Here is a 144,179-nt window from a genome sequence, read left to right on the forward strand (position 1 = left end):
GTCTCTATCTCCCTACACACATATATATATATATATATATATATATATATATATACACATGTCACCTAGCATTTCTGCAATTTATGTAGCAGTATGTGAAATGTATGCATGAATATCATGACTAATTTTTGCCCCTTTGACATGCCCACAGATGCCACAACACCACCAGATGAGGGTGTCCGTGGGGCCATCATGCGGATGGACCACCATTTGCGGCTTGTCCTTGCTGATCTGCAGGACCTCCGGGACTTGCTCCTTTAAAAATTTTTGTTTCATCCGTTAGATTTAAATTTGTGATTTTTACAAAAATAAATATTTTATGCAAGTTCGAAGTTGTTGGTTTTCTTTGCACATTAAACAGTATATGTGTAGATTGTTTATAATATTTTACACAGGGACAAATACAAACCATTGCACTTCAATTGCTGTAAGGGTTAATGTGTGCAATGCATGTGTTAGGCATGGTTGTAAGGATATATTGGGATGTAATTGATTCCAATTCCAAATAAACATTTTTTTATGAGGATAGGTAATTGAATAAGTGGGTCATGTGATGTATTGCAGAATAGACATAATAGTGGGTAGTTTTGCGTAAATACACCGCTTCCGTGCGGATGCACCGCTTGCCATCCATTCGGATGCGGTATCACCGTGCATACTCTGTAATACCGTGCAGAATCTGAGTGTTTCCCCCGCACACGCATGGTTTGTATGTCGTCCGTAAACACGCCCTGTTCTTAAAGAGTGAGTCCGTCCGAATGCGGAGGACACGTGGGCGTTTCTACGGACGATGGCCGTACGCGGCCACACTGACTGGCGTGCGGACCGCACCGTAAGAATTCGGGAATATCCGCACCGATCAGAATAAGGGCCAATATCCCTTAACCTGAGACAGGAAACTGATTCATTTAACACTGAAATAAACCCCCTCACCCCAAACCCCCCAAAAATGTAACAAACAGCATCACAAATTGTGTTGTACAGGTAAAGAAAAAAAATGATCATATACTTTTGCATGTACAAGGATGGTTTCATTTGTTTCATTGTTGTTTTGAAAAATTTGAAAACATTGTGTACAGTTTTTCCCCATCCTTGTTTTACCCTTTGATGCCTAGGCCATGTGGAATAAGTAACACTTGTGTAAGAAGTATAAAAAAGTGCATCATTATTTACAAGGAAAGATAATTGTGACATCGCACGTGAAGGACCTTTAATCATACAACAATAGCTCTCAAGAAAAAAAAATGCTTAAAAATTAAGTATTCCAAACTTGAATCAGATCCACAATTATTCTGTTACCGTCAATTTTTGGTGCATCCACATAGTAATATATTTCAGTAAGTATTATTGAGGATTTATAGTAAAAGAATAAAACAATCCTGAATTTTCCTGAACACACTACAGTACAGTTATCACTAGAACACTTTACAAGCAGGGGCGGGCTGGGCCGGGGGGCAGGGTGCCATTTGCCCCCCAGGCCGCACTGGCAGGTCTGCGCGGGCCGCGGCCGTTCCGAGTCCGCCTTACCGTTTTTTTTCAGCCGGCGGCCATGTTCCTGTGGTCCTTTACATGATGTGTATGCGGCGCGGCCACAGGAACATGGCCGCCGGCCTCGGCTCCACGGCTCCTCTATTCCCTGGCCGGCGGCAGTGGCAGGCGCTGGGGGGGGACGTCATGACGATGACGCCTCCCACCCACGCGTCTGGAGACTACAGGAAGTCAGGCAGGCAGGCGCAGGCTGCACTCTGCAGGAAGAATCGTGGGGGCCGCAGCAGGAGGCCGCAGACCGCAGGAATCAGGAGGATAGTTGAAATTCCTGGAGTGGAGCCTGCCAGGACAGGAGGGATTTGACATTACACCACAGTAAGTTAATATTAAACACTTTAATCGAAATATCTATTACTTTTATATTATACAGGTGGAGCAGCCTGTGGTGTCATTATTATTGTACAGGGGGAGCAGCCTGTGGTGTCATGGCATTACCACAGGCTGCTCCCTCTGTATAATAATAATGACACCACAGGCTGCTCCACCTGTATAATATAAAAGTAATGCCATGACACCACAGGCTGCTCCCTCTGTATAATATAATAATAGTAATGCCATGACACAAATTATTATACAGGGGGAGCAGCCTGTGGTGTCATTGCATTATTATTATACAGTGGGAGCAGCCTGTGGTGTCATTGCATTTTTATTCTACAGCGGGAGCAGCCTGTGGTGTCATTGCATTAATTTTATATTATACAGGGGGAGCAATCTGTGGTGTCATAATTGTTATTGTACAGGGGGAGCAGCCTGTGGTGTCATGGCATTATGCCCTGACACCACAGGCTGCCCCCTCTGTATAATAATAACTCCATGACACCACAGGCTGCTCCCCTGTATAATATAAAAGTAATGCCATGACACCACAGGCTGCTCCCTCTGTATAATAATAATGCCATGACAGCACAGGCTGCTCCCCCTGTATAATAATTTGTGTCATGGCTTTAGTATTGTTATATTATACAGCGGGAGCTGCCTGTGGTGTCTTTGCATTATTATTATACAGCGGGAGCAGTCCGTGGTGTCTTTGCATTATTATTATACAGTGGGAGCAGCCTGTGGTGTCATTGCATTTTTATTCTACAGCGGGAGCAGCCTGTGGTGTCATTGCATTAATTTTATATTATACAGGGGGAGCAATCTGTGGTGTCATAATTGTTATTGTACAGGGGGAGCAGCCTGTGGTGTCATGGCATTATGCCCTGACACCACAGGCTGCCCCCTCTGTATAATAATAACTCCATGACACCACAGGCTGCTCCCCTGTATAATATAAAAGTAATGCCATGACACCACAGGCTGCTCCCTCTGTATAATAATAATGCCATGACAGCACAGGCTGCTCCCCCTGTATAATAATTTGTGTCATGGCTTTAGTATTGTTATATTATACAGCGGGAGCTGCCTGTGGTGTCTTTGCATTATTATTATACAGCGGGAGCAGTCCGTGGTGTCTTTGCATTATTATTATACAGTGGGAGCAGCCTGTGGTGTCATTGCATTTTTATTCTACAGCGGGAGCAGCCTGTGGTGTCATTGCATTAATTTTATATTATACAGGGGGAGCAATCTGTGGTGTCATAATTGTTATTGTACAGGGGGAGCAGCCTGTGGTGTCATGGCATTATGCCCTGACACCACAGGCTGCCCCCTCTGTATAATAATAATAATAATGCCATGACACCACAGGCTGCTCCCCTGTATAATATAAAAGTAATGCCATGACACCACAGGCTGCTCCCTCTGTATAATAATAATGCCATGACAGCACAGGCTGCTCCCCCTGTATAATAATTTGTGTCATGGCTTTAGTATTGTTATATTATACAGCGGGAGCTGCCTGTGGTGTCTTTGCATTATTATTATACAGCGGGAGCAGTCCGTGGTGTCTTTGCATTATTATTATTATACAGTGGGAGCAGCCTGTGGTGTCATTGCATTTTTATTCTACAGCGGGAGCAGCCTGTGGTGTCATTGCATTAATTTTATATTATACAGGGGGAGCAATCTGTGGTGTCATAATTGTTATTGTACAGGGGGAGCAGCCTGTGGTGTCATGGCATTATGCCATGACACCACAGGCTGCTCCCTCTGTATAATAATAACGCCATGACACCACAAGCTGCTCCCCTGTATAATATAAAATTAATGCAATGACACCACAGGCTGCTCCCGCTGTAGAATAAAAATGCAATGACACCACAGGCTGCTCCCACTGTATAATAATAATGCAAAGACACCACAGGCTGCTCCCCCTGTATAATATAACAATACTAATGCATGACACAAATTATTATACAGGGGGAGCAGCCTGTGCTGTCATGGCATTACTTTTATATTATACAGGGGAGCGGCCTGTGGTGTCCTGTTATATATATATATATCTAGAAATACACAGAAGAGAGAGGGGCGCTCTATGGTGCATGTAAAAGTGATTTTTTATTTTGAGATAAGCACTCAAGTTATAGAAAAAGCTGTTGCTCGTACCAATAATAAAACGGCAGTGGGCTGGTTACCACAAGGTGAAATCATAAATACCCGGGACACACCGCTCCTGATGTGAGGTCCAATAGCACTGGAATCTGGAAAGCCGAAAACGCTGGGTTGCGCCGCCGAAAAACCAAACCAGGCTGGGGAAGACACGACAGTCGGAGGACACCGGGATCTGCAGAGCACAGGTATCACAAGCCACGCCCTAACGCGTTTCGTCAGAGACTTCGTCAGAGGGCGTGGCTCTGTGATTACCTGAGCTACCTATGTATGCATACCCCTCCAATGAGGTAGTAGTGCGTCATATGACATCACATCAAAGACAGCGCGTCCCCGGCTAATACAAGGAAACACATAAAAAACAGGATCCAATCCTGCTTAACAATAAAGACATTCATAAAAAGTCTCTAATAATGCCTCGATAAAACAATTGATACATAGTAAATATACAATAAATATACATATACAGAACAGATTTTTGTGTGGTATATAAAAGTTAAAAAATTATTAAATTGCAACAATTCACTTCTATAATGAGACCATAAAAATCAAAGGAATTAAATTCTTATTAAAAAACATATATTACTAGGAGGAACCTTATACAGAACACACGTTGTATAAACATATTTATAAAATGAACCGTCCATAGAATTTATATTCCATCTATAGATATGAGATCACTATACAAGACTATTGATTAATGAATGGAGTAACTTCATACCCTTCATTCATTCATTCCAAACGGTGCCAATGTATTGAGGGTGAGTATCCAATAAGTTTCTCGTCCTATAAGCAATTTATCTCTATCCCCTCCACTTTTAGGGGGCGGTATATGTTCAATGGCCCTAATCAATAGTCCTGTTGGATCCTTACTGTGAAATTCATTAAAATGTCTTGGAACACTGTGGTTAGTTACACCATTCTTTATATTACGTAGGTGTTCCAAGGCTCTAATTTTAAAGGGTCTTTTCGTCTTACCTACATAGTGCATATCACATGTGCAGGAAAGGACATATACAACATATGTAGAATTACAGTTTAAAAACTGGGTATTCTTAATCTTGCAAAGTTTAGGGTTTAGTAGATCAGAACCACGGGGAATATGTTTGCACACTTTACAGTGATTACAGGGAAAACATCCCTTTAGCTCTAAAAATGTAGCCGAAGGGGCCCTTTCATTGGTTCTTTGCAATTGGCTCTTGGAAATCATATTCTTCAATGTTCTGGCCTTTTTAAATATAACATGTGGTTTTTCAGGAAGCCAATCCTTCAATATAGGATCGAGTTGAAGAATGTGCCAGTTGTTTTCAAGGACCCGTTTGATCTCCCGATCACTATCATTATATTGAGTGATAAATAAACAATCACCACTTCTCCTTTTGGATATATTGGGGTCTGATTGTTTATATTCTAAAAGGTTACATCTTTCAAGTGCTCTAGCTCTATCTCTGGCACTGAGTACAACATTGTTAGGATATCCTCTTTCACTGAACCTCTTAGTATACACATTGGCCTGGGAGTCAAACAAAGATACATCGGAACAATTGCGTCTAAGTCGAACAAATTGTGAAAATGGGATATTTTCCTTCCAATTTTTTAGATGGCAACTGTCAAATTGCAAATAACTATTACAATCTACGTTCTTAAAGAAAGTTGAGGTCTCAATTGACCTTTTTTCCGGGAAATTTTCCACACTTAGAAGTAGGTCAAGAAACTCAATACGCCTTTCATTAAAATTGGATGTAAATTTCAAATTATAAGAATTCACATTTAGACTAGACACAAATGTATTAAACGATGATTCATCACCCCTCCATACTATAACGATGTCATCGATATACCTTTTAAACATTACAATGTTTACCATGACATCAGGGGTAAGTAAATTGGTCTCCCAATCCCCCATATATAGATTGGCCAGACTTGGGGCACAGATCGTACCCATCGCTGTGCCCCAAGTCTGGAGGTACCATGTACCCAGAAATTCAAAGTACTTTGGGAGACCAATTTACTTACCCCTGATGTCATGGTAAACATTGTAATGTTTAAAAGGTATATCGATGACATCGTTATAGTATGGAGGGGTGATGAATCATCGTTTAATACATTTGTGTCTAGTCTAAATGTGAATTCTTATAATTTGAAATTTACATCCAATTTTAATGAAATGCGTATTGAGTTTCTTGACCTACTTCTAAGTGTGGAAAATTTCCCGGAAAAAAGGTCAATTGAGACCTCAACTTTCTTTAAGAACGTAGATTGTAATAGTTATTTGCAATTTGACAGTTGCCATCTAAAAAATTGGAAGGAAAATATCCCATTTTCACAATTTGTTCGACTTAGACGCAATTGTTCCGATGTATCTTTGTTTGACTCCCAGGCCAATGTGTATACTAAGAGGTTCAGTGAAAGAGGATATCCTAACAATGTTGTACTCAGTGCCAGAGATAGAGCTAGAGCACTTGAAAGATGTAACCTTTTAGAATATAAACAATCAGACCCCAATATATCCAAAAGGAGAAGTGGTGATTGTTTATTTATCACTCAATATAATGATAGTGATCGGGAGATCAAACGGGTCCTTGAAAACAACTGGCACATTCTTCAACTCGATCCTATATTGAAGGATTGGCTTCCTGAAAAACCACATGTTATATTTAAAAAGGCCAGAACATTGAAGAATATGATTTCCAAGAGCCAATTGCAAAGAACCAATGAAAGGGCCCCTTCGGCTACATTTTTAGAGCTAAAGGGATGTTTTCCCTGTAATCACTGTAAAGTGTGCAAACATATTCCCCGTGGTTCTGATCTACTAAACCCTAAACTTTGCAAGATTAAGAATACCCAGTTTTTAAACTGTAATTCTACATATGTTGTATATGTCCTTTCCTGCACATGTGATATGCACTATGTAGGTAAGACGAAAAGACCCTTTAAAATTAGAGCCTTGGAACACCTACGTAATATAAAGAATGGTGTAACTAACCACAGTGTTCCAAGACATTTTAATGAATTTCACAGTAAGGATCCAACAGGACTATTGATTAGGGCCATTGAACATATACCACCCCCTAAACGTGGAGGGGATAGAGATAAATTGCTTATACGACGAGAAACTTATTGGATACTCACCCTCAATACATTGGCACCGTTTGGAATGAATGAATGAAGGGTATGAAGTTACTCCATTCATTAATCAATAGTCTTGTATAGTGATCTCATATCTATAGATGGAATATAAATTCTATGGACGGTTCATTTTATAAATATGTTTATACAACGTGTGTTCTGTATAAGGTTCCTCCTAGTAATATATGTTTTTTAATAAGAATTTAATTCCTTTGATTTTTATGGTCTCATTATAGAAGTGAATTGTTGCAATTTAATAATTTTTTAACTTTTATATACCACACAAAAATCTGTTCTGTATATGTATATTTATTGTATATTTACTATGTATCAATTGTTTTATCGAGGCATTATTAGAGACTTTTTATGAATGTCTTTATTGTTAAGCAGGATTGGATCCTGTTTTTTATGTGTTTCCTTGTATTAGCCGGGGACACGCTGTCTTTGATGTGATGTCATATGACGCACTACTACCTCATTGGAGGGGTATGCATACATAGGTAGCTCAGGTAATCACAGAGCCACGCCCTCTGACGAAGTCTCTGACGAAACGCGTTAGGGCGTGGCTTGTGATACCTGTGCTCTGCAGATCCCGGTGTCCTCCGACTGTCGTGTCTTCCCCAGCCTGGTTTGGTTTTTCGGCGGCGCAACCCAGCGTTTTCGGCTTTCCAGATTCCAGTGCTATTGGACCTCACATCAGGAGCGGTGTGTCCCGGGTATTTATGATTTCACCTTGTGGTAACCAGCCCACTGCCGTTTTATTATTGGTACGAGCAACAGCTTTTACTATAACTTGAGTGCTTATCTCAAAATAAAAAATCACTTTTACATGCACCATAGAGCGCCCCTCTCTCTTCTGTGTATTTCTAGATGTCCCTTTCATCCTGACCCTGGATGCTGATTATTTGTCTGAGGGAGCTGCGGTCTTATAAAAAGGAGACTCTGGTGACTTTTTAAAGATACCCTTTAAAGGATATTCTTATTGCTGGACACATTTGTGGATCTATTGGATTACAAGGAGCGCTGCTGACACTAATAATTTCTTTATATATATATATATATATATATATATGAGCAGCCCGTGGTGTCCTGTTATTTATTTATGCAGGAGAGCAGCCTATGGTGTCCTGTTATTTATATATTCTGCAGAGCAGCCTGTGGTGTCCAGATCGTTATTTATGCAGGAGAACAGCATGTGGTGTCCTCTTCTATTTTTTATGCAGGTGAACAGGATGTGGCAGGGGCGGAGTGGGATGCCGGGAAGCCAGGCAAATTTTCATTGTGCCGTGTCCCGCACCCCTCTCAGTGGCCAATCTCCTACAAAGCCAGGCTGATACATACAAAACCTTGGCTGCCACAATCGGAGCTTCTGCACTTGTGCAAAATCTCAGTTAACCTGGAGCCACATGACAATAATGTGCTAGGCCAGGGGGTAGTGTCACTAGTCCCCCTGCATCATATATTTATGTTTTATTATTTTTCTTTGAAAAAGTTATAATAAAGTATTTATAATATAATCAACTTCAGACCTAATCTCTTTTTAATTAATACATTTTTTTAATTAAAAACCTGCATTTAACAATGCGCTACTTATGGACTACTTATGGGCTACTTATGCGCTACTTATGGGCCAGTGCTCTAGACTTGCCCCCCAGGCCAAAATTTGCCAGCCAGCCCCTGTTTACAAGTCATATTCAAAATGCAAACCACATTATGCTTAATATGAATAACTCAATGATCCTGAAAATACACTTGCAATCTACAGGTAAAATAATCATTTTAATTTGTGTGTATGATATGGTGAAAATCCGTTAATAGGCAACTGCACTTATGTAGAAAAGAGTACACCTATATCAAGAAGATCATTTCAATAAAATATTGAATTCCTTCATTGGCTGCTAGTCTGTTGGAAATATTCTGTTACAGGGCTAAGGACAAGAACATTACATGTATCATATCTTTGACATCTTAGGCACTTTATGGCGCTGAAGAGGTTCCTAGATTTAAGCAGCAAAGAATGCTGAAAGTGTACAGTAAATGGCTGGACAAAAGCAAAGCATATTGGTACTAGGGTGGCCCCTCCCAGGGCATTTTTTCAGTTCCAGGATTTGGGATTGAAAAATGCTAAATACGAGGATTCCCTGGACAACCACGATTGAGATGGTCTTTTTATATAGACAAACTGCAATCCCCCCTCCTTTCAGGGTACAGGGGGGAAACATTCTTCAAATGAAGGGAAGTATTAGAACATGAGGACATGCACTGACACTGGTGGGAGGTCAGTTCAGGGGAAATTCGAGAAAAAAAAACTTCACAGAAAGGGTAGTGGACAAGTGGAATAGCCTCCCATAAGCGGTGGCAGAGCAATTTAATCATGCATGGAAAATATTAAGGATATCCTTGCAAAGAAATAAAAAACAAATAGGGTTTCAGGGTAACAATATGATTAAATAAGGGGCAGAATAGATGGGCCGAATGGTTACCTCCCATAAAATTCTAAGTTTCTAGGACATGGACTTGGATATGAACCTATTTTGTGTCTTTGGGGTCCTCATTGCCATGATTGGAGATTATGAACCCATACGCAGCTGGACTCTGTAGACTGTAGCCATCTTGGATGTGCTTCACCTCCCTTGTCTTTCTAATGTTGCTGGATATTATACAGTACTTTAGAGTAGGAGAGAAGTGCTACATCTGACAATCTGTCCATGTGTTAAATTCCTAGACGTACAGTACCAGCACTGGGAGATGTGCAGACAGAAATCCTATAGTGGCTATCACACTGAACTAATAGCTGTGTGAGTAATTAGTGCTGCCTTACAAAACCAAGTAGAGGATGCAGTTTGCTAGTAAACTGCAATGTGAAGGAGCATCTATGTTAGAGACTGCCCGTTCTCCCAAACTAAACACACTGTTTAAATTGTTATTCTATGACCTAGCAGCACTCAGTTCTTTCCTGGCACTTTTCACTGCACAGAGAAGCGAATCGAGCCCCCATCTAAACGAAATGTGCAGGATGCCACTGGTAAAACCTTTGGATATTTCACAAGCATTATCATCTGTGCATTAGCCTGCAAAAGGTACATTACTGTACCAGATTTTATGACTGACATTATGGGACCCAGTGATTAATCATGTAATACTGTAGGTCCCCTTGGAAGGTGCGCCAGGACACTTATGGAAGCATTAATGATCACAGCTACAAATGGTTAGGTCACATTGTTGATTACCTAACTACACCTTGCCCAGATAATGTGCACACTGCATAGATGTGTAATGATTTCATTTGAGCTTGTGTTTCCACACACTCACCATGTGCATGTTTCTGTACACTACACAGCCATGGCAGAATATGTATTCAGTATTATCACCCTCTGTCTGCAGCTCTCTATCAACAACATTTAAACTTTCTCTCCCGTCTCCCAATGTGATGTGGGAGAAATGCAGAGCCGGATTAACAATGGGCCTGATGGATCTATAGCTCCAGGCCCACTCTCCAAAATAGGCCTATTTTGTAGCTGAGGGTCAGGGCTTTCCAACGAGACCAGCCCCACATCGCCAGCCCCCCGGGAACCGGAGATACCGCCAGGCAAACCTGGAACGTTTTCCTCATAGGATAACATGGGGACCCGCTAATTCCGACCTCCACCCGGTTCCAACGGCTGCCAGTTCCCCCTACAGCATCACAGAAACTTGAGGTTGATCTCAGTCGAACCCAAATCGCTGGGCCTTCAATCTGATACCTGGTCCATATGGGTTCATTGGTTCTAGAGATATTGCAGGTAAAACTTTTTTTTTTTTTTTTCATTTCTGAAATGTAATTTCATGGCTTTTCATGTAGTTTGAGGACAGATTTCTCTGGAACCAAACAGCCCAGTTTCACGGGACCAAAATCTTTCGAAGGCTACATGTAAATGGGTCAGTTGGTTCCAAAGACATAGCTGGTTGTTTAAAGGGGGCGGGGGTGGTTTTCTCTCCCCCTCACACCAGAAAATGCAGGGACTAGGCTGGTGTAAAAGGGGCCAGTCCGAGAATGTCCCTGCATGATCCTTGGACCATATTCCCTGCATTTTCTGGTATGAAAGGGGTTTTATTTTAAATAGCCGGGACATGCAGTGCTTTGAATACAGCCGGGCAGCCCCCTGCTCTCTGCTCGGCTGTTAATGCCCGGCGGCGACTGTCCCCCAGTTACCGCGAGCATGTATTCCCCCTTGGCAATGAGCATGTAATCCCACATGGCAATGAGCATGGAACCCCTGGCAATGAACATGGAACCCCTGGCAATGAACATGTAGGTAAGCAACACTTATGTAGCATAAATTTTAATAGGCATTATGGTGTTTGGCATAATATGCAATGGAGATTATGGTGCAAGGCTTAAAATGTAATGGACATTATGGTGTAAATTTTTAATGTGCTCCTTTGGCGAGCAATGCCCCTATTTATGAAGCATATTGTGCATTATTGCTCAATCTGTTTGGTATAGTGCAGGCATGTCCAAACTATGGCCCTCCAGCTGTGAAACTACAAGTCCCATAATGCGTTGCCACAGTTTTGCAATTAGGGAATGCTAAAATTATGTCAAGGCATGCTGGGACGTGTAGATTCACAACAACTGGAGGGCCACTGTTTGGACATGCCTGGTATAGTGTATATTTTGGCTCAATCCATGTGGCAAAATGTGAATTTTGCCTTAATTTGTGTGGCATAAATTGAATTTTGACTCAATCTGTGTGCCATAGTCTGAATTTTTGCTCAATCGGTGTGAATTTTGTCTCATTCCATGTGGCATAATGTGTAAGAAGCAAGTACAGTATAAGGGGTTACTATTGTGTGTGTTGCATGATTTGTATAAGGGGTATATGGCGTAAACTTAGATTACCACATAAAAGTTGCTGACATATTGTCTACCAAGTTTCGGTTTTCAGTATTTTTTTTATGACTGGAGTGCTGCCTCACCCCGCAAGTATCTTAGGACATCGGCGTCCTGCGGGTGCACCTTTGGAGTGCACCCGCCAATATATCTCCCTGCATTTTTCTTATGCCAGCTCCCTGCCTTTTCCAGGCATATATAATTAGTTGAAAGTAGTTACACAAATAGAGACACACCCATGAGCAGACCACCCAAACAGAACACTGGTCACGCCACCCACATTATTAGGTGCTGGCCGCAACCCCTATTATTGCGCATAATAGGCCCTTGATCATTTTCAGCTCCAGGCCCATTTAGACCTTAATCTGGCTCTGGAGAAATGAAATACATTTCTCTGTACTACATTCGATAACCGGTAGAGTATAACTTACTGACAGTTGGGATTCCCACAGTCTTTCTCTGACATGGTAATCCCAACTGTCAAGTGCCCGAAAAGGGGCGAGCACATTCAAGCCCCTTGCAGGCTGCACTCGCCGCCTATTTTATCGTCCCTCATTTGCGGTTGTGAATCCCCATGGGGGAAAATAGCTGTGTAAGTCGGGATTCTTACTATCAGGCTCCTGAATGCTGGGATTCCAATGTAGGAGAAATGACTGCCAGAATCCCAACTGTCGGTAAGTCATCCGGCACTCTAAATATTGCACTTAAGCAGCCCATACACATCCCGATATGGGCATGAATTCTTCAATAGCACGGATCACATTGCATTGCATTGCATGTGCATCCGTTGTGCATGCAATTTGATGAAACCTAAGTACAAAAAGTATGTACAAGCACATACTTTTTGTACTGTGCGATGAGGTGCCGCGGGAGCGCGCACCTCAAAGCACAGAACGGACAGCCCGGCTTCGCAGCGTGTATGGGCTGCTTCACTGTACTCTCAGAATAATCAATATCACTGCACCTAAGATAAAATTTAATCTGGCATCACATTACACAACTCCAATCCAAATCCAATCAGGAGTCCTTTTAATCGGCTAATGTTTGTGCACTATGCACATTGGCCTTGATTCTGGTTGACTCGCAAAACAGGTGTTTTGCTGCCTTGCGGGCCAACTACCACCACCCGCACGAACCCCTGCTGGACACCGAATGTCCCCTGCAGGCCTGCAAATGGATGCTTTGCCTAAACATCCATTCGCAGCCTTGCATGTGGGGCTCAAAATCGTTCGATGGTCGCCTACCATCAAATGATTTCTGTAGCGCTCGCTCATCTAAGTCACTCCCTTGTGATTTAGATTAGGGGCGCCATGCTCTGAGATCAGGGTGGGCAGCTGACATCCGGTGATGTGATCTGCCCACCCCAGAAAGACTGCACACATCGCCAGCGCTTTCATTAGTATGCCCAGGCATGCGAATGCCCCCAGCACACCTCTTTCCCCCAGCACACCTCTTGCAAACCACCCTCTGCTGTGAGCACCAAGTAGACTATGCAAGTTTTCAAGGGCACCCGCAGAGAAGACCTTTACATATTAATTTATGCACATATCTTCGACATTGGTTTCCGTTGTGAATTAGCAATGGGCTGATTAAATCATAGTGTCCCTTTTGTGTACAGGTGCTAACACACAACCGTGGATCTTATGTTTATAGGTTGACGAGTCCAAGTTGATATAGCCTTCAGCTAGTAGGTGCTTCACAGTGGGCCAAATGTATGCGGTCTACTTAAACTTACATAAAATTAGCTCTGGCTATAGATATGATAGATATCAATAGATTACTTATTTGAGCCGGGAACACATTTTTGTAGTTAAATAATGGTAAAGACACATGCTGATGCATTTTGTATGGTCAGCTGAAACAGATACACCAAATAAGATAGGTAATTTGATACCTACAACAATAAACATGCTACATTTTATGGAGATTTGCTACACTTATGTAATTGGCTGTGATAGTTTTTGCTTTAAATCAATAGAAAAACTATTTAAATCTTGTCACCCCTTATACAAATATGGAACCATACTAATATTAGTTATGTGCTTGGGGTACTATGCGTTAGTACATTTATATTACCAACCATTGTATGATTTTATGTTTATGTTTATTATTGCATAAAAGGATATTTTGCCATGTTAGAGCAGCACTACAAAAAATTTGTTAAACACATATGTAAATATATTGTATACATACATGCCCCTCCCTCCCCTCCATGCCCCTTTACAGGAAACAGAAAAAGAAAACAAATCACCCAACTCAAAATAAACAAAATCTACTGTGATTTCCGCCATTTCTTGAAAGCTTGGGCCCCTATTTACTCTATATTATTATTATTGGTTATGTATATTGTCACAGTTGGTTAGTAGCACCTACCAGTACATAAACTAATGAGCAAGTCAAGTAAACAACAACTTAGGTACTTATGTAATATCTGGGCTCCCGTTTTTCTAATGAGACCGCGTGCGCTCGCCACCCTTCGGGCACGGTGGCTAGCTGCGCTCGCCACACTATATAAAATCAACTCCATGCGTAGTTGGATAGTAGGGGTATGAAAAAAATGAGGTGCATTTAACATGGGAGCCCAGATAATACATAAGTACCACAACTTACAGTACAATGTAGGACATGCTATATAAAACATTGCTGAATTAGGGGACAGGATACTTAAATAATCATCAGGGTGGCCTACTTTTGAGAGCTTACATTGTGCAGGGCAGGGTCAGACAAACAGGAGTGACACAGAGTGGGTAGAAGTGAACATGTCACAGTGCAATAGGATGAGAAATGGCTGGGTTTGATGAAGTAAGGTCGAGTTGAGCCGCGAATAGCTGTTGAACCCAACCAAACTAATAGGAGCACCGCGGGTGACTTTTCGCAACTGTCAGACCACCACACACGGGGGGGGGGGGCAGTTGATCTGAAATATTGGCATTGGCGGCCTTACGTGCTCAAATGGAGCAACATTTAAATAGCTCCATTGGGCTCCCTCTATTTGTTGTCGACAGCACAAACAATTGAAACTGGTCCTACTTTATGTATAGGGTTCAATTCACATTGCCTATTTTTACAATAAATGCAAAGAAAAAAATTGCTATGGCTATCTATAATTAAAAAATACCTATTTCTGCAGTTTGTGCTATTAAACAAAAAATGGTAATACGTGGTAACTGAATTAATAATAATAATAAACTGAAATAATAATATTTTTTATAACATTGACACAAATATTGATGCATAATTGAAACACAAATCTGCCTCTGGCTAGCAATTATTGCAGGTAACCGGATTCCTAAATTACATTTTACTATAAGCAAATTAAGGTTGTATAATTAACATTTTATAACTATGCAGAACTGTGCTACATATAAATGCATTAGAAATGTTGCGCTAATTCCTAGTAACAAACCCTAGTAACCTATAAAGTAGTATGCAATCTGATGTCAAAGACCAGACACTAGATAGAGGAAAAGTATAACAGAATTTGGCATATGATAAGCTTTAAATAAAAACTACTATACATCAAACAAATGTATAAATATTTGAACTTTCAGAGCTTTTATTTGGTTACAACAGACCTTGAAAAGTCGTTATCTTACATATACAACGCACATTCAAAGCACAAACTCGCTTCTACTCAGACTTAAATTGTCTATTGATCAAAGCTCGATCACTCTACACAACCTAGAAAGAAGGCTTATGCCTACCTTTTGCTCTGTTGCCTCGCACATTTCCAATTTAACTATTGGTTTTACTGTCCCTTTTTCTGCATTGAGATCGGAGTCTGTGTGGGCTCATATTTATCATTAAGTGTAGTGTGTTGGGTTTATACTAGGGATGACTGGGTTCAGATCTCTAAGATCCAAGCCCCACTGAACTTCACTCTCCGAGGTGAGATTTTAGCCTGGCTTGGTGTTTCCCACCAGACTCCGATACCAGAACGAGGCAAAATATCATCATACTGCTGTCAGATTCTCCCAGATGTTGGATCCTATATAAAAGTTACCACTGATCACCACCATCTTCACTCCGGCATAGGAAAGTGTGGGAGATGGACACCTGTTTGTCTGGGGGTGGCGTTGGGTGGGTCCTAGCTGTGTCTGCTGTCTAGCTCCAGGGTGCCCTGCATGCTCTGTTTTATCAGTCTAGGGGTGCCATGTCTGCCCTGTAACTGGGTGCTGCCACTGTCTGCCCTATAACTAGGTGCTGCCATCATCTGACAATTAATTTAAAGCTGCCACTTTCTGAGTGTGAAATGGAGGATATAGATTTGGAGGGGAAAATAGTGAAAGATCAAGAACCAATTCATATTGCTGAAGCTGGGGCCACTAGTCATGACATTGCAATTCCATCAGCGTTGTCTGCTAATGTCATAGAGGGCATATACAATCCAGAAAGTTATATATATATCTGATGATAAACATAAAACTGGCAATATTCCATTCACGACACTAAGCAAGGAAAGGCTAAGGCTTTGGCCTATGTTCATGGCTAGTGGTTCAGCTTCTCATGCAGATGGAATCCTTCCTCACTCTCAAAAAATGAAAAAGTTTAAGGTGCTAAAGCACAGGAAACAACTGCACGTTCTACAGGATACCACAAATCCCCAAGGAGAGTCCAAGCATGCTGGTGATTGCAATGTCTAGACCTGACCTTCCCAACGCTGAAAAGGAGGTTCCTTCTACCATTTGCATACCCTCTGCAAGTGCTGAGACTAGCACCACCAGTCCAGATGCTGATATTGACATTAAGGATGTCACTGTAGAAATACACCAGGATGAGGATATTGTTTTATCTTGGCACTGAGCAGGATTCTTATTGTGATGTCATTGTCAAGTTTAGAAACTTTGGCTAAGAGCATAAACTAGATTGTAAGCTCCTCTGAGCAGGGCCCTCTTCCCTCCTGTTGTAAAAGCCCTCTGCTCTTCACATTTCACTCACAGCTCTCCCATACTCAAACCCTCAGTAACTATCTTTGTCCGCATACTCATCTCCATCATTGGCCATCGAGTCCTCACTACATATATTTAAGATGTAATGTGTATTGAACTGTGGCGCTCTTTACCTGTACTCTATTTTTGTTATTTATTCAATGTAATGCTAAGTTTTGTCTCCCTGTACTGTTCCTTTGTACGGAGCTGCGAAACACTTGTGGCACCCTATAAATATAATAATAATAATAAACAGTCCAGTAACCCCTAAATCACTTTTTTCCGGTTGTATCCAAGGGCCTACAATCCATACCAACAACTCCCTCATCATCAATTTACTCCTCGGTGAGTATCAGAAGTAGGCCTGCAGGTCATTTCACTGGCATAACTGACTCCTCTCCTATCCAGAATTGATTGTTGTAATAGTCTCCTTATTGGCCTTCCCCAATACAGACTCTCACCAGTTCAATCCATCATGAAAGCAGCTGCAAGGCTAATCTTCCTAGCCAGATGTTCATCGTCTGCAAAGCTACAGTACTCTGTCAGTCACTTCATTTGTTACTTGTATTCTACCGTATTCAATACAAAATAATTTTGCTCACACACAAAGCCATAAACCAAACTACATCTCTTCTCTGGTCTCAAAATATTTTCCAACCCGACCTCTTCACTCATCGCAAGACCTACCTCTCTCATCCACACTCATTACTCACTCCCATTCCCTATTGCAGAACTTTCTTTGGGCTGCACGAACAATGAGACTCTTCTCCAGTCTCCAAACCTACAAGAGTTCCCTGAAAACTCACCACTTAACCTTCATATACCGTTCCTATCCAATCACATCCCCACTGTACAGTCCACACATAGCCACTCTTTTTCACATTTTCCACCCTCCTAAACCCAGGCCAAACTTCTGTGTCCAGCATACCAAGACAAGGATGCAGGTGCGCTATTCAAATGCCCAATGCATTATCATTATTATTAATAATAATAATACTAATAATAACTGCAATAAAATGTAGCATTCTGAGCATGGTTCTTTGCATAGTTACGGCCATAAGTAACAGCTTGTCCATCAAGTCCAGGTGACCTCATTAGTTGGGCAAGTCCCTATCATTTTTTTTTTTGGGGGGGGTGTTACAAATCCAGGATGTGGGGCACATAATAGGGATGGAAGTAAAAATGAAGATAAGTGTTACGGTGCGTACACACGGGGGGCGATTTCCGCACATATCGCTGGAAATATGGTCGCTGAGCGACCATATTGCCAGTGATTTGTTTGTGCTGTCGGCAATAAATCACCAGGTGCCTGCTCCCCTGTGCAGCCCCTGATGGTTGCTGGTCGCAGGAGCTTGTTTCCCTGCCTCTTCCCCCCGGCAGAGTCTCTGGTCGCTGATGAATAGGAGACACTGAGCAATATATCTCCCCCGTGTGTACACAGCATTAATATTTGTTGCTCCTGAGGCCAAAAAGCCACAGCAGTCCATGGGGACCCACAACCCAGAATTCCACCCCCGATCTGATAATCTGATATACATTTATGGAGAACTCACCTTGCTCTGCATGCAGTCTACAAAATGTCAGGACCCTAATTAAAACCAATATATAGGACAGGTGGGCGTGGGTGCTAGCACCAAACTGCTGGGTCACCGTGTCATACAGCACACAAGGAACCTATGCATTCTGGTGGAATTATTGCCTATTTCCCTATAGATTGTAAGCTTGCAAGCAGGGCCCTCGTGCCTTTGACCTTCTGTAAATACCCTGTTTATTGTATCACTGTCTCCTATTGTAAAGTGCAACAGAATATGCTGCGCTATATAAGAAACTGTTAATAAATAATGTGTCTGTTGACACTAGGTAATTAGTTGAAAAAGGTTTGCTAGGATTCCTATGTACAACCAATGGTGAAAAATGTATACAACACATGCAGCTTTCACAGGGGAAGGTGGACCTCTCTCTTCTCTGGGCTCCATAGCAGCTACACTCCTTGCACCTATGGTACAGTATTTAATTTTCTTGATGAAACCATTATTTACCAATAAAATTACATGTACTATAAGCGTTCCAATGTTCAGCCACTTAAATATACTATACTCATCAGTTTTTAGCTTGACTTTATGTTTAGGTACATAAAACTGCGAGGCAATCATGGAGCTTGCACAGATCTTGTATTAGTACACAATTATCTCTGTGACAGGAGCCATGTGCTACACTGTAACAATGTGCGCAGGAAGCCACAGCACACTTTCGGGGCAGCCAGCATCTGCCAAATTAGGTATCACATATATACAGCACACTCCTGGAAATACAGTAGATAAATTACATCTTCATGTATTTGAATCTATATGCACTTTGAAGCAAATAGGGCCATAAGTGTTATATACATTGGGTGGTATTCAATGCCGCAGGCAAGGGGGTTTGTGCTGCAAGGATGGCTTGTTTTTTGAGAGGAAAATAAGCCTTCCTCGCCCTATAACCCCTTACTGTATATAGTGGTGGGCCTCGCCCTTTTGACGGCTGCACTCGCCATTTCCACCTCACTGAAAAGAATCAGTGAGGTGAACATGGCAAGTGAAGGGGGGGGGGTCAGTTGAATACTGCCATGAGCTATGATGGTGAGCTATGACTGTGAGCTATCGGCACTGCTCATCGTCATACAGTAGGCTTGCCTAAATGGCATTGAAAATGGAGAGTGATAAACCACAAGCCAATCAGTTCCTGGCATGTTACATGCTGAGTTTGAAAAATGACAGGTAAGAGCTGATTGGCTGGTTGTTTAACTGTCTCCACTTCATCACATTTCTAAGCTTGATACATCTGGCCCATAGGGAGCTGATGTAGGGGGAAAAAGTATGTGAATATTAGCAAATTTAACTTAAATAGCAAAATAAAAATATACAAATCTACAAACTCAACAGAAAACAAAGCTTAAAGAATGACGCAGCACAAACCTCATTCATCTACTATATAATTAAGTTATTTACCATTAATGTTATCTGAATGGCTGATAGACAATGTCTAAGTCAACAGTCAACATACATATGACTGAAATGGCAATGATCAACACATGAAAATGCGGACATGATGTTTTGGTTTTTGTAACTTTCATACTATAACATTTAAGTGTACATGGTGACCGAAGTGAGCCAAATGAGGGAATGTGTTACACTAATTGGGGGATTGTCGACCTTTTCCCCGCGGCACTCTATTGCATGTAAACCTTTGGGATCACTCTAGACATATTTTCCAATTTAAAACCCAAAGAAAATCTCTCAAGGACCTGGTGCTATCCAATCAATAGTAAAAGATGCACGGATTAAACCAAAATAAATCTGTATCCTTTACAGTTCTGCAGTTTGCATTTTTTTTACGTAAAGTACATCCCGTGCAACAATAGCAATAATGGATCACTTAGTAATCCTTTAACATGTTAATCCTAGGAAGTACATAGGAAATTGCTTTCTTTTTTTACGCTACAATACTAGATTTAGCATAATATAGATTTTGTGCACTGTGATATCCTGTTATTACATTTTTTTTTTACCAATATAACGTCAAAATCTTTAGCATTTAGAGAAGGTTGAACTTCACTCAGCAAAATCTATTGAATTTCTTTAACGCATGAAACTCTGGTGGAAATGACACAATCAGATGTGTGCAGTGATATGCTAATATGTTCATTACAGTAATTTAACTTTGAAACTCCTGTGAAGCGAGGCGAGTTTGTGATGCTTTATTGATGCGCCCAAGCATATTTTCAAAAGTGTTACAGAAAAGTGGTCAATTCTTTTTTAATGAGCTTCTTGAATCAGCTCGTGTTCTTGAGATAATGTTTCTTTTTCTCTATTAGACATCAGAAGTTTTTTGAATCAAATAGAATCTGTCTATTGACTTTATCAACGTCAAGAAGCTATCAATAATGTGTTATCTCTTTAGAAAAAATAAGAAAACATTGCGACGCTTGTCAATTTGTTTCTTCAGAAATGTAATTTAAAACTGTAAATTTGAATAGAAAGTAGAAAACAAAAAAGGGGGAGTTAATGGATGCGACTCTAAAAGAGAACATAAGGGTTTTCAAACTGATACAATAGATCTGGGTGTGTACGTGGAATCCTTAGAAGCTAGGTTATAGAATAAAGGCTTAAAATTATCTGGAAGAATGCTGCTTGTGTCAAATTTAAATGCCCAAGGGGTCCAGAGCAAGATGCAAAAGATCAAGTATGTCCAGAAGTTAGCGCATAGGGTAATTTCACTATAAATACAGTTTTATTTAGTATTTTAGAGTATGTGAAATGCAAATTATTTTTCTATAACAGTCTATCCAGTCTGTCTACCATACTTGCAGTTGAGCCATATTATTATTATAAAAAATAATAAAAAAAATAATATGAGGCTGGATTGAAAAGTAATGCCTCCATGGCTAAACATTTCTATTTCTGAACACATTTGAACACTTTTTTTCCACATGATGACACCCCTATATAATGCAACACTCACTTTTTAATGTAGTCCCCATCCCTTTCCACGCATGTGTGCCAACGCTTGATGACTCAGGCAATCCTGTCGGAGAAGAAAGCTGGTGGTTGTTGTCGATACCAGGAATGAACGGCAGCTTGCACCTCATTGCCAAGTTGAAGTATTGACCATTAAAGTGCTCTTCCATCTTTGGGAAAAGGTGAAAGCTGCAGGACACAGGGTCAGGGCTATACGTAGGGTGTGGCAGAACCTCCTTGAACTGCAGGCGCTGCAACCCTCTTCCCAAAGATGAAAGAACATTACATAGAGGATTAACTTAGTTATCATCTACAAAAAAAGTTTTCAAATGTGTTCACAAATAAAAAACAAATAGCTATGGAGGCATTACTTTACAATCCAGGATCATAGATGGTGTTAGACAGAACAGAGTTATTTGTAGCAAAATCTGCATGTGCAATAACCTGGGAAATATTTGTCAGTGTGAAACGGGTATACAAGACATGAATGAGACAGGGCCACCTCACATATAGGCAAAGTGAGCAGCAGCCCATAGGTCCCACTATTCTATGGGCCTTTGATTAGCATTCTCTACCTGTCTCACAGCCTGAAGTAAGACAGTGAATGGCTGAAGTTATTCCCAAAAGACAGCCATTGACTGGACTAAAGCATTTGAGGAGACTTGCTTTGCCCAGGGCTTACAATTCAAGACTGTTCCAACCTGGGTTATTGATCAAAGTTACAATCTGTGTCTGGGCTAGGGACCCCCATTGACACTACACCTTGGTCAACCCCCTTAACACCAAACCTATGTGAGTTGGCCCTGGAGGCACCATTCAGAGAGGTGGGTTAGGCGGCACCGGGTGCCCAGCCTGGAGGAACTTGCATCTGAGAGGATTCAAGTCCCTTCACTAGGCTCTCAGCCTTTTAAATGGCATGCCCATCGTGAGCCAATCAGTGCTCGCGGCTGGGCGGCCAGTCAGGAGAGGCCACAGAAAGCCAATCATGGATTGCCACGTCATAGCCCCTCCCAGAGTTTTATAATAGATGTTGTGGAGTGGGGGAGCTCAGTTTGGCTGCGGCAAAGGAGCAAGGAAGAGCTCCTGAAGACCTCCAGGAGAAGAAAAGGCGGTGCCAAAAGTGGCAGAAGGCAGCAGAGCAGAGCCAGAAGTACAGTATCAGAAAATCCAGAAGAATCGGTGGCAGCGGCGACAGAAGATTCGGGCAGAGCGGCAGTGGCAACCAAAGAGCCAGAAGAAAGAAGCTGAGGACTGGAGAGCGCTGAACTTAGGTCTACAGTCATTAGGTCGACCCCACTAGGTCGACTGGCAGGAAGGTCGACCTGACTTAAGGTCGACATGGGCCAAGGTCGACATGACTTAAGGTCGAATTTGCATAAAGGTCGACATGAGGAAGGTCGACTGGTCATAAGGTCGACATGGGTTTTTCACTGTCTTTTGAGCCGACATGTGCCGACAGGCGGTATTTCATGCCCTACCATCCACTAGGGCAGTGGTTCCCAACCCTGGTCCTCAAGTACCCCCAACAGTACACGTTTTCCAGGTCACCCAGCAGTGCACTCATTATTCAGGCACATTTTAAAAGATCCACAGGTGGAGCTAATTATGTCACTTGTGATTCTGTTTGGAGACCTGGAAAACATGCACTGTTGGGGGTACTTGAGGACCAGGGTTGGGAACCACTGCACTAGGGCATGGTGGGAGAATAAAATAGTGTGCCGAGCGCAGCGAGGCACCGTGCCCGAAGCATTGCGAGCGAAGCGAGGGTCCGATTCTCATTGCCAACTGTGTCCATGTCGACTGTGTCGACATTCGGATAAAAAAACAGTGAAAAATCCATGTCGACCTTATGACCAGTCGACCTTCCTCATGTCGACCTTTATGCAAATTCGACCTTAAGTCATGTCGACCTTAAGTCAGGTCGACCTTCCTGCCAGTCGATCTAGTGGGGTCGACCTAATGACTGTAGACCTAAGTTCATTCTGACAGATGTACCGATTCCGTGTTTGGGTACTAGGCCCGTGGGTATGAACCAGGACCCTCCGGCCTGTGCCATTGTAGTCAGGCCCTTCCAGCATGTGCCCCTGGCCTGCTCCCTGCCCCAGGCTCCCAATCTGTGCCCCATTCAGGCTTTCCAGCCTGTGCCTTATTCAGGCCATCAGGCCTATGCCCACAGTCAGGCTTTAGGCCTGTGCTCTCAGTCAGCCATTTTAGGCCCTTAACGTCTGTATCCGCCATTTTAGTCCTCATAAGGCTCATGCCCCATAACTAGGCTTCCTAAAGCCAAGCTTCTTGTATACATTTGCAGGTAAGGGGAATCACGCACTCCTGAAGGGTCCGAGTCCCAGGAGCAATGGGCTTTATGTTAATTTAGACTGTTAGAATTGTTTTATCAACCTAGTTTACTATTCTGTTCTAGAAGGGACAGATTTTTAGTCTTGGTTACAATGGCATAGTTTTGTAGAGAGGCTGTTGTGTTTCTTGCCCCTTTTACCCTAGGTGCATCAATATTATACATACAGATAGTGGTAGATGCTCAAATTAGTTCCGTAATACTATTCAGGTGCATGCAAGGGAGGGGTTAATACTGAGTAAGTAACAAGACATTGGTTCCCCCAGGACACTGAATTGTATTAGTAACCAATCTTGAACACTATATGATAATAGAATTCAGAGATATTGGTTACATATACCTACTTAACTAATTTGAGCATCTACCACTATCTGTATGTATATTGTTAGAGGCAGAGAGGAGCTTGTATTAAGCGGAGATGCAGGTCCTGATATGCCACATGGAGTAGTCTGGGGTTGCTCCAAGGTAGGTAGCTCTTAGTTCAGATATATCAAGTAAGGAGCCATTATCATGTGGCTCCTTGCTGGTTAATTGTAGACCCAATTTAAGGTAACAGTGGTGTGGGGTGCGGTGCCCCTGGACTGGTTGGGCTGGGTGGCTTTAGTGCGGCACTTTTCCCTCACTAACACTATCTTTCTCTTATTTTAATTGCATTCCATTTTTTATTTTATCTCTCTCTCTTTATATATAGCTTTATATATAGCTTCGGCTTCCTATCACTAATTATTAACTCTATAGTATTTCACTGGCGTGCTGCGCTGGGCTTCCTTCTTATGATACCTAGATATAGCGCTAGGGACCCCCAATATACAGAGAAGCCTTGACGCGGCTTGGGGGCATGTCATACACCTGTGCAGGTATATGTAACCAATATCTCTGAATTCTACTATCATGTAGTGTTCAAGATTGGTTACTAATACTATTCAGTGTGCTGGGGGAACCAATGTCTTGTTACTGCATCAATATTATAGCAAGGTGACAAGAATAACTTAAGTAAGTTCCATTCTCTGTGTGTGTGTCCTGTCCCTGAGCACCAGTCAGCGGCTCTAATGTGGCAATGTGAGAGTCCCAATTAATACACCTTCATGCGAGAGTGTAAATAGGTGAAGTTTGGGTGGCTGAGGCCTTGTGCCAATGATTTTCACCTAACTGGCGAAGCTTGCAGATACCTGTGGCTAGGCACAGATTGTGGTTTATTGGTTTTATTTTCCTTTCTTTTGAAGTCAGGCCCACAATGTCTTGACGATTCCCAAGGGGTGATCCAGCCCATTTCTATCAGCTCACTTGTATTGTGAGTATCGCCTAACAAAGTCCTTTTCCTGCGCTTTTTCACCTACAGTACATCTGCCTTGGCCATGGTGTCAGTAACTGTGGCATCAGCAACGGTGTCTGCTCCACTATCATCTGCTCTGGTGTCTGCAGATGAGGTCATCTGCAAGTAGCCCAAACTGTGTATTTTAGCCGAACACTTGTCACACCACTACAGGCAAACCAAGACAGTCCCATGAATAATACCCTTTTCACATTGCCAAACTAACCCTGTTCAAAAGGCTATGTCTGAAAGGAGTATAACTGTGAAATTTTTCCGTATCTCCCTACTGAAACAAGGGAGTATTTATTTATGACTGACACATTTTAAAAGGATCCACAGGTGGTGCTAATTTGGGATTCTGTAAAAGCTGTGTTCTGTGATGTATGATTATACTGTACATACCCATTTCACACATGCAGCTATATTCTGTGCTTTTGGACATGAATCTTGAACCATGAAACTATCTGGGATTTCTGATTTTGTGAAAATAAACCATCTGGGACTGGGTACACACCTAAAGATGTATCTGTCCAATATATCTGGTCAGAAAATAAATCTGATAATGTAATTTATGAGATCAAAGGAAAATTTGCTCCCAAACACTGGAAAACCTCTATTGGCTTCACTCAATGGTCTGACTCTTCTACTCACAAGGAGGACTACTGCCTTGATTTTGTATTCACCAGGCTACAGTATGCTCTGTTTCTGAAGCTAACACTCCATTCCTTTTTTCTGGTCACAACCTTATCACCTTCTCAACCTTTTTCATTTCTCTAAACTCTATAAAACTGAAATCATGCAAGCCCCTTCTAACCCGCAGACTTCATCAACTTTCTACCTTTGCATCAACTGCTTTCACCAATTTCTACACTTGCCTGTCCTGAAACAGCTGTATCCCTCCTGAACCAGACTCTACAAACAGCCCTTGATGAAGTTGATCTAGCTACTCCTCACAATCCACATAGGCTTAGATGCCAACTGTGGCACTCTAAATTGACAAGAGAGCGACAAAAACTTTCACATAGAAAAGAATGTCAGCAGTGTAAATTTTGGAATCCAAGTTAATTCGTCACATTCAGGAATACCTACCACTCCTATCATAATGCTCTGGACACAAACACTAAACAAACATATTTTCAGCCTCTCATGTATTCCCCTGCCACCAACCTGAAGCTAATCATTCATACATTTAAATCACATATTTATCCTCCCCCACCATCCCGAACAGGTACTATCAGTGCACAAAAACTTGCTTCCTTCTTCAAGGACAAGATTGATAAAATCCAAGATGAAATGGCATGCTCTTCCTCAGCCAGGTACCTGCTCACCTTTCTCGAGCCCAATGCCATTTTCTCCTCATTTGACCCCACAAGTGAGGATGAAGTATCATCACTCTTCTCACCCTCCTACTCCACTACCCCTCCTCTTGATCCCATTACATTACAAGTCTGTAAAAATCTGTCTCCTGTGCTTATCCCAAACTTAACAGAAATCTTTGACCTCTCTACTGATATCTTTCCTTCTCCGTTCAATCATGCACATCATAGCCCCATTCTGAAAACAGAATCTCTAACTACCATCCTATCAGCTCCCTTACCTCTCCAAGCTACTTTAGAGACTTGCCTACACTCACACACACGTTTGTAATGACTACAAATTATTGGACCCACTTCAGGTCAGGCTATCGCTATTAACACTCCAAAGAGACAGCACTGGCTAAAGTAGTAAATCATCTGGCCACTGCTAAATCTAAAGGCCAGTTCTCCCTTCTTATTCTTCTAGATCTCTAGGCTGCCTTCAACACAGTAAATGAGTAGTAAAGAGATGATTGGCCCAGCAACTGCAGCACTGTGGACACCAAGGGTTACCAATCCTATGTGAAACAATATAGCCAGAAAGGTGTACACAATTGCGCTGTGTCGGATGTGCGTATTGGTAGGTCTCCTCTTAATCAATATCGAACCCTCATGGGTTGGAGGAATGCAGGAATATGGGGAACAGAATAAGACAAAGGGAAAGACTGGTCAGTTGAATAGAATGTTAGGAATTCCCAAACTTGATGACTGACCTTTCCACCTTGCCCTATTTGCACATAAAGGTTTCTTTTATTCCCATCAGGTCACACGCTCATAGGTATAAAACACTCACCTTATACAAACGCCCTATGTTCACAGAAAGGTGTCTTTTTTGCAGATCCTCATCAATGTGTATAGAGTAATCAGGAAATCCAGTAAGATACATAAAAATGATTTTATTCTCCACGTACACAGATAAAATTCACAATTTTCACATAGAAATATTCCATAAAAGCTCCAATAAAAATGGCCAGATAGTCACTGGGTCCAAAAAACCAACTTGACCTCACCTGGGTAGAACAAGAGGGGTGCCACACTGCTGGAAAATGGCTAAGGACTTCAGGACATCTGGGTGACTATTCTCCTCCTCACCAACGAGTTTCGGGATGCTTTGAATGGCCCTTTTTCAAGGTATGGAGGAACCTATGTCTGACAGGTATTTATACCCTGTCTAATTATTTCTTAAAGATGCTATCCTAAAAACACGGTCTAGAGCATTCTACCTTTCGACACAATTAACAAAATTACATGATAAAAATATGCCTTAAAAACATCATTCAGCTAATAAAAATGTAATATATTACACACAAGCTTTATAATGAAAAATGTATGCCCATATACTTTACTTAGGTATATATTTTAGCCATAAGGTGTAACCACGCTAATATCGGCAAATGTCCGGTCCAGGCTTTCATAATCACTCTGCCTGTACTGCGGTGATATTTTTCCGTACCGATTCAATACCGGAAGCGGAAGTGACGTTAGTATCCGGGTTGTTGGAATGCATCTCCGTATAGCGTCCTAAGGCAGAAGTGAAATCTAATCGGGATCACTGGAGCGCACATTAACATGGATTCCGGGATCTTTGGAGTGCACAATTCTCATACAAACACTACAGTCCATAGTTCTTCAGAATACAGCCCTTTCTTGGTTCTCATCCTATCTATCTAATTACTCTTTCATTGTTCACTTCTCTGATTCTACCTCCTCCTCACTACCTCTGTCCATTGGAGTACCACAAGGCTCAGTTTTAGGTCCTCTGCTTTACTCAATCTATACCTCTTCACTTTGGAAACTCATCAACTCATTTGGATTTCAATATCATCTGTATGCTGATGATACTCAAATCTATTTATCCTCCCCTCAATTGACACCATCAGTATTGATCAGTGTCTCTGAATGCCTTTCTGCCATTTCATCTTGGAAGTCATTCCTCTACCTCTAAAGGTGCCCATACACACTCCAATCCCGGCGTGCGTTCTGGGCTAAAATAGCATCCATTGCATCGCATTGCATGCCTTGTGCATGCAATGTAATGCGATGCGATGAAAAGCAAGTACAAAAAGTATGTGCAGCACATACTTTTTGTACTATGCGATGAGGTGCCGTGGGAGCGCGCACCTCAAAGCACACATCGCACCGCCGGGATCGGAGCATGTATGGGCACCACTACTCAACATTTCCAAAACAGAATTAATTATTTTCCCACAAGCCAAGAGTAGTTACCAACCTGATATCTCTACCAATGTTGAGAACACAACAATCAACCCTACTCCATAAGCTCGTTGACTAGGGGTCATCCTTGACTCTGAACTGTCAACATTCAATCGGTCTCTAAATCATGTTACATGCATCGAAAAAAACATCCAACATTTGTCCGTATCTTACACAAAAACTTTATGCACTCATTATCTCACACATTTATTATTGCAATAGTCTTCTTACCAAGCTTCCTAAGAAAATACTCTCACTACTATAATCCATTTTGTATGCAGCTGTGAGGCTGATCTTCCTAGCTAGATGTTTAATGTTTGCTGATCCGCTTGGTCAGTTCCTTCATTGGTTGCATGTATTTTACCATATTCAATATAAAATACATCTACTCACATTCATGGTCATTAACCTGACTACACCCACATATATATCCTCAACTATCTCAAAATATATCACCACCAGGTCTCTCCACTCTGCACAAGATCTGCAACTCTCATCCACACTCATTACCAGATCCCATTCACAATTGCAGGACTTTCTTCAGGCAGCACTCATCTTATGGAATGCCCTTCCATGCACATTAATACCCCGTTCTCACTGCAGCCAAACTCCCGGGTCTAGCATGTGGACCCAGGAATTTGCCTTTTAACATGGGATTTTTGGCAGTGTGAACGGGTCACATATCCGGATCTCATACGGTTATGCAGACACGGGTTGACTCGTTCACACTGCCGAAAAACCCGTGTTTAAAGGCAAATTCCTGGGTAGAACATCATCACCTGGGAATTTGCCTTGCAGTGAGAACGGGGGTCCAGCGTGGCAGTCCCCAGCATTTTAATGCTGTGTAAAAGCCGTGTCTTTCTCGCAGTGAGAACACGGCATAAGACTCTCTTCTAGCCTCCAAAATTTCAAGCGCTCCCTGAAAACTCACCTCTTCAGGCAAGCATATCATATTCCAGAACCCCACATAACCTTCAATAGCTGTCATATCTAATTGCATCCCATCAGGACTGTCTTGCAATCTGGTGGGACTTCCATGCTATGGAATCCTATCCTTATGTATCCTTCCTATAACACTTTCGCAAAGACTCATTTTTGTCCATTTTGAAGCATTTGGGAGCAAATTGTTTAGTGTCATATGTTCCCTTACATTACCAGTTTTTGTTCCCACCAGAAACATTGGCCAGATAGATCTTTTTGTGTACCCAGCCTTAAGCCCCATATGCACTAAAACATGACCCTGCTCGTGTCCAGGGTCATGCAAACCTGATTGCACGGCCATGAATTCGCAGCAGCCAGCCTTTAGGTAAACCGCTGCCCTAGTAGAGAGAAATACCACCTTGTGAATCAATGTGCTTGCTGTACAAATGGATTTAAAAAATATGGACAAAATCCATTGTACCAGGTTCACCATAAAAAGCATATCTGGCCTGTTGCTGGCATCACACACTCTCCCATAAAATGCTCAGGCATGCCCCTGAGGTTTTTTTTGGCACACCTGCTTTTTTGAAACACCCCCACTAAATGGCTGGTTACCAGCCCCAGACGTCTACTTCCTGTCAATCACTTTGTGAACCGCATGCAAATAGAAAAAGTAGCAGGACTTAATCACAGGACGACCTTGCACATGCATACTACAGACCAAACACATGCAATAGTTTATCGATAATCAACCACTGTGCGAATTCTCAGCGGTACAATCAGGTCTTTATTACCACCATGGTCTAAACATTAATATGTCCAGAAGCAATGTTACAGACAAGTAATGGAGAACCTTGGCACTCCAGCTGCTGATGAATACACATCCCAGCATGCCATGCAACAGTTTTGCTATTAACCATGCTTAAGGTTATGATTTGCACATATCTATTCCACAACTCAAAAAAATTAAATGACACATTCACTTTCACGCACTGTGCTGCGACAATGACTAGAGAGTCTCTATCTACAGTACTCAACAGGTATGCTGATCTCAAATAAAATATTTTATTTATTGTGAAAGTAGTGTTCATGCTAGCACACACCATCTTTGCAGTGCCGAGAGGAGAACAGGAACATCAGGTAATGGTCACACACCTGCACGCAGCCTCACAACATCACACTGTTAACCCTAATTTTGCCACCCTTAATAGGTGTCTCACGGGCCTAGTGGCAAATCCGACCCAGTCTATCAAACTGACCTAATCCCTCACCATGCAGCTTGAGCATTATCACACTGACACAATCCCTCACCGTGTGGCCTTCGCTCTATCACACTGACGATCTCCCTTACCCCTCAGCCTGCGCTCTATCACACTGATGCACTCTCTCACCATGCAGCCTATGCTCTATCACACTGTTGAGCTCTCTCACCCCATTGCTTGCACTCTATTACATTGCCGCAATCCCTCACCACGTAGTCTGTGCTCTATCACACTGCCGCAATCCATCACCATGTGACCTGTGCTCTATCACACTGACGCTCTCCCTCACCGTGCGGTCTGTGCTCTATTACACTGATGTGCTTCCTAACACCCCCCCCCCCCCCACAGACTAATCCTGACCTACACATACACACACATTACTCTTACCATAAAAATTACATAGAAGTCTGGCTGGGTAGGGCAGGATATGCAGCAGCTTCTCCTCTCCCATTTTGCATAAAGCAGAGGCTGCCTGATTCTCCTTTATCTCCTCCCCCTGTCATCCCATGAAGCTCTGCCCCTGTCATACACGAAGCTCCATCCCCTGTCATCCTGCAAAGGTCTGCCCCCATGTAGCCAAGGCACAATGGCGCAGCTCCTTCTTTTCCCCCTGCTGGGTGTTCCGCTGGCTGAGGGGGGGAAGGGAGACTACTGGAGGTACTGGTACTGGGCAGCGGGGGGGGCTGCTTTGGGCAACCTCAGATCGGCACAGGCACTAGATGGCTGTCCCCTTTGACGGCCCTTGTCGCAGGGAATGCAAGCCCCCCAAAATATACATTGCTCTTAAACTCCTCAAAAAATCTTCTCATTATTTATTATAAATGGGAAACCTGCAAAGAACATATCATAAAGCCATCACGAAATTATTATTATCATCATCATTATCCACTCTTTGGACCTTATTCTGATTGACATGCAAAGCTGCGAAATTTGCAGCTTTGCGCGTCATTTAAAACACCGCCAGCATGAACGGCCGCTCCTCTGACCACCATGCCGATTTCCCTGCATGATGGGATTGGGATGTTAAGCATGGATGTTTAGTTTTTGTTAAAAATATTCATAGTTAAGGAGACAAACAAAGAGTGAATTTAACATCTACACCCCGCATTCTATGTTTTTCCAGATCTTTTTTTTATTTTTATGTATAACATTTTTGCCTGATGCTTTTCTTACCGAGTGCTACACAACATGCAATATTTTTATTCCTTTATGTTAGAAAATAATAAACAAGCCCCAGGCAAAATGACAGCAGCAGACCAAGATACCAGCTAAACTCTGTTGGCTCATGTCCATTTCGAAATTGTGATCATTTAGAGGAAGGTTATCCGCTGAGTGCTTGCTGAAAGGTCTATATTTCACAGGAAGTGCAGATGATGTCTCTTTAATTTTCAGCCATCAATACCTCTAGAAGAGCTGGCATATAATGATTTTCTATCTCACAACTGCATCACAATTTACATGCTTCGGGGGAATTACAGGCTACATGAAAAAGAAGGCAATACATAGAGTAATCCATGCCACAATCGGGAAACAGAAAGGAGAGTTGTAACAAAGACTATTACTACATCATGTTCCAGCAAATCATTTCCAGCTTTATTAATAATGATGCTTAAAGCCTCTGCATTTGTTGAAGCCATGTGAAAATACAGCACAGACGCAGATGAAGAGTAATTAGCATGGCCAGTCTACTCTGCAGTGATTACTACCCTTATTGGTCACACAAGAGGAGATGAAAAATGTAGTCAAATACTAAAAAACACATAAAACAAAAATATTCTTGTTTATTTATAAATTGTATCATTAAATATAGCAGGAAAATTGTAAGAAAAATAGAAAGAAGCTGGACAATTAAAAAAGGGGATAAAAGATGGTCACATTGCAGTTAGGCTGGTTAACACTACTAGTTCCAGTATATCTGCAGATATAGCTCTCACATCAGATACAGTAGTACACCATGTACTCCATACAGGCCGCATGATCCATCATGACTAATTTCACACCTGGGTGGACACATTTATATGTGCCCGCCCTGACACGTGGTGTGGGTGTATGGGTCACCCCGTAAACACAACAGGATGCGCTGATATATCTTTAGCTATATCAGTCATCAGCTGTATTGACCAGCCGACATAATATGTCTGTGATCGATGTCATTCACAGACAGAAATACAGTATCACCGATACACAACAGTTGATATCTCAGCGATGTATCAGCTGTTCAAAGGAACGGCCAATATATCAGCCAGTTAGTACCCAGCATAAGTTACCAAATTTAAACAAAAAGGAGTTTGGCAAACTCATCCACCGTGAATGCTTGCAGAATCTTTACAGGAGGATGAGGAAAGCGGCTCTTTAGCTTAGTGCATATAAAATTGGGTTCAAAACTACATTAAAAGAGGGATTATACCGCATTTTCCTTTAGTGTACCCCTTGTCATTGTCAGTTTCCAGAGCAGAACAGAGGCAAAAATGCATAAAACAGTTTACAGTATGCCATCTGAAATGACGGGGGTATTCAATCCAAGATTCTGACTGTCGTAACGTCCCGACAGTCAGAATCCCGGGCCATTTTCATCCAATATGACAGTTACTCGACAGTCTGAATTCAATGTTTCAACTGTGACTGTTATAAACAAAACAGATCTGAATATCAAAAAGTCAGATCTGACTGCCTTCATTGTTATCAGTAACCACAGCAAAGGAATAGACGAGTTCCATTATTTCCAATGGCAGAAATAGCGGCTCAGGTGGAAGTGCAAACAACTCATAGTGGGAAATTTACTAAGATGTGAGTTGTATTTCACATGGGATGTTGCTATGGGCAACCAATCAGAAACTACTTCTCATTTTTTAGCACCTTCAAGAAGATAATAGAAAGTATCTGATTGGATGCCCATAGCAATAGCATAATAATAGCGAGATATTATAAATATATATATATCTATTTTTTTTATTTTTTTATTATATGTATTTTATTATATGTATTTTATTATATGTCATTTTCCTGCATTCTACTGAATCTATATTAATTGCATAGGAGTCTAAATAAAACTTAATATAAAGGATCACGTTTGTCTGTTTTGTGGGAGCAAGGCAGCAAACAGTTTCAGACTAATATATTATATACACACTCCTTATCTAGTATCCCAGTCACAGTGATCATATTTCTATGTTATTTTTCGTTTTTACTGAGGATTTACCAAATCCTTCTGACCATTTGCAGCGGGTGCTTTATTTATAATTTCCCCCAATTCCAAACTTTTCAGATAAATTATAATAATATTGTATCTTTATTATACAATATTGTTCTAGTATTGTACTATAAATATACTAGCGCAAGAAAAAAGTAGTGCCTACGACACTACATTATCATTTTGATTTTAGATGCACCAGTAACATATTTGAAACAATAGACATTGCACATGTACAGTACAGTATGTGTAGCATAGGCCTCACATTCTGTCTCAAAATCACGCTCTTACCTTAAAGGGAGTGCACTTACCTTTAAGGTAAGTGCACTCCCTTTAAGGTAAGAGTGCACTTACCTTAAAGGGACATACCCCCAAAAACCAACATCATTCTTGGATCCAACAATCCTTTTAAAGTGAGATACCCTCCTTTTTATTTATTCTTAACCCTTTCCCGACGGGGCGTTTTTTGTTAATTTTTTTTTTTCCTCCTCGCGTTCAAATAAGCGTAACTTTTTTTAATTTTCTGGCTATATAGACACATGAGGGCTTTTTTTTTGCGGGAGAAGTTGTACTTTTTAATGGTACCATTTACTATACCGTATAATATTCTGGGGAATCAGGAAATAATTCAATGTGGGGTAAAAAGGAAAAAAAACGCAATTCCACAATTTTGCGCTGGTTACGTTTTTTTTGGAATTCATAGTTCGTTTACAATGATGGGTTATCTTTATTCTATGGGTCGTTACGATTCCGGTGATACCAAACTTATATAGTTTTCGTTACGTTTTACCACTAAAAAAAAAATAGAACATTTTATGGTTTTTCTAATTTGCGTCGCGTCGCCATGTTCTGCGGCTTATAACTTTTTTATTTTTCCACCTACGGAACTGGGTGAGGGCTCATTTTTTGCGGGCTGAAGTGTACTTTTTAATTGATACCATTATGGAATATGTGCGACTTTCTGATCTCTTTTATTTACATTTTTTTGGGTAGGCGATGCGACCAAAAAACGTAGTTTTGGCGTTGGGAATTTTTTCCCGTTTACGCCTTTAACCGTGCGGGATAACTAATGTTATATTTTAACCCCTTCCTGACACAGCCAGTTTTTGCCTTCCTGACAGAGCCCTTTTTTTTCAAATCTGACATGTATCACTTAAGTGGGGATAACTTTTTTTTGCTTTTACTTATCCCAGTGATTTTGAGATTGTTTTCTCGTGACACATTGTACTTCAAATTAGTGGTAAATTTGGGTCGATACAGTCTGTGTTTTTTTGTGAAAAATACCAAAATGTCGTAAAAAAATTGAAAATTTAGCAATTTGCAAAATGTTAAATTTTCTGCTTGTGAGACAAATAATCATACCACTCAAAATAGTTAATAACTAACATAGACCATATGTCTACTTTATGTTTCCATCATTATTTCAACTTCCTTTTAATTTTTTTGGACACTAGGAGGCTTACAATAGGAATAGCAAATTCTCAAATTTTCAAGAAAATTTCAAACACTGATTTTTTTAGGGACCAGTTCAGTTCTGATGTGACTTTGAGGGACTTGTATGTGAGACACCCCCATAAATGATGCCATTTCAAAAACTGCACCCCTCACAGTATTCAAAACAGCATTTTGGAAGTTTGTTAACCCTTTAGGTGTTTCACAGGAATTAAAACAAAGTGTAGGTGAAATTTCAAAATTTAATTTTTTTTGCAGATTTGCAATTTTAATACATTTTTCTAAGGAACACAGTAGATTTTACTAGAGAAATGTGACTAAAAATTGATTCCCCCAATTCTTTTGTTTTCATAAATATCCTATATGTGGCCCTAGTGTGCACGTTGACCAAACCACAGGCTTCATAATAGAAGGAGCACCTACTTGATTTTGGAGCCTCCTTTTTATGAGATTATTTTTTAGGCACCATGTAGGTTTCTAGGCACCATAAGATGCTAAAATTTAGGAACCCCCCCACAAGTGACCCCATTTTGCAAACTACACCCCTCAGGGAATTCATCTAGGGGTATAGTGTACATTTCAAACCCCCAGGGGTTTCACCAATTGTGGTACAACTGGGCAGTGAAAATGAAAAATTAAATTTTTTACACAAAAATGCAGTTCTGGCTCAAAATTTTTCATTTTCACAAGGAATGAAGGAGACAAAGCACCCCAAAATCTGTGCCCAAATTTCTCCCGAGTACGGCAATGCCTCACATGTGATCAAAAAATACAATTTTGGGTGCATGGCAGGACTCAGAAGGGAAGGAGTGATTTTTGGATTTTGCAGCTCAGATTCTGGTGGAATGTTGGTGGGTGCTATGTCGCATTAGCAAGACCCCCCAAGCACCAATACAGTGGAACCCCCCCACAAGTGACCCCATTTTGCAAACTACACCCCTCAGGGAATTCATCTAGGGGTATAGTGTACATTTCAAACCCCCAGGGGTTTCACCAATTTTGATACAACTGGGCAGTGAAAATGAAAAATTACATTTTTTACACAAAAATGCAGTTCTGGCTCCAAATTTTTCATTTTCACAAGGAATGAAGGAGACAAAGCACCCCAAAATCTGTGCCCCAATTTCTCCCGAGTACGGCAATGCCTCACATGTGACCAAAAAATACCATTTGGGTGCATGGCAGGACTCAGAAGGGAAGGAGTGATTTTTGGATTTTGCAGCTCAGATTCTGGTGGAATGTTGGTGGGTGCTATGTCGCATTAGCAAGACCCCCCAAGCACCAATACAGTGGAACCCCCCCACAAGTGACCCCATTTTGCAAACTACACCCCTCAGGGAATTCATTTAGGGGTATAGTGTACATTTCAAACCCCCAGGGGTTTCACCAATTTTGATACAACTGGGCTGTGCAAATGAAAAATTACATTTTTTACACAAAAATGCAGTTCTGGCTCAAAATTTTTCATTTTCACAAGGAATGAAGGAGACAAAGCACCCCAAAATATGTGCCCCAATTTCTCCCGAGTACGGCAATGCCTCACATGTGACCAAAAAATACCATTCGGGTGCATGGCAGGACTCAGAAGGGAAGGAGTGATTTTTGGATTTTGCAGCACAGATTCTGGTGGAATGTTGGTGGGTGCTATGTCGCATTAGCAAGACCCCCAAAGCACCAATACAGTGGAAGCCCCCCACAAGTGACCCCATTTTGCAAACTACACCCCTCAGGGAATTCATCTAGGGGTATAGTGTACATTTCAAACCCCCAGGGGTTTCACCAATTTTGATACAACTGGGCAGTGAAAATGAAAAATTACATTTTTTTACACAAAAATGCAGTTCTGGCTCAAAATTTTTCATTTTCAGAAGGTATGAAGGAGAAAAAGCACTCCAAAATCTGTGCCCCAATTTCTCCCGAGTACGGCAATGCCTCACATGTGACCAAAAAATACCATTTGGGTGCATGGCAGGACTCAGAAGGGAAGGAGTGATTTTTTGATTTTGCAGCTCAGATTCTGGTGGAATGTTGGTGGGTGCTATGTCGCATTAGCAAGACCCCCCAAGCACCAATACAGTGGAACCCCCCCCACAAGTGACCCCATTTTGCAAACTACACCCCTCAGGGAATTCATCTAGGGGTATAGTGTACATTTCAAACCCCCAGGGGTTTCACCAATTTTGATACAACTGGGCTGTGCAAATGAAAAATTACATTTTTTACACAAAAATGCAGTTCTGGCTCAAAACTTTTCATTTTCACAAGGAATGAAGGAGACAAAGCACCCCAAAATCTGTGCCCCAATTTCTCCCGAGTACGGCAATGCCTCACATGTGACCAAAAAATACCATTTGGGTGCATGGCAGGACTCAGAAGGGAAGGAGTGATTTTTGGATTTTGCAGCACAGATTCTGGTGGAATGTTGGTGGGTGCTTTGTCGCATTAGCAAGACCCCCAAAGCACCAATACAGTGGAAGCCCCCCACTAGTGACCCCATTTTGCAAACTACACCCCTCAGGGAATTCATCTAGGGGTATAGTGTACATTTCAAACCCCCAGGGGTTTCACCAATTTTGATACAACTGGGCAGTGAAAATGAAAAATTACATTTTTTTACACAAAAATGCAGTTCTGGCTCAAAATTTTTCATTTTCAGAAGGTATGAAGGAGAAAAAGCACCCCAAAATCTGTGCCTTAATTTCTCCCGAGTACGGCAATGCCTCATGTGTGACCAAAAAGTGGCAGGACTCAGAAGGGAAGGAGTGATATTTGGATTTTGCAGCACAGATTCTGGTGGAATGTTGGTGGGTGCTATGTCGCATTAGCAAGACCCCCAAAGCACCAATACAGTGGAACCCCCCCACAAGTGACCCCATTTTGCAAACTACACCTCTCAGGGAATTCATCTAGGGGTATAGTGTACATTTCAAACCCCCAGGGGTTTCACCAATTTTGATACAACTGGGCAGTGAAAATGAAAAATTACATTTTTTTACACAAAAATGCAGTTCTGGCTAAAAAATTTTCATTTTCAGAAGGTATGAAGGAGAAAAAGCACCCCAAAATCTGTGCCCCAATTTCTCCCGAGTACGGCAATGCCTCATGTGTGACCAAAAAGTGGCAGGACTCAGAAGGGAAGGAGTGATATTTGGATTTTGCAGCACAGATTCTGGTGGAATGTTGGTGGGTGCTATGTCGCATTAGCAAGACCCCCAAAGCACCAATACAGTGGAACCCCCCACAAGTGACCCCATTTTGCAAACTACACCCCTCAGAGAATTCATCTAGGGGTATAGTGTACATTTCAAACCCCCAGGGGTTTCACCAATTTTGATACAACTGGGCAGTGAAAATGAAAAATTACATTTTTTTACACAAAAATGCAGTTCTGGCTCAAAATTTTTCATTTTCAGAAGGTATGAAGGAGAAAACGCACTCCAAAATATGTGCCCCAATTTCTCTGGAGTATGGCAATGCCTCATATGTGACCAAAAAATACCAGTTGGGTGCATGGCAGGACTCAGAAGGGAAGGAGTGATTTTTCGATTTTGCAGCTCAGATTCTGGTGGAATGAATGGTGGGTGCTATGTGGCATTAGCAAGACCCCCGAAGCACGGTGAAATGATGAACCTAATAATCCATAGATGTGTGGTATATTTTAAAACACTCCTTTATACATAGGCCGGGTTTGTCGGGGCAAGTTTCACAGTGGAAAATAGTATCCTTTCTTATTCCCTTTTTATAGCAAACTTTGCACCTTTTTTGTGTCCTGCCCTTTCTTGCAGTGGAGGGGATTTCGTTAGGAAAATGCTGCCCTGGTACAATACGGGGGCCAGTACTAGAAGTACTGGGGCCCTCTGCCTGCTGGTTCCCAAATATTAGGCCCTTTATGACTTCCTCTTGAAAGTGCATAAATGTCCCCCTCTGGCTGGTAGAACGGAATAGCACGTAAGCGTTATACAGTGCCATCTGGATGATATACACGGCCAGCTTCTTGTACCAGATTTTTGTTTTCAGCAGGGCACTGTACGGCTTCAGTACCTGATCTGAAAGATCCACTCCGCCCATGTACCTATTGTAATCTAGGATACAATTAGGTTTTGAGGTGTGGGTACTGGTACCTCGTACAGGGATGGAGGTGGTACTGTCTCCATGAATTGTTGTCAGTATAAGGACATCCCTCTTGTCCTTATATTTGACCAACAACATATTTTCGGTGCATATTCCCCTGCTTTCACCCCTTCTCATTACTTGGGCAATGTGCGTTTTTGGGAGGCCTCTTTGGTTCTTACGCACAGTACCGCAAGCTGCTGTACCTCTTGAACCAAGGGCCTTAAACAGGGGGATGCTAGTGTAAAAGTTATCCACATAGAGGTGATAACCTTTATCCAGGAAGGGGTGCACTAAATCCCAGACAATTTTTCCACTAACACCTACGAGGGAGGGGGGGCATTCTGGCGGTTCAATTCTTGAATCCTTCCCTTCATATACCCTAAACCTGTGGGTGTACCCTGAGGTGCTTTCACACAGCTTATACATTTTTATGCCATACCTTGCCCTCTTACTGGGAAGGTACTGGCGGAATTTAACTCTTCCTTTAAAATGTATAAGGGACTCGTCAATACAAATAAATTTTTCAGGGATGTACATCTCTGCAAATTTGGCACTGAAATGATCAATGACCGGCCTGACTTTGAATAGCCGGTCAAAGGTGGGATCATCTCTGGGTGGGCACAGTGTATTATCGGTGTAATGTAAAAATTTAAGGATTATCTCAAAACGAGTCCGAGTCATGGCCATACGGTAAAATGGGGTGCTGTACAGAACATCTGTACTCCAATATTGCCTAATTTCTGGCTTTTTTACTATGCCCATATGTAACACCAGACCCCAAAACGTCATCATCTCTACTGCATCTACAGGGGTCCACCTAGCAAATGATGACATGGGGTTTTGAGCAATAAACTGCTGGGCATATAAATTACTTTGGTCCACCATTAAATTTATAAAATCATCAGAGAAAAATAATTTGAAAAAGTCAATTTCTCTGAGACCTGCTGAATCAAATTGGATTCCTGGGATGGCCAAAAACTCAGGAACCTGGGGCTCAAAATTGTCTGGTGGTGGGGTCCATACGGGATCAATCATTTGGGGGGGGGTCTCAGCTGCTCTACGGGGGCGTCTTTGAGGGGTCCCTCATCAGCAGAGGAGGAAGAGGAGCTTAAGGCGAATCCTTCAAATTCCCCGCTTGCATCACTGGCTGTGTCAGAGTCAGAGGCAAGCATGGCATATGCCTCCTCCGCTGAATACATTCTTCTGGATGACTGGGATGACATTTGGGATGACATTTGGGATGACATTTGGGATGCCATTTGGGATGCCATTTTTATTTTTGTGTTTCTGTAAGTGTAATGTTTCAACACGTGTATAGTGTAGGGGGGGTACAAACTTTATTTCAACACGGGGGGTATGTAGTGTGTAGTGTGTATGTAGTGCAGAAAAAAAAAATACTTTATACAGGAATTTGATCCCAATAAAAAAAATAAAAAATTGAAGGGGTTAAAACAAAAAAAAAAAAGGTCCTGCGCCAAAAATTGAGCACAGATGTTGGTCAGTAACGTCCGTCACTGAACAGCGCTCAAAGGCAACAGGACACCCACAAAAACAACGTGGGTGTAAAAAAAAAAAAAAAAAAACAATTTAAAAAAAAACTGCAGAAAAAAAATGATATCAACCTGTGCCAAAAATGCTGTTCAGTGATTGTACGTCACTGATCAGCGGCCACAGGACACCCACAAAAGCAACGTGGGTGTAAAAACAATTTAAAAAAAATTTCCACAGCACTCTCCAAAAAAAAAAAACAATTTAAAAAAACTGCAGAAAAAAAATATCAACCCTGTGCCAAAAATGCTGTTCAGTGATTGTACGTCACTGATCAGCGCTCAGCGGCCACAGGACACCCACACAAGCAACGTGGGTGTAAAAACAAAACCCCACTGCACTCTCCAAAAAAAAAAAAAAACTGCAGATCAGTGATGCAGTCATGCACCACTGATTAGCAGTGAGGGGCAGCAGACAGACAACCTGACAGGGTATATATATAAAAAAAAAACCCTGGACCCCCAAAAAGTTGCTGATTAATTAATTTAAACTGACCAGCACAAAAGGGGGGGCAGCAGTCAGTTGCACACGCAGCACAACCTTTGGTGCAACTGACAGGTATATATATATATAAAAAAAAAAACCTGGACCCCCAAAAAGTTGCTGATCAGTTAATTAATCAGCACAATCAGCACAAAAGGGGGGGCAGCAGGGGGGGGGGGGCAGCAGTCAGTTGCACAGGCAGCACAACCTTTGCTGCAACTGACAGGTATATATATAAAAAAAAAAAACTCTGCACCCCCAAAAAGTTGCTGATCACCTCAGATATAGTGATCAGCACAAAAGGGGGTGCAGCAGACACAAAATATAGCACTCTCTATCACTCTCTATCACTCTCTATCACTATCTGTCCCTATCTCTCATGATCTGTGACTCTATGACACTGCTGCAGCAGCACACACAGAAGTCACAAGATCCAGGAAGTATCCAGCTGCTGGCAGCACGCTACCAGCGGTGATCAGCGGTGATCAGGTAAGTTTCAGGCAAGGATCAGGTATGTATCACGACAGATTGGCACGGTGACCGCTCTGCACGCAATTCCAGACCGGAATGGCGTCTGCAGTGCAGTCACCGTTAGTTTAAATCACGCGCCTTGGCTGTGATTGGTCCGTGGGTCCCACGGACCAATCACAGCCTTGGGGGCAGGTGGGGTGAGGTGTCGTCGTCACCGATGACCCCCTCATGCCCCCTGATGCCCGGCGGTGATTGACACCTGTGTTACCGAGCGTCTGATTCGCCAGAAACACAGGAAAACGCTGTGAATGGCTGTTCACACTGAACAGCCAATCACAGCGATCGCCGACGGGGGGGCGGCATCGCAGCCCCCCCGGGCATGCAGGGACATGTCTGCTGTCAGGGACAGCAGACATCGTCCCTCTGTCCCCGCGTCTATAGACGCGGGGACAGTTTAAAGTCATGACGTATATATACGTCATGTGTCGGGAAGTACATCCCGGCCATGACGTATATATACGTCAAATGTCGGGAAGGGGTTAATAGATCGGACTTTTAGGAACGCGGCGATACCAAATATGGTTTTTTTTTATTTTTTTATTTTTTTTATTTGTGAAATGGGGAAAGGGGGGTGATTTGAACTTTTAATATTTTTTTTTTTTTTAAACTTTATTTATTTATTTTTTTTACTTTTACTACAAGGCCCCCTAGTGTACTTGACCACTAGGGGGCGCGATCGCCTGTACTAGGTTCAGCCATAGAGCTCTATGGCTGAACATAGTGATTTTCAGCACTTCCTATTACATCCTGCCTCAGGCAGGATGTAATAGGAATGCTGACATGGCCAACACAGGGGTCTACATTAGACCCCTGGCTGCCATGGCAACCGATCGGCACCCTCCGATCTCGCCGCGGGGGGCCCCGATCGGCGCCCCCCCTCCGATCAGCTATTTAAGCACTGCGGGCGCTTTGCCCGCGGTGCTTAAAGGGTTAAACGGCCACGATCGGCGAACTCGCCGCTCGTGGCCGTGAGAGCAGGTACCTGGCTGTAATATACAGCCATTACCTGCTCTCTTTCAAGCCAGCTCACTCCGTGAGCTGGCTTGATTCCCCCGCAACCGACATATGACGTACAGCAGACACAAAATATAGCACTCTCTATCACTCTCTATCACTATCTGTCCCTATCTCTCATGATCTGTGACTCTATGACACTGCTGCAGCAGCACACACAGAAGTCACAAGATCCAGGAAGTATCCAGCTGCTGGCAGCACGCTACCAGCGGTGATCAGCGGTGATCAGGTAAGTTTCAGGCAAGGATCAGGTATGTATCACGACAGATTGGCACGGTGACCGCTCTGCACGCAATTCCAGACCGGAATGGCGTCTGCAGTGCAGTCACCGTTAGTTTAAATCACGCGCCTTGGCTGTGATTGGTCCGTGGGTCCCACGGACCAATCACAGCCTTGGGGGCAGGTGGGGTGAGGTGTCGTCGTCACCGATGACCCCCTCATGCCCCCTGATGCCCGGCGGTGATTGACACCTGTGTTACCGAGCGTCTGATTCGCCAGAAACACAGGAAAACGCTGTGAATGGCTGTTCACACTGAACAGCCAATCACAGCGATCGCCGACGGGGGGGCGGCATCGCAGCCCCCCCTGGGCATGCAGGGACATGTCTGCTGTCAGGGACAGCAGACATCGTCCCTCTGTCCCCGCGTCTATAGACGCGGGGACAGTTTAAAGTCATGACGTATATATACGTCATGTGTCGGGAAGTACATCCCGGCCATGACGTATATATACGTCAAATGTCGGGAAGGGGTTAATAGATCGGACTTTTAGGAACGCGGCGATACCAAATATGGTTTTTTTTTTATTTTTTTATTTTTTTTATTTGTGAAATGGGGAAAGGGGGGTGATTTGAACTTTTAATATTTTTTTTTTTTTAAACTTTATTTATTTATTTTTTTTACTTTTACTACAAGGCCCCCTAGTGTACTTGACCACTAGGGGGCGCGATCGCCTGTACTAGGTTCAGCCATAGAGCTCTATGGCTGAACATAGTGATTTTCAGCACTTCCTATTACATCCTGCCTCAGGCAGGATGTAATAGGAATGCTGACATGGCCAACACAGGGGTCTACATTAGACCCCTGGCTGCCATGGCAACCGATCGGCACCCTCCGATCTCGCCGCGGGGGGCCCCGATCGGCGCCCCCCCCTCCGATCAGCTATTTAAGCACTGCGGGCGCTTTGCCCGCGGTGCTTAAAGGGTTAAACGGCCACGATCGGCGAACTCGCCGCTCGTGGCCGTGAGAGCAGGTACCTGGCTGTAATATACAGCCATTACCTGCTCTCTTTCAAGCCAGCTCACTCCGTGAGCTGGCTTGATTCCCCCGCAACCGACATATGACGTACATGTACGTCATATGTCGGGAAGGGGTTAAATTATATTTTTATGTGTATGTATGTGAATTTATATGCTATTTTCAGTTTTCATATAAAGGATTACACATTTATTAACGGAGTCCTCATTCATTGTAGTTGTAGCGCTGCTTCTTTTTTGTTTTCTTTATGGATCAGAACATTAGCAGTGTCGTTTAAGCTATGGTCATATTTTGGATGTGACACCCCAGGCAGGGAAGAGGAACTGCATGGGTTTTCAAATATAACGGGTGCTAGAATGAACACTAAATACTGTATGCCACACACTGTAATGTCTATTACATATTATACCACACACCATCATGATCCTTACAAATTATGACCCATAACATTATTCCCATTACACATTTTGCCACATGCCATAATGCCCATTACACATTATGCTGCACACTCTGATGCCCATTACACATTATGCTGGATATTCTGACGACCATTAAACATTATGGTGCACACCGTAATGCCCATTACACATTGTCACAAACCGTAAAGCCCATTACACATTATGCCACACCCCATAATGCCCATTACAACTCACACCTTAATGCCTATTACACAATACGCAGCACGCCGTAAAGCCCATTGCAAATAATGCCAGCCTCATTCCCCCAACACCCATTATTGCACATACCAATACAGGCTGTCACATACTTTCACCGCCCTAGCATGCAAATACCCAGCCTCCCTCATGGCCCCATATTGCACATTTTCAGTCAGCTCCATATATGCCTACATCAGACAAAGTAACCTGTGCCTGAAGGCCAAACACTACAGAGCAGGGGGGAGAAGCCACCACAGTGCGCATTATCATTACTAACCTGCACTGACAGGCTTAGCTCTATCTCCTTGAAGCTGGTCAGGCAGCACTCTCCTCACTGCACTGCCCAGCACTCTCCTCACTGCACTGCTTCCCTCCCTCCTTCTCCACTGGCACAGGAAACGCAGTATAGTGGGCCTGGGAGAAGAGAAACAGTGCGAGTGGGCACAATGTCATCGCTGTGATGCTAAGGAGGTGGAGCATGGCCGGAGGCATCAGACTCTCTCCCATTCGTCTCAGACTAGTGGTTAGTTCATTCCCATGGCAAGGTGTGGCGGAGGAAAGGGGGAGCAGGCGGTGTTCAGCTGGGCGGACGAGAAGGGAAGCAACATCCATGATATATGCTTTGATAATTTTGTTATATCAGAATGATTTAAACAATTTGTCTGACTAGTCGCTGTCTGTTTTCAAGTGTTTGGGAACAATTTTTTGATTGTCATTTGCTTCCATAAATTTCCTGGTTTTTGTTCCCACCAGATAGATTAGACAGATAAATCTGTATGTGTGTACGCAACTAAGTCAGAGATGAAAAAGCACACAACAGAAGAGAACACTACTCATGAGAAAATACATAATAATATAAACATATATCGTATGCCAACCTCTTTATGGCGGCGTATGAAGAACTCCATATCTATGGGAATCAAGAATTCTGGCGACATATTGAACTATATGTAAGATATATAGATGATCTATTTATCTTATGGACTGGGGGTGAGAGCACCCTGCTGAAATTTGTTGACCACTTGAATTCCCTTCCAGGCAAAATAAGATTCACCATTAACTTCAGCAGAGTCAGCATCAGCTATCTGGATGTAAGCGTATCCCTCACAAATGGACTAATTACTACTACAGTGTTCACCAAGAGCACAGATAAAAACACTCTCCTGCATGCTGATAGTTTTCATCCTGATGCATTGAAGAATGGCTTACCATTCTCACAGATGTTGAGAGTGTGCCGCATCAACTCTGACCCAACACACCTTATACAGGCATTGGCCAACATGGGACAACGCTTCCTAGATAGAGGATACAGGAAGACTGAAGTAGATAATGCCTTACAAAGAGTTCTTAAACTGAACAGAGAGTCTTTACTTGCTGAAAAGACATGTGACGCTAAACAGGGTGAGGGGAGACTTAACTTCTGTAGCACGTATACTGTGGCGTCAAGACACATTAAATCCAAGGTTCTGGAACATTGGCACCTGCTAGCAACAGACCCCACACTCGAACCAGTACTTAAAATACCTCCCAGATTTGCATACAGAAGAGGTCCAAATCTAAAGGATATGCTAGTAGTAACGGACATTAGCAACAACACTGTCCCCAAAAAAAATTGGTTGTCCCGAAAAAATGGAGTCTACAGATGTCCTGGCTGCAGCAACTGCCAATTCTTGGTGACTGGCAACAAATTCAAAAACCCCATTGATGGTGCTGAATATATTATGCGCCATAGGCTAGATTGCAATAGCCGATACGTTATTTATGCTTTGACTTGTCCTTGCAACCTGGTCTATGTGGGAAAGACCACGCGAATGATTAAAGAGCGCGTCAGTCAACATAGATCGTCGATCAAAAAATGTTTTATCCCCAGCAAGGAACAATTGGACCTTAAACATTTACCAGTGGCTAGACACTTCTTGGAGTACAAACACAACGTTGGGCAGTTAAAATGCCATTTGATTGATCACATACCACCACTGAGACGTGGTGGAGACCGCGACAAGCGACTCTTACAACGTGAACTTCAGTGGATCTTCCGACTGAAGACACTGGCCCCCCAAGGGCTTAATGAGGACTGGAAAATGGGATGCTATTTGTAATCCCGTCACGAACAGTACCTGAGTGTACTACGTTTTATGACTCTTATGCTTAGACCAGAGACCACCATTTATTTACAAGTGATTCTATAAATCTTGCCCTCAAACAGCAAGACACACATATACTGACATGTATAGTACATCTGCCATAGATGTGTGCAGGTGCATTAGCCATACGTGGATACCGCACCTGTAACCACATCTCTTTTAACTGCATAACAAACACATATGCTTAACAGTAGTCTATTATGATTATTGTGTGGTATGGTCTAATATGGTTACTAATGGTAGCGCCGCCGAGCGCTTGCCACTTTACTATGCCTGTGATGCAATTATTATGGAGATCAATGGTAGCGCCGCCGAGTGCTTGCCATCTTGTTCATTCATCATGCATGTTTTACAACCATCATTATGTGACACCGCCGAGTGCACAAGTAAGAGCAGACACCGCTGTGTGTCGATCAGCTCTCCATTTGTCATGCCCACACTTCTTAGTCTGCACAGCAGCCCGCAGTATACCATATAAGCAATACCAGGCACGTTTGTTGTAGCAGAGACTCTGCTGCACAGCAGAGTGGACACCGCTGTGTGTCGATTAGCTCACAGTAGCTTTACAGATGTACTTTTTCACCCATTTGGTCTTACTTCCACAATCCACTATTTTGTCCCCAGAAGCACCTCTTCTCACTGTTACAATTCACACGCACTGGGAGTTCAGCGCACTTGTCACCTTTCAGCGTCTCCTTACAGTATGATCTAGTTGCGTACGGAACATAGGCAACGGGGCGCAGGAACAACTGCAAGTCACGTCACAGGGGTTCCCTGCTGACGCGCCCACACACCCCCTTGGTAACTAGGTTACCGGCTAACAACCTCTGCACACCGCCCGTGGTCCTGATTGACAGCTCCCGGAGCCGAGGCTTGAGGCGGGTTTGGCGCCTGTTTTATCTACTATTTAAACTTGCTGTGTTCAGTCTGTGTCACCCCTGATGAAAACCGGACAGGGTTCCGGTTGAAACGGCTGTCGGGTCAGCCCTGCTGTCTGTCTATGACTATGTTGTACCTTACTTGAATACACACGTTTTTTTTCACGAACTGAGTGCTGGTCTGGTCCTTTCCTCATGAGGTTGGGTAAGTGCTGTATACTAAACTGTATGGACCCTGCACCACTGTTTTTGCTTATTCATATGAGTGCCGTTCTGAGACTCACTATATATATATATATATATATATATATATATATATATATATATATATATATATACACAGCAGGGTTTCTCCTCCTCAAAGAAAAGTTGAAACGACACGTCACTGCAGCAAATGAACAAATCTTTATTGGAGCCTCAACGGCTCGTTTCGGGGCATCAGCCCCTTTCTCAAGAGGCAAACAGAATAGTTTACAAGCAGCAAGATGACACAGTATCACACATGGCTTTACCTTTTAAATGTTTCAAACAGGCGCCAAATCAATAGCCTTCACGTGGAAAATCGGCACAGCTGCGCTCCGTCCGGCACCAGCTGATGACGCATGCGGCTCCCACCCGCCGCGTCATCACCATAGTAACCCGACTTGCGTCCCGGCATGATACTGACAGCGCGGCTCACACACGCGCTGTCATAGCAACAGGACGCCGCTCAGCTGATTGCCGCACACAATGAAATATCCTGTGTGAGCAATCGGCTGTCAGTTCTATGCAGACAGACAGACCTCAGCAGCTCACACCTGCTTAGTCAAGCCCCTGTCATCAAACTAACAGCCTATGCTCAGAACACAGTGATGCGCCTGTACAATAAATGCATTCATTTATATTTCACCAAAATGCAGCATATTTTATATCATATATAACATATAACATATATCCATGAATAGAAGATGGTTCTTTAATGTACACATATTTATCAAAAAACAAACAAACTGTGAAATACATTGAATAAGAATTTATCATAAACCCATAGACACCAATTGAGTGGTTAAATCACAAAAGCTGGATCGGTACGCTTATATCACACCAAGTGGCTCTCACTCACCAGGGTAGATAGTAACTAATACCAGAGCAACAAATGGATACCATTCAATCAAAGCATCACGGGCATAAGTAAATCAATATAAATCAGAACCATATTATAAACAGAAACACCCAAAGTGATATAATAATTATTCAAAAAATGCAGGTCAATTTTTCTTCAGTCTGCGACCTGAAGTATAAAAAGTTAAAAACAACATTAAGAAGAATAGTTAGGAACATGAATGCCGCAAAGTTATAGTAAGTAAAAACAGTAACAGTCCCTAGATCACCAATCTACATGAACGTACTCCATACAATACGTTCGTTCAAGCCATTTGGGGCCACCGTATTTAATCGGTGGATCCAAGTGGCTTCCAGTTTTAATAAAAAAGATTATTAAAACTGGAAGCCACTTGGATCCACCGATTAAATACGGTGGCCCCAAATGGCTTGAACGAACGTATTGTATGGAGTACGTTCATGTAGATTGGTGATCTAGGGACTGTTACTGTTTTTACTTACTATAACTTTGCGGCATTCATGTTCCTAACTATTCTTCTTAATGTTGTTTTTAACTTTTTGTACTTCAGGTCGCAGACTGAAGAAAAATTGACCTGCATTTTTTGAATAATTATTATATCACTTTGGGTGTTTCCGTTTTTAATATGGTTCTGATTTATATTGATTTACTTATGCCCGTGATGCTTTGATTGAATGGTATCCATTCGTTGCTCTGGTATCAGCTACTATCTACCCTGGTGAGTGAGAGCCACTTGGTGTGATATAAGCGTACCGATCCAGCTTTTGTGATTTAACCACTAAATTGGTGTCTGTGGGTTTATGATAAATTCTTATTCAATGTATTTCACAGTTTGTTTGTTTTTTGATAAATATGTGTACATTAAAGAACCATCTTCTATTCATGGATATATGTTATATGTTATATATGATATAAAATATGCTGCATTTTGGTGAAATATAAATGAATGCATTTATTGTACAGGCGTATCACTGTGTTCTGAGCATAGGCTGTTAGTTTGATGACAGGGGCTTGACTAAGCAGGTGTGAGCTGCTGAGGTCTGTCTGTCTGCATAGAACTGACAGCCGATTGCTCACACAGGATATTTCATTGTGTGCGGCAATCAGCTGAGCGGCGTCCTGTTGCTATGACAGCGCGTGTGTGAGCCGCGCTGTCAGTATCATGCCGGGACGCAAGTCGGGTTACTATGGTGATGACGCGGCGGGTGGGAGCCGCATGCGTCATCAGCTGGTGCCGGACGGATCGCAGCTGTGCCGATTTTCCACGTGAAGGCTATTGATTTGGCGCCTGTTTGAAACATTTAAAAGGTAAAGCCATGTGTGATACTGTGTCATCTTGCTGCTTGTAAACTATTCTGTTTGCCTCTTGAGAAAGGGGCTGATGCCCCGAAACGAGCCGTTGAGGCTCCAATAAAGATTTGTTCATTTGCTGCAGTGACGTGTCGTTTCAACTTTTCTTTGAGGAGGAGAAACCCTGCTGTGTATGTATCCTGGCAAAGGCACGCAGCCACATTTAAGGAACTTAAGGAGAGTGCTGGTCCGTTTACCTGCCTATATATATTATATATATATATATATATATATATATATATATATATATATATATATATATATATATATATATATAGGTACTTGTGTATTTTGGCGGCGCCCATCGCATCGCATACCATAAGGCATACGATGGTATGCGATGCGATATCGCGCGATATTGTACAATGCCATAAAATTTAAAAATTGTATGGCATTGTATATGGCATACAATGCCATACAATGCGATGCGATGCGATTAAACATTGTATAAGCACCCTAATGGGTGCTTACAATGTTAAATGCACCCCCACGCCAACCCCCCCCCCACTATAAACGTGAAACCGAAGCGTGGCGAGCGCAGCGAGCCCGCGAGGGGCGGCGGTACGCGTCCTCTCACCTTTTCATACCCCCACTATCCACGTCGGCGTGGAGTCGAAAGTGTGGCGAGCGCAGCGAGCCACCGAGTCCGAAGCGTGACAAGCGCAGCGAGCCCCGCGAGGGGATGCGGATACCTGTGTAGCCCGCGAGGGGACTCTGATACCTGTGAAGGTATCCGTCTCCCCTCGCTGCGCTCGCCACGCTTCCTTGCTGCTCTCCTGGTCTGTGTCGGGCACAATGGATTTGCGTCTGGTAGGACCCGCCCAGATGCGTTTCGTCGATGACTTCTGGGCGTCTGGGCGGGTCCTACCAGATGCAAATCCATTGTGCCCGACACAGACCAGGAGAGCAGCAAGGAGAAGAGTGCGCCAGCAAGTCGTGGCTATCAGCCGAACTCCACAAGCGGCAGCCGTCCCCACATTTGCCCTGAGGAGTTCCTGAATGTGATCGTGGTAACATTGATATTTATCAAAAATCACGTCGTTTTGAGCCCACGCTGCTGAAAAGCAGGTTACGCAGTGTATTTTTTATTGATTTTTAAAGTGACAGAATGTCTTTTGAATAAAAAAGCAATATTTGCACTATGAAGCGCTTCTCTTCATCTTTTTACCCAGATATATATATATATATATATATATATATATATATATATATATATATATATATATATATATATATTTTTTTTTATGGATTGCACTGTGCAGAAGTTTCCTGGGGCCATATTTTAGCCAGAAAGCATGTCATTTCCATCAACTTAGTGCTGTATAACTAGGCTAGTAATCATGGTTAATGGTAAAGGTTAAGCGCTAACCTGGTGCCTAGGGTGTGTGTGGTGTGTAGGTGCTATCCATAACACACTGCTAATATCTGTGCCAAATAGTGTTTATTAATTCATAAACATGAACATCTTACACACAGGCTTATGGTATAAAGGGGCCTGCTGGCACCCTGATCCCCCACGGGGCTCAGCAAAGGCACCACCCACGTCCACCATTTATATTTATTATTGATTATTTTACACTTGTACCCCTTTACTGTAAGATGTTCATGTTTATGAATTAATAAACACTATTTGGCACAGATATAAGCAGTGTGTTACGGACAGAACCTACACACCACACACACCCTAGGCACCAGGTTAGCGCTTAACCTTTACCATTAACCATTTAATCCTTGAGTCTGACCAACTCGGTTAAGCAGCTCCCGCAACATATACGACCAGAGCGCAGTAACCAACCAAGCAAAAACAGGCTAGTAATCAGTTACACTGCCAGTCAGGTTTAGGGTCTGCTCAATGATGAACGATTTAAGGGGAGAGAAGATTCCAGTTTAATAAGGAGGAGGTCCAAAACCTAGTGAAAAATTAAATGGTAATGTTGCAACATTCAACTGGTGTCACTTACATAGTAAAGCCTTTAAAATGATAATAAGAAGCTAAAAGTTCATATAGACACTTTAACACTATCCAAATTTTGAAGAAAAAAAAAAAGCTACCTTAAAAAGGAGATTAAGCAAGCAACAGGGGAAGAAAAATACTACAACAAATTAGCTCCTGTCATTTTCCAAACACAGCCTATGACATGAAAGTTAGGAGCTCAGTTTGATACATTCTCTCCAGATGTATCAAGCTTCAAAAAGTGATAAGTGGAGAATAATAAACAGTCAGCCAATCAGTTCCTACCTGTCATTTTTCAAACCCAGCCTGTAACATGGCAGATGGGAGCTGATTGGCTGGCTGTTTATCACTCTCCATTTTATCACTTTTTGAAGCTTGATACATCTTCCCCTTAGTATGCAGTAACCAGATTGGAGACAAACGGACAGCTATTTTGATTCTGGTGGATCAGTCTCAATTTGAACATAATGGGCCATACTCAATTGTTGCCACCTATCCTCGCCTGTCTACAATTCTCAATTGTTTCTGCTTACTACCTCTGATGGTGATGATCTGCGAATGAGAGAAAAGTCACTTACTAGAACCCCAGATTGGATTTTTTGTGTTGCACCCATTAGTTTGGTTGGGTTTACAAAAAAGTGCCACTAAACCCAACCATAATGAGTGCGATAAAATCTACAATTTAAATATTGCATTTCAATGTCCCATCACTTTAGACAAAAGATTGTTCACGATCAAACATTTGCATACACCTCTAACATATCTTTAATCCTGTGACCCTAGACCCCGTCTAACGTGGGTAATGGCAGTGGCAGAACTGATGGGGTTCCATTTTTAATTGGTGGTAGTTCCATTTTTAAGTGGACAATGGGTGCTAGGTGCCAATATTAAATGTACTTATGTTAATTTTAGTGTTTGTGGGTTCAATGAATATTCTGTTGATAGTGTATTAATATTGTATTTCCTTGTGCAAATAGACAGTTCTCTCAAAAGTCAAAATGAGATATATAGATTACTTGCCAGTTGTTGGATGTTGAAAAACGTAACAGTATACCGCTGGTTTCTATTGTAGTGCCAGGACTCGACATCCATGGCAGGGGTCCAAATGTATAAGATCTGAAGTTGGCGTCTGATGAATTTTGCCTGGGATGTCCTGAAAGTTAGCCGTAAACTCACCATTCAGATGGTCAGTGTCTAGGGATGCGGCATCTCACACCTACCGTATCCTGCAGGTGAGCGGTGACTGGCAGCCGCAATAGAAGATGTGCAGGCTATGTTAAGCGGCTTGTTTACGAGCAGCGCCCCTCGCCAGCCTTGTCATTGATATCAATTAATTGGTGGCCACCCAGTTTGCCTTTACATAATTTTTATACAAAATGTATATTATAATATTAATAAAACAAATTCTATATTGTTATATGTGTGTTCCCTACATGGTGCAATCCAGTTCATAACCAAATAGCGCTGAGCTTCCCCCTTTCCTTTTTTTCCTCATTTCTGTTTGACCTGTAACGTACCTTTGGGGGCCCAAAACGGAGTTAAAAACATCTGGCTTAGTGACACCACAATGCCAGAAGCCCGCAGCAGAACTAACAGAAATTTACATATAGTTTTTACAGGAAAAATGTCTTTATTACAATTTCCATCTTTGTTTTATTTTATTACAATAAGCGCCTGAGCATCGTTTCTTTGTTGTAATTTTTGCATGTGAAAGAAAGAAGGGGAGCGCTGGGCATGCCCCCAAAATAACAAAAAAGGGGGTGAGGGTCATGGCACTTAGCCATGCTTTCTCTGTCAGTGACCCCCTTTGGATGTGGCTCTGCCACTTTTTCAGATGACTACTCCTTTGGTGCAGCATGTACCAAATCGGCATCCACTTAAGTTGGGAGGTGTGACTAATTGATTACCTGAATAGCAATTATATGTCCGGTATACAAGGATACTGTATTAAGACAATTTTCATACACTACAATTTTTCCCCAAAAAATGTATGGAAACATTTTATCTGCTCAAATATTGAAATATTTTAAATATTGTAACCATTAATGTTTGTTAGGAGATCTAGATAACAAGAAAAAAGTTCCATAGAATAAAATATGGGTTATTTTTTCTTGCTGATCTAGTAAACTAATAGGAAAACAGACATGAGTTATGAGATGTAAACTGTTGACTGTGAAACTGGAGAAAATGAAACTGCATGCAATTCATTGTCTGCGCAGTGTCATGGATAGGCGAACAAACCACACTCTCATTGTATGATTCATTTTGTTAAAGTTGATGAATTCTCCGTAAAATCCCTACTTGTTTTATGAGCCTCTTGCAAAACGCTCACATAACTGAAACAAGCCTATTTTTCAAGACAAAATATAAGGCAAGACCTCACTATACCATTTCAACATATCATAGAGAAATAATAAAAAAAAACACATTTGAAGTTCTCATGTGACACAGGCATGTAATGATCTCTTTCCGAAACAGGATGAATAATGGAGAACTGTGTTTATATTCCATAAACATTATGAGGTGAATATTCTTTTTTTTTTCCCATCATCAATTTTTATTGGATAAAAGAGGATTGTTTTACAGGGAGATAGGGGGTACAGAAAAGAAAAAAGACATGTCAATAATAAAATGTGCAATGTACACAGGGCCGGCGCCACCACTAGGCAAGTCTAGTCAATTGCCTAGGGCGCCGGCACCTGGAGGGCGGCAGTTTGCCCTTCACCCCCAGCATGGAGGGTTAGCAAACTGTGGTACCGGTGTAAAAAACTTGCGTCCCCAGCGTCCCTGCAGTGCTGGAGCGTGCAGGGGTGTCCGTGCCGCCGGGGGAACCTGCAGCGCTGTCATTGTGTATAAGCTGGCGGCGGCCGGCGGGGTCCCTACAGTGAATAGAAAATAACTAGCGCTATGCGCGCTGCGGCGGCGTGATATGAAAACCAGACCTGTGCTAGAAGCACTACAGCAGACAGCGACACCCCAGGCAGGGAAGAGGAACTGCATGGGTTTTCAAAGATGGAGGGTGCTAGAATGAACACTAGATAGTATATGATTGCTTGCCCATAGCAACATCCAATCTTTAATAGAACTCCCACCATAGAAAATATCCCCCATTGTATTGGAGTTAGAAATATGAACATCAGACTCAGCACTGTCTTATTAGCCATACACATGGGGCAATTAGTTCTAAGTGATCTATCTAGATCATTTAAAAATGAAGCACGGATAGCTCCGTGTGTATGGCCCCCGGCGATCACCTGGCTAGATTTATACTATATGCTGGTGCAGCGCTGTGTGCTGAGAGATCTGTGCTTAACTAAATTGCTCAGCACACTGCTCCCATCACCCTGTGTGTACGGGGCGCTAGTTGACAAAATGTATTTGCTGTCACACATGTACTTGGAAAGTTGACTGAACTTCATTTTTTGTAAATACCAGCGTCAGAGTTATAGTGTTCATTCTAGCAGCCGCTATCTTTGAAAACCCATGCTGTTCCCTGCCTTTGGTGTCGCTGTCTGCTGTGGTGTTTCTAGCAGAGGTCAGGTTTGCATATCAATGCTGATATACAGACCACACTGTGCTAGAAGCACTACAGCAGACAGCAACACACCAGGCAGGGAAGAGGAACTGCATGGGTATTCAAAGATGGCGGGTGCTAGAATGAACACTAAGTTAAAGTAGCACACAAAAGAGATTTTTATTGTTAATTTTTTTCTATAGATGGTTTGGAACATAATTTGTGCATCTGATTTATAAATGATAAATTATTTAGGAAGGAAATTGTGGTGTGCACCCCCTGCAGGGCAATCACACAAATTGCTGTTTGTATGAGTTATTGAATTGCGTGTCTTTGACAAGATGACCATTAACCATGGCAGTCACCTTTTTCCCACAGCTTCCAGAGTTGTAAGAAAGAATTGATAAAGTCCATAGTTTCAGTCCATAGTGTCCAAACATGACTTAACCCTTTGGGTGCCAGCGTCTATGTGAGAGATGTTAATAATATACGCTGAAAATGCCAACGTCGCTCAGCTTTGTTATATAAATTCAAATTAAAAAAAGTTAAGCAGAAAAAATCTCTTATATTTAGCCAGATCTGTCACTCATCCCCTGTGTGTATGATGTTCCTGCCCAGCGTTATACATAAACCCGCCGCCCCTAGGGAAAAGACCAGTGTTATACACACCACCACCCCCTTGAGATCACCTCCCAACATCCAGCCAGGGCTACAGTACACGCCCACCATCCACAAACCCCTACCTTGATTCGGGGGCACCCCCTGCACCCCCCACTCACCGCGATTTGCGGACCCCCGTGACCCCACCACTCCCGTGATTCACGGCACCCTCCTGCGATTTGCGGACCCTCACAACCCCCCTCCCACAATTCGCGGACCCCCGCGCCCCCCCTTCCCATATCCCCCTGGCCCCCCCCTCCAGCGATTTGCAGACCCCCCTCCCGCAATTCACGGACCCCTGCGACCCACCTAACCGCGATTCACGACACCTCCCCCGATTCGCAGACCCACCCTCCAGTGATTCGCAGCCCCCATTCCCATGATTCACAGACCCCCACAACCCCCCTTCCCACAATTCATGCCCCGCTCCCTTGATTCACGGCACCCCCTCACGCGATTCACAGACCCCCGCGACCCCCCCACCGTGAATCACAGGCCCATACAACCGCCCCTCCCGCAATTCACGGCCCCCCGCGCCCACTCCCGTGATTTGCGGACCCCCGCACCCCCCCTCCTGCAATTTGCAGACCCCCTCCAGCGGACCCCCTCCCACATTTCACGAATCCCCGTTAGAATGGGGGATCCTGTACCGCCACAAGCAGGTGCCGCCCCTAGGTGGGAAATCCGGCCCTGGCTGCTGCGCTGCAGGTTCCCCCACTGCCAGAAGCCAGAAGTGTCCCCACAGTTCTCTGCACCAGTACCACAACTTTTATCAATGTCTTGCCCACATACCACTATTATACAGCCTCCTGCTCTCATGCACCCTCACTCCCTCCCAGTGGGAGGAGACACTCACCCACTGCCAGGAGCTGCATACTGTCCCCCACCCTCCTCCAGTTCTAGGGATGCCCATCGACCATCAATGATTTCAAATCAATGGTTTATGGCCGATGTTGAATACTTATGCCATCGATGTGGGAGGACCAGATGGTTTCCCTACATTGATGGCAAAGGAGATTGTTTCAATTTTTTTAAGGTGCGGAGACACTGAGCATAGCTCCACCCCACACACCCGGATGTCCCACCACCGAGTTCTGATTGACCTACGGCCTATTCAGTCAGATACAATTGATGACCATCAATAGCTACAACAATCAATGGTTATCCTAGTAATATTTTACTACTATCGATGGCAGGGTGCAAAATCGCCATCAATGCCAACCATCCATGGCGTCTGCACCATTGGCCATCCCTACTCTGGAACAGCCAACAACCTTTACTACCCCTCATGCCCACACACCCCTATCACTGTCCTGTCTCCTGCCCCATAACTTCTGCCAGTGGGGACCCACTCACTCTGTGTTGCTCACATTCCCCTATCATGCTTTACCGCCCAGCCTCCTGCTCTCATGCACCGTAACTCCCACCCAGTAGGAGGAGACACTGACTCAGGGCCATTGCCCTGTACTCCTGTGCTGACACGCTGGACCCTCACCCACTGGCAGAAGCTGCACAGTGTCCCCTATTCTCCTCTTTAGTCCCCCATTATGCCCACACACCCCTATCACTACCCAGCCTCCTGTTTTCCTGTGTCGTGACCTCCGCCAGTGGGGAGCCGCTGACTCAAAAACACCCTACTATACTATTGCATACACACCTAAACAACACGCACGCACACAAATGTCACTGTACCATCCACACTATCAACGTACATCTTACTCTGTAACCGCTTTTTAATTAAACAAAACAATACACACCCCCTTCCAAATCATATGCTCTCTATTTAACACATTTCACCTATAAGTCAAGTTACAAAACAGGGAAATTTTCATACAATTCTAACCATATTTCTCACAATACAAAAGTTCATAAATTAAGGGGGCGCAGCCCCTTATGCCGGTATGAAGAGCGCCCATATGGCGTGATGAATCACCTCATATATAAAGTAAACAGTACAAGTCATTGTGATGAATAAAAATGTTTGCTTGTCAATTTTCACACCTATTTTGACAAATTCATTAGACCTGAAGGGGTTAAGACACCCAATCAACATCTTTAGAAGGGTGCAGCTGCTTTGCTGGAATGGTCAGCCACTTTACTAATGGGTGGCTGTCTGGATTAAGTATTTAATAGCTCTGATAAATGTCCATTCATAATGACAACAAGCAGGCAATGCGCACACCAATCGAAACACACCCCTAGGGTGTACCCACCAATATTTTCCAGATATCTTAGTTGTTGCACAGTGGTACTGTATGCATTACTGTCTGATATTCTAAATGATATATACAGTAAGTGGCGATATATATTAGTGTTCATTCTAGCACCTGCCATCTTTGAAAACCCATACAGTTCCTCTTCCCTGCCTGGGGTGTCACTATCTGCAGTGTTGTTTCTAGTACAGGTCTGGTTTGCATATCAGTGCTGATATACAGACCACACAGTGCTAGAAGCACTACAGCAGACAGCGACAACCCAGGCAGGGAAGAGGAACTGAATGGGTTTTCAAAGATGGCGGGTGCTAGAATGAACACTATATATTTCACTTGTGATTCTGAGTAATTTTCTCAAATGTCTTGTTAATTATAAAAATAAAATACATTTTGTACGCTCACAGCGAATTGGTAAAAAAACATTGCATACAGATTTTAAATTTCAAAGAACAAAAGCATTGATAATGGATCACCACAGGTGTACCGTATGCAAAGCAAACACTAGAAAAATATATCAAGTCTGCTGTTATTTCTCATTTCTCAATTTGCTTTATGGGATTTGATAGTTGGTTTGAAGATAGACAGGCTGGTATTAAGTTTGAGATTTTTATTGTTGAACACCTGCTGCTCGTGTTTGAACATTTTTGTGACACATGCAGGTCTTTTGGTCAATGGTTCTAAGAAAAAGCAAGGCATGCTGCATCAGACAGATTTAAAGTAAATGTACTTTCACTCATTATTTGCATGAGTGAGGTACAGTAGAACCTTCAGTTTAATTATGTGTATTTTATGTTTGATGTGTTTATACAACATATATGTAAGATACCACAAGATACATCATTCAAACATAAAATTATTCCAAAATACGGAACGGAATAATCAGTTTTTCAAAATTCTCTTGGTCCCGAGCATTTTGGATAAGGTATATACAACCTGTATTAATATTTAACAGTATAAGACTCACTCCGAGACTCCTCCTTTTACACTATTTTAAGAAAAGCTATTTCATCTATTCCGGATGGATTGGATAGAAGCTTCCTTTAGCAAAGAGTCCATTTGTGCTACTTTCTTCGAACTTTGGGAAAGTTATATCCCCAACCCTCCCTGACCCGACAAAGTTATTGATTGCTAAATGCTTTTTATGAACATCCTCGTACCTAACACGATTAATAGCTAACGATCCTCCAACCTAATTAATGCACCTTTTGGGTTCCGAGAGACGCGTGTTTCATATATCCATTGTTACCATCAATATGCATTTTTCTTTGCTATCACATATTACTTGATATACATAATTTTTTATTACTTATTGTACTCAGTGATGTGTACAAATCATTTTCTAATAAAAAACTATTTAACATTGCAGATGGTCTACAGTATAGGCTGTTTCAAACATTAAAATAAAATAAGTGGTCAGGAAAAGGTAAAAACTTATAATAAATAAATAAATAAGTACAAATAATAAAAGCAGTACTGCACTTTCTAAACTCACAATCTCCCACTTAATGGTTTCCTCCTGGCAGCTACTCTCTGATCCATTGCGAAGTTTGAGGGCTCAGATCCTCACATACAGTACATGTTGCAGAAGAAGCCGATAAACTGGGCATGTGCAGAAGCTCTACTCTGTCCCTTACACTTAATGATGTGGTGGCAGCTCTATTGATCTAATTAGATAAATAGAAACCCCTCCTGCCTTTGACATACTAGTTAGCAATTATTGGAAAGGAGAAAAAGTGTGCTCTGCGCTCGGGTGCAGCAGCTTTTTATTAATTGGTAAATTTCGATAACTGGGGAAAAAAAGCGCTTATGTGTTAGGGTTATGTAACATGGATGGTGACTAATAAGGTAATGAACGTAATATGGAATAAAGGAATAATGGTAAGTGATGTTTGCTCTCTTTGTCAAGGATGCCTGGTGCTCTTCCAGCTGCACCCCTTATACCAGTCCGTTGTATATCCTCAGCATGCCATGAGGCTCATATAACATGCGATCTGACACCAGGCCTGGTTACTGAATGCTGTTCAGCTGTTACTGAATGCTGATGTTTTGTCATGTTATGTTGATCTTGTTACCCAGTTCTACATAAAGAAGGTATAAATTGGAAAGACTCATCCTCTCTGATTGCAAGGAAACACCTGTGACTATGTTTTTATATGATGCTGACTGCTGCACACCTATTGTAGTTCCATCGCAAAACGCCAACAGGTTATGGGCCCAGACTAGAGTCAGCACAAGTTGAACTCTTGACAAGATAAAATAAATCTGGAGTGTATTGCAAGTCAGAGAAGACACATCACTCCAAGTCCCAGCAGATGCTGGCAGCAGACTGTGTACAAATACACAAGAATCACCTAGGAGAATCTCTGAGGAAAACTGTGAGTACAAACAAGTTTAGTACTACAGAAGAATAGAGATATTCATGCAAAAGGGGATATGGATTATTACACAGATCTCAGACTAGCTGCAAGAAAGATTTCTAATGAAAACTATCATATATGGAAATTTAAAGTAGAAATGCTATTAACAAAGGATGATCTATGGGAAGTCATAAGTGCAGACAGATCTGCAGAAGAGGATCAGCAGTTGAATAAGAAGGACAAACAGGCTAGAGCAACCATAAGCTTAGTAGTTCAAGATGATCAATTTATGCATATCAGAGAAGAACATTCAGCTAAAGTCATGTGGACAGCTTTGCAGAGAGTGCAAGAATACATTAAGGCACTACTAGAGATAACTATAAAGCTCAGGTCAATGGGAGAAGAAATTAAAAGCAACCACATAGTAGCTATTTCACTGTGCAGTTTACCAAACACATACAGCTCTCTAATAAAATGCACTAGAAATGAGACCTTAAGCAGAAGTCACACTAGACTTTGTGAAGAACAGACTCGTAGAGGAGTATCAGTGCAGGAAGAAGCTTACAGAGTGTAATACTGAAAGTGACACAGAGAAAGCAATTAAAATGGCAGACAGTAATGCTGTGTACACACGGGGGAGATAGGGGCTATAATCGCTGGGAATATGGTCGCAGGCGACCATATTGCCAGTGATTGGAGTGCGCACCAGCGTTAAATCGCCGGGTGCGTGCTCCCGTTTTCTGCCCCATTGTAATCGCTGATCGCAGGAGCTTGCTCCTGCGACCAGCTAATTAACTCTGCAGCTCCCCCAGCAGAGGTTCCTTTTCATCAGCGACCATCTCTGGTCGCTGATGGAAAGGAGACACTGGGCAATATATTGCTCAGCAATATATTGCTAGCAATATATCTCCCCCCCGTGTGTACGGAGCTTAAGCCACACACTAAGGAAATAATTGCATGCTTCAGATGCAAGAAAGTGGGTCACTTAAAGAAAGATTGCACCATATGGAAGTCAGAACAGCACAGACCACCTGAAAGTTTTCACAAACAAAGAGCCAAAGCCACACACTCACAGAAACAAGTGCACATAATTGAAATGCGACATTTAAAGCGACAGTAGCCCAATTGTCAGACAAATTGTACGTGGATTCAGGAGCGACCAGTCATATGACAAATAACAAGGACTTCTTCACTGAACTTGATTTGAACCACAAGGAAACTATCTACCTGGCAGATGGTACAAACATCATTGCAGAAGGAAAAGGTCAATTCCTATGCTCCAAGGGTAATGGCAACTACATACAGATAGACGTAACAGATGTACTATATGTTCCTAAGCTGGAAGAGGCTCTATTGTCAGCAAACAATTTAGCAGAAAAAGGACTTACTGTAAAATTCCAGAACAACAAGTGTTTTATCCAAAATAGAAGAGAAACACTAGCTACAGCCAGAATAAAAGAACACTTATATTGTATGGATATTGCAGCACAGCAGGTAAAGCTAAGTACACAGAAACATGCAGACTGCATTCAAAAGTGGCACAGAAGATTGGGACATAGACACCCAGATTGCATAAAGGAAATGCAGAGAAGAGACCTAGCAATGGATCTTGCAGTGTTAAATTGTTTGGAAATGATGACATGGCAGTGTTGTATTAAAGCAAAAGCAACAAGGGTGACAATCACAAAGAAAAGTGAAAGCAGAGCTTCAAGACCATTAGATTTTGTACACAGTGATGTATGCGGACCTATGAAAATACGCACATCAGGAGGCAAAATGTATATGCTGACATTTACTGATGACTATTCCAGGTTCACAGTCACTTATCTTATAAGAAGCAAAGATGAAGTCTTTGACAAGTTGCAAGATTATGTATCCATGACCAGAAACAGATTAAAGAGGAATATGCTAACATTTCGCAGTGACAAAGGAGGCGAGTTCACAGGGCAGAAAAATAGAACAGTACTTAAGAAGATTTAGCATAGAGCATCAGAAGACTATACCATACACGCCAGGGCAAAATGGCGTATCTGAGAGAAAGAACAGATCGTTAACAGAAATGATCAAATGTATGCTTACAGATTCAGGACTACCTGATAAATTTTGGGGTGAGGCGGCAATGACAGCCACCTATCTTCAATACAGACTATTCTCCAAACTAGTAGGGAAGGCACCTTATGAGCTATGGTATGGTAAGAAACCCATCCTAAAGCACATCAGAGTTTTCTGATGCAAAGCCTTCACCTACATTCCTGCAGGTAAACGGAGCAAGTTACAAAACTGAGCAGTAGAGGGAGTTCTAGTCGGTTACAGCAAACATTCAAAAGGTTACAGAGTCTTAAGTCAAAAAAGGTGATAGAATAACCATAAACAACAGTGTGACATTCATAGAGGAAGCAAGAAATGTCATAATTAATGCAAACTCAGTTGAAGAGGAAATTAGAGTATCCAATAAAACAGATGAAGTAGACATCACTCAAGCAGTCGAGGTACAACATAAGATAGATACCAGAGACACTCAGGAAAGTACAACAGAAGGAGTGAGACGCTCTTCAAGAGAAAATAAAGGAAAGGCACCGGTAGGTCTATCTAACAAAGCAAAGGCAATTAACATACGAGAACCTACATCATTCGAATAAATTGCTACCTTTCCAGAAAGAGAAGCACACAAATGGCTAGGAGCTGCAAAGGAGGAAATGGAGTCAATGAAAGATAACCAGACATGGACATTGACCAGACTACCAGCAGATAAAAAGGCCAAAGGATGCAAATGGACTTTTAAGGTCAAATATGATACTGAAGGAAAAGAAGAAAGGTACAAGGCAAGATTGGTTGCTAAAGGATATTCACAGAAATTTGGAGAAGACTATGATGAAACGTTTGCTCTAGTTGTGAAGCACACCATCAGAACCTTACTTCTAACAGCAGCCATAAAAGTTATGCAGGTGAACATTTTGATGTGAATACAGCCTTTCTACATGGGGAATTAAAGGAAGACATATACATGGAGCAACCACCAGGCTTCGTAGATGCTCAATTACCATATCACCTATGCAAGCTTAACAAAAGCCTATATGGTGTATAACAAGCAGCGAGAGCATGGAATACAAAGATAAATGAAGTATAGATAGAGAAGGAGTTCATCAGAAGCAAAGCAGACCCCTGTCTCTATACAAAATCAATATAGGAAAGAAGTCTATACTTTTTAATTTACGTGGATATTTGCTAGTTTGTTCTGAACAAGAAGGGGATGAAATTGAACTACTACAAGAACTAAACAGTCAGTTTGACACAAAAGATCTAGGCCACATAGCACATTACTTGGGAATGGAAGTCTCAAGAGAAGATGATGGAGCATTCACATTAAGTAAAAAAACGCAAGCTTCAAGAAACCATTGAGGAGTTTGGTATGCTAGAAGCAAAGACAGCAAGAACTCTAAAGGTGCGTACACACGGGGGCGATTTTGTCCAAAATCACGGGAAATATGGTCGCTGAGCGACCATATTGCCCGCAATGGGAGTGTGCACCGGCGATATATCGCCGGGAGCGCGCTCCCGTTTTTGCCCCTGTGGTGATCGCTGGTCGCAGGAACATGCTCCTGCGACCAGCTGATTACCACTGCCGGGCTCCCCCAGGCAGTTTCTTTTTCATCAGCGACCATCTCTGATCGCTGATGAACAGGAGAAACTGAGCAATATATTGCTCAGCCATATATGGCTGAGCAATATATCTCCCCCGTGTGTACACAGCATTATGGAGACAAGTTATGTAAATGAATCAAGCAATCAAAGTGAACCATTACAAATAACCTATACAGGACAAGCTATAGGAAAATTGGGTACTTGTTTCCTAGCACAGCACCCAATATTTTCATCTTATGGCATCTTATGCGATCGCATCGCATGCCATATAGCCGCATACAATGCATGCGATGGTATACGATTTTTTATTGTTCAACCACCCTGATGGGTCCTTACAATGTTAAAAGGTCCCCCTTACTCAACGCCACCCCCACGATCAACACCAAACCGAAGCATGGGAGTGCAGCGAGCCCGCAAGGGACGGCGGTAAGCGTCACCTGACCTTTTTATACCCCCACTATCCACGTTGGTGAGGAGTTTATCTTAGATAGTGTGGCGAGCGCAGCGAGCCCCACGAGGGGACACGGATTACTTTACATGTATTGCGCATTCACTCGCCACACTTCGGGCTCGTATTTCACGTCCGCTCACCACGCTTCGGGCTCGGTGGCTCGCTGTGCTTGCCACACTATCTAAAATCAACTCCACACTGACGTGGATAGTGGGGGTATGAAAAGGTCGGACACGTACCACCGCCGCTCGCCATGCTTCTGATTGGCGTTGATTGTGGGGGGGGGGGGCATTTAACATTGTAAGGACCCATCAGGGTGGTTGTACAATCAAAAATTGTATACGATCGCATCGTATGCCATTGTATGGCATACGATGCAATATTTTATTGTACAACCTCACGTCGCATCGCATCACATACCATTGCATACGATATTTAGTGTTATGGTATGCGATGCGAAGGCCACGTGCTAGGAAACAAGTACCAAAAATTGCTATATATTGCAACCATCACCAGACCAGACATTTCCACAGCAGTTGGGACACTAAGCAGAAAAGTTTCCAAACCAACACAGATGGACAGGAACCCAGTTAAGAGAGTCATTCGTTACTTAAAGGGAACGATTAACAATAAACTCAAACTCTCAGCAAGCACAAGTCACAAATTAACAGGACATGTTTACGTCTTCAGCCCAGTCTGAATCAACAACAGAAAATCCAAAAGTGCATATCTATTCTCAATCGGAGAAGGATCAGCTGGACAAGCAAGTCTTCCATAGCACTGTCATCTACAGAAGCTGAGTACATAGCGGCAGCTCACACCAGTGAACAAGTGATATGGTTAATGACCCTATTTTCACACCTAGGTATGCATCAAGAAGAACCTATAAAGATAGATGAGGATAATCAAGGATGCCTGACGTTAGCGCAAACTGAGAGAGTAAATCCCAGAACCAAGCACATTGATGTCAAGCATCACTTTCTGAGGGATCAACAAGAACAAGGTCTTATTGAGTTGACCTATTGTCCGACAGAAGACATGACAGCTGATATCCTGACTAAGCCTCTTGTCAGAGAGAGACATTTGAGAATTACATTGAAAATGGGTTTAATTGAAGAAACCTAATCTGTTGAGAAGGGGTATTGGAATATATGCAACAGGCTGTGGGTTTTATTCATATGCATGTATTTATGCATGTACACTGGAGGGACAGTAGATGGCGACATACTGTGATATGTATTGTGTGTTTGCTGTTATGTTCCTGTATCTCTCTGATGCTTCCTGCTTCTTCTTGTCTGATGGAGTAAAGGAAGAAACACATGTGGCAGACATGTTGAGTTTAATAAGCTGTTACTGAATGCTGATGTTTAGTCATGTTATATTGATCCTGTTACCCAGTTCTACAAAAACAAGTTATACCTTTACTCAGACTCATCCTCTCTGATTGCAAGGAAACACCTGTAACTATCTTTTATATAATGCTGACCGCTGCACATCTATGGTAGTTCCATTGCAAAATGCCAACATGCTGCACAACCAATATTGGTTATGCCCTGGCCCTCCCACAGACCATTTTGAGCAATGTTGAGTGAATGACCCAGTGTAGGGAGCAGAGTGGGCCACACTGCCTGAGGGACCTGGCCCTTATTTAACAGAGCAAGGGATGAATGTGTTCTGGGCTAATAGCGGAGTCCTGCCACATATGATTGCGGAGAATCACAGTCATATACTGCTATATATTTATCTATTTAACAGACATCTGTAAAAAAAATAATTCATGATTCACTTTAGTCTGTAAATTAAAGGCAGCTCACAACCGGTGTAATTAACCCTGTAATTGGCCCTGTCAGAGTATTGCCCCATACACAAGGTTCAATGTGGTCTATTTTTCTATAGAATCAAAATCTAGCACATTTGATTTAGATTTGTTCCCAATGTGTGGCCCTGCACCATTGAAATCTAATAGAAAAATAGTCTGTGCAAATGCCAAACTGAGGAAAGTCAAGGGGTGGGGCAGTAGTGAACTTGTCGGTTGTGAGCCCATGAGCAAAAATAAATTAGGCCCCCTCTCCTCCACTTCAATCCAAGTTCACAATACGCAACATGGCAGTGTGTGACAGGGAGAGGCAGAGGGTGACAAGAAAAAACTGGGTAACAGGGGCAGCAGTGGGCACCTTTGCACCAAAGGTAGTTCTGTCTCTGGGTGATGGGTCTATCATAGGGTGACCAACTCATCCCTTTAATCCGGGACACATTAATTACACAGGTTCTGTGGCTGGCTTTCACCTGGTTTTAAACTGCCACACCCAAGACTCCATTTTACCTGGTTTTAAACTGCCACAGAACCTGTGTAATTAATATGTGTCTCGGATTAAGGGATGAGTTGGTCACCCTAGTCTATCAAGGACAAAGCAGGGGCCACTGTGTTCATGCCTCCACTAAGATACTTGCCCCCTGTTATCCGCACCACACAGGACATTGTACTTGTACTAGTCATCAACAGTCTCCCCCCATCACCCACTCTTTCTCCCTATCACACTCTGCCTACCCCAACCTTACAGTCACCCTCTTCCAATCCCTGTCACTCGCTGCCGCGTTTCATATTGGGAATTTGGGTTGGGGTGTAAGGGGTGGCTTAAACTAAATTTTTGCACATGGTTCCACAACCGGAGCGCTACTGGTCCCCTAGTTTGCAAAGTGTTGAAAGACTCTTCAAACTGCTATTACAGATAAGGGTCTATGAGGTACAGTAGTAAAATTATAATTAACACCCAATTCGAGCATGAGATGATTTGGTACGCAAGTCCAATCTTCAAAATGACACTTCTTTATTTATTTTGAAATAAGAAGGCAATAATAAAGAATAAATCTGTATAGCTAAAATAGAGAAGAAGCTGGATAATTTTCAACAACAGACACCTGCATTGTGTACATCAACTTTTCAAATCTTGGTATATACCAGTGTTAGCCAATTCCAGTCCTCGAGAGCTACCAACATTTCACATTTTCTAGATCACCTAACTGGGGTACAGGTGCACTCATTACTGGCTGACACATTATAAACGAGCCACAGGTGGAGATAATTACTTCACTTATGATTCTTTGTGGAGACCTGGAAACACCAGAACAGGAGAGAAGACGGGACGTGATGGAAAGCGGGTATCACAGGCCACGCCCGCTTTTCACCTGTTCTGGTGTCCCTTCGTCCAACCGTCTGCTGGTTTCTGCGGCACAACCCAGTGTCTGCAGCGATACATGCTACTAAGGACTTCGTGGTTCCAGAGGAGCTGTTTGCCGTGGGTAACGTGTTATATCATGTGGTAATCAGTCCACAGCGTTTTAATTCATGGTACGAGCAACTGTGTTTTTTACCTGGAGTGTTTTAACTCTTTAATAAATATCCATTGATCTGCACTATGAGGCGCACCTCTCTCTCCTGTTTATTTTAGATATATATATATATATATATATATATATAAATATGCAAAAATGAATACATCAGTAAGAGAACACAACTGACTATAAATATGCAAATTCATGGGGGGTTTCAGTTGCCCTGAATCTTGCTTTCCCCACAGCCTGGCCAATGGCCACTACATGCAGAAGGGGGGTATGCTAATTTACAGTGCAAGACTATGATATAGTAGGACATGAAAAGGAATTTCACAGAGTATAATGTGGGGATATGGTCATTAGGTCTACAGTTACATGGTCGACATGCAACTAGGTTGACACTAGCGTTAGATCGACATGGGCTCCCTGTTGGAAGGTATGAAATTATTGGGATAAATATAGGACACAGGTTCTCAAACTCGGTCCTCACGACCACACAGTGTTCACGTTTTCCAGATCACCTGACAGGTGCACTCATTACTGACTGACACAAGCTAAAAGATCCACAGATAAAGCAAATTATTTGGTACTTATTTCCTAGCACGGCGCCCGTCTCATTGATTGTATGCCTTAAGTGTAAGGTACTTACGGCATACAATCAACGCGATGGACCCGATTTTCTGTCAATCACCTGCTAATTTGCCGGTGAAAGAGAAAATCTCGTTGATCGCAGCCCATTATAATGGGCCACGATGCGACCGATGCGATCAACGCGATTTTCCCATAGAAGATAATGTTAAATTATTTTTCAAGTCAAAATCGGGTTGATTGTGTCAGTCGCGGCCCATTATAATGGGCCGCGATGCGATCAACGCGATTTTACATAGGGGCCAATATTGCCAATTTCTCATTGAGTATGGTTATAAAGTATGGTTAATGCCCCCCCATTGTTAACGCCTCCAGGGGCTGGCTGGCAACTTTCAGCCTGGGGGGCAAGTCCAGAGCACTGGCCGATAAGTAACATTTTAGGTTTTTGCAGTTTAAAAATATGTATTAATAAAAAAACACAATAATAGGACACCACAGGCTGCTCTCCTGCATAAAGAACAGGACACTGCAGGCTGCTCTCCTGCATAAAGAAAAGGACACCACAGGCTGCTCTCCTGCATAAATAAAGAACAGTACACCACAGGCTGCTCTCCTGCATAAAGAACACAGCACCACAGGCTGCACCCTTTCGTAAAAGACAGGACACCACATGCTGCTCCCCCTGCATAATAATAATGCCATGACACCACAGGCTGCTCCCCCTGTATAATAATTTGTTTGTCATGGCATTACTTTTATTATATTATACAGGGGGAGCAGCCTGTGGTGTCATAGCATTATTATTATTATACAGGGGGAGCAGCCTGTGGTGTTGTGGTATTACTTTTATATTATACAGGGGAAATAGCCTGTGGTTTCATTGCATTATTATTATACAGGGGGAGCAGCCTGTGGTGTCATGGCATTACTTTTATATTATACAGGGGGAGCAGCCTGTGGTGTCATGGCATTATTATTATACAGGGGGAGCAGCCTGTGGTGTCATGGCATTATTATAAAGGGGGACATCTCAGGAAACAGCAGAAATTGATATTTTTTTATTTCTGAGTTTGATCCATTCCTCACTTACTGTATGTCATTGTCACCGTCCTGCTGCTGCGGCTCCCAGCTTTTCAAAACTACTGGCCCTGGTCCCCGACTCCCCTTCCAGCCTGCTTGCTGCTACTTCCTGCACAGATGTGTGGGCGGCGTCATCGTCATGACGTCCGCACCCAGCGTCTGTCACTGCGGGGATGAGAGGTAACAGGCAGCCGGGCCCTCCTCCACGTAGCCGTGGAGACCGACGGCCATGTTCCTGTAGCCGCAGACACGTTTTAAAAGCCTACAGGAACATGGCCACCGACAGTGCAGGACTAGGTAAGGCAGCCGCGGAAGCGGCCACGGCCCGCAGCACTCCTGTCAGAGCGGCCTGGGGGGCACATGGCACCCTTCTTTCCGGCCCAGCCCGCCCCTGAACGCCAACCCACTATTGACGTCAACCCAAAGCGTGGCGAGCACAGCGAGCCCGCGAGGGGCGGCGGTACGCGTCCTCCGACCTTTTCATACCCCCACTATCCACGTCGGCATGGAGTTGATTTTACTAAGTGTGGCGAGCGCAGCGAGCCACCGAGCCCAAAGTGTGGGGACGCGTAGCATAGCGAGCCCCGCGAGGGGACGCGTATACCTGTGAAGTTATGTGCGTGCGCTCGCCATGCTTCGGGCTTGGTGGCTCACTGCACATGCCACACTTTATAAAATCAACTCCACGCCGACATGGATAGTGGGGGTATGAAAAGGTCGGAGGACGCGTACCGCCGCCGCTCGCCACGCTTCGGGGTGGCGTTAACATTGGGGGGGCATTTAAAACACGAGGGGTGTTTTCTATTAAAATGGGGGGTTTGGGGGCTTTTTACATTGAAATCACTGTAAAATCGGGTCTCAGGGACCATTTTACATTGATTACAATGTAAAAATCGGGTCGATCGCGTCGCATGTGTTTTGGTCGGCATGCGATGCGATCGACGCGATTTTTCTGACCCGATCTATACAATCAAAATCGCGGGCGCCGTGCTAGGAAATAAGTACCAATTATTTCACTTAATTCTGTGAGGAGACCTGCAAAGCATGCACTGTGTGGGATCCTGAGGACCGACTTTGCGAACCTGTCATATAGGAAAATGGTTTTGTCTTTTTTTAATAGAATAAAAGGAATAGCCTAATATGCGTTAAAAAAACCTTTAAGATAAAACTGCGTTTCCATTGAGCAATTCACTGTCCAGATGTGAAAGTTTCACAAAAATAAAATAAAAAATGAACAATTCAAATGAGCATCAATCTACATTAACTCCACATGATTACAGTATGCAATCATCAAGGACCATTAGTCAATCTGTAACACACCTTTAACTACTATTCAACATAAATTGCTACATTTACATCTAACTTGCTTGAATCATAATAAAATAATCAAGAAAATGGTATACTGTAAATAAACCAAGCACACACCAAGATAAAATATACATAAGATACAGTATGCTAATATTCATTTAAAATAATGCCTATATTTAAGTTGGGTGTCAGTGTAACCTTATCTAGGTTGAACTAGTCTTTATTCAGCCTCACCTACTATGGAATTATGTCATCTTCTAAAAACAAATTATTTTATAAACAACAGATCTCATTCACTGAACAAAACATAATCAATCTCTAAGAATTAGAATTTCACATCAATTTCTAGAGATAAGGGCTTATTGTTTTCACCTCACCAAATATCTTCAGAAACATAATGTGTGTTGCCCAGGATAATAAAAACATTTTATTGTAAACATAATAAGTTGTACTTTTTGAAAATAATGTACATGCAAACGCAAACATTTAAGTAAATCAAAAAATAAAAGTTTTTACTAACCAAACAACAGAGAGCTTTTCTGCCTCCTGCCTCCTCTGTCCACAAGCAGCTCTGTGGAATGCACCTGCAGGTGTTTCTGATTCGATTACCATTAGGAGTGATTTGACACAAGACTTGCTGTGGTTTGGGATAAAAAAAAAATGTACTGTTATCTTTCTGTGTTTCTACACATTGTTTATTTAAAAAGACTCAAACTCATGCAGTAGCTCATAGTGCTTATATTCAGTATAATATAAAGACAAAAAAAAAAAACTCATACATTTGTAGTTTAATAACCAAAACACAATACTGAAATATTCTTGAAAATATTAGTTCCAACATGATTTTTTTTTTTTTTTGATTGGTGAACTAAACTATAACTAAATAAAAGCATTTTATTAAAAAAAACAAAAAAAAACCCCTAGATATTGCGAATAAAAAAAACCCAAACAATAAGTTGGGACATTTTTGTGTTTTCTTTCATACAATGATGTAGAAACTGCATACTTTTCTGAATTGTTGCTGTGTACTCAGAAGGTGGTTCAGAATGAATCGTAGAGTGGCAAAAATTACTTTTTTGCAATTCTGCGCATACTGTGTGCCACAGTTCACATACACAAAGGCTCAAACTGTGGTTTGTATGATGTGAACGACGCAGTCTGAGTGTCGGTGGTAATATGGCATTGGATAGGGGCTAACACGGTTATGTGAATGCATTGCATTTCTGTGATGCGATTGCATTCGTTTTGCAATCACATCATGGGGAGGGGTTCAGCATACTGGGCAGAACTCAACAGGGCGAAAGGAGTTGATGTTTTCCTTTTTAAATAATACTGCAACTCAAGCTGTATCAGGCCCAAGGGCACTTAATTAGCATCCCCTGTGGCGGGAAATCAGCATAATGCATTTATACGCTTAAGCCCACCCCGGGGGATCAGAAAGTGGTGCAGCCCAGAAATCTTCTGGGCTAGCCAATGCCAGCAGCGCAGCTCAGCCTGTAAGACAGTGGTTCTCAACCTCAGTCCTCAAGACCCCGACACAGTTCCCATTTTCTAGGTCACTGGCAGTTGCACAAGTGCAATCATTACTCACTGACACATTTTTAAACAGGTGGAGCTAATTATTTCACTTGTGATTCTGTGAGGATATACATGCAACAGGATTGGTTCTAAATCCCGGCAGTCGGAATCCCGGCGTTCAAAATCCCGACACCGGAATCCCGACCGCTGAAATCCCGACAAGGGGGTTTTTTATCTCCCCCCTTGCGGGCTCGCTGCGCTCGCCATGCAGCGGGTCCGGTGCCTCACTACGCTCGGCACAATCATTTTTTTCTCCCTCTATGGGTGTTGTGGACACCCACAGAGGGAGAAAGTGTCGGGATTTCGGCAGTCGGGATTCCGACGTCGGGATTTTGCAATACCTAATTACACAGTAATTAACTGGCAACTTGTGCAGCCAGTGTACTGTAGTCGGCATACAAACTATATATCCGCCGTTCAATATAGGCCGGTGTGTACACTGCCCAAAAATATCTGCATATCAGTTGATTGAAAGATATATCTTTTGGTGTGTACTTAGCCTTTTTCAATTGAATGACCAATATATCGCTGGTCCATCAGTCAGTGCATTCAAATACAGCATATCATGTCTAAAGATATACAGTATACAGTACAGGCAAAAAGTTTCCTTCTGGAGTTCAGTGCCAGCGTTTTTGCACAATAAGATATACAGTATTGGCGCATCATGCTGTGTGTATGGACAATCAACCGACTGCCTGTACACAGGCTGCATGAGCCGGTGGTGATTGACAGCTCGGTAGGCACATTATAAACGATAACATATTTTAATGTATACATAACAGTCTAAATTAGACTTTTCTTTTAAAACATCTTCCTGAAACTTTAAACAGTAATTATATATATTTTTTTAAACTCTACTAACCAAACAACAAAGAGGTCATGGCATAGCAGGTTTTTGATGTTACTCCAGCCTTCGCCAAGCAGTGGCAGAATGGCGAAGGTGTCCCACAATTTGGCGGGCCACCACAAGCATTTCCTGCATGCTCCTGTTACATTTGAGAAAATGCTGCACCACCAAATTTATTGTGGGGGAAAATATGTCACATGTTGGAAATTGCACAATGTTACTGGCGTTGTCTCATATCACAAATTCCCAGGAGAGTCTAAGTGGGGTAAGCCACTGCGAGATAATTGCCCTCAGTTTCTCTAAGAGGTTGTCGGCATTGTGCCTCTTACTGAAACTGGTGATACACAGCGTAGTCTGCCTTGGAAGGAGCTAGTGTTTCAGAGATGCTGCTGTTGCTGCGGAGGGCGATGCATCTACCCAGTGGGCTGTCACAGTCATTTAGTCTTTAGTTTGCCCTGAACCATTTGTCCACATGTCCTTGGTTAAGTAGGATAGTGCATACAACCGCGTTTTTCAGGGCAAAGAGGACACTCATTCAGACGTTTCTGTACATCCTGAGTATTGCCTGCCTAGTGAAGTGGGAGGTATTGTGGGTGCACAATACCTCTATCAATCATCTAAATCCCACTCCACTGATGACGGACACTGGATGCACATCTAACACCAACAACGCAGTCAAGGCCGCAGTCATCCACTTTGCCATAGGATGACCACTGTTGTACTTTGTCCTCATCATTCACAAACAACTGTTGTATGGTCAATTGTTTAGTGAAAGATGTAGCAGTGTTCTGACTTCCCCTCTGGGATGATGAATGACTGCCAGCAGCAGCAGCAGTAGGCAAAAAGAAAAAAGAGTCAGACATGCCGGTGAAATGGCCTGCAGGACTACCTCCAATCTGGATCGAGGAGGAAATTGACAAGGAGTGACTTGCTGGTGTGGTTTTTAGGTGCTTGGATACAAAATGATCAAGGGATTTAGGTTTCCCTGGACTGCTTACAGTCCTAGTCACAGTTTCTAAACCAAACAGTGACTTACAGTAGGAGCAAGTTTCATATTTGCTCCTTTTGTCCGTGGCTAGCCATGGCTATTCTATTGTTCTCAGCTGCAATACAATACGTATTGCAGCTGAGAACAATTGAATAGCCATGGCTAGCCATGGCCAAAGGAGAAAAGATGAAACTTGCTCCTACTGTATGAACGAACTTCAGGTGACGCATAAGCGAGGATGTCCCTAGGTGGCCAACGGCCTTACACCTGCTTGTTGCACCTTTACATAATTTTTTAGTATGTCATATCAGAGGTACTCTAATACCCCATTTACACCGCCACAAAACCCGGGTCAGCAGTGGGTCAGAGGATGTGTAAATGGGGCAGCCTGTGTCCATTTACATGGGACTTCTACCCAGGTCCTGACCTTGGTTGAACACCTGGGGAGAGGGCAGTGTAAATGGGTATGCAGGGTCATCCGACCTGGCTCCCATTTACATCAATGGGGGAAGCCCAACCTCAGCTTATGCAGGTTGGACGGGGGGCGCACACAGCCTCTGCAGACAGTAGCGGAGGCAGGGAGGAGGTGAATGAATGCCTGTGTATGGCATCCATTCACCTCGAGAATAGGGGCTGGGGGGGTGCACGGAGGCTTGGGACAGCCCAGCAGCTTAACTTGGTGCTGGGCTTGCCCCCATTGCAGTGGTCTGTGGCCCAATATGGCGATTGGCGGTCCCGGCGATTGGAGATGATGTCATCTCCAAGCTCCGGCTCAGGAACCACCACCGGTGTAAAATGTAACAAACACTGGGTCGCACCCAGGTTGAAGCTGGGTCCAAAGAAAAGGGAGCATTTTGGAGTAAAAGGGGTATAACACTTAACCTTATACATACACAGCATAGGAAGCAGCAGGACATTTTTACTATATGAAAGTAGGCTTATTTGTCAGTAAAATACTGTTGCAGCTAAACAGATTATAAACCCTTGCAAATACTAGCTGGTGAGAGACTCCTCACACCATAGAATTCCATACCTCCCAACATGACCCTCTCCAGGAGGGACACAATGCTCTGTTTCTGGACTTTCCTCTTAATGTACGATTGCCATCACCTGTTTTAAACAGGTTTAATGATAAGGAAGGTGTTTCAACACAGGTGACGGCAATCATAAATTATGAGGAAAGTCCAGGAATAGAGCATTGTGCACCTCCTGGAGAGAGTCATGTTGGGAGGTATGGAATTCATAAAGCTATCATTATGTTCATCATCACTCTAACCCAGGGCTGGGCAACACCGGCCCTCCAGATGTTAATGAACTACACATCCCAGGATGCTTTGCATTAGTTTTGCTATGTGGCCATGCTGAAACTGATGCAAGGCATGCTGGGATGTGTAGTTCATCAACATCTGGAGGGCCGGTGTTGCCCAGCCCTGCTCTAACCCATGATCTGTACATTTGAGGCATTGCTGCTGTAGTGCTTTGGGCCAATAGGCATAATCTGGTATATTTATGTGACCCAAGCAATCATGCTAGAATAATGCAGGAAATAAAGCAGTCTGGTCCCATGTCGGCCATTTTTGTATTAAAAGAGGTTAATAAACAGAACTCAATACTACAGCCTCCCTTATAGTGCAATGAATTAATCCAAACAAATAATTCAGTCACAAACCTTAAATTACAGTATCTCATGTGCACTATCAATACTTCAGTGGTATATGTTTTAATCTATATAGTTGTGCTTTATGTGGCCATTTGTATATAGATTATTTCTAGGTCTTTTTCTGAATGATAGGAGATTAGCTCTTAAAAACAAAATATATATTGCAGCAAAGTTTATGTGACAGCTAATAATGAAGTTAACATTCAAACACAAAAGTTCATATGCTTTAGTCAAATACACATTTGCTACAGCATTGGCTATACCAACTGGGTGTAAACTTATATGATCTCTCCTGGATGCTGTGATGTAAACGTAAGCTGGGTAGACACCTAAGGTTATACTGTCTGTCCAATCTATACTGTGGGAACAAACTGCTAGTGTATCGGAGCATATGAGTTAAAGTCATAGTTGCCTACCCTCCTGCATTCTGCAGGAGACTCCCTGAAATTGCAGCAATCTCCCTCTCTCCCTCATTAGTGTAGCAATCTCCCTCATTTCACCTAACCCACATTTTTTTGGGGGAAAAAGGAATGAGAGATAGATTAGTTAACATTGAATCATCTGCAAGTACAATAGCTCTTACTAATTGCTTTGGGGCTCATCTATATTTGGATATACTGTAAGTCATTTTAAAATATTCCTCACAGATGTAGCAGTACACACCCACGCTTCTAGGTGCCACGTTCGCAATCTCTTTTCACAATCTCTCAATATATGGAACTAAACACGCCCTTTGGGAGAAGCATGACACGCCGCCCCCCCCCCCCCCCCCCCCCAGTGGGACGCTGTGCAAAATTCTACTACCAACTATAATCTCCCTAAAATTAGTTTTCAAAAGTAGGCAAGTATGGTTAAAGTACAGTACGGGAGCATATGAGATGCAAACATTTTCTCCCAAACACTGGAAAACAGACAATAGTCACTAAGACAAATTTGGTAAATCTGTTTGATTGTAAATTGTTTTTTGTCCATTTTTTTTTGCATATGGAAGCAGGTAGGTAATTGTCATTTGCTCCCATACATTACCAGATATTTATTCCTACCAGGCAGATTGGACCCAGCATAAAGGTGCCCATACACGCATACAATTTGCATGCGATTTGCATGCAATGTGATGCAATCGGGACCTAGTACAAAAAGCACGGGCTGCACAGACTTTATGCGCTGTGCGATGGGATACCTGTGGAAGTGTGCATCGCATAGCATCCTGCTCTGTGTATGGGCACCTTCAGAATTGCAACTACAGTTATACAAACACTAGTTAAGGCCCATACACACTGGTCGACTTTGAGCTGAAAGTCGCTCAAAACAGCATGTTTGAGCGGCTTTCAGCTCAAAGCCGCCAGGAAAGCCATTCATCTGCTGGTTATACCGGCGCCGGGCACGGGGAAAGCTGCTCAGTGTGTATGCACTGAGCGGCTTTCCCCCCAGCGATGTAAATGATCATCGGTGTCCATACACGATGGGCATAGTCTCCCAGTGTGTATGGACCTTAACAATTACAAAGCTTGCTACAACAGTAGGAGCCTTTTAAAAGCTTGTCTGTTATAGTGTATGATTGTGTTACAGAAGGTTTTATGGTTTGGTGCCCTACATGGCATGTTGTAAATAATATGTTTTAACACAGAGGGGATTTAAAAGTAGTATTACTGTACACACATATATATATATATTATGTCTTTATAGATACAACACATGTTGTCTGAATATGGTATTCAAAGTTTAAATACCTTGCTTGAAATGTGTTTATTACAGGGATTACTTACCTGCAGGTTATATTATTACTTGGTGTAATACAGCTCACTAGTTAAATGTTAAGCTGTGAAACATGTAGACTAGGTGTGGAATCTTCTGCAGGCTGAGCCATAATGTGTATATTTTAACACAGGGTAACATACCTCCCAACTTTGGATCCAGCCAGGGAGAGGACAACATTGACATTAGAGGGGGTTGCCTAGCAGCAAGTGGGCGTGGTCTACAAATAGTGTCATTTTGCAAGGTCACCGCAAGGCCCCCATTTTTCACCGCTGTGGGGGCATGGCTCTGTAAGCTGTTGGCTAGCCCCCAGCCCCTCTGCTTGTGGGAATAGATGCTGTGCGCATGCGTACAGCGTCTATTCAGTGGGTGACAGGGGGGACTCCCAACTGCCCAGCTACGGGACACTGCCGGTCCTGGGCGGGATGCAGGAACATCCCCCAAACCAGGACGTTCCCATGGAAACAGGGAGGTATGGGGTAATATTTGCAGTGTACAGAGTTGGGCGAAGCAGTAATAGAAGGGGCTCATTTGGTTTTGTATTTCCCCAAGAATACTTATCCATTTACAAGAAAATCCAGATGCCCCAAACACCCACTCTATGATTTTATGACATAAATGGCTTTAAATATGTCTTATGAATGAACTGGAAGCAGAAGCTTCCATTACTCAGTACTGTGGGGGTGGTTCAGGTTGCACAATTTGATTTGCTAATGGACAAAACTATGTGCACTGCAGGTGGGGCAGATGTAACATGTGCAGCGAGAATTAGATTTGGGTGGGGCTTGCACTTCAAACTGATATCTATATTGCAGTGTAAAAATAAAGCAGCCAGTATATACTCTGCACAGAAACAGCATATCAGTGAGGTGCAGTGGTGTCTGTGAACAGAGATGCACTGTCACAGCAACCACCACCCCCTCACCCTCCCCTGGCCGCTGCTGACGCTCGCTACCTCCACCCTCACCCCCAGCGCCCACAGTAGCCAGCAACCACCCCCCACTGCGACCTCCGTCCCCGCCCACCGACATTTCCCCCCCCCCCCAAGACAGAAAAAAAGTTGTACTCACCAGGCAGAGGAGAGGGGAGCAGGTATATAGCACACATGGGTAGGGAACCTGGAATCGAAAGCTGGGGCACAGGTCACAGGGGATCAGGTTAGGGGAGAATAAAAGCGGCACTGTCAGAAGCTTAAATGACTGGGGCTGTTGTGATTGGACAGCAGCTGGATCTGCTATCCAATCATTTGGGCACTACTAGAAGTGCCACTTTTGGTGTTATTTTAAATGGGCTTTTTTAGCCCACAGCTTAGCCCCGACCCCCACTTCATCTCCTTGCAGTTCTTTGCGGTATGCATGCTTATCGGTGCCTCCCAAACTAGTCTAAATACTACAAACTAGTAAAATAATATAAATAAAATACTTATGACACAGAATATGTGTCATAGGTATATTATTTTTAAACAAAATGACTGGGGAAGCACTGCCTCCCCTGCCTGCACATCCCTTAAGCACATATTACATCTGCTACAGTGCACATGGTTTTATCCATTATCAAACCAAATGTGCTTTGCGATCCGACCTAAATCACCCTCTATATAACTGGGGCTAATAAAGTAGTGTATAAGATCTCAGTTAAACAATAGATCACCTTTATGCTTTATCAAAAACTGGGGGCTGATTAAGGATCACTCAGTGTGATCCAAATTCAGCCACAGCCCTGTTTGTCAGGGTTTGCAGCACATGCGCATTTCTGCACATGTGCAAACCCCTGGCACCGAACGGCTTCGTCAAGTTACAAACTCAACGTCCCGTTCATTGTGGGGAGGGAGGGACGGGGGTGGAAAGGGGCTGGACCATAAGAATTCCCAGTGGTTTATGGGCGTCCCCATGGAAACACAGGGTGTTCCCATGGGAGGTGGGATGATGCCTTCCAGGGGCAGGTGGCTAATGGTGCATGATGTCAACGCCGCCCCCTGATAGGCAAACTCTGATGGAAATAAAAGTCAGTTCAGACTGACGTTTACTGTGTTTCCGAAGGCAGGAGAAATCATTTGATGCTCTGCGACCATCAACTGATTTCTCTTGCTAATGACTGCTCGTGATGGGATGTGTTAGCGAATGCATCCCTTTGCATGGTGCTGAGGGGATTTGGTGGCAGGGGGTGGAGGTCATTTGGCCAGGTGGTGGTCCGCGTCTCAGCGCTTGGTAAGCAGCAATTTTTGCCGTTTACTGAGCCAAACAGAATCAGGACTGAGTGTGATGCTCAAACATAATCAGATATGAATCAATTAGACCCATTCAAAGGAGCATGAGGGGGACAACTATCAGTTAAAAATGTCATAGATGCCCAATTTTAGTTCAAGATAGCAGGATCGAGTCCAGCTTGGGCAAATGTGAACTTAATCAGTTGCAAGATTGCGAAGTAACCAGTTTTACATGTGTATTATTCTCGCTTTGCCCATCACTGACTTGATAAAGGCAGTGCATAAAGCTCTCACAAGGTACCCTGGTTTCTTTATGGGGTACTTGTTTCCTAGCACGGCCACAACGATCATGATCGTGGGCATCGTGAGGAAAAATCGGGGGCATCGCGGCCATCGCAAGCACTAAAAAATCGGGTGCGATGGTCGCGACGCGATGCCCGCGATTTCCCCATAGGGAACAATGTTAAATGCCTCAATTTAGCCGCGATGCCCCCGATTTCCCATAGGAAACAATATTAAATGGGTCAATTTACCCAAATCATCATAGGGAACAATGTTAAATGGGCCATAAACCCCCCAAAACACCCCTGAACAGTGAAATGTCCCCCCAAAATTATTTTACGCCACCCCACGATCAATGCGAACCCGAAGCGTGGCGAGCGCAGCGAGCCCGCGAGGGGCGGCGATACGCGTCCTCCGACCTTTTCATACCCCCACTATCCACGTCGGCGTGGAGTTGAGAATAGAATAGTGTGGCGAGCGCAGCGAGCCACCGAGCCCGAAGCGTGGCAAGCGGACGCGGATACCTGTGAAGCCCGCGAAGGGACGCGTTTACCTGTGAAGGTATCCGCGTCCCCTCGCCACGCTTCAGGCTCGGTGGCTCGCTACGCTCGCCACACTATTCTATTCTCAACTCCACGCCGACGTGGATAGTGGGGGTATGAAAAGGTCAGAGGACGCGTACCGCCGCCGCTCGCCACGCTTCGGGTTTGCGTTGATCGTGGGGTGGCGTAAAGTACTTTTGGGGGGACATTTCACTGTTCTGGGGTGTTTTTGGGGCTTTCTGGCCCAATTACCATTGTTCCCTATGATGATTTGGTGAAATTGAGGTATTTAACATTGTACCCTATAAGAAATCGGGGGCATCGCGGGTACATTGAGCCATTTAACATTGTTTTCTATGGGGAAATTGTGGGCATCGCGTCTGGACCATTTAAGGGTTTTTTAGCCGCATACGACGCGACCGACGCGATTTTGAATATTTTCAATGCATTTCAATGGGAAAATCGGGGGCATCGCGTTGGTCGCGTCGTATACCACTAAAAATTACACACGATGCCCGCGATTGTGGCCGTGCTAGGAAACAAGTACCCTTTATGGGTTCTCAGATCATACAGGCAAAGGCAAGGATGCAAATGCCCTTTAGTACTGAAATACTTTGATACTGTAAACAAAAATTGGACATAAATTATATTTGTACAATGGAGAAATGTAGACGGCATGTGCCTCAATTGCACTACACTTATGCCAATGTACCTTTGACAACATGCTTGCACTGAGACAATGTTCATTCTTGCACCCTGCTTCTTTCAAAGGGTCCTGACAGTCAGGATCATGACAGTCATTTACCTGACATCGGGGTCCCGACTGTTAAAACACAGACAGATGGGTTCCCAACGGCCACCGGCTATTCTCCCTCGCGGGGGTCCACGACCCCCATAGAGGGAGAATAGAATAGGTGGCTCATTGAGCCATCTCTTCATCAGAGCTCCGGATCAGCATTCCATCTACAGCACAGGACCCTGCCTTCTCCACCTTTTGCCAAGCGAAGTGCCAATCGCCTATTGTGGATCATTTCAGACGGACTGCTTATCGATCTACTGTACCAGGGTAACCGACTCACCAAGCTTCGTAATATTCCAGAAATCTTATACCATCCATACCCCAAGTCCATTGCAATAATCATTCATATTTCAAACTCATGTGATGAGCTATCTCCACCGCTAAATAATCGGAGATCCTAAAGGCCTTTTTGGAGACCAGATATACTGTATTGTGGAGAATTTCTCCTTTTCCCTCTATTATGCAGGAATAATTGGTTGCAACCTTGACCTTTTTAACCATTTTTTATTTCTTTTTCTTCATTTTTTTCCTTTTCCATTGTAGTATTTTATATTATATTATGCATGTACTGTATGGGATACGGGCGTTTTAGCGAACAACATCACATCGAATTCATTTACATCGAACTCATTTCACCGAATCAAAACACATCGACATATCCATCACATCGAACAAGCATACATCGAAATGCATTCTACTTCGAACACAACTTTATCGAACACCACAATACACCGAACACATAACTTACCGATATATGTAAAGTCGAACACGGGGTTTTTCGATTGCTATCAACTCGAACACAGGGTTTTTCGATTGCTATGAACTCGAACATTATTACATCGAAAAACCTAACTAGAAATTTCTTACTTCGATAACATTTATATCGATACTATTTACATCGAATACATTTAACGCGAATATTTAACAATCGAATGTCATTGTCTAGAAATTAATTACTTCGATTGACATTTGATAGAAGCAATTTACATCGAACAGATTTAAGTCGATTACCTCATTTTTCGATTGCCTTTTTATCGAAGCAAACAGCTTCGATCATTATCTTTTCGAACAACAATACGTCGAACATCATACCGACGATCACTCTTGCTTTGTGCAGACCTGCCCCCTCTCCCACCGTGGATCACAACCGCCACATTCAGCTGTCTCTGTGCCCTGCCCAAAATTACACAGCCCCCCGCCTATGCAGACGGCAAGATCCATCTTGCGCCCTGCCGTCAAATGTCCGCACTGACCGTTGAACCACAAGTCCCACAATGGCCTGCCAGTGTTGCACCCCCCCCCCCATGACACCCTCACCCATCAAAGTCTCTACCCTTGGGGGTCCAATCGTCTCCCTAGCTGCACCCGTAATGTACGATAATAAATAACTACTTCTAAATCCTCCATCCCCAGACTGACACAGCCCCCCGTCTATGCAGACGGCAAGATCCATCTTGCGCCCTGCCGTCAAATGTCCGCACTGACCTTTGAACCACAAGTCCCACAATGACCTGCCAATGTTCTGCCCTGCACTCCCTCTCCTATTACCCCTCACCCATCATAGTCTATACCCTGTTGGTGGGCACCCTCCCCCCATAAATCCGCACTGTCCAAACTGGCACAACCCCCCGTCTGTGCAGACGGCAAGATCCGTGTAGCGCCCTGCCTTCTAACGTCTGCATTTACCGTGGCACCACAAGTCCCACAATGACCTGCCAATGTTCTGCCCTGCACTCCCTCTCCTATTACCCCCTCACCCATCATAGTCTATACCCTGTTGGTGGGCACCCTCCCCCCCAGACCTGCACGCATAATGTTTCACCGGTCTAAATCCGCACTGTCCAAACTGGCACAACCCCCCGTCTGTGCAGACGGCAAGATCCGTGTAGCGCCCTGCCTTCTAACGTCTGCATTTACCGTGGCACCACAAGTCCCACAATGACCTGCCAATGTTCTGCCCTGCACTCCCTCTCCTATTACCCCTCACCCATCATAGTCTATACCCTGTTGGTGGGCACCCTCCCCCCATAAATCCGCACTGTCCAAACTGGCACAACCCCCCGTCTGTGCAGACGGCAAGATCCGTGTAGCGCCCTGCCTTCTAACGTCTGCATTTACCGTGGCACCACAAGTCCCACAATGACCTGCCAATGTTCTGCCCTGCACTCCCTCTCCTATTACCCCCTCACCCATCATAGTCTATACCCTGTTGGTGGGCACCCTCCCCCCCAGACCTGCACGCATAATGTTTCACCGGTCTAAATCCGCACTGTCCAAACTGGCACAACCCCCCGTCTGTGCAGACGGCAAGATCCGTGTAGCGCCCTGCCTTCTAACGTCTGCATTTACCGTGGCACCACAAGTCCCACAATGACCTGCCAATGTTCTGCCCTGCACTCCCTCTCCTATTACCCCCTCACCCATCATAGTCTATACCCTGTTGGTGGGCACCCTCCCCCCATAAATCCGCACTGTCCAAACTGGCACAACCCCCCGTCTGTGCAGACGGCAAGATCCGTGTAGCACCCTGCCTTCTAACGTCTGCATTTACCGTGGCACCACAAGTCCCACAATGACCTGCCAATGTTCTGCCCTGCACTCCCTCTCCTATTACCCCCTCACCCATCATAGTCTATACCCTGTTGGTGGGCACCCTCCCCCCATAAATCCGCACTGTCCAAACTGGCACAACCCCCCGTCTGTGCAGACGGCAAGATCCGTGTAGCGCCCTGCCTTCTAACGTCTGCATTTACCGTGGCACCACAAGTCCCACAATGACCTGCCAATGTTCTGCCCTGCACTCCCTCTCCTATTACCCCCTCACCCATCATAGTCTATACCCTGTTGGTGGGCACCCTCCCCCCCAGACCTGCACGCATAATGTTTCACCGGTCTAAATCCGCACTGTCCAAACTGGCACAACCCCCCGTCTGTGCAGACGGCAAGATCCGTGTAGCGCCCTGCCTTCTAACGTCTGCATTTACCGTGGCACCACAAGTCCCACAATGACCTGCCAATGTTCTGCCCTGCACTCCCTCTCCTATTACCCCTCACCCATCATAGTCTATACCCTGTTGGTGGGCACCCTCCCCCCATAAATCCGCACTGTCCAAACTGGCACAACCCCCCGTCTGTGCAGACGGCAAGATCCGTGTAGCGCCCTGCCTTCTAACGTCTGCATTTACCGTGGCACCACAAGTCCCACAATGACCTGCCAATGTTCTGCCCTGCACTCCCTCTCCTATTACCCCCTCACCCATCATAGTCTATACCCTGTTGGTGGGCACCCTCCCCCCCAGACCTGCACGCATAATGTTTCACCGGTCTAAATCCGCACTGTCCAAACTGGCACAACCCCCCGTCTGTGCAGACGGCAAGATCCGTGTAGCGCCCTGCCTTCTAACGTCTGCATTTACCGTGGCACCACAAGTCCCACAATGACCTGCCAATGTTCTGCCCTGCACTCCCTCTCCTATTACCCCCTCACCCATCATAGTCTATACCCTGTTGGTGGGCACCCTCCCCCCATAAATCCGCACTGTCCAAACTGGCACAACCCCCCGTCTGTGCAGACGGCAAGATCCGTGTAGCACCCTGCCTTCTAACGTCTGCATTTACCGTGGCACCACAAGTCCCACAATGACCTGCCAATGTTCTGCCCTGCACTCCCTCTCCTATTACCCCCTCACCCATCATAGTCTATACCCTGTTGGTGGGCACCCTCCCCCCATAAATCCGCACTGTCCAAACTGGCACAACCCCCCGTCTGTGCAGACGGCAAGATCCGTGTAGCGCCCTGCCTTCTAACGTCTGCATTTACCGTGGCACCACAAGTCCCACAATGACCTGCCAATGTTCTGCCCTGCACTCCCTCTCCTATTACCCCCTCACCCATCATAGTCTATACCCTGTTGGTGGGCACCCTCCCCCCCAGACCTGCACGCATAATGTTTCACCGGTCTAAATCCGCACTGTCCAAACTGGCACAACCCCCCGTCTGTGCAGACGGCAAGATCCGTGTAGCGCCCTGCCTTCTAACGTCTGCATTTACCGTGGCACCACAAGTCCCACAATGACCTGCCAGTGTTGCAGCCTTGAGTTGTCAGCGCCCATTTCCATGCTGGCATCGATACCCGCATTCTCACCCCTTAAATATATTTTTGGAATTTATGACTGGCATCATCACTCAACCATGTTTCACCCTCATTTGCGCATCCAAATGATAGTCATTAATTTTTCCTATAATTTTACAAAATATCATAACATTATGCGTGCCTGTACACGTGTTAATGGCTAATGCCAATCCATCCCACTTCTTTTTAAACCAGCCCACTTTTTGAATTGAAAGGTTTTAATTGGATAACTTTTGTTAATCCTATCTCTAAAGAGTAACGCCCATTTTCAAGACAATAAAAGTAGCCACCTAACCTGTCCCCGCATCATAATTGAACTTTAGTGTCAATTATTCCTTGTTGTACGCTACAGCTACAGCTATTTCTTCGAAGATGGCAGAGGAAGCGACTGCATCCGCAGCAGCATCAACATCAGCACCATCAACATCAGCACCATCAACATCTGCTGAATCAATGCCGGCATTTACCTTCGTACCTTCACAGAGAGGAGGACTGCTACTGAACATCAATGGATATCTTATGTCTAAGAACAAGCAGGTTGGAGACGTCGTCTATTGGCATTGCACAGAGAAAACTACAGCCCCTTGTTCAAGCTATGCCAAAACTATGCTTTGGGGGCCATATAAACATTAACTATGGTGTAACTAGTAATGGGTGTTTTAGGGTGCTTGCTCGTGGCGTGTATAGTGGGTGCAGCTAGGGAGACGGAGGGACCACTAATAGAGACTGTGGTGATGGGTGAGGGGTAATAGGAGAGGGAGTGCAGGGCAGAACATTGGCAGGTCATTGTGGGACTTGTGGTGCCACGGTAAATGCAGACGTTAGAAGGCAGGGCGCTACACGGATCTTGCCGTCTGCACAGACGGGGGGTTGTGCCAGTTTGGACAGTGCGGATTTATGGGGGGAGGGTGCCCACCAACAGGGTATAGACTATGATGGGTGAGGGGGTAATAGGAGAGGGAGTGCAGGGCAGAACATTGGCAGGTCATTGTGGGACTTGTGGTGCCACGGTAAATGCAGACGTAAGAAGGCAGGGCGCTACACGGATCTTGCCGTCTGCACAGACGGGGGGTTGTGCCAGTTTGGACAGTGCGGATTTATGGGGGGAGGGTGCCCACCAACAGGGTATAGACTATGATGGGTGAGGGGTAATAGGAGAGGGAGTGCAGGGCAGAACATTGGCAGGTCATTGTGGGACTTGTGGTGCCACGGTAAATGCAGACGTTAGAAGGCAGGGCGCTACACGGATCTTGCCGTCTGCACAGACGGGGGGTTGTGCCAGTTTGGACAGTGCGGATTTATGGGGGGAGGGTGCCCACCAACAGGGTATAGACTATGATGGGTGAGGGGTAATAGGAGAGGGAGTGCAGGGCAGAACATTGGCAGGTCATTGTGGGACTTGTGGTGCCACGGTAAATGCAGACGTTAGAAGGCAGGGCGCTACACGGATCTTGCCGTCTGCACAGACGGGGGGTTGTGCCAGTTTGGACAGTGCGGATTTATGGGGGGAGGGTGCCCACCAACAGGGTATAGACTATGATGGGTGAGGGGTAATAGGAGAGGGAGTGCAGGGCAGAACATTGGCAGGTCATTGTGGGACTTGTGGTGCCACGGTAAATGCAGACGTTAGAAGGCAGGGCGCTACACGGATCTTGCCGTCTGCACAGACGGGGGGTTGTGCCAGTTTGGACAGTGCGGATTTATGGGGGGAGGGTGCCCACCAACAGGGTATAGACTATGATGGGTGAGGGGTAATAGGAGAGGGAGTGCAGGGCAGAACATTGGCAGGTCATTGTGGGACTTGTGGTGCCACGGTAAATGCAGACGTTAGAAGGCAGGGCGCTACACGGATCTTGCCGTCTGCACAGACGGGGGGTTGTGCCAGTTTGGACAGTGCGGATTTATGGGGGGAGGGTGCCCACCAACAGGGTATAGACTATGATGGGTGAGGGGGTAATAGGAGAGGGAGTGCAGGGCAGAACATTGGCAGGTCATTGTGGGACTTGTGGTGCCACGGTAAATGCAGACGTTAGAAGGCAGGGCGCTACACGGATCTTGCCGTCTGCACAGACGGGGGGTTGTGCCAGTTTGGACAGTGCGGATTTATGGGGGGAGGGTGCCCACCAACAGGGTATAGACTATGATGGGTGAGGGGTAATAGGAGAGGGAGTGCAGGGCAGAACATTGGCAGGTCATTGTGGGACTTGTGGTGCCACGGTAAATGCAGACGTTAGAAGGCAGGGCGCTACACGGATCTTGCCGTCTGCACAGACGGGGGGTTGTGCCAGTTTGGACAGTGCGGATTTATGGGGGGAGGGTGCCCACCAACAGGGTATAGACTATGATGGGTGAGGGGGTAATAGGAGAGGGAGTGCAGGGCAGAACATTGGCAGGTCATTGTGGGACTTGTGGTGCCACGGTAAATGCAGACGTTAGAAGGCAGGGCGCTACACGGATCTTGCCGTCTGCACAGACGGGGGGTTGTGCCAGTTTGGACAGTGCGGATTTATGGGGGGAGGGTGCCCACCAACAGGGTATAGACTATGATGGGTGAGGGGTAATAGGAGAGGGAGTGCAGGGCAGAACATTGGCAGGTCATTGTGGGACTTGTGGTTCAAAGGTCAGTGCGGACATTTGATGGCAGGGCGCTAGATGGATCTTGCCGTCTGCATAGACGGGGGGCTTGTGTCACTTTGGACAGTGCGGATTTAGACAGGTAGAACATTATGGGTGCAGGTCTGGGGTGAGGGTGCCCACCAAAAGGGTATTGACAATGATGAGTGAGGGTGTAATGTGTGTAAATTAGATTTAAAACCTTTCGATTGAACTCTTTTCGATATAACAATGTATCGATGTAACGATAGTGGACTTAGTTATTTTCGGTATATTTGTGTCGATGTAATGTAAATTCTTGCATTTACCGTTCGATATTGAATTTTTCGATATCAATGTGTTCGATATAATATTTTTCGAACACTATGCTATCGAAGTAAAATTACTTCTACATTGTACACGTCGATCAATTAATAACTTCGATAAATTGAGTAGTCTACATTACAACGGTCGACAACTTTACTGTTCGACCTTAAAGGTTCGACATGGAGACAATTCGACCTGTAACGGTTCGATATTTTAAACATTCGATCTACCATGCTTCGAAATTTATTGGTTTGATTACATGCTACGTTCGATGTATACACATTCGACAAAACTATCCTATCGAACTAACGGGGGCGACATAAATACACTCGAATTTATGTTCATCGGCAAAACGATCCCATTCCTACTGTATTTATTTATACAATACATTGTTCAATTTTACATTTGTGATTCTTTCAGTGAAACCCAGCGCTGCTCAAAACCTTTTCTTGTCCATTTTTGCTTTTTCAGAGGTTTCCCACAATTCCCTCCAGGGCAGCAGATAAAGACAGCGCTCTTAGATACGTACCCCCCATTTTTTAAGTATGCTAAATAATAAATAGTAGATTCTGATTGGTTGTCCATAGCAACATCCCATCTGAAATAGAAATCCCATCTTAGTAAATAAACGTCTTATTATTTTCTAAGAAGAAATAGAGAAATTATAGCTTGTTTCTAAATGATTACTAAGTGAAACACTGCCACTTTTTATTTCAGAAGGTTTAGTAAATCTATCCCTAAAGGTGCCCATACACTAGTAAGATTTATCTTCAGATCTGGATGGTTGGAATAAAAACATGGTTATGGATGAGTGACAGTCTGTCATATGCTGTCATCCATAACCATGTTTTTGTTCCAACCAGCCAGATCTGAAGGTAAATCTGCATGTGTATGGCCACCTTTAGACTATCGTATAAAAAAAACCAACAGAAAAACGGCCTCTCCTCTAGACAGTCAGTAGTCACCTCAGTGAGACCATGAGCATGGCCCTTTGCACTTGTGTGTGGTTACAGTGGGCTTTTTGCTGCTGGAAGAGGTACTGCTCAGCCGCTGCATACTTAAAATACTATGATATTGTGATGCTGTCGTCTACAACTTGATAATCCCGATCATGGCCTACATCACTGACAACTGAGGAATCAGCCAACCACCATAAAAAAACTTCCCCAGTGCTTGTGTACTAAATATGTGTACATAGACACTGTTATTTAACAGAACTATACTTTCCCAGTTTAGTTAGTTGCATGTGTTGTTTTAACTCCAGTGTTAGGTCTTCTAAAGAGCAGCACATTTTCACTTCTCATAATGGGGCAGATGTTTATTACATCTGCCCCATTATGAGAAGTGAAAATATGAGATAAAGAGCAGACAAAGTAGAAGTTGATAGCACACCAGCCAATCAATGCCTAACTGTCACTTTCAAACATAGCTGATTGGCTGGTACGATATCACCCTCCACTTTACCGGCTTAATACATCTGCAATCTGTTTCCTCACTAAGCAAATATCATATCCTCTCGCACAATGAAGTACAGTGGGGGGCTTAGACTCTGTGTCAGTATATTTGGTTGTTTTCAGTTTCATCTACTTGCTTTTATTATGTGCATGTGTGATATAACATATGTTTTCATCTCCAGGGTTAGAGCAACTAGTCTGTATATCTCTTTGCATCTATGTACTGTTCCCACAGGGCAAACGGGTCATTGTTGCACCTTAGGGTTGGAATTGGTCTGTGAGCCAACCACAGTAGCTGGATTGTAGATGAAGCTAGGGTTCTTTAGACTTCACCCACATAAATTAGAAAACCTCAGAAATTGAGGTAGAGCACAGAGCCTGAAGGCATGGCAAAGAGTACTGGCATTTTGGGAAGGTTAGTATATGGTTGGGTGCAAAAAGTAAGAGTCTATGGCAATGAAATGAAAGTCACTGGACCAGATTGGAACCAGGTATAGATAGGAGTTGACTGGAACCAACGGATGACTGGATTTGGCTAGAACTTACAAACTGCTATTAGGAGAAGATACAGGAATACAGTACTAGGATTCTTTGTTTGTGAACATCACCAGGATATCAGATTTATTGGAGAGCACTGCAGGTAAGTATGAAAGTTCAGGTATGGACCACTAACACACGAACATGGGGAGTTCACTGATGATTGCAACAATTCGATGTTTGGAGCACTGATGGTGACTCATAACGATTATAGATTTGCAGGTTTTGATTTACTCTGATTTACTCTGATTTCAAAGCAGGATCTTATTGGCTATCCAAATGACAGTTGTTGACATGCCAATAAGATCCTGCTTTGAAATCAGAGTAAATCAGAGCCTGCACATCTCTAATATCGATGACCTTCTCAGAATGGGGACTGGTAAATTGGTGATACTTTGGTATGAGCAAAGCAGGTAGTGAGCAGTGAAGGCTGGAGCAAGAAAGGATCTCATGGTGAATTGATGTTGAACCGAAGATATCAGAGATGAACAGGAAACTTGGAGTAGACCACAGGAGAAGCTAGAAAGTTTTCAGGGACATTAGATATAGTCTGGAACCGATGGCGGTATCGATATTGAATGAATGGTGACCCGATGTAGGATTGATGGTGATTTAGGAATCACAGAAGACTAGCTGGGAAGCTAGCAGGAGACTCGGATCAGCTAGCACTGATGGAGCGGAAGCAGAGTAAATTGCAGTGAAAGTCATTGCTTCTCATTGCTTGTGATGTGCTGGTCCTACATTACCAACACATCCGTGCTTCTCATTGCTCACTACGTGCCGTTCCTACATTGCCTACACATCTGGCCCCCTCATTGCTTGGTACCTGCTGTTTCTACATTGCCAACAGATCCTCTCATTCGGGCAGATGTGTTAAGACAGATAAAGTGATAAAGTAGAAAGTGATAACGCACCAGCCAATCAATTGTGTTTGAAAACTGACAGTTAGTGGTTGAGTGGTTGGTGCATTATCACCGCTTTATCACTATACCAGGCTTAATACATCTGTACCATTGCATGATACATTCTGTTCCCACTTTGCATAGAATTTCACGATTGGAGTATAACCATCCTAAACCTCTGCATCTTTTAAAGGATTAGAGTCGACTCTTACATATATGTTGCAGTTGGATCTGGAGATTTATTTTTAAAGTTTATTGAATTTATTACTTTTTTCTTGTTGCAAACAACGCCAGGGCCCAAGCCTGTTTAGACCCTTTTGGTCCATCCAGTCTTTTCAATCTTTCAAGGATCACTTAGTTAATGTTACATGGAAAATATCAGTGTCTAATTTACTTTTGCACTTTTTAATATGCCATTCTATAAAAGTACTCAACAAAGAACATCTAATGTTCTTACCTATATAGAAGCACAATCAAGATAATTATTTGTTGCTTTTTTATATCTATATAAAATACAGTACTTGTGTATTATCACGGCGCCCACCTTTTCCATCGTAGGGCATTGTACAACCAAAGAATCGCGTCGCATTGCATGCGATGTCATCGCCTGCTATGCGTTGCGACGCGATTGGACCCGACTTTTAATCGCACAGGCACCCAGATGCCTGATTTCTATGTTAAATGCCCCCCCAGACCCGATTTTTAATTGTATACCCACCCTGATGGGAAATTACTATGTTAAATGCCCCACCATTGTTAACGCCATCCCACTATCAACGCCAACCCAAAGGGTGGCGAGCCCGCGATGGGCGGCAGTACGTGTCCTCCGACCTTTTCATACCCCCAGTATCCACGTCGGCGTGGAGTTGATTTTATATAGTGTGGCGAGCGCAGCGAGTCACCGAGCCTGAAGCATGGTGAGCACAGCGAGCCCCGCGAGGGGACGCAGATGACTTCACATATGTTACGCGTCCCCTCGCGGGGCTCGGTGGCTCGCTGCGCTTAATTAAAATTGTATGCTCACGCCCGGGAAAAGGCTCAAATCGGGTCCCATTGCATGCCATCGCATACCTTAATTAGTGGCATGCAATGCGATGGGCGCCGTGATAATACACAAATACCTAAAATACTCATATACCTAAATGAAATCATGAATAAATCAATGAGATTAGCAAACCTTGTGCAATGATTTTTATCAAAGTGATGGCTGCGTGAATGTGGCAAGTGTTATAGGAAATTACTAGACATTATTATTTTATGCTAGTGATTTCCATGGACATTTTGAAATATTTCTGAATTAGCTGCTGAACACAAAGGAGGAAAAAATGTTGTCTGATTGGATTGATTCAAAAATTGTTATTCATATGTAGACTTGTTCTTTAATTTATAATATATTCCTCACTTTTTTCAGTTCTCGTCAGTGATACTTTTTTTTTCCTTTCTTTTTTCTTTTGATTAACAGCAGATCTTTAATCACCTTTTCACATTAGCAGAACTAGAAAAGAGAGACCTTGCTGTAACTGGAAATAATAACATGAATAGGAAACTTTTCGAAGTAAAAGGCAAAAGAGACATTGTGATAAATTCTATAATAATGACTCATGTATTAAAAACCAAACCACAAGGTCTGCAGATTGAGGTAATAAAAGCATATTTGACAGCACATTCTTACTGGAAAAAATATATAAGTATTACTTTTTCCTGCATATTAAGTTTTAAGATTGAACTTTATGTGATGTTGGTATTGCATTAGTAAGCATTAGGCATTTTTATTGCAATAATTATTTTATAAAGTGATTCTCAATAGGTCCTTTCTAGGAAAAATACTGATATTGAACAATAAAACTCTATGCAGAAGAAAAAGCTGTATGTCTGAATACATGTTGTTTTTATACACTCTATACACTCTATAAGATCATCTGTCCAATGTTTCAGGTTCCAGCAAAATTTTGGTAATATATAGGAGCAGATTATAATCAACCATTTGCTCCCAAAGCGGTAGTTAATCGTTCTTCACTTTTTCACTCATCGAGGCTTAGTGCATCTTTGCCACGTCTACATCTCCACAAGTAGGGTGACCAAATAGTGGGGCAGATGTATTAAGTCTGATGAAGAGATAAACTGGAGATAAAGTGGAAGGAGATAACGCACCAACCAAGCAGCTCCCAACAGTTATACTATATTTCAAACACAGCTGGTTGGCTGTTGCATTATCTTCTTCCACTTTATCTCCAGTTTATCTCTTTGCCAGGCTTAATACATCTGCCCCAGTATTCCATTAGAAAAATATTTATATTCCAAAGGTGGCAAAATACGGAATATAAGAAATCAGGCTCTATGTGGACAAGTCACCTAATCAATACAATTTATTGCATTATTATTGAGTTTGTTGTGGTAAAAATGAGAAGGAAAGAGAGTACGGTATAGAGAAAATGAGATCAAAGGCAAAGTATGAATAGCAGAAATAAATAGTAAAAAAGGAAAATTAAAGAGTAAAAAATGAAAGATACAGTGCCATATCTATAATTGGCACCCATTTTTATCAATACTTACCTTTCCAGAGTCCCTCAGCAGTGGCAGCAGCACTGTAAAAGTACCAAGAAAATGGTGCAGTGGCCATTTTCCAGACGTTTTGTAAATGAAACCTGTGCATGTGCAATAGACTGTGAAGTTCCTAAGAGCCTACTGTTGTGGAAAACAAAATTGCACCTCTACACCATTAAGGTATTACGACCGCCCTATACGCAATTCCAGTACGCCATTTGCGTCTTAGTAGCTTAAACGTAACTAACAATGTCGGAAGTGAAACATTAATGGTTAATTCTTAATGATATGTCCTCTTTTGTTTCTTTATGTTTGTGTGAAACCCCCTGAGTAAATCCAGACTTAGTTTTGATTTAACTTGTTACAATTGCCGTCAACAGTCGCAAGGTCAGTATAATGAAACAATCACTATACATAACCTTAGAGATATCTAGTTTATGTTATCTAATGAACCAATATGAATTGGAGACAAAGGACTAAATTCCAGCCAGAGCAAGTTCTGAGCTTCCCCCCTCATCTCGAGAACAAAGAACAAGCATGCTCTTACTAGACTCCCATGAACAGGAAGTCGTACCCGTGATGTGGAGGACCAATGAAGAGACGCCCAGTCCATTTTCTGTACTCAATGATAATCCAGTTTGTCCCCACTCCCCCTTGCTTTAAAAGTCTGGTCCCGGCATCACTGCAGTCAGATGTGATCTAACCAGAACACATTCCCAGGATCATGGGGGATTCTTATCCGATCATTGTCTCTGCTTCCTCTGACGGTAATTGTTATTCCTTATAGTTGTATTTGTTATATGTTAGCCGTACCTGCATTTGCACTCTTTGTAATAATGTTTCCTTTTCATGCATAAGCTGTACTGCATAAGCCTATCGTTTATATTGTTTGTTATCTTGTAATCACCTTTGTCCACTTTGGACCTCAATATATATGACACGGGATCGGATCCGTGATCTTCATATAACCAGTGTCTACGTGTATTATTTCTTTATAACTATTAGCGGCGTCTCAGTCACAGCACCAGCCTTAATAGTGATCGATTTGTATGTTGACTGATATAATCAGTGAATGAATGGTGATACAAAGGTTGTAAAGATATGTTAATAGCATAAACTCTCATTGAGAGTCTCATACGCTGATGCATCTGAGTGGCACGTTTAAATAGCTGTGAGCCTACATTAGACATACAGATGGGTCTTTTCCCATCTTGGCAGGGGATGGCGCTGGCGTCGCCAGCCGCCATCCCCCGCCAGCGCCATGGCGATCGTGAGAAGGGGACGCGCGCGCACGAGAGGCGAGCGCGTCCCCTTCCGACGGCGCTTCCATACGTTTCCCCGGGTCCCCGCCGGCTTGCCGGCGGTAACCCGGGGTCCCCGCCGACTGCCCGCACCCCCCCTAACCCCCCCCCCCTAACCCTGTCCGTCTCCCTGAGGCGGAGACGGACAGGGTTTCCGTCGCGCTAGCGACGGAGACTGAGACGCGCGTGCGCGTGAGACGCACGCGCGTCTCAGTCTCCTCGCTGGCGTGGCTGCTGGCGGGTCGCCAGCACAGACGCCATGGCGACCCGCCAGCAAGGATGGGACAAGACCCATCTGTACAGTATATAAAGTGTAAAGCTTTATTTCTTATAAAGCCAGTGAATAGGTTAAACTTTACAATGGATTCAGGAGCATCTAGCCATATGCAATTGTTTTTTACAACCATTCACATTGTCATGTCAGTGAATGGAGAAGCTCCGCTCTGTATCAGGCTGCAGTTGACAGGGGTAACCTGTTGCATGGTTTAGAAGGTAACGAATACAGTGTAACTACTACATTATCCACTGGTCTATTAATATTTAGATTTTAATACTGTGCTGCCTTCTAGGGAGGTTGGAAGCCAGACAGAGGGGGAAATTTACTAAGATGGGAGTTCTATTTCAGATGGAATGTTGCTATAGGCAACCAATCAGATTATTGAGAAATTGGAAGAATTGAAATTGGAAAATCAGAAGAAACTTCCAAAGTAAACTTTAATCATGATATCTGCGTTTCCTGTGCTTCTGAATATTATGCCTGACCAGAGCAGGTCCCTCTACCAAATATGCTGAATATAAAAGCAGCCCCCTAGACAGAATACAAATATACCCTTGTAAGCTCCACCCAAGATGTACACCAACCTCTACATAAACTAATATTGCAAGGGATTGGTGTACACTAGGGCAGTGGTTCCCAAACTTTTTTGCATCACGACACCCTAGATTATCAGAATATTTGTCCCGGCACCCCTAGGTGCAAAGTTTGCTACTGAGAATTTCAGAAAACAATATTAAATTAAATATGTTGTGCTTATATGTCATCCTTAGGTCAAGTTATGTAGATTCACTTCTGTTTATCCATATATTTTAAAACTGGAAGCCACAAGCACTGATTTTTTCTATTACATTGACTATAAATAATTTGAATTGGTTCTGGACAACCAAACTGAGGCACCCCTGCAAGTGCTCCGAGGCACCCCAGGCAGCCTAGGCACACAGTTTGGGAACATCTGCACTAGGATATATACCTGTACATTTTATCCTGGTTTATTCCAGGTTATGCTACCAGAATCAAAAAGATGAGTCTCCATTGTCCAAAATTCCTACTTGATCTGAATTTACAATCTCAAATTAGGTTGTTATTTGAAGTTCAAAATTCCAGGAACAATCATGACCCTGTTGTGAGTCCATTTTATGCATTCACTTCACTCCCTCTACAGTCTCTCACCTCAAATAGTTACTTACAGTATGCGCAATATCAGGTACTTTACATGACACAGTAGTACACAGTGAGCTAAAATGTTGTCACTTACCTGGATTATTCACATTCTCTTTCGGTCCTGCTGGTCGCCCAGTACCAATATCTTTGGTCGGTATAGAGGGATAAATGCTCATAGAGATAGTATATAAAACAATAGACTGAATGTTACTGTGCCATTATAAAAAATGCAGGTTTTATTGTGTACAAGTGCCTGCTGGTCACTCAGCTGGAGAAATGAAAGGTGTTTGATACAAAAAATGGTACTTATGTATTATCTGGACTCCCATGTTAAATGCACCCCATTTTTTCATACCCCTACTATCCAACTACGCATGGAGTTGATTTTATATAGTGTGGCGAGCGCAGCGAGCCACCGTGACCGAAGCGTGGCGAGCGCAGCGAGCCCCGCGAGGGGACGCAGTCTCATAAGAAAAACGGGAGTCCAGATATTACATAAGTACCCAAAAAATTATTCAAAACCAAAATACAAATTCAAAACCAAATATAAATATGTCCACAAGTGGGCATTTTACCAACATTGTCATGATCTGGGTATTACAACCATCAATATGCCTGAGAATACTGGCACTGTGCTCCAGACATGACTTCCGCAGTGTACAAAATCAGCAGTCTCCCGATGCCTGTCTCCCCGTTGCTGCACTCCGCTCCCTGCCTGTCATTCCCGATGCCCAGCTTTAGCCTCCTGCGGCTTCCACACCTCTGCCAATACTGTAAGCCTCAGACCATGACCTTTATTCTAATTCACTCGCAAAGGCAAATTCCTTCTCAAATGGACAAAACCATGTGCACTGCAGTTGGGGCAGATGTAACGTGTGCAGAGAGATTTAGATTTGGGTGGGGTTTTACTTCAAAGTGAGATCTATATTGCAGTGTAAAAATAAAGCAGCCATTATTTACTCTGCACAGAAACAAAATATCTCACCCAAATCTAATTAAAGTTACATCTGCCCCACCTGCAGTGCACATGGTTTTGTCCATTTGAGAAGGAATTTGCCTTTGCGAGTGAACTAGAATAAGGGCCCATGTGCCAAAAAAATAGGCTTCCTGCCTTTCCCAGACATGGGAGCAGCAAAGTCTTTCCCTGTCACATGGCCCATTCACAACCAATCCTGTCAGTCACTCAGTCTGGCTAATTACCCAGCCATTCCGCTTCCACTCCTCCCTATATCTGTGATAGGTAAGTAAGGCCAGCTGCCACTGCTTCTGATCACATCCTAAGTGTATTACCTGCAATGTGTCTCTCTGTGTTTTCAAGCTGCTTTCTAGGTTCCCTGTTCCTGAGGATTCTGCTCCTACCAGGTCCTGTGTCATCTCCAGCAAGCAGCTGCCTGGCTCCCTCAGTGCTCTGCCATTGATACTACTCACCATTGGTACTTCACATCATTGGCGCTCTGCCATCGGTACTTTTCCCCATCGGTACTACTCACCATTGGTGCTCTGTCATTGATACTTCAATCTCATCGGAATGTTCTTCATCTACCCTCATCACCATCAATGTTAAATCATAACAACTGATCACTAAAGGTGCATTGTTCATCGATATCCACCATCATCAGTGCTCACCTTCCATATCCATCACCATCGGTACTGCATCAGCAACTCTCTTCTTCCCTGGTGATTGACTGGTCGATGTTCTCCACCATCGGTGCTTCCATACCCATCTTCCCTGGTATTCTTCAGGTTCACAGTGGTCAGTATTCCATTGCTGACATATAGGCCCTTATTCTGGTTGGTGCGGTCGAGCCGCATATGCGGCTCCGACCGCACCAGACGAATCCCCGCCCACCCTACGGATCGCCACGGCCGTCCGTACACGGACGGCTGGCGATCCGCATAAAAATGGTGGAGGCTACGCCTCCACCATGGTGGGAGCTGCCCCCTGCATTCGATGGTCGTCGACCATCGAAGGCAGGTCCGCACGCCGCGGCAGCTCCCGCAAGCTGAGACCACACGGACAATCGTCCGTGTGGTAGCTTGTATGGGGGCTGAAAGCTGACATCCGGCGACGTCAGCTTTCCGCCCCCATGAGTTGCGTCATGCCCTCATTAGCATGCGTACGCCCCGCGTTTGCATGGGAACGCCCATGAAACGCGGGGCGTATACATAGGGAAATGAGGGCATGAAGCCCCTCACTCCCCTATACGCCCCCTTTGCGGCGTAGTAACGTTATGTGCGGGGAATTCGCCTGCACATGCGCAGATTGACCTCTGCGCATGTGCAGACGGAAAACATCGGCGGTACGGCCGCACGCGGGCCGTACCGCGCGAATCAGAATAAGGGCCATAATCTGGATCATTGTTTTACAATATGGACTTAATTGTTCTCACACTGCACCAGTTAATATTCATACCACCGTATAAGCTGTGGACTCCATCAGTGTTACTACACTACACCAGCTACTGTTACCATCTATGCTATATGTTGTTGGACTTCTTCAGTGTTCCTACACTGCAGCTATTACCATCTAAGCTATTAATATATAATGCATATCTTCTACTGCCTGTGTTTAAATGCAATACCTTACCACTATCCAAATCTACCGTTATTAATATTGTCTTCTGTGGTCAATAAAGACTTTTTATTTTACACTGTGGTCACATCTTGCTACTGTCTGAGGGTCTCTGGCATGCACAGTAGCCTCACAAAGGTTCCTAGGTTCCAGTACCAGCCAGCCCCTATGCCTGTGGTTACTTCCAGCCAAGATCTGACTACAGGCGTGACAAAAATGTTTCACCCAGTGTGACTTATTCAAGGGTGTAGAAAAATTACTTCCCCCCTAATGATACAGTATATTGGTTTGAAAAGAAGCTATATATGTCAGAGGGCCAGATGCACTAAGCTTCAAAAGTGATAAAATGGAGAGTCAAAGCAACCAGCCAATCAGCTCCTGTCTGACATTTTTCACACAGTCTGTGACATGGCAGATAGGAGCTGATTGGTTGGTTGTTTATCACTCTCTATTTTATCACTTTTGAAGCTTAGTGCATTTGGCCCACATAGTTCTATCTGTAGCATTGTCTCTGGTGTTGCAGAGAACAATGAAGCAGTACCCAAAATACTGTCTTGGCATGTGAAATAATCAGTGGTTCCCTTTCCTATGCAGCACAACATACAGTATACTGTGAATCCAAAACCAAAACCAATCTTCTTGATGTGGGAGTTCTATAATTTAACAGTGATTGAGACTGTCACTAGCTTTATCTGTAGTGCCCAGTGCTGGACTGGGGCATTAAGGGCCCACTGGGGGAATGTAGTGGTATGGTCATGTGGTTAGCAGTGTGGTCAATCTCCATAGACCTGGATAACTAATAGAGTACATGGTCTGCCTCTTTTCATATCCTTCTTAGTAGGGCCCTTCTTATTATTCAACATGCATGATTAAACTAGGTCACCATGCAGCAAATATGAGGAGGCATAGCTAAAAATTACGTATATGAGTGCCCATAGGTATCACAGAGACAACAGCCATTGGTTGTTCTGTTTTCTCTGGGTAGACAGTGAGGTGCACTTTTATGGCAGCATGCATATTAAGGTATTGTAATCTTCAGCACAGAGAGGCTCAAGTAATGTAATGGTAAAAAAATGTCAGTATAGGAGCATAAGATGAGCACTAAAGGACCAGTTATTTACTACTGAAGAGCAGGGGTTGTTAAAATATTGTAAATCAAATAGATCCAATAAAAATAACCTATCCAGGAAAAGATGCACAACAATATAATAAGGGCCTGTGCAGTAGAGTTAAATAAACACTTAGTCTATGCTCAGAGTTAAATCCCCCCATTACAGGGCTAAAGGAGAGTTCAGCCGGCAGAAATAAAGATGCTGATGCAAAATAGGCTGGTATATAGAGATCTGCTCAAACTCGTGTTAGGCAATACTCTACTCAATGAATATGATGGTAAAAGGGGCCACACAAAGAGTTCACATGGGCCCTCTCCTACCTTAAACCACCCACATACATCTCTGCAATACATTGGGCCACATTCAATGTGGCCTGTGAGGGGGTTTAACATCGCGGATCGCTGAAAACAAGCAACCGTTGCTGGCTGCTAACCATATTCAACGTTCCCCCAAAAAGCGAGGATTGCGGCTAATGCAGGGAGCCTGCTGCATTTAGTCATGAGCCTCGCTGTTTTGGCGGCCGCACACGCCATTTCCACTTAACTGTAAAAACCCAGCGAGGTGGAAACGGCATGTGCAGGGGGGTCAGTTGAATACTAACCATGCGAGCTGTGACAGCGAGCAGTCAGCACTGCTCACTGTTACTGCTCATAAAAAGCATTGAATACTGCCCATTATATTTAATGTGTAAGTTTACGTGCTTTTTAAAAGCTGTGGACTGTGCTGTTCAATAGAAGTAAGGAACTAAATATTAAATTTCTGGAGAAGAATTAATTTCTTGAAGGCCATTTCACAGGACAATTAACTATAATTGACCAACAGTTTCAATTTCCTGCAACTTAATCACAGTTATTTTATATTCAATTGAACAACATTTAAAAAATAAAATGCAATAATATTCCACTAAAGTAATTAACTAGGAGCTCACTTGTATTTCATTTTTCAAGTTGAGTTAAAAATAATTGAAGTGTAAAAGTTATATTAAAAATATAGTTCTTTTAAAATCATTATCTGTCTCAAATTAAATAAAATTTAAAATCTTGCCTATTTGTCTAAAAAAAAATACAGGTTAAACAGTGGCAATTTATTGACATTAAAATCATGGTATTAGCTGACATAATAAAAGGCTTACCACCTCTATGGGGGAATTCAAGCGTTTCGCACACCTGCATCCTATTTATGGTGCCCAATGGAGCAATTCAATTGTTGCTCCATTTGGGAATGCATAGCCACCGGCCCGGATATTACTGTTATATTGTTTCATCATTTGGACTGCCTGGTAACTAGTTTAAAACAATAATTTTGGTAAAGTTGGTTTACTGGTTAAATCTTGGTAAGTAATGATATGACTACAATAACCATATTTTTTGTGGTAAAATTAAAAATGATCTATGTACAGTAATTACCTATGTAAGTTTAATTAAATAAAATGCATAAACAGGAAATAATTTAAATATAAGCTTTTTTAGTGCAATTTAGATTTATGCAGATATTTAACATTATATGTATATAACAACTTTATCATAAATAAGATTGTTTTAATTATTCAAATGTGAAAGAATGTATTTATTTAATCCATGTGCCTTTTAACCCCTTCCTGACAGAGCCAGTTTTTGCGTTCCTGACAGAGCCCTTTTTTTCAAATCTGACATGTATCACTTAAGTGGGGATAACTTTTTTTGCTTTTACTTATCCCAGTGATTTTGAGATTGTTTTTTCGTGACACATTGTACTTCAAATTAGTGGTAAATTTGGGTCGATACAGTCTGTGTTTTTTTGTGAAAAATACCAAAATGTCGTGAAAAAATGGAAAATTTTGCAATTTGCAAAATGTTAAATTTTCTGCTTGTGAGACAAATAATCATACTACTCAAAATAGTTAATAACTAACATAGACCATATGTCTACTTTATGTTTCCATCATTATTTCAACTTCCTTTTATTTTTTTTGGACACTAGGAGGCTTACAATATGAATAGCAAATTCTCAAATTTTCAAGAAAATTTCAAACACTGATTTTTTTAGGGACCAGTTCAGTTCTGATGTGACTTTGAGGGACTTGTATGTGAGACACCCCCATAAATGATACCATTTCAAAAACTGCACCCCTCACAGTATTCAAAACAGCATTTTGGAAGTTTGTTAACCCTTTAGGTGTTTCACAGGAATTAAAACAAAGTGTAGGTGAAATTTAAAAATTTCATTTTTTTTGCAGATTTGCAATTTTAATACATTTTTCTAAGGAACACAGTACATTTTACTAGAGAAATGTGACTAAAAATTGATTCCCCCAATTCTTTTGTTTTCATAAATATCCTATATGTGGCCCTAGTGTGCACGTTGACCAAACCACAGGCTTCATAATAGAAGGAGCACCTACTTGATTTTGGAGCCTCCTTTTTATGAGATTATTTTTTAGGCATCATGTAGGTTTCTAGGCACCATAAGATGCTAAAATTTAGGAACCCCCCCACAAGTGACCCCATTTTGCAAACTACACCCCTCAGGGAATTCATCTAGGGGTATAGTGTACATTTCAAACCCCCAGGGGTTTCACCAATTGTGGTACAACTGGGCAGTGAAAATTAAAAATTAAATTTTTTACACAAAAATGCAGTTCTGGCTCAAAATTTTTCATTTTCAGAAGGTATGAAGGAGAAAAAGCACCCCAAAATCTGTGCCCCAATTTCTCCCAAGTACGTCAATGCCTCACATGTGACCAAAAAATACCATTTGGGTGCATGGCAGGACTCAGAAAGGAAGGAGTGATTTTTGGATTTTGCAGCTCAGATTCTGGTGGAATGTTGGTGGGTGCTATGTTGCATTAGCAAGACCCCCCCAAGCACCAATACAGTGGAACCCCCCCACAAGTGACCCCATTTTGCAAACTACACCCCTCAGGGAATTCATCTAGGGGTATAGTGTACATTTCAAACCCCCAGGGGTTTCACCAATTTTGATACAACTGGGCAGTGAAAATGAAAAATTACATTTTTTTACACAAAAATGCAGTTCTGGCTCAAAATTTTTCATTTTCATAAGGTATGAAGGAGAAAAAGCACCCCAAAATCTGTGCCCCAATTTCTCCCGAGTATGGCAATGCCTCATATGTGACCAAAAAATACCAGTTGGGTGCATGGCAGGACTCAGAAGGGAAGGAGTGATTTTTGGTGGTGGAATGTTGGTGGGTGCTATGTCGCATTAGCAAGACCCCCAAAGCACCAATACAGTGGAACCCCCCACAAGTGACCCCATTTTGCAAACTACACCCCTCAGGGAATTCATCTAGGGGTATAGTGTACATTTCAAACCCCCAGGGGTTTCACCAATTTTGATACAACTGGGCAGTGAAAATGAAAAATTACATTTTTTTACACAAAAATGCAGTTCTGGCTCAAAATTTTTCATTTTCAGAAGGTATGAAGGAGAAAAAGCACCCCAAAATCTGTGCCCCAATTTCTCCCGAGTACGGCAATGCCTCACATGTGACCAAAAAATACCATTTGGGCGCATGGCAGGACTCAGAAGGGAAGGAGTGATTTTTGGATTTTGCAGCTCAGATTCTGGTGGAATTTTGGTGGGTGCTATGTCGCATTAGCAAGACCCCCCAAGCACCAATACAGTGGAACCCCCCCACAAGTGACCCCATTTTGCAAACTACACCCCTCAGGGAATTCATCTAGGGGTATAGTGTACATTTCAAACCCCCAGGGGTTTCACCAATTTTGATACAACTGGGCAGTGAAAATGAAAAATTACATTTTTTTACACAAAAATGCAGTTCTGGCTCAAAATTTTTCATTTTCAGAAGGTATAAAGGAGAAAAAGCACCCCAAAATCTGTGCCCCAATTTCTCCCGAGTATGGCAATGCCTCATATGTGACCAAAAAATACCAGTTGGGTGCATGGCAGGACTCAGAAGGGAAGGAGTGATTTTTGGTGGTGGAATGTTGGTGGGTGCTATGTCGCATTAGCAAGACCCCCAAAGCACCAATACAGTGAAACCCCCCCACAAGTGACCCGATTTTGCAAACTACACCCCTCAGGGAATTCATCTAGGGGTATAGTGTACATTTCAAACCCCCAGGGGTTTCACCAATTTTGATACAACTGGGCAGTGAAAATGAAAAATTACATTTTTTTACACAAAAATGCAGTTCTGGCTCAAAATTTTTCATTTTCAGAAGGTATGAAGGAGAAAAAGCACCCCAAAATCTGTGCCCCAATTTCTCCCGAGTACGGCAATGCCTCATGTGTGACCAAAAAGTGGCAGGACTCAGAAGGGAAGGAGTGATATTTGGATTTTGCAGCACAAATTCTGGTGGAATGTTGGTGGGTGCTATGTCGCATTAGCAAGACCCCCAAAGCACCAATACAGTGGAACCCCCCCACAATTGACCCCATTTTGCAAACTACACCCCTCAGGGAATTCATCTAGGGGTATAGTGTACATTTCAAACCCCCAGGGGTTTCACCAATTTTGATACAACTGGGCAGTGAAAATGAAAAATTACATTTTTTTACACAAAAATGCAGTTCTGGCTCAAAATTTTTCATTTTCAGAAGGTATGAAGGAGAAAAAGCACCCCAAAATCTGTGCCCCAATTTCTCCCGAGTACGGCAATGCCTCACATGTGACCAAAAAATACCAGTTGGGTGCATGGCAGGACTCAGAAGGTTAGGAGTGATTTTTGGATTTTGCGGCTCAGATTCTGGTGGAATGAATGGTGGGTGCTATGTGGCATTAGCAAGACCCCCGAAGCACGGTGAAATGATGAACCTAAAAATCCATAGATGTGTGGTATATTTTAAAACACTCCTTTATACATAGGCCGGGTTTGTCGGGGCAAGTGTCACACTGGAAAATAGTTTGCTTTCTTATTCCCTTTTTATAGCAAACTTTGCACCTTTTTTGTGTCCTGCCCTTTTTTCCAGTGGAGGGGATTTCATCAGGAAAATGCTGCCCTGGTACAATACGGGGGCCAGTACTAGAAGTACTGGGGCCCTCTGCATGCTGGTTCCCAAATACTAGGCCCTTTATGACTTCCTCTTGAAAGTGCATAAATGTCCCCCTCTGGCTGGTAGAACGGAATAGCACGTAAGCGTTATACAGTGCCATCTGGATGATATACACGGCCAGCTTCTTGTACCAGATTTTTGTTTTCCGCAGGGGACTGTACGGCTTCAGTACCTGATCTGAAAGATCCACTCCGCCCATGTACCTATTGTAATCCAGGATACAATTAGGTTTTGAGGTGTGGGTACTGGTACCTCGTACAGGGACGGAGGTGGTACTGTCTCCGTGAATTGTTGTCAGTATAAGGACATCCCTCTTGTCCTTATATTTGACCAACAACATATTTTCGGTGCATATTCCCCTGCTTTCACCCCTTCTCATTACTTGGGCAATGTGCGTTTTTGGGAGGCCTCTTTGGTTCTTGCACACAGTACCGCAAGCTGCTGTACCTCTTGAACCAAGGGCCTTAAACAGGGGGATGCTGGTGTAAAAGTTATCCACATAGAGGTGATAACCTTTATCCAGGAAGGGGTGCACTAAATCCCAGACAATTTTTCCACTAACACCTACGAGGGAGGGGGGGCATTCTGGCGGTTCAATTCTTGAATCCTTCCCTTCATATACCCTAAACCTGTGGGTGTACCCTGAGGTGCTTTCACACAGCTTATACATTTTTATGCCATACCTTGCCCTCTTACTGGGAAGGACCTGGCGGAATTTAACCCTTCCTTTAAAATGTATAAGGGACTCGTCTATGCAAATGAATTTATCTGGGATGTACATCTCTTCAAATTTGGCACTGAAATGATCAATGACCGGCCTGACTTTGAATAGCCGGTCAAAGGTGGGATCATCTCTGGGTGGGCACTGTGCATTATCGTTGTAATGCAAAAATTTAAGGATCGTCTCAAATCGAGCCCGGGGCATGGCCATACGGTAAAATGGGGTGCTGTACAGAACATCTGTACTCCAATATTGCCTAATTTCTGGCTTTTTTACTATGCCCATATGAAACACCAGACCCCAAAATGTCATCATCTCTACTGCATCTACAGGGGTCCACCTAGCAAATGATGACGTGGGGTTTTGAGCAATAAACTGCTGGGCATATAAATTAGTTTGGTCCACCATTAAATTTATAAAATCATCAGAGAAAAATAATTTGAAAAAGTCAATTTCTCTGAGACCTGTGGAATCAAATTGGATTCCTGGCATGGCCAAAAACTCAGGAACCTGGTGCTCAAAATTGTCTGGTGGTGGGGTCCATACGAGATCAATTATTGGGGGGGGGGGTCTCAGCTGCTCTACGGGGGCGTCTTTGAGGGGGTCCCTCATCACTAGAGGAGGAAGAGGAGCTTAAGACGAAGCCTTCAAATTCCCCGCTTGCATCACTGGCTGTGTCAGAGTCAGAGGCAAGCATGGCATATGCCTCCTCCGCTGAATACATTCTTCTGGATGACTGGGATGACATTTGGGATGACATTTGGGAGGATGACATTTGGGATGCCATTTTTATTTTTGTGTTACTGGTAGTGAAATGTTTCAACACGTGTATAGTGTAGGGGGGGGGGTACAAACTTTATTTCAACCAGGGGGGTATGTAGTGTGTAGTGTGTATGTAGTGCAAAAAAAAAAAATACTTTATACAAAAAAAAAAATTGAAGGGGTTAAAAAAAAAAAAAAAAAATTGAAGGGGTTAAAAAAAAAAATTGAAGGGGTTAAAAAAAAAAAGGTCCTGCGCCAAAAATTGAGCACAGATGTTGGTCAGTAACGTCCGTCACTGAACAGCGCTCAAAGGCAACAGGAATTTGATCAAAAAAAAAAAAAAAAAGATCAACCCTGTGCCGAAAAAGCTGATCAGTGATGTACGTCACTGATCAGCGCACAGTGGCCACAGGACACCCACAAAATCACAGTGTGTGTAAAAAAAAAATAAAAAAAAGACCCACAGCAGCCTCAAAAAAAAAAAAGGTGATCAGTGATGCGACACTGATTACCAGTGAGGGGCAGCAGGTGCACAACCTTTGGTGCAACTGACAGTGCAACTGGCAGCAACTGGCAGGTATATATAAAAAAAAAAACCTCTGCACCCCCAAAAAGTTGCTGATCACCTCAGATATAGTGATCAGCACAAAAGGCGGGGGCAGCAGACACAAAATTTAGCACTCTCTATCACTCTCTGTCACTATCTCTCTCTATCTCTCTATCTCTCACTATCTATCACTCTATGACACTGCAGCAGCAGCACTGACAGTTATATATATGAAAAATAACCCCTGCACCCCCAAAAAGTTGCTGGGGGTGCACAAAATGGGGGCAGCAGACACAAAATATAGCAGTCTCTATCACTCTCTGTCACTATCTCTCTCTATCTCTCTATTTCTCACTATCTATCACTCTATAACACTGCAGCAGCAGCACTGACAGGTATATATATATATAAAAAAAAACCTGCGCCCCCAAAAAGTTGCTGATCAGTTAATTTATACTGATCAGCACAAAAGGGGGGGCAGCAGTCAGTTATATAAAAAATATATAGCACAATCTGTCACTATCTCTCTATCTCTCTCTATCTCTCTCTCTCTATCTCTCTATCTATAACTATATCACACTGCAGCAGCACAAAATATAGCACTCTCTGACACTATCTCTCTCTATCTCTCTCTATCTATCTCTCTCTATCTAACGCTATTACACTGCAGCAGCACAAGTTCACAACACAGGAAGTCACAAGTAGTAACAGGATCCAGGAAGCATCCAGCACACTACAAGCAGTAATGAAGCAGTGATCAGGTAAGTATTTTGCTCGGTTCAGGTCAGTATACTGCGGCAGCTAGGCACGGTGACCGCACTGCACGCAATTCCAGACCGGAATGGCGTCTGCAGTGCAGTCACCGTTAGTTTAAATCTCCCTCCTTGGCTGTGATTGGTCCGTCGGTCCGACAAACCAATCACGGCCTTTGGGGGTGGGCGGGGTGAGGTGGGGTGACACCAGTGTCACCCTTACACCCCGCGGTGATTGGTGCTGTACTTTACAGCACCAATCACCTCCGATCGCGTGTCACCGGCGAACGTTATTCGCCGGTGACACAGAAAACGCTGTAATTGGCTGTTCACACTGAACAGCCAATCACAGCGATCGCCGACGGGGGGCGGCATCGCAGCCCCCCCTGGGCATGCAGGGACATGTCTGCTCTCAGGGACAGCAGACATGTTGAAACTGTCACCGCGTCTATAGACGCGGTGACAGTTACAAGCCATGACGTACATTTACGCCATGTGTCGGGAAGTACTTCCCGACCATGACGTAAATGTACGTCAAATGTCGGGAAGGGGTTAAAGACTAATGAAGATATCAATGGCTCTTACTTGTATCTTCAGAAAGATTTCCATCCTAGCTTTAATCAGCTGTACTCAAGAACTGTTCTACAAACAACTTTATAAATTGCACATTTTAAAAACAAAATACAATTTCTTATTGGTGGGTTCACATATGGGCCAGGATGTAACGAAAGCCAATGTAATAGCGTCAGAGTTCATTAAAAGTCAGGTGCTTTTGGCTCTGAATAAGAGCTGCCAGTAAAAAGGCATATCCAGTTGTTTTCTACATGTTAAACATACAATTTTGCTGAAGTAAGGGAGTTCCAGTTAGAACAGGCAATCCCAACCACGGTCCTCAAGGCACGCTAACAAATCAGGTGACTTAATTAGTACTTCAGCTGTTTTAATTTAACCACCTGTGCTGCAGAGCCTGGATATTACTAAAATGCATGTTAGTGTACTTTGAGGACTAAAGCCCTGTACACACGCTTAGATTTGCTTTAGATTTGATGTTAGATTCAATTTTCTATTAGATCTGGCATTAGATCATCCCATTCGATTTGGCATTAGCTCTGTACTTTTGCATTCAATTCGATTTCGATTTCACAATGTAGGCACAATGTACTCATTCCATTTACTAGATCGAATTCGAGATTTCCTTGGCTGCACAGTAGATTTTTCTATTCCATTTTGAGAAAACGGGAATGCGCATCGAATCGAATGCAGATCAAAAGTGTCCTAAAAACCATTCGATGTGGATTCGATTTTGCTTCTATAAGCAAAATCGAATCGAAAACAGGGAAAAATCTAAGCCTGTGTACAGGGCTTTAGGTTGGGTGTGCCCGAATTTTTGTACATTTAGCCTGTAAAATGCATCTAATTCACAATGGATTATGAACTGGATCCACAAGTAGCTTGTGCTGATTAAAATGATTAGCAGCATGCCTATCTTCTATATATATATAATTACAACTGTATCTGCATAAAAAATGTGATGCAACAGTAATTTACAGCCAAGCACTGTAACATTATTTAGAATGCATATACAGTTTCATTCAATGATATGCGGCATGCATATATCCTGTACCTTAATTGTGACTGTATCTGTACTGTATATTATTTTAAAGTGTTTTCACATTCTAGTAATATTCAAAATGCTTTATACAATAAAAATTATTCTTGAAATAATGTACAAATGGCCTTCCCAACTCAAGTGTTTGGTGTGTTGATAGATATAGATATTTAGAAAAAGCATTTAGCCTATTTTAGTCAGTTGCCGCATGTCTACACAATTATGATTTTGAAACACGGAATGAATTGGATTCATATAATTCAGCTACAAAGGGTATTTCAGCAATTAGCCTTCTGTCAAGAACATAATTAAAAAGGCATCTGGTTCATCCCCTTCACTTATGCAGAGCCCAGTACAGAAAAAAAAAAAAAAAAACTTTGCTGCAAATTAATACATATAGGATTATAATACCTGGCTATACTAAAGTTTTGACAAATTCGTTTCTGCTAACCCTTTAATTGCCAGAAGTTTGGGCTATATTTTCCTCCCATTCTATATAAACTATATTACTAGCATCCATTTATGCCTATAGAGCAGGGGTGGCCAACCCGCGGCTCTCCCCCTCACAATGGCCCTTATTCTAGTTCACTCGCAGAGACAAATTCCTTCTCAAATGGGCAGAAACGTGCACTGCAGTTGGGGCAGATGTAACTTGTGCAGGGATAATTAGATATGGGTGGGGTGCAGTGTAAAAATAAAGCAGTCAGTATTTTCCCTGCAAAGAAACAAAATAATTCACCCAAAACTAACTCTCTCTGCACATGTTACACCTTCCCCCCCCCCTGCAGTGCACATGGTTCTGCCCATTTGAGAAGGAATTTGCCTCTGCGAGTGAGCTAGAATAAGGGCCAATGTGCGGCTTGGCGGTCAAATCGCCCCAGCGCCACGGGACACGGCAGTGGGAGCACAAAGAGTGACCTGGCGGCTGTTCCGCAAGGAAGACATCTTTCATTAGCTGCCGGATCACTCATTGTGTCCTGGCGGTGCTGGGACAACATGAACACCTGCGTCTCCTGCTCCTACTGCTGCACCACAGCCTGCCATTCTGAGCCCTCCTGGTTGCGCCTGTGGTAAGCAGGGCTCTTTTAATGCATTAAAAAGAAAAAAGGGGGGTGTGTGGGTATGTGTGTGCGTATGTGTATATATATATATATATATATATATATATATATATATATATATAGTTTCATCTATCTGGCCATGCATGCCATATCCTCCATGCAGGGATGCGCAATTGTCTCACATGTACGCGCATCCCATTCTCAGTAAATAACGCGCGAGACTGAAAGATATGGCGCGCTGGCCTGATAGATGAAACGTCATGTCGGCTCTGTCTTATAAGAACAGATTTTTCGGCTCTTCAAAGCTGATTGGTTGGCCATCCCTGCTATAGAGAATCAGTAGGGTAGGAAATTACATTTAGGGCATCATTCCGATTCACTTTGTATAGGGCACTGATGTTTTTGCACATATGCGCATGTGCAGGCCTGTTGTGTGGGCACCTTTGGTGACTTGTATAGTTGCCATGGCACTTGCACAGGGAGGGCAGAATGGAGGTGAGCAGGGGAGTGTTTGCATGTGGGCACCTGCCTTTCGGTGGCAAGTGGCTAATCTCCTGACTGACTTAGATTTGTGAGCATGGTTAAAATAATTTCATGGTTGGTGACTCCCTGGCCCATTAGGCACACTGCGCCAACTGCCTCCCCACTTCCAGGGGCCGCAGCTGTTACTATTTGCCGGCTGCACATGCACCATGCTGGGGATTGCCTCCAAAACGAGCCATGGACACTGCCATGACATTTAATATCAGAAGTCTGCTGTCATGTGATCATCTCCACCAATCAGTCCACAGCCAGGGGTATATTTCCCAATTTCCAGCTCAGGCAAATTGCTTGTTGTCTGCTGACCTGTAGTGAGTTCCTGTGTTGTATTCTGTTTGGAAATATCAGCCCATGTACAGTTTCCATACATCACACACTCCCTGGCTCCAGCAGCTATCCTATGTAGCTCTCCTGTGATACCTTCCTGGTATCACCCACTTTTCTGGTATTATGCTTATACCAGTTTTAAAGTATTATCCATTACTGGTACAGCACTCATTCAAGATATCCACTATAGCTGGTACTGCAGTCACTCCGGCAATCCTGCTTTTCCACCACTGCTGCATTCCGAGCAATCCTGAACAACTGGTCTTGCACACATCTCCGTTTCCCAGCCTCCTATTCCTGGCACAGGGCATTAGCCTGAAAAGCTGGTACTGCAGTCATCTCGGCAAATCCTGATCCTCAGCAATTGCCAGGGCCGTCTTAATGGTAGGGAGGGCCCCTGGGCAAATTAATACACTGGGCCCCCCTGCCCCCCCCAGTGAATTAGTTTTGCCCACAGCCCGGCAGGCCAGAGAGAGAAGGGTACCTGTTGCATGGCCCTCTGCATGGAGGTGGGACTCTTGAAGCAGCTGCAAGATTTGCAGAAGGTCCTGCTCATCTCATGCTTCCACTCCTACTCCATGCTGGGGGTGTGGCCCGTGGACACGGAGTGGTGAGAGAAGGGGGAGGCGACCTGGCCAGAAGATGGGAGGATTCCTCACTCCTGCCGTATTATGTCAGCGGGCATCACATTCCTACAGCCTGCCGAGTTCTGAGTCTGACACTGAGGCAGCGCTAAGGAGCTCCTAAAGACTTCTGGTAACAGCGTGCAGAGTATGATCCCTGCCACCCAGATCCCCGCCGCCTTTCCCATTGGGGTGGGTCCCTAGGTCCTAGGTCCCCTGGGCAAGTGCCCATTGTGCCCAATGGGAAAGACGGCACTGGCTATTGCACTCATCTGAGTGATCCTTCTCCACTTATATTGTGCTCAACCCATTTTCTTTTATTTCTGGTACAGCGCATATGCCAGACATTGGCTAAACCTATTGACAGCACCAACTGTCACGGTGTCAGCTTCTCATTTCATATCAAGCACCTCCCCACGAGCGCTGCCTGCACCGTGTAAACACTTGCTGTATCTTCTCTTGGAAGGCACTGGGGCCAATGACATTTGTCCTTTAGGAGTGCCGGATCTACTCTGTTATATATACTGTATATATATATATATATATATATATATATATATATATATATATATATATGTGTACTCCTCCTAAAACAAATAGAGGGGGCGCTCCATGGTGTAATATCGTTTATTAAAAAACGTGGAAAATCACTTAAAATTTTCTCTCACACAGAGAAATTAGTACCCGTACCGAATATTTCATCCGGTGTGGGCTAAAATACCACAAGGTTTAATCATAGAATCCAGCATGCTGTTTGAGCCAGTGGATTCTATGATTAAACCTTTTTTAATAAACGATATTACACCATGGAGCGCCCCCTCTATTTGTTTTAGGAGGAGTACACGTTGAAGGTCCCGTGGGAATCGGGTCATATTGGAGGGGAGCTGCAATCAGTACAGCTGTTTTTGGTGTGGATTTTCAAAAGAACTTTCTGGTTCCTTGAAAAGGACGGACTATTAAATTGTGTCAGCGCACCTATATACTTGCATTTGTATATATATATATATATATATATATATATATATATATATATATATATACATATATATATGTATATATATATATATATATATATAAGCTCACAGATATCCAAAATCACTTGGAATGACCAGCACCAGTCCAAAATAAGGAAAATTCAAATGTAAATTTTAATGTCCAATGACAAAAAAACGATCAGCCATGTCAAAAAAAGCATTTCAAACACCCAACAGGCATAAATGAGGCTATACCTAGCATTCTCAGCAAGAATTGACAGCGTCTCCTCAACGGCCGTTTCGGTGCCTCTGCACCTTTATCAAGAGGGTGACAACTGATCCATACATATCAAGCTGTATTTATAAGGCCCCCAGGCGTCAACTCACCTGTACTCATCAGCGCCGCGTTCCCGCAACAGGAATCCTCACAATCCAAGCCGCAGCCAGCCGCACTCACGGCACCGCCAGACCGGAAGTCACCGTCAGGCAGAACCAAAATGCCGACTGGTAAGCAGGAGGAAGAGTAAAGGGTTCCTAGGTCCCGGAAACGCGTCATCGCATCGAGTGTTGCCGTGGCAACCAAAGAAACAAACTCCTGTGTTACACATTACTGGAATGCCGCGTATGTCTCATATACAAAATAAATAACAAACACTCATAACTAAAAGAAAAAATACATATATAAGGAGTGAGGAACACTAGTATATAATTATAACATGAATATACTATTAAATGACGGGGCATCAGACTCAATGAATAAATAACAAATACCCTATATGGTCTCATTAATAGCTCAAATACGGTGTGAGAAATCCTAGCATATCATAAGAAATGAGTAAGACTAAATTCCTCATTGAGGCCTTTAGGTCGCATTGTGCAAAGTTCATAAATCCAAAAACTTTCTTTTTTTAGAAGGACTTTATGCCGGTCTCCACCCCACCAGCCTCTTTTTTAGGAGGAAAAACTGGTCCCCGATATCCAACAAGAGTCCCAAAAGGGGCTGCAGGAGAGGGGGGGTCAGGCACCGCAAGTATAAGAGGGGGAGGACGGAGGGGCCAACAGAAATAGTGGTTATCAATCTTTCTAAATATGTGCCCAATAAGGAAGAGATGTCCGTACTCAATAAGGGACTCTCCTTTGTGCAAACACACAGGCACAGACCTTTTGACTGCGAGACTGAACTATTTCGTTTTCATAGACATTTACGTCTTAAGGACTATTTTCAGAGGTACCCTCCAGTATCCACTGGTGTTACCCCATTGCCGTTTAAAAAGAAAGGTGACTTTGACCCTCCTTCGCCTAATGCCTCAATAGAGACATTTATGAGATTTGTTAAGCAGGATGTTATGCCTATCTTGAAAAAAAAACAAAATTTTACTCCAATCTTTCTAAACAGGAAGCTGTGGCGGTTAAGTCTCTCCGTGAGAATACCAGTATCATAGTGCGCCCCGCCGACAAAGGTGGGGGCATTGTGATACTGGATAGGGAGGCTTATGTCAAGGAAATTGAGAGCCTGCTTGCTAATACTGATTGTTACCTCAGACTCACCTTTGATCCTACTCAGAGGTATAAAAAGGTGTTTGATGCCATAATTAAAATGGGTCTTGACAACACCTGGCTTGATGAAACCACTTCCAGTTTCCTGACACAGGATTTTCCTGTTATCCCGCTTATATATTGTTTACAAAAGGTACATAAATCGTTGGTGGCACCACCTGGCCGGCCTATAATTTCCTCCATGGGCTCATTGAGCCAACCGGTGTCTCAATATATTGATTATTTTTTGCAGCCGGTTGTGCAAGCCAGTCCTTACTTTTTGAGAGATACGACGGATTTCCTCTTAAAACTCAGACCGTTTGGTCAACCAATCAAAGAGTGTATACTGGTGACCTTGGATGTCACCAGTCTATATATGAATATTGCTAATGACGAGGGCATCAGTGCAGTGCGCAATATCCTCACTTCCAGTCCTTTCTATAAAGGTCCTCCAATTGAATTTTTGTTGTTATTGATGGGTTTGGTTTTAAACAAAAATTATTTTTTGTTTGATAATACATTTTTTCACAGCGTCGTGGGACTGCGATGGGGTCAAACATGGCCCCATCGTATGCCAACCTATTTATGTATCAATTTGAAACCACACATATATTGACCCATTCAGTTTTTCAAAATGTATCAATTGTTATGTTAGATTTATTGCTGATTTATTTTTTATTTGGACTGGAACTGAGGAATTGCTTAATGATCTATTTGTGTATTTAAACTCAATCCCTGGCAATATACGGTTTACAATGAATATGAGTAAGAGTAACATCAATTACTTAGATGTGAATGTCGCAGTTGTCGATAATGAATTCAAAACCACACTGTTCAAGAAAGCCACTGATAAAAACACGCTGCTTTTAGCTACAAGCTTCCACCCCCAGCCATTGAAGCGCGGGTTGCCGTATTCTTACGTAACTCTTGAGGGCAGTCCGTATCACTTCATGCTCAGATGAACTGGAGATGGTTCTTGACATAATGTGCCAGGACTTCTTGGATCGTCAATATGATCCCAGAGATGTGCAAGAAGCAAGGAATAAGTGTAAAAACCTAGACAGAGGAGTTACTTACTCCAAAAACAAAAGAGGCAGTTGCCGAAAGGTTACACTTTGCCAGCACATACTCTGTGGCCTCAAGTTCAATCAAGGCCTCAATCCTGAATCATTGGCACATACTAATCACTGACCCAGTGCTTGGAGTGGTCTGTCAGAATCCACCACTCTTTTGCTTTAAGAAGAGTCAGAATATGAAGCAACAGATTACATTCTCGGATATAAGTCCCAAGGTTGATCAGCCAAGACATTGGTTGGTGAGGCAAGCGGGAGCCTATAAATGTTCAAGATGCGTCAATTGCCGACATATGATTTTGTCAGACATTTTTTCACACCCAGTAACAGGCAAGAACTACACCATAAAACATCATATGGACTGTGAAACCAAGTATGTTATTTACATCATTCGATGTCCGTGTAACATGATATATGTTGGCAAAACTCTACGCATGTTAAAAGAGCGCATTGGGGCGCATAGATTGTCCATCAAGAAGGCGTATATAAAAATGGATACCAATACGCCACCAGTGGCTCGACATTTTGTACAATGTGGATATACAATAAATGAATTCATGTTCATGCCAATAGAACATGTGCCACCACTGAGAAGGGGTGGCGACCGGCATAAAATCCTTCTAAAAAAAGAAAGTTTTTGGATTTATGAACTTTGCACAATGCGACCTAAAGGCCTCAATGAGGAATTTAGTCTTACTCATTTCTTATGATATGCTAGGATTTCTCACACCGTATTTGAGCTATTAATGAGACCATATAGGGTATTTGTTATTTATTCATTGAGTCTGATGCCCCGTCATTTAATAGTATATTCATGTTATAATTATATACTAGTGTTCCTCACTCCTTATATATGTATTTTTTCTTTTAGTTATGAGTGTTTGTTATTTATTTTGTATATGAGACATACGCAGCATTCCAGTAATGTGTAACACAGGAGTTTGTTTCTTTGGTTGCCGCGGCAACACTCGATGCGATGACGCGTTTCCGGGACCTAGGAACCCTTTACTCTTCCTCCTGCTTACCAGCCGGCATTTTGGTTCCGCTTGACGGTGACTTCCGGTCTGGGGGTGCCGTGAGTGCGGCTGGCTGCGGCTTGGATTGTGAGGATTCCTGTGGCGGGAACGCGGCGCTGATGAGTACAGGTGAGTTGACGCCTGGGGGCCTTATAAATACAGCTTGATATGTATGGATCAGTTGTCACCCTCTTGATAAAGGTGCAGAGGCACCGAAACGGCCGTCGAGGAGACTCTGTCACTTCTTGCTGAGAATGCTATGTATAGCCTCATTTATGCCTGTTGGGTGTTTGAAATGCTTTTTTTGACATGATCATGGCTGATTTTTTTTGTCATTGGACATTAAAATTTACATTTGAATTTTCCCTATTTTGGACTGGTGCTGGTCATTCCAAGTGATTTTGGATATCTGTGAGCTTATTCATTCGGACCTGGCACGGTCATTTTTGTCTAAGTGAAGCTGGTGCGATATTACAAACAAGCTATATATATATATATATATATATATATATATATATATATATATATATCCATTGACAAAAAAACTCACGGTTTCACATGTCCCATTAAGGCTTCTTACACATGATCTGGCATTTCAGAAACCTGTTGTAACTCTTCCACTCAAACGCCAAAAAGCAATGAAATTACGATCATTAAGGCTGATGCCTTAATGGACGTGTTCCTTGCGCAATACAGATATGGTACGCCATCACAGCCTGTGGGTAAGTGCAGATTCAGCACTCTCACAGAGTGAGATTGCTGTCACTCACACAATGGTGGAGCTGCTAATTCACAGATTTGTGTGCTCATTGGAATACACACATGCAGTCTATGCAACTGAAGGTTTGAGCAGTAAACAGAGCCGAGAGGATGGGGTAAAAGTGGTTTTGATTGGGGTAGGAGGCAGTGTGGGGCGGATGGGGAGGAATAGAAATGCGTAGATGGTGGGAAGGCAAAGCAGCACTGATGGGGGACTAATGAAGCAGATGCGTGGAAAACAGTGGCACAGATTGGGGAAGGTAAGACAGAATGATGCGATTGGGTGGGAAACAGAGGAGCAGTTGGAGGAAAGACAGCACTGATGGGGGAGGGGGTTCGGGGCAAAGGGGATAAAGGGAAAACAGAGCAGTACAGATGGAGAGGGGAGACAGCAGTACAGATGGAAGGACACTGTCATGGATGAGGCGGGCAGAGCAGCATGGATGGAGGGGGAGACAGAGTATCACTAATAGAGGGGAAGCCAGTGGCACAGATAGAAGGAAACAGTAGCATCTGTGTGGAAAGACAGGGCAGCACAGATGGGGAAAGACACATTGGTGCAGATAAGGGAATACACACAGCAGTAGGTATCGGGGAAGACAGAGCAGCATTAAGGCGTATAGGAGAACAAAGTGTAGATGCATAGTAGTTGGGAGTATTATAGTTACAATTATGAAAGATGTTTCTGGTAACTGTATGTGAATACTAAATGAAATGGATATATGTAGTGAGCGTGAAAGATGTTGGACCCTCAGTGGAATAGATCTAGTAATAATGTTTATTTTAGCACCCGCTATCTTTGAAAACCCATGCAGTTCCTCTACCCAGTCTGGGGTGTTGCTGTCTGCTATAGTGTTTCTAGCACAGGTCTGATTTGCAGTACTGATATACAGATCACACTGTGCTAGAAGCACTACAGCAGACAGCTACACCCCAGGCAGGGAAGAGGAACTGCATGGGTTTTCAAAGATGGCGGGTGCTAGAAAGAACACTATAGTAATTCAGTGGGATAGACAGCGTTAGATGATTGCAGGTACTTATTAGGATGAGTGCGCCACATAACTGCTCAGACCTTCAGTTGCATAGACTGCATGTGTGTATTCCAATGAGCACACAAATCTGTGAATTAGCAGCTCCACCATTGTGTGAGTGACAGCAATCTCACTCTGTGAGAGTGCTGAATCTGCACTTACCCACAGGCTGTGATGGCGTACCATATCTGTATTGCGCAAGGAACACGTCCATTAAGGCATCAGCCTTAATGATCGTAATTTCATTGCTTTTTGGCGTTTGAGTGGAAGAGTTACAACAGGTTTCTGAAATGCCAGATCATGTGTAAGAAGCCTTAATGGGACATGTGAAACCGTGAGGTTTTTTGTCAATGGAATTTCATCGCTTTTTTTAAATTTATTTTTTGTTATTCAAAATAAAAATTTCAGTGTAAGAATAAACATTGGATTTTTTAAAATGTTTAACAATAACACACCCTTGGCAACGAGCATTACCACTGCCTACAAGCATTACAAACCCCTGGCAGGAGTATGACACCCGTCCCAGAGCATGAAAGCCCTGGCAATGAAGACACCCATCCCATGAAACCCCTGGCAATGAGCAGTACTTTTAAGCAGTAGTTTTAAGCAGTACTCACAGTGCCAGGGGCGGAGGGCTACAGGCTCAATAGGGCCAGGCAGCAGAAGTGTCCTCAAGGGAGTGTAGAGAGCTGCCACCGCATCCCAGACCGCTTCCTCAGCTGTATGCAGTCCTGTGCTGGGTCCTGCCGGAGAGGCCTCCGCAGGTGATATTAGCCCAAGAGATGGGCTGCTGGCACTGTCGGGTCTAGTAGCAGTAGGGACGGCAGGTGGACAGATGGGACCCATGTAAACATCTACAAAAGAGAGGGCCATCCTGGAGAAGAGTGGGGAAGGTTTCATACACGGGGTGTGTTGTACAGGGGGGTTACAAGCCAAGGATAAGAGGGTTGTCACACACAGAGAAAGGATGTAGAGTGTGGAGAAGGTGTCACACACAGGAGATGTGTGGTACAGGAGGGTCACACACTATGGATAAGGGTGGAAGAGGGGACAAGGTGTCATACAAGGGAATAGGGGGTGCAGGAGGAAACACACCAGGGATGATGGGGGGTCAAGGGGGGTCACACACAGAGGAAGAGGGTAGGTGGGTCAAAAGATTTCATGCACACACACAAGGGATCACACACTGGTACAGGTAGGAGTGTACAGGGCTCCATGGGCACTGACCAATCGGGGGGTTGAGCTGCAGGAAATGGGGCCTGTGGATCCAGCCACAGGATGAAGGGGAGACTGGTGGCAGGAGAATCCAGGCTGGACTGCAGCAGTGTCATCCCTGTATGGGAGGCAAGCCCAGCGCTGCTTATTTTCCATCATGGTGCAGCTGCTGGAGGAGGGAGGCTCTGGGACTGCTAGGTGGGGGAGAGGGAGACGCAGCATCTCCGGCACCTGGGGGGAGCATGGCGACGCACATTTCAGTGTCTGGGGGGGGAGAGAGCGGCGCAGGTCGCACATTCGCCAATATCCTCCCCTTTCTGTCAATCTTCTAGCGATGGCCTGTGCAAACATTTTTTTCGCACAGTCCACCGCTGAACAGCTAAGTTTTTTGTATGCGTCCAACGCACATGTGTGTTGCGGTGCATATGCATGCGCAGTTTGAACCTGATTGCAGCCGTGCACAAAACACATGGCAGTGATCAGGTCTGAATGACCCCCTGTGTTTCCTACAAAAGATGCTATTCTTTATTGAGAGAAATCATACACGGACACTTCTTGTTGGACAAGTGAGTCAGGCCAAACCTTTTAAGAAGATAATAAAAGTTATGAGATCATACACTGGGTACAGGTAGGAGGGTACAGGGCTCCATGGGCACTGACCAATCACGGGGGGGGGGGAGCTGCAGGAAATGAGGCCTGTGGATCCAGCCACAGGATGAAGGAGAGACTGGCGGCAGGGGAATCCAGGCTGGACATAGCAGCGCTACAGCAGTGTGATCCCTGTGTGGGAGGCAGGCCTAGCGCAGCGCTGCTTATTTTCCCTCATGTTGCGGCTGCTGGAGGACGGAGGCTCTGGGACTGCTAGGTGGGGGAGAGGGTGGCGCAACATCTCCGGCGCCTGGGGGGGAGCGTGACGATGGGCGCACAACTCAGCATCTGGGGGGAGCGGCGCAAATCTCAGCATCTGGGGGGGGAGAGGGGGCATCTGGGGAGGGGGGAGAGGTGCACACATTTCCAGCGTGCTTCACCATGCTCCTGCGCCCCTGTGGAGTCGGCTCCCCCACCACCGCAAGGGCTGTGGAGCCCTAGTTACGCCACTGCAGTCACCCACACAGCATCCAGTCACACACACACAGCTGTCACCTACACATGGCAGTCATGCACACACAGTACCCAGTCACTGACACACACTCATGGCAGTCACCCATGCACAGCACCCAGTCCGTGACACACACACACTCATTGCAGTCACCCACACACAGCTCCCAATCACTGACACATACACACAGTGTTACCCACTGTCACCCAGTCACTGACACACACACACACACACACACACACAGCAGTCACCCACACACAGATCCCAGTCACTGACACACACACACACACACAGTGTTACCCACTGTCACCCAGTCACTGACACACACACACACAGCAGTCACCCACACACAGATCCCAGTCACTGACACACACTCACAGCAGTCACCCACACATGGGAGTCATTCACACAGCACCCAGTCACTGACACAGGATCCAGGTGTGCTGGTACTGGGCTCTGGCTGGGGATCAGGAGCATGTGTCAGAGACATTGACAGTGACCATGTGCCTCGTACATTCTACCTGGAACTCACACCTGAACGAGAAAAATAGTGATTTACAGTACAGAGGATTAGCTAGGTGACATGGTGCCCGGAGCAACAGTATGTTTCTTCGCCCCCCCCCCCCCCCCCCCCCCCCCCATGACATTTTAGTGCTACTTATACACCCCCATACTCACAGTCACTGCCCATCAAATTAACCACCCCCCATGCCCAGTCCTTGCCCAAATTTCACAGCTTCATGCCCAGCATACACCCCCATGCTCACAGTCACTGCCCAGCAATACACCCCCACCATACCCAGTCACTGCCCAACATTTCAGCCTCATGCCCAGCACATACTTCCCCATTCTCACAGTCACTGCCCAGCACATACCCACTCATGCTCAGTCACTGTCCAACATTACACAGCCTCATGCCCAGCAAATACACCCCCATGCCCACAGTCACTGCCCAGAACACACACCCCTACCATACCCAGTCACTACCCAGCACATGCACCCCCATGTTCACAGTTACTGCCCAGCAGATACACCACCCTCCATGGCCAGTTACTGCCCAACATTTCACAGCCTCATGCCCAGCAAATACACCCCCATTCCCACAGTCTCTGCCCAGCACATACACTCTCCATGCACACAGGGACTGCACCATGCATGCATCCCCCCCCCATTCCCGCAGTCACTGCCCAGCTCATAGATATTGCCCTCCCCCCATGCCCACAGTCACAGCGGATCACACATACTGTACCTTTATAAATATCACTAAATGTCTGCCTGCCCGCCCATCCATAGCAGAGGAGCAGAGTCTCTGACAGTATTAGAGACCCTGCGCCCCTCCAATGATGGCCGCCGCCACAAAAGGAGACAGCCGCTAGAGGTCCCCCTGCATCTCTAGCGTCTGTCAGTGTGACAGACGCAGGAGGACCTAGCATGTGTCTCTTGTGTTTCCTGTGGCGGCGGCAGGGGCGCAGGGTCTCTGTAATACTCTCAGACTCTGCGCCTCTGTTATGGACGGGCGGGCGGCATCCAGACAGTGGACCGGCGGCCGGGCGCCCTGCTACTCGTCGGCAGCCGGAGCTCACGCTCACCCGGCACCACCCTCGCTACGCCACTGAGTACAAATGCAAATTAGGACAAGTACATGGTAAATAAAAAAAGACAGTTGCAGCAGCAGACACTGATGTAATTATAATAGTGGCAGAGATATATTCTTAGAAAAGCACATGAGAGAGGGCCCTGCTCGTTAGAGCTTACATTCTAAATTACTACATCACCTTACTTAGAGACATCGGTGACAGGCAAGACTAAGGGCCAGATGCACTAAGCTTCAAAAGTGATAAAATGGAGAGTGATAAACAGCCAACCCATCAGCACCTACCTGCCATGTCACAGGCTGTGTTTGAAAAATGTCAGACAGGAGCTGATTGGTTGGTTCTTTATCACTCTCCATTTTATCACTGTTGAAGATTAGTGCATCTGGCCCTAAATCATCAATAGTGTCTGGAACTATACAGCACACATGGCGGCTCCCCTTGACTGATTTGGCATACTTAACAGCACCCTTGCAGTAAGAAAAAAATTATATATATTTTTTCTTCTTTTAATAAAAAAAAAAAGCCAGCTCCCCTGGACTGATACGGCACACATGGCGATGCCCCTGGACTGATATGGCATACATGGAGCACCCCTGGAATTATATGGCACACATAGTGGCACCCCTGAAATTATGCAGCATACATGGCAGCACCCCTTGACTGATATTTCACACTTAACAGCAAACTTGCAGTAAGCAAAAAATTAAATACATTATTTTAATAAAAAAAAAAAGGAAGAAAAAAGAAAAAAAAAAGCCCTCATACGTGCATACATACACCGCGGCCCTCATACGTGCATACATTTATACACCGCCACCCTCATACATACATAAATACATTTATACACCGCCACCCTCATACGTGCATACATTTATACACCACCACCCTCATACATACATTTATACACCGCTACCCTCATACGTGCATACATTTATACACCATCACCCTCATACATACATACATACATACATACATACACCGCGGCCCTCATACGTGCATACATTTATACACTGCCACCCTCATACATACATAAATACATTTATACACCGCCACCCTCATACATACATAAATACATTTATACACCGCCACCCTCATACATAGATACATACATTTATACACCGCGGCCCTCATACGTGCATACATTTATACACCGCCACCCTCATACATACATACATACATTTATACACCGCCACCCTCATACATACATACATTTATACACCGCCACCCTCATACGTGCATACATTTATACACCGCCACCCTCATACGTGCATACATTTATACACCGCAACCCTCATACATTCATACATTTATACACCGCCACCCTCATACGTTCATACATTTACACCACCACCCTCATACATACATTTATACACCGCCACCCTCATAAGTGCATACATTTACACCACCATCCTCATACATACATTTATACACCGCCACCCTCATACATTCATACATACATTTATACACCGCCACCCTCATACGTGCATACATTTATACACCGCCACCCTTATACGTGCATACATTTATACACCGCCACCCTCATACGTGCATACATTTATACACCGCCACCCTCATATGTGCATACATTTATACACCGCCACCCTCATATGTGCATACATTTATACACCGCCACCCTCATACGTGCATACTTCTGCAACGGGTGGGGGGGGAGGCAGGGCTACCCGGGGACACGGACTCGGGCTGCCGTCTGCCACTGAGGCTGAGATGTACACTGAGTAATGAGGGGCCCGGCCGAATTGTGTGGGCGGCACTGGTGTGCTACACACCCGCCTGCATCTTTCCTACTAATCGGCCTCCCGTGAAACTTCCCGATGAATTTAATAGCCAATCCGCCCCTGCCCACACACACAGCACCCAGTCAGTGACACACACAAAGCTCCCAGTCACTGACACACGCAAGGCAGTCACCCATACAGCACCGTCACTGACACAGACACAAAGCAGTCACCCACACACAGCACCCAGTCACATAAACACACAAGGCAGTCACCCACACAGCATCCAGTCACTGACACACACACAGCTGTCATCCACACATGGCAATCACACACACACAGCACCCAGTTAGTGATACACACTCACGGCAGTCTTTCACACACACACTCATGGCAGTCACCCACACACAGCACTCCGTCAGTGACACACACTCACAGCAGTCACCCACACACAGCTCCCAGTCACTGACCCACACAGCGTTAACCACTGTCACCCCGGATATAAGTCTCAGCCCGCCCCTAGGCACCAGATTATTTGCGCCCCCCCCCCCGGCTATTATAGGGAGGGAGAGTAGAGAAAGCAGAGCATACGAAGTACCTTCAGCAGCGCAGGTGCTGTAACTTCATGCGTGTGGCTGCATGTCTTCAGTGTAACTTTAACTGCATGGGGCTGCATGTCTTCAGCTCCCTGGCAGTGCAAAGCTCCGTCTTCAGCATCAGGGCGGCTCCAGTGCTGTGTCTTCATTAGCAGACAGGCATCATAGGGCTGCCTCTCTCTTGCGCTGGGGATTGGGTGCCGAACACCCGGAGAGAGGCTGTCCTGTAATGTCAGTGACAGGAGTTTGTGCTTCTGGTGCCAGGGATCAAGCAGGGGCGGATTGGGATTTTAAACCAGCCCGGGAAATTTCTCAAAGCAGCCCTAATGGGGGTGGGATCTCGTGAGGGGGTGTGGTCAGCCAAGGGGAAGGGGATACTCCTGCCTCATATATCACTCCTCCCCCTCCTGGCTGACCACGCCCCCTCACAAGATTTAATCACCACAGATATGAATAGGGTTAAGTTATGGGTATGTGTGTAGGGTTAGGCTGCAGCTGTGGGTACTTATGTATTATCTGGGCTTTCTTAAAGCTTTCTTATTCGATTCCAAAATCGGGCACCCAGATAATACATAAGTACCCAGCTGTGTGTATATGTGTGTGTATTGATAGGGTTGGGCTGCGGCTGGGTATGTATGTGTGTATGAATAGGGTTAAGATATGGGTGTGTATATGAATAGAGTTAAGCTGTGTGTGTGTGTGTGTGTGTGTGTGTGTAGGCTTATGCTGCGGCGGTGTGTATATGGACAGGGTTAGGCTACAGGTGTGTGTGTATGTATGGGGTTAAGCTATGGATGTGTGTGTGAGTGTGTGTATGAATAGTGTTAAGCTATGGATGTGTGTATGAATAGTGTTAAGCTATGGATGTGTGAAATCAGGGACCACCTCCAGGCACCCCGGAAAGGGGGGCAAGTCTCCAGCCAGAGCCCCTGCACCCCCCCTTCCCTGCTGATTACCGGCATTTACCGCAAATCGCGGAGAGGGAGCGTGGCTAAAATTACACAAATCACATAAATTCGCGTCATTTTAGCCCCACACCCTACTCGCGTGGATTGGGGCAGGACTTTGAGTCAGCCGCCTTGTTCCCGCCCCCGACCCGGAGATTTGGCTGGCCTCTCCGGTCTTCTCCCAGAGAGGCAAATGTAAAACTCGGCAAATATGGGCTACAGGTGTGTGTGTGTGTGTATTGATAGGGTTAGGCTGCAGCTGGGTGTGTATGTGTGTATGAATAGGGTTAAACTGTGTGTATGTGTGTAGGGTTAGGCTATGGCTGTGTGTATATATGTGTGTATGGACAGGGTTAGGCTACAGATACGTGTGTGTGTGTGTGTGTGTGTGTGTGTGTGTGAGTGTGAATAGGGTTAAGCTATGGGTGTGTGTGTGTGTGTGTGTGTGTATGTATGTATAGGGTTAGGCAGTGGCTGTGTTTTTTATGTGTGTATGGATAGGGTTAGGGTACAGGTGTGTGTATGGAGAGGGTTAGGGTACAGGTGTGTGTATGAATAGGGTTAAGCTGTGTGTGTGTGGGCTTAAGCTATGGCTGTGTGTATATATGTGTGTATGGACAGGGTTAGGCTACAGATAGGTGTGTGTGTGTGTGTATGAATAGGGTTAAGCTATGGGTGTGTGTGTGTGTGTGTGTGTGTGTGTGTGTATGTATATGTATAGGGTTAGGCAGTGGCTGTGTTTATATGTGTGTATGAACAGGGTTAGGCTACGGCTGTGTGTATGGAGAGGGTTAGGGTACAGGTGTGTGTATGGAGAGGGTAAGGCTATTTGTGTGTGTATGCATAGGCTGCGCTGGGGTGTGTAGTGGCTACTAACCTGGCCCTCCAGTGGTTGAAAGGATGAAATAAACCTGCCTTTGTGGGGGAGACACACAGAACATCATTCACCTCATGTCACCGCACTCCGGCTCTGGATACCTCCAGCGAAGAACTCCGGTTCCCTGGATCCTTCACTCCATCCTGAGCTTTCTAATCTGCATTAGCTCCAGAAGATGCTGAGACCACAGTTACTGTTGACAAGAACAACAACCAATGTTGTTTCCAATTGACACAGTGATGCCACGCGCACACCTCTGCATGGCCTACAGGAGTCATGGGGATCTGAGGCAAAACCGTGAGCTGTCGCTCAAGTGCTCTGCTCTGTAAAGGCACATGAGAGGAGCTGCGGGTAGCAGCGCATGCACCGCAGTCCACCTGCAGCCATCTTGAATCCTCTCTCACACACACACACACACACACACACACACAAAGCACCAACCCCTGCCCCACTGACAACTCTCCCACACACACAAAGCACCAAACACCTCTCACACAGCACCATCCTCCCCCACTGACACCTCTCCCACACGCACAAAGCACCAAACACCTCTCACACAGCACCATCCTCCCCCACTGACACCTCACACACACACACACAAAGCACCAAACACCTCTCACACAGCACCATCCTCCCCCCCACTGACAGCTCTCACACACAGCACCATCCCCCCAACACCCGCACTGACACCTTTACACACAGAACCATTGCTCCACACTAACAGCTCTCTCACAAACACAAAGCAACCAACCCCCACCCCACTGACACCTCTCTCACACACACACACACAAAGCACCAACCCCCACCCCACTGACACCTCTCACACACACATACAAAGCACCAACCCCCCCACTGACACCACACACACACACACACACAGCACCAACCCCCACCCCACTGACACTTCTCACACACCAAAGCACCAAAACCCCCTCCTCAGTGACAGCTCTCCCACACAGCACCATCCAACCCCACCACCCCCCCAACTGACATATCTCTTAAATACGCAAAGCACCAACCTCCGCCCCCCCCCCCCCCCCTTCCCCATCTCACTGTTCACATCAGCGGCAGGCTCCGGAAGCTAGGGGACCGACACTTAATCAGTGGCCTTCTCTCCTAGCGCGGCATTAGGCAGCGGCGCATGAGTGTTGAGCTGTGCCCGCTGCTTAGATTTCTACTGTCCCGCGGCAGTGCCTGTCAGCATGGCGGGGGGCGGGATATGGCTGGAAGAGCATACACACTGTTCTGAGTTCAGCAGTGTGTTTCCTCTTCCAGCCGCATCTCGCCCCGCCCCCACCGCGCTGATAGGATGCTCGGCGCTCACTGTTTCTACTGAACTTTGTTAGCCACATTCTTCCCCCGCCACCCTCAGCCACTCTACAACTTGGTTTTGGCCGCTGGTAACCGCTGAGATAGCGCGGCCCGCGGCCAAGCCATGGAGGAGAGCAGGCAGCCCTGGTTTAATGTGTTATGAGCCAGCCCACCAGGGAATGGCCCGGTTTCCCTGCAGGCCAATCCGCCCCTGGGATCAAGTACCCATAGTCAGAAGTGCAAGCTCCTGTCACTGACAAAACATGGGCCTAGTGGGAAATACGGCCCTGCACCCAGTCACTGACACACCCACACATCATGGCAGTCACCCACACACAGCACCTAGTCACTGACACACCCACACATGGCAGTCACCCACACACAGCACTCCCTCAGTGGCACACACTCACAGCAGTCACCCACACACAGCACCTAGTCACTGACACACCCACACATGGCAGTCACCCACACACAGCACTCCGTCAGTGACACACACTCACAGCAGTTACCCACACACAGCACCTAGTCAGTGACACACCCACACATGGCAGTCACCCACACACAGCACCCAGTCACTGACACACACACACACATGGCAGTCACCCACACACAGCACCTAGTCACTGACACACACACACATGGCAGTCACCCACACACAGCACTCCGTCAGTGACACACACTCACAGCAGTCACCCACACACAGCACCTAGTCAGTGACACACCCACACATGGCAGTCACCCACACACAGCACCCAGTCACTGACACACACACACACACACACACCGCAGTCACCCACTGTCACCTACACACAGCACCAAGTCACTGACACACTCACAGTAGTCACACTGACACACACCAGTTCCCCACACATGGCAGTCAGTCACACAGTCCCATTCATTAAAACACATGCACTGCACAAACACACTTACATTACAAGCAGCTGGGGATCTGTAGTGGCTCCCTCTCTCTCTCACTGCTGACAGCACAGCAGCCCCTCTGGATTCCGTGTAGCTCCGCCCCCTCTGGGGTCCGTGTAGCTCCGCCCCCTCTGGGGTCCGTGTACCTCCGCCCCCTCTGGGACCGTTTAGCCCCGCCCCCTGTGCACAGTTGACTACCTCTTGGTATGGGTAGCTACTGTTTAAAAAGAAGAGGGAGCGGAGCTGGCTTGGGAGGCTGTCGGGAGTGGGACATAGGCTGTCCCGTGTAGCTCCGCCCCCTCTGGGTCCCGTGTAGCCCCGCCCCCTGAGACCCATTTAGCCCCGCCCCTGTGCACAGATGACTATCTATTGGTATGGTAGCTATTGCCTATTGTTTAAAAAGAAGAGGGGGCGAAGCTGGCTTGGGAGGCTGTCGGGAGTGGGACATAGGCTGTCCCGTGTAGCTCCGCCCCCTCTGGGTCCCGTGTAGCTCCGCCCCCTGATACCCATTTAGCCCCGCCCCCTGTGCACAGTTGACTACCTCTTGGTATGGTAGCTATTGTTTAAAAAGAAGAGGGAGCGAAGCTGCCTTGGGAGGCTGTCGGGAGTGGGAGCTGATGCAGGGGAAAAGGAGGAACCCACTGGGGCAGATGTCGGGGGGAGAAGGAGGCTGCACAGTGCACACAGTAAGATCGGGAGATGTGTGTGCACTGTCCCTGTGTGACCGCTGGCAGCACTGACTGACAGCTGCTGCAGGTACACGGAGAGCTGCTGCTGATGCTGCTGGAGGGGTGCTCAGTTTAGCTGAGCTAATAAGAAAAGGCACAGAGCTGATAGCCTGCAGGGAACATGGACAGGCAGTGCTGGGCACCTATCAAAAGCAAAGCACTTTTGAATATCCCGCCCAGTTCACTGACGTCACTGATTCTTCCCTCACCTCTGGCACTGCACGGAGCTTATCAAACTACTTAAATAAAGCGGTGCCAGTGCTATTATTCACACACTCTGTCCCTCTTAACCCCATAACACCCCTTAGCCCCCCTGTATAACACAAAGAATGGTAATTGCCCTCCTGCTCACTAAACAAAACACCTACTCGGGCAGGTCGGCCATGTTTGTGCACCCAAGTGAAGCTTCTGTCTGTAGTGTACTCCCCCTACTGGACACAATGCGCATGCGCAACAAGTTGGAGCTCCTATCTTTATAATGGGGGACGTTTCACTAAATTTAATAAAAACTGTACCTATCTGAAAATCCTCAACCCCAAAAGGCACTCCACTGGGACAATATCTACCTAATAAAACAAACCCCAAGTCTCAATTGTTCCTCTACCCCGAGTTATGCCTTCCCAAAAAAACCCTCATAGACTAACATGGGTGACAAAGTGTCATTTCTGAAGTCTCAGAAAAAAACTGGCAGTTGGAAGTTTAGATCGCTCCCAATTGCTCATTTTTTAATATTTCGCCCTGAAATTTGGCACGCAGCACCGGTTGACGATTCTACGCGTACATGCCAAATTTCAGCTCAGTACGCCCAGTCACTTTTGAGGTGCAGTCCCTCAAACACCATGCCCCCATCCGAAAAGTTCCCTATGGGAAAAATCCGTTCGTTGGATTCAGCCTTAATATAAGGGCACTACCGTGCCCTTATAATATATATATATATATATATATATATACACATGTGTATGTATGCATGCATGTGTGTTGTATGTGTATGTATAATGTGTTTGTGTGTTGGGTGTATGGTATGTGCATTTATGAAGTCTTTAGGGCCCCCCTGCCTTAAATACCTGGACCCCCTGGAAACTTAATCCAGCTCTGAAAATATGCAGAGGCATAACTAGACCTTTGTGGGCCATATAGAAAAACTTGGGATGATGTCATTAGGTGAACATCTCCGTTCCCTAAAAACGGGCGGCAACAAGGTGTTTAGGATGTAGCATTAGATATATGTAGCACTTCATTTTATTACAATATGTTTGAATATTCTATAGGGTTAGCCAACTCCAGTCCTCGAGAGCTAACAACAGTTCATGTTTTCCAGACCACCTAGCAGATGCACAAGTGCATTCTTCACTCACGGACAAATTAAAAAATATCCCCAGGTAGAGATAATTACTTAACTTGTGATTCTGTGAAGAGACCTAGTATATGTGAACTTTTGGTAGTTCTCGAGGACTGGAGTTGGTTACCCCTGATCTATATCATATGATAAAAAAACATGTTATCCGTAGCCCATGTTATGGCATGTTTTCTATTACTACAATAATAGAATTTGTAAACCCAGATTAGATTTTTTTTTTTTTATTTGTCAGTGTGTATATTTGTCATATATATAACCTGCTTACAGTGCCTACCAAACATTTCAGTGCTGTGCTTCTCTTAATTATCATATAGCTTTCATGGTTAACAGTTCCTATACAAAAAATTAAATAGCAACTGTTTTTATTAGTAGTAGTATATTGAGACTGAATTACCGTCATTATTACTAATTGGATACAACTGTACAAAAAAATCTAACACGTCAGAAAATAAACAAACAAAAATGTTAGTTTCAGCTGTCACATTTTACCTTTCCATGTAATGTGCAAGTTTGGGAATAACTGACACTTTCAATTCTTTCTTGGGTCCTAAAATAAAATGTACTCTTTAAAATATGCATACATCTTGCTGCCTGCTGGGGATAATCTCTAGGGAAGAGAAGGAACAAATGATTACTGCATGCAAGAACATATCAAACTAAGAAATCTCTATCCATGGTCTTGACATTTGAATTGACTATTCTACATTAATCAGAATTGCGGCTGGAACTCCCCAGTCAATTTAAAGTTTACCATTATTGATAAACAATCTGTTACATACTGTATGTCATTTTAAAAGTCTCCAGTAATTACTAGGCAATTGGTTTTTGACTTCTCAATGTGTCACTGTAAATCCACTGAAGACTTATTTGACAATGTTTTTTTTAAAATTCAATATAATAAAAATAAAAAATAAAAAACAATTGCAAGTTTTTTTAAGGCGGCAATCATATACACTGCAAAACCAGTTGTAAATGATTGCCACTTTTAGAAAACTAGAGATTTCTTAACAAATCTCTCACTTTCTTAATATCTAACAGCCACCTATTGTTTGAGAAGCTCCAAGGTACTTAGAATGACACCTGGGAAGAGTAGGTGATTAAATCATTGCCAGGTGATCACTAGGTAGGATCAAAAATAAACTTGCAGCATGAAGCTATTACTGACAACTGATGACCAGGGCTGGCTGCCTTTTGACAAGAACAGGGGCCAATCAACAGGAGCAAGGCAGAACAGCCCCTAACTTCAGATACAACTGGTAAGCTGCAAGTACTGCTGGTATCCTAGCTGCTAGACAACAGCTGGGTCCCCGGAGTACCAGTCGCTTAGTGAGTGTACCAGATGGTGTGATGGTGTTATGGAGGTGTTTACCAGAAGAAGCGCCTAGGATCCAAGGTTGTGTGTGATTAGAGGCCCATACCTCATAGGTGAAGCAGAATGAATGCACTTTTTGTACCACGAGTGGTGGCCTCCCTGGGCAAGGAAATCAAGGTTGCTGAGAGATGACTAGTTTGTGGCTCAAGGCCATTATGGCAGCGGGACGCATGCTGTGTACTCTCCTGCTATAGGATAAACCCCATGGATGGTCCAGTGGGGTTGAGATTTCCAGGGCTGGATATTGATTTGGGGGACCCCATTAATTTTTTTAATGAACCTAATGATAAATGCATAGATTATACAAAGCAATTCTCCCAAACTCATCTGCCTTAGACAGGACTATTTATCAGATGGGTTTCCTGAATTTTTTTTATGTCAGTTTTTGAATCTGCAGAACATATTCTTCTATATCATAAAACATAAATAGTTGGACCAACGTTTAAAGTGCTCATGTTTTTAATTTTTTCTATTTGTTTGCCTTTTGAAAATTGTCAATTTAGCAAACTGATGGAAAATTATCTAAAAACCAACATTTAACAAATTTAACCCAGAAGCAAATAATTTAATTAATGGTACTTTAATAATGGCAAATGGGTTAACTTACATCTCTCTGATATACTGTATCTAAAGTTCTTAAGATACTGTTTGAATCAAAAGCTAACTTGGAAGAGTGAGGCAGAAATTCTAGAATTAGATCTTTTACCACAAGTCCTAAAACAAAAGTTCTATATATGAATCCTGTAAAATGTGCTTAAATCGTGATCTTGGCTTTACATTGTAGAGGTTTTGAGCTATGCACCATATGTCTAAAGATGGGTATACAGTATAAGGAGTGATAAAATCACACTGATTTTATCACTCCTTATATACCAATCTATTACCTTATTGACAGCGTGGTGTGTACCCCCAAAAAAACACTTGCTTCAAGAAATTATTTTTGGAGTTTAGCAGACTCTTCACACCTGCAGCAGACATCTAAGTTTCGAATTACACTAAAAACTATTTACATATATTTATATATATACTAATTAGCACCAGGGCATTTGAGAGAGTGGGTCTCCCCCTCTCAAGAAAAAAACACCAAGGGGGAAATTTACTAAGAATACGAATGCAAAAAGTTGCATTCGTATTCTTAATACAAATTAATACGACAGCATACCTCGTATGCTTTGTCGTGTTCCGGAGGGGGATTTACAAAGCAGTCAAATACGACTGCTTTGTAACCCTCCATATTAATTTGTATTAGCTGGCCGTATATACGGCCGCTAACACAAATTCGTACAGGCAGTCTGCACGGATCAGTCAGATCCGTGCAAGCTGCAGAGTGTAAAAATAAATAAATTTTATAAAAAAAAACGGCGTGGGGTCCCCCCAGTGCTATAACCAGCACCAGGCTGACAGAGCCGGGGGCCGGTAATTAAAAATCAGGGAACCCGACAAATAGGGGTTCCCTGATTTTTAACAACCAGGTCCGGGGCCGGTTCCCAAAATACGGGGGACAAAATGACTGGGGGTCCCCCCGTTTTTTAAGAACCAGCCCCAGGCTCAACCAGCCAGCAGGGTAATGCCACAGCCGGGGGGCGACTTTTTATACAAGTCCCCCGGCCAAAGCATTAACCCTCTGACCAGTCAGCCTGGCCAGGGGCCCTGGGGGAGTGGGGACCCCCCCAATAAAGGGGTCCCCCCCCTCCAGGACTTACCTGACCAGGCTGAAGCCTGGTGCTGTCCTCGATGCCCCTGGGTGGTGAGCATCGAGCTGATTGTGTGTAAAAAAATAGAATAAACTATTGTTTTTAACTGTGGAACTATGAGTCCCAGCAAGCCTACCCTGCAAGCTGGGACTTGGAGAACCACAAGTCCCAGCCTGCGGGGCATTAAAGGGCCCGCTGGGTCTTGTAGTTACACAGTTAAAAAAAATAGTTAAATAAACACACACTGATACACCAGAAAAATAAAGGAGTACGAATTAATGTATTTTCGGGATAGTAAATCCCAAAAATACGCATGTGTAAAAAAAAAAGGTGTATTTATGCCTACGGATACACCTTTTTTGTTACAAATTTAGCTTAGTAAATTTCCCCCCAAATGTCTAAACCACTGGCATTTCGTGTAAATAAAAGGAATAAGTGATAGACAGAGGAGGGAGAAAGAGAGAGGGGGAGAGCATGGGGGACAGAAAGAGAGGAAAGTAAAGTGGCTGGGGGAGAGAGGGCAGGGAGAGAGAAGTGCAGTATGAGCAGGTGTGTGAGAGAGAATGTCATGGAAAGAGAAATAAATAGGGGATCAAGATAAAGTGAGAGTGTCAGGAAGAATAGACATGGAGTAAAAGAGGTTGCCAGAGAGAGAAAGAGAGAGTGAGAGACAGTGCCAAGTAGAGATGTGGAGGGATCAAATATAGAGGGGAAAGGGTGGGGAAAGAGGTAAGGAGCAGAGGGACAGAGGATAAAATGAGAGACAAGGGCAAAGAGATATTAAAAGAGGTGAAAGATGAAGGGGGTGAGAGATGATTGAGAGAAAGAGGGGATAGGGAAAGACAGCAGGGGAGAGAGGGTGAGAGGAAGAGGAGTAGGATGGCACAGGATGGAGAAAAATAGAGGAGAGGGACTGTGGTGGGGAGATAAATAAATAGGTAGGGAGAGAGATAAATAGAGGAGAGGGGGTATGGGAGGAATGTGGGGGGGGGAGATAGGGAGGAGGGAGAGAGCCAGGCTGTGACAGACATCTTTTGCTTAACAATTAAACCCCTCCACACCCCTCTCCCTAGGTACCTTACACTATTTCCTCCCAAACAGTAAAATGTTGGTAAATATAGCACCTCATGATGAGGAGACCTGCCCCCTTGATGACCGCCACCACCAGGCCTCCTGCCCTGCCACAGCCAGGCCTCCTGCTCCCCCACTAACCACATCCACCAGCCCTCCTGCTCCACCTCTGAGTTTTCTTCTACCCTGCTGGTAACCTCCAACAGGCCTCCGTCTTACCTGCTGTCTGCCAGTGGGCCTCCTACATTGGGCTACTTGCTCCCATGCTGATGACACTGCTGGGCCTCCTGATCCACCACCGGGTCTTCTGCTCCCCCGCTAACTACTGCTGCCGTCGGGCCTCCTAATCTCCTGCTTACTGTGAGGATGGTGACAACTGATAGGTGACAACTGATGGGGTGGGTGGTTGGGAGGTAGACAATTAAAAAAAGAGAATAAAAACTTCAAGATGGTGCAGAGGATTTCCTTAGGGGCCTCCAAGATGTCGGCCCCATAGCAGTTGCATCCCCTGCATCCTCTATAGTTACACCACAGGGTTCCATGTATACATTAAATCGCTTACCTTTATGACATAATTCAGTTACTGTTCATTCAAGGACCAAATATTCAAGGAAGTAGTCAGCATAGTTCTAAATATCACCTATTCTTGGTTAGGGACTTCCTCATCTTTACCAAAATCCTCTATGAATGAATAATAAGATTTGGAAATTAATAAAAGACTGCCATAAGATAGGATATATGGGTCTGGATATAGTATATAGGGGTTGATTCAGAATGGTTCAAATACAAGATCTTTCTCAAATGGGCAAAACCAAAAACTACATTGTACTGTAGGTGGGGCAAATGTAACATGTGCAGAGAGAGTTAGATTTGTGTGGGTTATTTAGTTTCTGTGCAGGGTAAATACTTTCTGCATTATTTTTACACTGTAATTTAGCAATGTAAGCTTCAGTTTGAACACACCTCACCCAAATGTAAGTCTATCTGCACATATTACATTTTCCTCATCTGCAGTGCAACATTTTTTTCTATTTGGGAAAGATTTTGCTTTTGCGATCAACTTTGAATCAAGCCTATCAGCACTCTCCAGGGTGACAAAAGAAGGCACTGATCTGAATGAACCATCCTTTAAAGATGAACTAACAACTATTGTACAATCTGCTGGGAAAAACATAAAGATAAATGGTATAGGAGAGAGACTGCACATTACTGGTTTACTGGGAGAGAGTCACGATCCAGCAGGGATTGCATTATTCCGGAATCCCTGGAACCAGTTACTGTACTTCGTCAAGTTCAGGCTACATTATGTTATTCTGGCATCCCCGGATGCAGTTACTTTGCCAAGATAAGGCTACCTTGTTTTATTCCGGCATCCCCAGATCTAGCTACATTGACAAGTTCTGGCTACTGTACCTAGTATTATTCCTGCAACTTTGGATACAGTTGCTTCCCCAAAGTCCAGGCGGCCTTGGGTTCCTCTGGCATCCCTAGATCCAGTTATACAGTATCTTAACAGAGTGATACTGTATATCTTAAACTCTGTGGGGCAGATGTATTAAGCCTTTACAAGAGATAAATACAAGGGTGATAAAGAGAGATAAACATCCAGCCAATCATCTCCCAACTTCCATGTTACAGACTGTGTTTGAAAAAAGTCAGTAAGGAGCTAATTGGCTGGACATTTATCTCTCTTTATCACCCTTGTATTTATCTCTTGTTAAGGCTTAATACATCTGCCCCACAGAGTTTAAGATATACAGTATCACTCTGTTAAAGTATCACTCTGTTAAGATTCATCACTCTCACTCTGTCCGTCCTGGATTATGGTCCACGTGCGGCTGTTTCTGTTGCTGACCGGTTGATTTTGCTGATATTGGTGACTTCATGCTGATATATCTTAAACTCTGTGTATGCAAGCTTTTATTATTATTAGTAAAGTGTTGTTATCTTACCGGCTCATGTGTGCGCTTCTCCTATTGTTTCCATATATCAGGGCCGAAACTAGGGTTTCCGGCGCCCGGGGCAAGGCAGTCATTTGGTGCCCCCCCCCCCCTCTTTCTGAAAGCATACCTCCCAACTTTTTAAGCTTGGTAGTGGGGACGCTGTTGCTGAAATTTGGGGGGGGGGGCGTGGCCTAATTTGGGGGCATGGTCTATACTTGCGGCTCTCCTGCGAGGCCACGCCCCCATTTTACCGCTATGGGGGCATGACCCAGAGGCTCTGTGAGCCTCTAGCCATGCCCCCAGCCCCCTGGCTGCGGGAATAGACGCTGTGCGCATACGCACAGCGTTTATTCCCCGCTGCTTAGCAGCTGACAGGGGGGACCGGACCAAATGACGCCTTGTCCCTGGCGCCGGAGACCCCCCCTCCCCGCACAGTCCTCTCACCGTCACGGCTGCTGCCCTTCTCCTCCTCATCCCATGCTGCTGCTGTCACCAGTGACCCGCCGTCCAACTCAGCCATTTGCGTCCTGCTGTGAATGGCCGGGCTGGGTCACGTGGGGCGGCGGCGGACAGCTGGGTGTGGCTGACCGCGGTCTGTGCAGCTGCCTGCTCTCCGGGCTTCCTCGCTCAGCCTCCCTTCTCCTTTCACGCCGCAGCATGTGAGGCAAGAATGGTGTAGCCGCTGTAGCGGCATCTTACTTTGACTCCGTCCGTCTCCTACTAGCGCTGCGGCGGGAAGCGCTGATGACTTCAAAAAGACTTACCAGACGCTGATTGGCTGAATTCAGCCAATCAGCGTCCGGCAAGTCTTTTCGAAGTCATCAGCGCTTCCTGCAGCCGCGCTAGTAGGAGACGGACGGAGTCAAATTAACATGCCGCTACAGCATCTACACCTGTCACCGGACCTCCGCTGGCTGTCCCCGGACCTCACAGCGCCCCCCACCTCCAGCGCCCGGTGCGCGTGACCCCCCAGCCACCCCCCCTAGTTACGGCCCTGCATATATATATATATATATATACATATATATATATATATATACCCTTTACCATAAGCCCACGGACCGTAACACCCTGCTGGTGGCAGCCAATCATCATCCACCAGCCCTGAAGCGGGGCCTACCCTTCTCCCAACTACTATGGGCACGGCGCATCTGCAGTACAGAGGAGGAAACCCACATCCAAATGGACCAAATGATCCAGAAATTTGCTGATAGGGGCCATGACATTGCAAATCTTAAACAGGCTAAAGCCAAAGCCCTAGCCACTCCGAGGCGCCTTACTATGGCACCCAGAACTCAAAGGGATCTCCCTCAAGGTCGATTGCCTCTTATTAATATGTTTCCAACAGCCAGCAACTCACTTATACAAATAGCAAAGAAATATTGGCCCATGATTACAATGGACCCAGATCTCCCCGCTCTGAGGGATTCGAGTATCCTCCCATGCTACAAGAGAGGTCGCAACCTCAGGGACATGCTTGTTACAAGCGATGTGACTCAAATGTTAATTTTTTTGGGAGCCAATTAACATACCAGTTTATTTTTGGATTGTGGGAGGAAACCAGAGTACCCGGAGGAAACCCATGCAAGTACGGGGAGAATATACAAACTCTGCACAGTTAGGGCCATGGTGGGTATTGAACCCATGACCTCAGTGAGGCAGTAATGCTAACCATTACACCATCCGTACTGCCCTTGTGGGCTTCTATATATTGGTAAGACTACACACTTCTTTAAGGAGAGGGTTTGGAAGCCGCTGTTTCAGACCAACCCTTAAGTGCAACATTTTAAGGACCATCAGCATACCTTACCATCTCTTCGATATTGGATGGTTGAACAGGTCGCAGCCAATCCAAGAGGTGGCGACCACAATAAATCTCTTTTGCAACGGGAAGCTGCTTGGATTTATAGTCTAAATACAATTGTCCTGTGGCTGGGCTTAATGAATATTTGTCCTTAAACTGCTTTTTGTGATGGGCTTTTGTACTTTACTCCATGTCAGCTATAATTACATAGTCTTGGTTACTGAGATGTGCGCATGAGTGATTAAATGTACCCTTTGTCATTCTACTTCCCGCTCCTTGTCTGTGGTACCCCATGCTTATGCTTATTAGCTTAGAGCATGTATATACACTGTGTATGTTATATAGTTGTCATATCTAGTGAATTGCTGCAATCTTGTTTTCAGGGGATTGTTTATTATCAGGTATCCATGCCAGCGCGTCTTAGATGATACAGTGTGCGCCTCCATGCTGTACCTGTTGTTCATGTGCACGGGGGTGGGCAACCTTTATAGGTAAGTTTGTTCACTCTGTTATTTTTACTCTGATGAAGGACCATTAAATTCTGCAACTAGTCAGCACTATCCAGCTGTCTGTGTTATCAGCATTTACGCATGCACCAAGTCCCCTGTTGACTGCCTCCAGCACCACACATCTTTTTATATATATATATATATATATATATATATATATATATACTGTATATATACACAGATGGAGCGCTCTTCAAGTGGGGGTCTGGCAGTTGAATCGCCAACCGCCAGCCCCCGCCAGCTGCCGGAAGGGGAGGTGCATGCATCCTCTTCTAACGGAGCTCCCCCTGGGTCCCTGATGCGACCCCCCGCTCCCCCCCCCCCCCTAACCCTGCTTGTTTCCCTGAAGCAGAGACGGGGCAGGGTTCGCGTCCCCCACTACACGGTAACTGGGACGCACTTGCGTGTGGGATGCTCATGTATCTGGTGACTCTGGAATTGAAAAACCCACCCTGGAGCGGAGAAATGCCTTTTCCTAAGGAGTCTGGTCAATTGACACCGGCTGCCCGCACCCTTTTTGCCGCAAGTGACCCGACTGGTGCGATAACATCTGTGCTGCCGGCGCTGTGGCAGAGCTCCCGGCAGAGACCCCACACCATGTGAGTCTGGCGGGGAAGCGTGCCAGTTGATACGAGCCTAACTGGGCTGATGGACACTGTAGTCGGGTGACCACTATGTGGATAGGAAGGGAGCGACAAAGTTTGCGACAGACGCCCTGCACTGAACAGCTGAGCCGTGCGAGCTCTCAGGTGCAGGAGCCCCTTCTCACACACAAATAAACGGACACCTGCTGCCTGGATTAGAGATCTACTGTATGTGAAACCTCCGGAGGTAATATACATTATTTTATTTGAAGCTAATTATTCATATTGGTCCATTGAGCAAACTTCATTGGATGCTGGATAAATTGCCATCATTGCATTCTACAGCTGAACTTTTGTCCTTTGAACAGAACTTTTTAGCCTCTTTAGTCCACTGTGACACCTAATAAAAATGATGTTTTATTGATCAAATAAGTGCTACTAGGCCTATATGCATATTAATTGAACTTTTTATTATTTTATATTTGTGATGTATTGGTATGTCAGTTTATATTTGTGTATCTAATAAATGTTATTAAATATTTGTGTGTACATTTGAGTGCCCCACACTGCTTTCTTTCTTGTTGTTACTTTTTTGGAGGTTGGCAATCCTCCAGCGTGGTGGCTGCAAGGCTACACTACATGCTGTGATACTCCCTGTGATACTCCCTAGCACCTTAGACAGTTTGTCACTCCTCCCCTGTAGCCTGACCCTAACCCTCCACACTAGTACCTAAACCTAACCCCCAACACCAGTCGCCTAACCTAACCCAAAGCAGCTAAACCCTATCCTCAATTATAAGTGTATAACCCTTGAATTAGACTCCTCAATCTTAAACAATTTCTCTGGGTAGAACGTGAAGATGGAAGATTTCAGAAATAAACAGCGTGGAGAGTAGAGGAGCAGAGGGCAGACCAGTGAGTGAAAGTGTGCTATATTTGAAAAATGGTCCAAGGACAGACAGGAAAAGATAATGGGTGTAATGGGTGCTTGATGTGGCGACTTATGCTGGGCACATTTGACACAAGAAGCAACATAACCAAGCATTGTAGGCCACCAATAGGAACTTCTCAGAAATTCCATTTTATTTGGGGTCCCGTCATGACCTGAAAAGAGAGACGGTTATGCCCATTGAAGTTTTATCTTGATTGAAGCAAAAACTGCAGGATTGAAGATTGGATAAGGTTCCTCCTTAGACAGTTCCTTGTCAGGGCAGAGGGAACAAGAAAGAGCCTCTGCCTTCCCATTCTGAGGACTAGGCCATTAGGTGAGCTTGAAGTTGAAGCAGGAGAAAAACTGATACTGGTACTTATGTAATATCTGGACTCCCGTTTTTCTTATGAGAACGCGTCCCCTCGCGGGGCTCGCTGCGCTCACCACGCTTCGGGCTCGCTGCGCTCGCCACACTATATAAAATCAACTCCATGCTTAGTTGGATAGTAGAGGTATGAAAAAATGGGGAGCATTTAACATGGGAGTCCAGATAATACATAAGTACCATGATACCCCCATGCCTGGCAAGGAGAGCATCTTTGAAGACTCTAAAGAAACAGCTGATTACAGTAATCCATGAATACAGTAATCAGGGAATTGATCTCCTTCTAAGAAATATTGCCACTCTTCAGAAACAAGTTTAATTCATAATAACTCTTTCTCCCCAATAGGATAATTATTTTTAGTAGAACAGAATTTTCTTGAGAATTAAGCACAAGGATGAATCTTCTCATCAGAAGAACTTCGAGAAAGGGCCGCTCCCGCACCTTCAGAAGTCTGGTTATTGAACCCCAGGGACTGTAGTGAATGCTTCTTTTAATAAACAAAAAGCTTGTTTTGCTTCAGCTGGTCAAATAGTCAGTTGGGCGTTTTTGCTGGTGATAGGAGCTACTAAGGTTGAGAAGCCACAGATGAATTTCCTGTAGTAATTAGTTAACCCTAGGAAGCATTGAGTTGCCTTGAGAGTAGAGGGTTCATTCCAGGAAAGCATGGTTTTGACCTTCTCTGGATCCATACACAGACTTCATAAACATACTTCTCTGAATTTTTGTATATAGCAGTCGAGTGAGTCGAGTTATCAAAATGAAAATTACTGAATCAATTTCTCCATAATGCAAAGGAAAATAAATATAAAAACTGGACCAAGGAAGACTGGCGGAAGGTTATCTTCAGTGATGAAAGACATTTCTTTGTACAGGGACAGAGAGGTCAACATGTTGGAAGGTCAACTGGAGAGAAAATCACTTATTGTCACATTGATCAGTGTGTAAAACAGCCAGAAAAGAAAATGTTTTGGGGATGCTTCAGCTACTATGGTGTTGGGAGCGTGAAGCCAGTTGATGGAATGATGCGCTAAGCTCAGTACATTGATATTCTTCAAAGAAAAGTGGTGCCAGAGCTGGAAAAAACATTCAAATAGGATCTCGTCCCATGCCACACATCCAATATGGTCAAAAATGTCATGGCTGGGAAGAATATAAATGTACTAGACTGGCCTGGGAACACACCACACATGTAGGGTGGCCAATCCCGGGATCGGGATCGGCGGGATCCCGGGATTTGGCCCCCAAAACGCCGGGATTTCAATCCCGGGATTGGAGTTTCCAATCCCGGGATTTTCGGGATTAGACTGCGCATGCGCAGTCTAATGCCGGGCAGCGGCTGAGCACTCGCTCAGCCGCTGCCCGGATACTCCCACACCCGGCAGAGCAACCCTGCGCAGCGTGACCTCTCAGCGTGACGAGAGGTCACGCTGCGCAGGCAGGCAGAGATGAAGCCGCCCGTCCACCTAGCCAGCCCACCCAGCAAGCAAGCAACTCCACATTATGAAGTCGCCCGCCCGCCCACCTAGCCAGCCAGCCGTCCCAGCAACCCGGCTCCCGAAGTAGGAAGCTGCCCACCCGGTATCCCAGCTCTCACCCTGCCGCCAGCCGGATGAAGCTGCCCACCCGGCATCCCGGCTCCCACCCATCAACCCGGCCGCCCCTGCAAATGTAAGTAAATGCGGGGCAGCCAGGGCGTTTTTTTATTCGGAAAGCCAATCCCGGGATCGAGCATTTTTCAATCCCGAATCCCGTGATTGAAAAAATGCCCCAGGATTGGCTTCCCTACACACATGAATCTCATTGAAAATTAGTGGTCTATTTACAAAAATCACCTTAGAGCAGGGGTTCCCAAACTGTGTGCCTAGGCTCCC

At 44.1% G+C, this 144,179-nt stretch overlaps 1 long non-coding RNA gene across 1 annotated transcript; it reads right to left on the reverse strand.

Moving 5' to 3' along the window:
• Window positions 1–125,884: 125,884 nt before the first annotated feature.
• LOC146007731 (uncharacterized) lies at window positions 125,885–130,101 on the reverse strand. Its single transcript, XR_014444394.1, has 3 exons — window positions 129,942–130,101; window positions 127,772–127,893; window positions 125,885–126,100 (listed from the first exon to the last, which is right to left on the reverse strand). It is a non-coding gene; the product is annotated as an uncharacterized LOC146007731 (long non-coding RNA).
• Window positions 130,102–144,179: the final 14,078 nt, after the last annotated feature.

Source organism: Crinia signifera, chromosome 6 (genome assembly GCF_055691185.1).
Source record: "Crinia signifera chromosome 6, ASM5569118v1, whole genome shotgun sequence".
Lineage (NCBI taxonomy): Eukaryota > Metazoa > Chordata > Amphibia > Anura > Myobatrachidae > Crinia > Crinia signifera.